Source organism: Serinus canaria, chromosome 17 (genome assembly GCF_022539315.1).
Source record: "Serinus canaria isolate serCan28SL12 chromosome 17, serCan2020, whole genome shotgun sequence".
NCBI lineage: Eukaryota > Metazoa > Chordata > Aves > Passeriformes > Fringillidae > Serinus > Serinus canaria.
Window position 1 is genome coordinate 5133976 of NC_066330.1, and position 112209 is coordinate 5246184.

The 112209-nt window shown below is 52.7% G+C and overlaps 1 long non-coding RNA gene across 8 annotated transcripts; it reads right to left on the minus strand.

The window, feature by feature from the left end:
* Window positions 1-5876: 5876 nt before the first annotated feature.
* Window positions 5877-105128, minus strand: LOC127060215 (uncharacterized). Of its 8 annotated transcripts, XR_007778963.1 has the most exons (6): window positions 64741-64882; window positions 63537-63624; window positions 34930-35006; window positions 18313-18419; window positions 8359-9612; window positions 5877-6034 (listed from the first exon to the last, which is right to left on the minus strand). It is a non-coding gene; the product is annotated as an uncharacterized LOC127060215 (long non-coding RNA). The 8 variants fall into 8 exon arrangements; XR_007778961.1 differs by lacking the exon at window positions 64741-64882 and adding an exon at window positions 105026-105128 and having other exon boundaries at window positions 5877-9612; window positions 63537-63621; XR_007778962.1 differs by lacking the exon at window positions 64741-64882 and adding an exon at window positions 92862-92981 and having other exon boundaries at window positions 5877-9612.
* Between the last annotated feature and the right edge of the window lie 7081 nt (window positions 105129-112209).

The window sequence follows — 112209 nt, forward strand, 5'->3', positions numbered from 1 at the left end:
CTGCTTTTGCCCCTCAGATTAAAATGAAACCTGCAGCAGTTGCCTTAGCTCAGGGGCAGATCTTGTTTGCAAATGTTTCCTTTGATTTTATATTATTATTGTTATTAATTTCATTAAGGTAACAGAGTGTGGCTGAAAATTAAAAGGAAAACTAAACTGAGTGTCCCTGAGCTTGCCATGTTTCTGAGCCCAGCTGGGAATGAGGGTCCCAGCATTGAGGACTCCTTGTTGAGTCCCACTCTCTGCTGGAGACAGGTCCAACCTTGGGGCCAGTTTGTGCAAAGCCAAATGTGCAAAAAAGAGTGGCAGCAGCAGCCCCAGCTCCAGCCACGCCGCAGAGCTGCCTGTGCCTTCCTGGCCTCAGCTGCCTCCCCGTGGTCACTGCTGCTGGGAAATGCTTTTCCTCTGACGGGTTTCAGTCTTGTCACTCAGTAATTCCTTGTGTGAGGAGACAGAAAACACCCCCAGACCCTCTCTCCAACCCAGTGGTTTCCCTGCACACCCTCCCTCCTGCTCCCACTCACTCACCACCTTCCAAGGCAATCATGGTGCTGCAATTGCTCTTCAGGAATATTTTTTTTCTTTTCCCCAGGTGCCTAATCACCCTTATTACCCTTTTCTGATTAATTAATTCTAATTAATTTTGCACCATCATTTTTGAGAAGAGGTGACCAGGACGGCACATGTTGTTGCAGGTGATTTGCAAGGCAGGTCCTGCAGTGCCGGCACGGCCCTTCCCTCGGTGCCGTTTAACCCGGGTCCAGGTGGGCACCTCCTGCCCCCTTTGCTGCCATTAATGGCAATTAATAGAGCACTGAAACCTCTAAGGCCATGGGAAGAGCCCTGAGGTACTTTCCTGGGAACCACAGGGGATGTTCCCATCTCCTCTGCTCTGCCTCAGCAGCAGGGTTCAACCCTGGCCAAACTTGCCCTCACATTTGCCCAGCTCCTTCAGCCATCTCTGCTGTGCCATGGCCAAGGCTTGGGAAGTCAGAATGAATTAGGTCAGGGCTTCTCCATGCTCTGCCAAGAGCCACCAAGGCACTTAGAAACACAGCAGAGACACGGGTCCCTTTGTCACCACTCATCTTCCAGCATGGGTGCCAGTCCTTCTCCAGGTACCAGCAGGGGCTTCATCCAGCTTGCCCAAGGGCCTTTGTAGCCAAAAGCTGACATAGTTTGGGTGATTCTGCCCTTAAACACAGAGGACTCAGGGACAGAGGTCACTGTCCCTTTAGTGTGTGTTCCAGAAGCAGCCCCTGGTCTGCACCTCATCCGAAGTGCCTGGTGAAGAGAGGGGACATGGGCTGGGGGGCTGCAGCCACTTTCTTGCCCTTGTCAGGGCTTCCCATGTCCCTGTCACCAGCCACTGGCCACTGTCCCCAAACAGTCTGGAGCTGGTCAGGCACCTCTGCTAGCCAGGTGTCTACCCAGCACAGCTCAGGGCTGGGACTGCCCATCCCACCTCACTCCCTTGGCTCCTGGCTCTTGTCAGGAGGCTGCAGCACCACCACCAACACTGCTGAATCCCTCAGCAGCCCAAAATATAAACCCCATATTTATTATATGTAGTATAATAGATGGGATAGACTATAAACTGCAGCTAGTAGATAATGTGTATAGTGAATATATATATAAATACTATGTATATAAATACCATAAAAATATAAATACAATGTGTGCATAATATTGTGAATATAAGTGTGTACATGTGTATATATACATATATATAGTGTAAAAGGACCATTTATTCCTACATATATTATATACACAGCATACCATATACATAATTCATATATACACATGTATTTGTGTACCAGATAGGCAGATAGATAGAGGTATAAAAATATATATAGGTACACAGATATAGATGTGTAGATATACATACATACATAACATAAAAAACAGGTTTTGGTGAGAGAAAAGATGGAGAGAGATGGGGTGTGTATGTCCTGGCTCCCTGGCCAGTGCAAGGCAGTGAAGAGGAAGAGGAGGGACACACAGAGGAAAGGTACAGCAGGGAGGAAAAGAGAGAGAATACAAACCACTCCAAGTTACAAACGCTCCCCTCTTTGATTAATTGTACTTTCTGTTTGATAAATGTTACTCATGAGTATAAAATATGCAAAGCACTTAGCAAGTTCACACTGTTTAAAGAACTCAACTAACTAAATTAAAATTCGATGATAGAACAGAGCTGCTGAAGAGCAGCGTGGCAGCGCTGTCTGGGGAGCCAGCCCTGGGCCACGGCCACGCCATCCTGCCCGTGCATCCCTCCCTGGAAAACCCAGCCACGGTCTCATCCAGCCCAGGGGGACATGGGTGAGTTTGGTGAGGCCATGGGTGGGGATTGCTGGTGTGGTCCCCAGTGCCCTGATTGTGTCCCCGTGGGGTGGTGAGGGGCTGGGAGGGGCTGTTCCAGAGCATCCTCACCCCCAACCCTGTTGTGGGGCTGTTTGCTGGCTTGGGTGAGGCAGGGCTAAATTGCTTTAATTTCTAAGATTTAACCATTGATTCCAAGAAACCTGCTCCAGTGACCCAGTGGCTCCAGTCTACCACCCAAACCCCAGACCAGGGGTTTTCTGGCACTGCTGAGCCCCAGTGCAGCACCCCACAGTCCCACGCTGTGCCCCCTCACCCTGAACCACCACATCACCCTGGTGAGTGGCACCTCCCTGCACACTCTCAGTGCTGTGTCTTTCCAGCCCATTGAAAGAAAACAGCTCAGCCCCTCTTGGCTTTCCCAAAATGGCAGCTGAGCCCCCTCAGGTGACGGGGAGACTCCTGGCATGGGAAGGCTGAGGGATCCAGTCCCTCTATGGGGGTCCTGCCAGCTCCTATCTCTGCCCCAGCTCAGGGGCTGGGGGATGCAGTGAGCACTCTGGGGAGGATGAGGTGTGCCCTGGGAGGATGCAGCAGGAGGATGCAGAGGGAGGATGCAGTGTGGACACCGAGCAGTGTCCCTGGCTCCCAGTGCATGGCACGTGCCCAGCTTGCACTGGCCACACTCCCCAGCTCTCTGCCATGCCATCCCGGGTGAGCAGGGCTTGCTGGAGGCGGCTGGGCTTCGAAAGCAGCAGCAGCTGTGTCAGGCAGGTAGCAGCTCCCTCCTGCCTGCAGTTGAGAGGAGAAAGAAAGAGGAAAACCTGGCCTGGATCTGGCCTGACTGAGCTCTTCCCTCACTGATTCAAGAACCCTACTGGAGAGGTTTAAGTTGCTGAACATCCCACAGGACCCCAAGCCACCATCACTGTCTCACAGCACCTCACCAGAAACCTAAAAACATCCTGAAACAGCCTAAAACCAGTGATGGAGCATCAAGTTCATAATTTCTGTGATGCCAAGAGAACCAGACAGAATGCTGGTGCTGATGGGAAAAACTCTTCAAGTCGTAGTGCCATGGGGTATTTCTTCACCTCCTCATTCTCCTGAGCCTCCTGCCAACCCTCCAGCCAAGCCCAGCTCTCAGGGCAAGAAGATGCAGGCAGGGAATGAGCAGGACAGAGGGATCTGACCAGGGGAAAAAGAATCCTTTTCTCCAAAGACTGAAATCTTCTCTAGGTGAAAGAATCCTTCTGCAAGGCATGACCCTGCACCTCCGACGGACAGAGACTAAAATAACCCGCACTTTGCAAAACTTCCTGTGAGATTTCGGCAGGCAGGGATGAGCTGGTGTGGCACCACAAGGCGCTGCTGCGGAGCCAGCCCCGAGCCCAGCCCGGAGCCCATCCCCAAGCCCAGCCCCGAGCCCCCGGCGCGGCCCCGGAGCCCCCGGCACATCCCATTGCGGCACGGCCGATGCCGCTCTCGGTGGGAAGAAGCCGGCTCAGCTTATCCTTGCAGTTTGAGCAACGATTTCGCCCCTGTGAACCCATCCGGCTGTAAATCCTGGCACAGACAAGCCCCAAACATTCATTTCAAGCAACGCAGTTTGTGTCATCTCGGCATTAGCATTTGCACTCTTATTAATTAATACTTGTTAAACCAAGACTAAAAATAAAGCTCTCGGCTCCCCGTCTCAGCTAACGCCTCCTTGCCCTCGCCCGGCAGCACGGCTGGGCTGCGGCGGGCTCAGCACCCAGCTGCTCCCTTCTCCAGAGCCAGAACTGGAAGAAAAGGACTGTGGTGAAGCAGGAATCCTGCTAAAGGAAAAATCACCCCTTTCTGCACCACCTTGGTGGGACAAGCCAGCCTTCCCGACCGTGGCTGTGGGAGTGGGGGGAGTGACAGAGACAGCAGCAAACACAGCATTCAACTTTTTTTTTTCTTTTTTTCCAGCTTCTGAATTTGTTTTTCTTTTGCTGCCCTTTTTCTTCCTGGGTTGGGTCAGCTTGGTTGCACTTCCCATTCAGAGCTGATTTCACTTCCTAGGCTGGACATCCCGGGAGGGCTCATGATCAGGAAGGAAATGGTTCATCATGGGGGGCACAGGTGAGCTCAATGCCTGCACACAGGCAGGTGCTGCCACTGCTGCCTTCACAGCATCCAACAGGCAGCAGATGCTGCAAAAGTCCCTTTTTCCTGCCTGGGACTGGTACTGCCCATCAGCATCCCTTTGGGATGCAAAGCAAGGGGCTGCACATGTGGGTTAGTGCTGCTGCTGGGGCACCTGTGGAGGAAAAAAGGACCTGAAATGGGGGTTGGAAAAGCTTTTGGGGAACCCCAGAGGTGAAACCCAGCCTGGTTTGGGCACAGGTCATGGTGCTCCCCACCACAGTCCAGCCAACCATTAAACCCACCAGGCTCTGATTTTCTCTGTTCACAATTTCTCAAGCTCTTGGGCCCCCTTCAGAGCCCATCTGAGCAAAGAAAGCAAACTCAGATTAAATATTTTACCATATAGATTCTATAGATTCCACATAGATCTACAGCACACCGACCTATGGAGCACTCAGAGCCAAGGCACAGTGCTGGATGGATGAGGCTGTGCCAGCCACAGGGAAGGCAGCCTGGCCTGCAATATTTAATAACAATAATGATAATAACAGTAATAATAGTAATAATAACAACAGTAATTTGTTAGTTAACCATTATTAATAAAAAGCAAGCCTGCAAATTTATGTCACTCCACGAAAGCCCCAGGTCACCAATCTGCTTGACTTAAATCACCAAACTGTAACTCTTGGCCATTCCTCTGCCTTGGGTGTTCTTCACAGAGCCCCTTGGCTTTAATCTGCTGGAGAAGCCCAGGCTCCAGCAGAGCAAAGCTGGAGTTCAGGATGCCATCCTCCTTTGCTGTGCTGTGACCGCCAGGTGTGGATTTGGGGGATTCCAGGAGTGGATTTAGGGGGTGGAGGGGCCCTCCCAGCCCAGGCTGTTGGAAGGAGAAGCTGATGACCAGGTTTCCCCTGAGTCTGGTTGGGTACCAGGGCTGGCAGCAGGAGCAGCACTTGGGGATGCAGCACAGCTCACACGCGTTGGGAGTGAATGTTAATGGTGCCGAGCTCCTGGGAGAAATGATCAAATTCTTTGAATAAAGCGGGTAGGAGAGGAAGGGGAGGGGGAGGAAGGGAAAATAACTCCACAGATTAATCCTGCTGATGAAAATTAAAATTGGGCATTGCTGAACCAAGCCCAAAATGAGCAGCTTTGGAGCCACAGCTCAACCTCAGCCTGGGTTGGGACTGCCTGAGCCCCTGCCTGTGGCCCCAGACCCCACAATGGGTTCAGCCAGGGGCTCCCTGTGTGGCCTTGGGACAGGATCAGGTCCCAAGGCTGTGAAGGGATGTGCTAACCTTGCTGTGAGCATCTCCCCTCCAACAGTGTTCATCTTCATCCCTGGTGCCTTCACTTCACCCCGCTTTACTTGTCCAGAGGGCAAGTGAACACCCAGAATTGTGAGGTTCATTTAAATAGCAAATTTAAAAAAAATAAAATAAAATCATGTGAGCTTTTAATTAATTTGCATTAACCACCTTGAGCCTTTAAAGACTTGGTTTTGTCCACTGTGGTCTCTGGTGAGGGTGGGTCCAAAGGTTCTCCTGCCCAAAAAGAAGGCAGAGACTCGGCAGTGATCACAGGACTCGGGGAGCTGCTGCTTTAAAAGAAAATAAGGTAAAAGTTTGGGAATGGACCATGCCATGAGCTGCAGGATACAACTCTCCCAGCCAGCAGCTTCCTCCTGCTCTGCTCCTCTTGGAGCTGGAAAACCTCCTGTGGAGCCCAGGAAGTCCCGTGGGAGGGAAGTGGCTCCAGCATTCCCAGGGTGGCTCCCGGGGACAGAGGGACTTTCCTTGGCTTGAATCACCATGGGCACATTGGCTGGAGCTGCAGAGGGCACGGGGCTCTGAGCTGGGGGGCACAGGGAAGCTTCAAAGTTCTGTGCTGGGGCTGGGGCTGCAGCAATCCTGGGGGGACACCCACGGGTGGGACTCCCCTGCAATCCTGCTCAGCTGCTCCCCACCTTCCCTCCTGCCTCTGCTGTGCTGCCAGCCAGCCCCTCTCCCTGGCTGTGATTTCATTTTGATCTCGGGCTGCTTCCCTCCCTCCCTCCCTCCATCCCTCCTCCCTTGCTGGCTGCTGCCAAGTCCGCAGGTTCCCGCTGTGACCTTGAGCTGATTTCTGGAGCTGGTTGTGGGTTTCTTAAAGGAGCCAGGGGGTCTCCCACCACCTCCCTCCTGCTGTCCCAAACTCCAGCCCAGCCATGCACTGGCCCCCTGGGCTTGGGGGAACAGGGAGTGAGAGCAGGGGCCCCCCAAGGACAAAAACATTGGGAGAGGCTGGAAGTAGCCAATTCTGTGGCTGCAGAGTTATAGGTTGGCCACACTCGCCGCCACTCCTGTGCATTCTCTGAGGTCAGACAGCCACTGGGAAGGGGTTCCTGGCCAGCAGCCCCAGCTCTGTGCATGGGGTGGAGGGGCAAAGGCCCCAGTTGAGTGTGGCACCCAGAGAAAGTGGTGGCATGGCAGGTGTGGGTGTGCTTGGGCTGGGGGTGCACCCACCCCCCTCTCAGCACCAAGGAGGGTCTGTGGCCCTCCCTGGCTGTGCCATGGCTCTTGAAGCCCCACAGGCTCCAGCTGTAGCAGGGAGAGCTTGAAAGTGAAGGTGATGCCAGCTCCTCTCCAAGCCACAGGGCAGATGACATCTGTGGAGAGATGCTCCTGGTTTCCTTGCCGCCCATGTGTGTCTGTGCCCGCACAGTGTGACCCATGGGGAAGCTGCTGCTGGCACCCAGCAGTGGGTGCTGCACAGAAACTCCAAATCCCACGAGCATCCCTCTGCCCCAGTGGGCAGTGAGCAGTGCCTGGTGCCTCAGCAGGACAGAAACCCCTCAAGATGCCCTCACTCCAACTCCTAAGGCCACGTCAAACCCACACAGCAAAATAATTCTCCAGGTTAAACCCCATGTGGGATGTGGCATGGCCCATGGGGAGTCCTGAGAAGCAAAAAGCACCTCAAAGTGCAAACAGCTCTGGTGTGGACTCATGCACATGGAGACTCTCCCAGGAGCAGCTCATGCCACAGAGGTTTTAAGCTGTGCTTTAGCTAATCTGGACAGGCTGAGATTCCAGCCTTGCTTGCCCAGTCCAGGCCATACTAAAAGCTCCATCAGCCAGAGAGGACCCCAATCAATAGGAGCCTGCAAGGCAAGTCATAAAACTTTGAAATTATGCAGGCAGCTCTCAGTGCTCCACAGCAAAGGCAGTCTTTAATTCATGGGGATGTTCCCCAGGAATCAGTGAGAGGGCTCTTAAATAGGGGAAAAGAACAAGGGGCTGCACTGCTGCCACCTTCATTGGGGTGTACAGGTCTTGGATGGGCTTGGAAGGTGCTGCAGTGACAGACTCACAGCTGAGTCTTCCTCCCTGCCCCACCCAAGCACCTCATACACAGCCCATTGGAGGTGCTGAAGAAATCCAGAGGTGCCTCCAGACCCCACCTTGGAGCATCTCTCAGTCCCAGGGAGATACTAAGTATGCAGCACCCCTCTCTCCACCTCACAGACACAGGGATTGTGGGACTCCATGGTCCTGGGGACCCCAAAACCACACACTACCCTGTGAGCTGGGAACCAGCAACACCTTCTGCCTGGGACTCCTGGTGGCTCATAACAGCATGGGAAGGAGCAGGAAGGGATGTTCTCAGCCCCCTCTGCCATAGATATAGAGGGAAACTGAGGCACTGCCGGGTTGCAGAGGCAGAAGGGATAAAGGATAGTGACAGGAGAAACTCGGTAGGATCCTTGACCTGGAACAAACCAATCACTCAGGGAATAAAAACCCAGGGGAAAAAAGGCCATAAAATGTAAGAGTCACATTTGGACCACACAAAGGCACCAACAGGCCACCAAAAGTCACAACACAGCAGCCAAAGCATCCCTAGGAGCCCCTTATCCCACAAGGAGAGGAGAAATCTCACCTCTGCCACCTTCACCCAAGCTGTTGGGGCCGGTGCTCTGCACAAGGAGCCGGGTCCAGCCCGTGGGTGACAGGGACCAAAGTGCTCCGGGCTGTTGAGGCAGCACAGGAGGCTCAGCCGTTGTCCCCAGCACCGTGGGGCCAGCTCGGGAAAGCCCAAGCTCACATCCCACCCGGCGTGGGGACACAGCCCTTAGCTCAGGCAGCGCCACAGCAGGAGGAGGAGGGAATGGAGTGGGATAAGGAAGGAGAGAAGGGAGGAGAGGGAAGAAAAGGAGAAAAATTAGTTTTCCTGCTGCCCCAGCGGTGTGGCGATTGATCGGGTGCAGGCTGGTGTGGAGCGGTGCTGAGAGCCTCATTCCCCACCGCCGGCTCACAATTATTGGAAAAAACCCGGCGCTGCTGCTGCAGTGAAATTAGTTATTGATCTCTTGTCTGGGTGACAAGCGCGGTGCTGGGGCTGCTCTCCCACCGCCCAGCCCCGCAGCTCCTCCGCCCACCCCGCCGGGGCTCAGCCCCCGCCGCTGCCCCCGGCTGGGTCCAGGAGGGGACCGGAGCTCCCGGTGCTCACCCACGCTCCAAAGCTGCTCCCCGAAGAGGTTTTGCTCTTCCCACCTCAAGCAAGGAAGGTGTCAGTAGGAGAAAAAGGATGGGACCCCTGAGTGCTGACAGCCCCCCGCCCATGCAAAGCTTCGCCCCCCCACCCGCCACCATCTCCTGTCCCCCAGGGATTGGGGTCAGGCTGTCCTGCGCCCTTTTCCATTTCCCGATAACCTGGCTATCGCGGAGGGAGATAAGGCAGAGGGAAATCAGGCAGCCAGAGAGCTTTTGTTGTCTGGAAAGGCTCAGCACATCTCTGGCTGCAGCTGGCCGGAGAGCAGCGCCGGCTGCCCGGCCCCGCAGGGACCGGAGCACGGAGGGACTGGGCTGGGGCAAACGGTGTCTGCTCTTCCCAGGGGAACTTTCAAAGTTTCAATAAAAAAATCGGGTATTTATTTTCTTTTTTGTAATTCCTGGCGGGAGGCAGGAACAACAGGGGACGTTTCAAACAATCCTGTTTTTTTCCAAATTTAGTCACCGGAGAAACACTTTGCCCCGGGGCAAAGAAGAGGTTTGGTTTCCAGAGGGTTTGGTTGCAAAGGGTTTGTTTGGAGTCTCACCTTTGCTTAGAGTTCATCAAGGTGTTTCTTGTCACTGGCAGGGACAGGCTTGAGGCTGGCTCTCGAGTCTCCGTGGTCCCTTCAGGGTTGTTTGGCTGTTCATAAGATTTTTTCCCATCAGCATTTTGCCCCAAAAAGCAGCTCCTTGAAGTGATCCCTCCCCGAGCTGTAATTAAAGTGGCTTTTGGGATGTAAATGAAAAGCCAGGTGATGGGTTCCTGAGGGCCAGAGGTCACTGTAAAACCCACATAATTTTTGCTTGAGCTTCTGTAAGGTCCCTGTGATGGGGATGGAGTCGGTGACCCTCTGCTGGAAGGTGCCACGGGTGGTGGCTCTGAACTGGCATCTGGGGTGTCCTCAGGAGGGCATGAGCTGGTGGCACAGCCCATGCACAGAGCCTGCAGCGTGTGCTGGTGGCAGGATGACAAGAGGGGACACTGTGGGCACAGGATGGACCAGGACCTGTCCCATGAGTAGAGTCCAGGGACAGGCAGAAAGTGCCAGTGATGTGACAGGCAAGGGGGACAACAGCTGGAGGCCACTAAGGGACACCAGGATGGCTCACGGGATGTCCCCAAGCCCTGTGGCAGCGGGCACAGGCAGCTCTCACCTCCTGCCTGCCTCTCAACATCCCAAGCAGGCAAGACCCTGTCTGCATGTATGTCCCTGGGGAGGCTGAGGGATCCTGGCCCCTTTCCCAGCCCCAGACAAAAGCCTGGGAACAAAAGCCTGCGGGATGCGGGAGGCATCTCCCAGCCGGGGGGTATTTGTTTAGCCCGGGGGGAGGTGAAGAGGGGAGAGGAAACTGCATTTCAAAGTGTTTCACCCTTTGAAAACCCTTCACAGCCCCCCCAGTGCCCTCTGCATGGCCCTGGTATCCCTGTGAGAGGACACCGAGTCCCCTCTGGCCACCTCTGCAGCTCTGCTGGGAAGGGAATTAGAAAGATGTGGAAAGTAAAAAAAAAAAAAAAAAAAGAAATGCAGCCAGGAGGAGGGAGCAGATCGCTGCGGGAGCATTTCTCTGGCTCAGCCCCTCTCTGGGTGGGGAAGTTGGAGCCCCAGCTCCAGGGACTGACTGCTGGGCTGAGAGTGAGCTTGAGAATTCATGTGTTTCTCCCCAGTTGTCTTCATGTTGACAATTACACTGTTGGGGTTTTGGGGTGGGGATTATCCTGGGGATGGATCAAAGCCTGCACCTGGCCCCTTCCCAATCTACCAACACCCAGAGCAGAGCCCCAGGCACACAGATATCCTGGGAGGTACTGCAGGAGGTTGGCAGAAGCCACCAGCCCAAGCCCATCCCTCGCAGCCCTGCCCAGGCTTCTCCAAGAGGGTGCCACCAACACAAGGAGGGCTCTGGCCATCTACAGTCATCCTCAGGCTGCTTTTGCAGGTCCCCTCTCCATATGCATCACCCAGAGCTGGACACATCCCTGCACACACAAACCCTCAGCACCTCCAGCCCTGGCTGTGACACCAGCCTGTGCCGCAGGGACACCGCACACATCAGGTCTCAGGTTTCCTGGGGCTGTTTCAGTGTTTCACCACCCCAAAAACAGCCATTTCCTCCGGGGCCAGGAAGGGATGTGCAGCAGAAACAGCCTCTGGCATCTTCTCCTGAGATGCAACTTCCCAGTTTGCAGCTGGCCACTGTCCCAGTGAGCTCCCCTCACCCTGTCACTGCACAGGAAGGCACCGCGCGAGCGAGACAGCGCGGCCCCAAACCTCCCAAACCCCAGTAAAGGTGGGATGTGGATCCCAGCCACTCCTGCCACCCTCCGGAGCTCAGCATTCCATAGAGATGAAGTGGGAGAGAGGTGCAGACAGCGGGGCTGACCACATCCACGGGCTCTCCAGGCTCCCCGCTTCCCTCCGGCGCGCGGGCGGACGCCGAGCCCACGCCGACAGCGGCGGCTGGGCAGATGGAAAGACCAAATGATGGCTTTGCAGGGGGCCTGGGATTTGTTTGAGCCATCTCTGTCTCAGTGAGTGACTTCGAATAACGGATACACTTGAGAAAATCGCCATCTGCTCCCGGACAATTCGCAACCAGAGGAAAAGGTGAAATAAATTCAGCCACTGTATTATCTGCCCGTCCACAGCTCCGACAGCAGGGTCAGGCTTTGTGCAGCGTCCTGAAAGTGATTTGGGAATGAGAGGATGGTTTGGGATGAGCAAAGAGCAGACAACCAGAAAAGGATGGAAGAGTTGAGGACCTGGGATGGTGCACCCACAGCAGGGCTCTCCTGGCATCCCGGGTTTGGTGAGTTTGGCAGGAAGACAAAATCTCACCAGATCCTTTTTTTTTTTCCATCTCTGAATTTTGAGTGCCTCCTGCTTCCAGCTGGGCTGGAAATACCACAAAAACAGATGCTACAATGCAGCACATTTTGTGTTTCAAACACTGGAAGAAATCAGACATGAAAAATAAATGCAGGGAGTTGCAGTGGCTGGGCTGGTGATGAGGCTGAGGGCACTTGGAAGAGCCCTTGAACCCACAACCCAGCCCATGCCAGCTCAACTGCTCCAAAAATCAAACCTTTCATCCTCAGCAAAGCAAACCCACTTCCAGGAGCAGATAAAAATGCCCCCTGCATCTCTGCTCGGCCATGCCTGTGAGCTCAGAACACACACAATGCTTAGACTGGTGTTTTTTATGCAATTAGGAGGAGATGAATCTTTGCCCCAAAGTCACAGCATTGTGCAGCAGTCCCTGTCTGAAGGACTGGTGCTTCCAGCAGAACCTCACTGGAGGAGAAAAACACTCAGTGTTGATCTTGCAGGGGCAGGAGGAACTGCGGAAGAACAGGGCTAGATGTGACCATTTTTGGTGCCCTTTTACTTCTGGCAAGCCCAAAGTGAGGGTGCACAAGGGAGCTTGTTGCACAGATGGTGATGGGATTTCTTCTGCCTTTTCCTCCTCACTGGACTTTACCTGGGCATGAAGGTGTGTTTGGCACCTGGGGAACACCACCCAAACTGGCCCCACCAGCCATTGCCTTGGCCAATGCAACCACCTCAACCCAGCCCAGCCCTCCCCAGTGAGGACACAGCCATGGGGGTTGGAAGGGACAGCCTGGCTCCCCCCAGTCCCTCTTCCCAGGGGGAGGCTCCTGCCCTGCACATCCCAGACACCACATTGGACCCATGGGGCTGCCACAAGCCAGGGGCAATGAGCTGAGGAAAAACCTTCCTGAGGGGCAGGGGCTGCCAGTGCTAGCATGGGTGTGCTGGTGTGTGGGTGCAGACAGAGCCCCCCCGATGTGTTTGCTGCCAGCACAAGAAATAAAACATTTATTTGGAGCAGGCAGGAGGTGGGTGCCTCAAAGAGAGAGAAAAAGGACTGAGACCCAGCCCCAGGGGCACAGCCCTGACTGGGGTGTCACAGGGAGCCCCTGGCTGGGTGGGTCACTGGGGGACCCTGTGCAAGGTGCTGGGGGGCACTGCAGCCACACAGGGGTCCCACCCTCTGGCACAGCATCCCTGGGCACGGTGCTCCAGTGTGTGCTTCACCTCGGCCTGGCTGCGGCTGTCACAGCGGTCCCTCCTCACGGTGGCGACTGGGACGGGTCCCCACCTGCATTCCAAAAGGTTTCCTGGCAAGAGCCACGGGCAGCTCTTGCTCGGGACGGGTAGGGAAGGCGAGTGCAGGAGCCCAGCTGGCACCGTGAGAAACCGGAGGATGAGGAAGGGGAGGAAGCAGAGGATGAGGATGGAGAGGATGAGGATGGAGAGGAAGGGGAGGATGAGCATGGAGAGGAAGCGGAGGATGAGGAAAGGCCGGAAGCAGAGGATGAGGATGGAGAGGAAGCGGAGGATGAGGATGGAGAGGAAGCGGAGGATGAGGATGAGGATGGGGAGGCAGGCGGGATGGCAGGGCAGACCGTGTAGCCGAGCGGCAGCGAGCGGGAGCGGGAAGGCGAGGCAGCGCGAACGAGGGAGAGGGAGCAGAAATCTGTTGCCCAGGCTGTGCGCTCCGCTGTCAGCCGGCTCTGATTAACGGGCTGCCTTCCAGCTCCGCGCCGGCTGCGTTCCTGGCAGGAGCGGAGCCCCCCGGCTTCCTGCCGTAGGAGTGGCTCGCTGAAAGGTTACATTTGCACAATGTGCCGCTGGAAAAGCGGTGCCAGAGGTTGCAGGCGGGGGAGCCGGGCGAGCGGGCGAGCAGGCAGCTCCGCTCCGCTCCGCTCTGCCTGTGTAATGGAAAAAACCCTCTGGGGACGAGCAGGAAAATATCAACTTACGCTCCCCCAGCACAGCAAAGCTGGGCCCGGCCGGCCGTGGATGGGGGAAGGAGAGCACGGGATGGGGCGCTGGTGGTGAGCACCCCCAGAGCCTCAGCGCTGCTCCGGACCAGCCCCAAGGCGGGGCAGAACCGGGCTCTGCCGATGGCCCTGGGTGTGGGGCACAGAACTCTTCCTTCGGGATGCTCCCAGAAACCCTTTGCACTTGCCATCATCAGGATCCCTCATCTCTGCTGCTTGGAGGGGAAAGCTGAGGCTGTTGAGGGGAAATGTTCGAATCTGGCAAGGAAGAATTTCCTCCGATGGAGGCTCAGGCCGCGCTGCTGTGATTTATGGGGCTTGGCACAGCCACGGCTGCATCCACACACATGCACATGTCTCATCCCCAGCTTTCCCAGCCCTTCTACCTCATAACTTTTGGTCTGGGAATATTATTTTGGTGTCTGGGAAGTCCAGCTCAGATTGCTGAGCCCACCATAGCTGCTGTCTGCTCTAGAGCATACCCTGAAAAAACTCTGCTCACCTCCTCCATCATCCCTTTTGCACCAAAACGAATTCTCCTGAGCAGCTCAGCACTCTCCAGGGCAAAGCCTTTCATCCCTCCCTGCACAAGCCCTCCTTTCACCTTCTCATTTCCTCATTGCATCTCAACTTGGTCACCTTTTTGCACCACAGCCACGGAGGAGTGGTCAGGGCAGCAGGGGAGGCACCCAGCCTCACCCCAGGGTGCTGGAGCCAGCTCACTCTGTCTTGCAGGAGCCGACATTTCCCTTTCTGTCTCCCTTGTTTCCTTGGTTTCAAGCTTTTTCTTCCTCATTGAGCCCCTAATTAAAAAAAAAAAAAAAAAACTCTGGAGGAATCCCAAATTCAGGGCTCTCAGAGTGGGGCTGCAGCTGCCCCTGCAGGCTCTCCCTCTTTGGTGTGGGACTCATGGTTGTGCCTTTGGGTTTTGTCCCAAAGCCTTTAAAGCCCCAGACTCCAAACCCCACCAGGTGGCCCTGCTCAGCCTGGCCCAGCTGGGTCCCCACCACGCCGGGGTGTGAGTCCTCCCCCTCTGCTGTCCCCAGCTTCCCTCTGTGTTTTCATTAGGATTTGGAGATAAGCTTCCAAATAAAGGCAGTGATTTTAACCACTCTGCCTTATCAGCCAGCATCCAACAGCATTCCCCATTCCACACAGCCAGGATTGGAAGATGCTCTAGGGGAAAAGGGACCCCAAACATGCAGACCTCTCCTTCTCCCAGCCCCACAGCCTGCACTGTGCCTCTCTGGAGGGCACCAGTGGCTTTGGGAAACTATTTCTAGTACTGGCCCCTGCTCAGGGACAGCAGTGTTAATGCAACCACACGCATGAATACAACCCAAGGACCAATTCAGCACACCTGGATTTTATTCTTGGTTGTGCCACTGGCCCAGAGATGACCTTCACCGAGTTGTTTCCCTTCCCTGTGCCTGTGTTTCTGCTTCTTTCCCTCTCCCAGCCCTTCCTAAGCCCAGCAATGCTCTGCCCCAGCCCAAGGAGTCTCCATCTGAGTTCACAACTTCCCCCACAAAAAGGTGAGCAAATGGCAGCATCCCTGAGCATCCCTAGGTCCTACATCCTCCAATGCTCACCAGAGACCCCCCTCACTGAGCCTCCTCCCTGCTGGGCCATCCCATTGCTCATTTTTCAGTGTGTGTGTAAAAGCCTGGATATAGGAACCAGCTGCCAGCAGCTTCCAGCTCCCAAACACTGCTCTGGGGAAAATCAGGAACTTTGCCCTGGGGTGTCCCCTGGGATGAGGCTGAAGATGGGTCTCACTCTCTTCCTCTTAGTATTGGGGACCGTTGTGGGGGAGAATTCCTCCAAGGAGAAGCACTGGGGACTAATGCCAGTGACAGCAACAAACTCACTCCCTTTTGGCACCCAGCTGCTTGGAGGCAGCAAACCAACCCCAATACCCCAGATAAACCCTACTGTGGTTGCCCAAAGAGCCACCACACCATAGAGGATCCCCATTAGAGCTCAGCCCCATTACAGACCCATTACTGGCAGCAGGAGCACTTCCACTTGGCTGGCATGGAGGAACACAAATATTGATCATTCTACCCCTCACAGGCAGGGTCTCAGTGCACTGGAGGCAGAGGCTCCCATGGGATGTGGGCAGGGAAGGCAGGAGATGCATCAGATCCTGGGCACAGCATCCTGCTCACACCACAGCCCTGCTGGGCTCCCTCCATGCACTGCAGAAGGTGTTGGGGGCTGGCTGGAAGAGCAGCAGGGGGGGCACACACCCCTCCCATCCTGGGGGAGGAGTGGGATGATGCAGTCTGGCAGCACCCACCTCCACAGCACATCCAGCCCTAAGAGCAGGGCAGGAACCTGGGACTGGGAATGGCAGGGGAAAATATGTCCTGTGGTGAATGCCTCCAGTGCAGAGGGATCCCAGAACCTTCCCCTGCAGCCCCGTTGCCAGAGCATGCAAAGAATCCCAAAGCCAAAGCACTGCCAAGAGACTGAGCTCTTTGGGGAATTGAGCCTGGCCACAGCACTCAGCATGGTGACTTCTGGGGACAGGCGTGTCACCCTGGGAGCTGCTGAGTGCTCTCACCTCCATCCTGCACACGTTGCCTTTCATGAGTCAGAGCCCATCTCGAGGATGAGGTTGTTTCCTGCCCTTTTCCCAAACAAGGTCTTCAACCATACCAAAACCCCTGAGTCCACAGAGCCCTCGCTTGCAGACAGCAGAGATCTGTTGGATTGCATGGGGCTGGAGTTCTTCCTCCTTTCCAGCTGTTAAATTGCATTATAGACAGTTAAAAATACATCACATACTTTCCTAATGTGACTTTTCCATGGTAAGCAGCAGCACGGCTGGAGGTGAGATGCTGGAGGTCACAGGAGAGCTGCTCACTTGTGTCCATGGATGGACAAATTTGGGTCCATCCCAAATTTGGGGATTGTGTGGCCCCGTGGCAGATTTGACCTCAGCAGACTGACCCAATTTGTTCACTGTCTCTTGCCTCAGTTTCCCCACCTATGGTCTGTTCTCTGCAATAAGATCTCACATGAGCTAAAACTTGACAGGGTTTGTTGGACTTTATAGAAAATGGGTCTTCTGCACAGGGATCAGAGGTTAATACAAGTCCAGGGCTGAGGTGGAAATGATCTGTTAATACATTGTAGCAGAAAAGCCTAATTCCTGAACATGGCTGGAACTGACCACATGGGATCCCATGGAAGTGCCAGAGGGACGTGGCCTGACTGGAGCCTGCAGAGGGCACGGGGCAGTGCCAGGGCAGCTGAGTTCAGCCTGAGGCAGAGCATTGCTGTGAGGATGTGTGAGCTGGGATCAGTCTCCCAGAAGCACAGCAAGCTCTGCTGAGGTCTGGAGTGGGTGGGAAAAAAAACCCTTTGGCTTTCTGGAGCACTTGAAGGAACAATCTGTGTCCCAAGAATGGGCTCCCTTGCAGCCAGAGACACCTGTGGTGTGGGGAAGGCAAAAAGAGAGCAAAGGTGATCCCCTTGGATCAAGGTCCAGCCCCCTGTGCCCTGACCAGGCCTCATCTGACCCAGCCCAGCCCTGACAACCTCCCCTCAACCCCCCCTAGGACCAATGCCTCAGCCCAGAGAGGAGCCCAGCACCCCAAAACAGCAGAGCCACCCTGGACCCCAGCAAGGGGCTGGGATGGGGAGGAGAACCTACGAGAGGGTGAGGAAAGAGTTAAACGCCGGCACTGCCAGCCCTCCCTCCTGCTTCTCTGCTAACTTTGGGAGGAAGGGAATAGCATAAAGGTAAGAGTGGAGGAAGGAGAGAGGAGACAGATGAGAGAAGGAGCGAGGGAGAGGGGGAGCGGGAGAGAGGAACAGACGGCAGAGAGGGAGAGCGTGGGGGGGAAGATGCTGACGCTTCTCCTCCATCTCGGCGAGAGGCAGATAGAGGGGAACAAGGGGGGGAAAAAAAAGGAAGGCAAAGACCAAGGGAACATGGGAGAGGGAGAAGGAAGGAGCCAGAGCGAGGGAGCATGTGTGAAAGTCGCAGTGAGAGAAGGGGCCTCTTTGATTCCCCGTGCCTCATACCAGACAGTGTCTAGACTGCAGCAATTATTGTCAGCTCAGAACACCCAGGCATTGCCATTTCAGCTGAAAGGGAGCTTAACAAAGAGCGAGGGAGAAAAAAAATACCCTGCCGGCGGTTAGCTGGGCTCCCTCCAGCACAAGGGGCTCTTCGGAGGCTCCTCCATCGCCCGCGCCCCCCGCCAGCCCCAGCCCCAGGTGCCCCCCCAGCAGCGGCTCTGGAGGAGGCCACGGGTGCAAACAATTCCTGAGCCAGCCCCGGGTGTTTGGCTGCTTTTGGGGTGCAGCTGTTGGGTTCAACTCTCCCTGCAAGCCCAGGGTACAGGTCTGAGGGCATGGCAGGTCCCCCTGGGAGGGAGGTCGGGGTGTCCCAGTGGAGGGGCAGCTCCCCAGCTGGCAGCATTTGGCCATGAGTGCCCGTGGAGCTGCTCCCCAGACAGACAACTGATGGTCAGAGGGACACCTTGGCTCACCCCAGAGTCCAGGGGATGCACACACCTTCTCCAAGCAGCAGGGATGTGAATCCAGAGCTGGGCACCCCAATGTACACTGCTCCTGTAGCTCCTCAGCTCCTTTGGGTCTCAGAAAATCATGGGAGGTCACTCCTGCAAATTCACAGGAATAAAAATCAACCCTTCTGTCCTCTCCTCCATCCTGCCTCCCCACCCACTGCTAGAGGAGTTACCCTTTCCCCTCTGGAACCCTTTGCCTTCTGAGGGGTTTTTGTGCTGTCTGCAGCTCTGGGATGTGGCTGAGACTCCCAGGAGGGAATTAACACCCAGAACTGGCTGTGAGTCAGGAATTCCTGCCTCCCTCTGGAAACACCAGCCACTGCCCCCCCAGCCCTGTGGTGCCAGCCAGCTCCAAATACCTCAGAGGGGAAGAGGTGAGAAGGAGAATTTGAGTGCCCTGTCTCAATCACTTCCATGGGTTTGGGGGCGGTGATGATCCCACTCAGCTGTCCAGGGGTCTGCCCTGCAGATGAGGCCCTTTGGAAGCATCCCCAGCTCCAGGGCTGTGCCACCCATCTCCTAAATTTGGGAGCACCAAGCAGCATGGCCAAGTGACCTCTCCACTGCTGGATGGCACCAGGGACCGTCCCTGCAGAGGCTCTTGGCCCATCTGCTGGGAAAGGCAGCCGATCCCTCCAGACACTGGAGCACAGCTCTGGTTTAATTAGCACTTTTAATGCTTGGAAAGGAGGCTCGAGGGAATACCCAGCAGGTTGGACATGATTTCCTCACTAGCAATCCAGCCTGGCAACAGGGAAGCTCCCCAGCTTCAGCTTGCTCAGTTGGGATGGGGTGACTTTGCCCTGGGGTCTAAACCATGGCATATATCCTTGGTGAGCTCCACTTGGGCCCCTCAGTGCAGGTACACCTTTGTCAGAAGGCATTTTTGTAGCAAACCCCAGCAGTCAGCATGCTCTGCCAGCGAGGGTTGTACTGTGAGCAACGCCTGACCCCAAACTGGCTCAACTCAGCTGTTTGTCCTTGTCCCTCGCTGCCTTTGAGGAACAATATCCATTTTCTGGCCAGCTCTGGTCATGTCTGCTAAATCAAGGACTTTTTCTCCCCTGGGTACGTGGTAGTGATGTTGCTGTGTGGATAAAATCAGCTTCAGTTGTGATCTGGCAGATCAGAGGAGATGACAGGTTTTGCCACCCTGGTCCCTCAAAGGGCCAGGGTGGCAAAACCTGCCTGGGGAGGGACTCGTCCCCTTGTTCCCTTGGCTGGCCATGGTGTGTGTGTGGAGATGATGCCATTTCCCACTGCAGGGCTCCCAGGGTCAGAGGAAGGGAAGGCCAGCTCTGCCCATTGCTCACGTCCCATCTCAGTGGTGTCCTCAGCTCCCAATGCCGTGGTGCTCAGCTCCCTCAAGGCTTCTGCATCACAAGATGGGGTGTCCAGCTCCAGCAAAGCCCCACAGCCAGGGCTGGTAATGCTCCAGCCATGGAGGACACTGAGCTTCCAACACATGTGGGGGCTGCAGTGAAACAAATATGTGATATGAGCAGTGGCAGGTCTTCTCCTTGTGAGCCTGGGCTTTGTTTGACCTTCACAAGGAGATTTTGGCAGCCCACCCTGACCCAGACCTGTGACTGACTTGTGGGCTTGAGGGAATGTTTTCCCAAGGACCTGAGTAGGCACAGCCATGAAATGCACCGGGACTGCCACCGGGCTGCCACTGAGGCCTCTGTGCCTGTCTCCAATGCCAGACTGAAGCCTAGGAAGGACATGCAAGAAAACAAGGCCTTGCCTTCTCCTCCATGACACTTCCAGCATTCCTCCCTCAGGCAGCCTGAGCCTCCAGAGCAAGGGGAGCCCCAGCTCCCCAGAGAGCCCCTGCAAGGCTCAGCCCTGCAGAGAGATGCAGGGCCCCACAGCAGCCCATGAAGCCACCAACATGTGCCCACAGTCAGGGCCCCACAGGGACCCCTGTGTGTCCCCAGCTGTCTGAAACGGCCACAGTTCCTGGCAGCAGGGAGAGGAGGGATCCGTGAAGCCACAACCGCCGGTGTAGATGCACTGCTGTGCTGTGCTGTGCTGTGCTGTGCTGTGCTGTGCTGTGCTGTGCTGTGCCATGCCGTGTTGTGCTGTGCAGTGCCATGCTATGCTGTGCCGTGCTGTGCAGTGCTGTGCTGTGCCATGCCGTGCCGTGCTGTGCCATGCCGTGCCGTGCTGTGCCGTGCTGTGCTGTGCCATTCTGTGCCATGCTGTGCCATGCTGTGCCGTGCTGTGCAGTGCTGTGCTGCGCTGTGCTGTGCCATGCCGTGCTGTGATGTGCTGTGCTGTGCTGTGTTGTGCAGTGCTGTGCTGTGCTGTGCTGTGCTGTGCTGTGCTGTGCTATGCTGTGCTGTGCTGTGCCGTGCTATGCTGTGCTGTGCTGTCTGTGTGTGAGCGGATGGTGGGAGGGAAGCCGGCCCCATTCTGCTCCCGGGCCGGCCGGGGCAGAGCCGTGTTCCGGCAGAGGCCGGAGGAGAAGGCACGGGGCAGCCGGAGCTCCCTGGCCGCAGCAGGGACACCATCAGCAGGACCTGGCACGGCTCTGCATCCTGTCCTGTCCTGTCCTGAGCACCGCGCCAGAGCCGGGGCCGTGCGGGAGGCACATGGGCAGCCCTGGCACCCCTGTGCCACACCACGACCCTCGCTCACCTTCCCGCTCTCCATCCCTCCCCTCTGCAAAGCTGCCTGCAAATGCCAACTGCCTGTTTTCCAGTTCCTCCAGATTTACCCCCTCCTCCTCCTTCCCCCCCCCTTCCTTCCTTTCTTCTTCCTGGGTTAAAAATAATCAAGTTTCTGGGAAGCAGCAGCCCTGCTGCGCCTGCCTCCCTGCACTCGCGCCCCGGAGAATAGCTCGGCTCGGCTCGCTCCGGCCCCTCCTCGCTGCTCTCTCCTTCCTCCTCCCCACCCCCTACAGGGATCTGACTAATATGCTTGGGCTCTGCTTGCCAGCTCAGCTGGAAAGGAATTTAACCATTGCGTGCCCTGGAGAGAAGGAGTGGAGAGCCCAGACCTCTCCCCATCACCCGGGACCCCTGGTCCGGGTCCCTGCCCTGCCGTGTCCCTTGAGGGCTGCCCACAGGATGATGGAGGGGAAGGGATGCACGGTGCCAGGGCCCTGTGGCGAGTGGTGGTCTCAGCCCCAAACTTACACTGCTGCAATAACCTTCCTGGGTTCCCTCGGAGGTATCCTGCCTTCCTGTAGGCAAAATGCGGCACCATGGTCCCCGTGGCTTGGCCCGTGGCAGCTCCTGATCCAGCCACAGGTGCTCCCTGGGCACACACACCCCTGCCTGCAACCTGCCAGGGGCCTCAGAGCTGGGTGAGGGTGGCAGCTGTGATCCCACACGATGCTGCTCACAGGTCACAGTGGGACCAGCAGCTCCAGCCCCACAGCTGTGAGGTCTGCAGGGAGCGAACCCCGGGTTCAGGGATCCATGGCTCAGCCCTGCTGCAGTGCAGCTCTGGCAGGAGCTGGCAGCCCTCTGCCGACTGCTGGGACTCAGCTTCTCCTTCAGCACAGGGAGTAGAAAGCAGGAGAAAAGGCAGGGTCCCACCTGGGTAAAAACCACGCAGGGGGAAAGCTCCTCCTAGGCTAAATCCCCTCCACTCTCCCCCCTTGCCAGCCAGGCTCTGAGCACAAGCAGATTTCCCAGCACAGCTGTGGGGCACAGGGCACTGCTTTACAGCAGGGCAAGCACAGCAGAAAGCCTTGACCAAGGTTATCCCATCGAGTCTGTGGCAGAGCTAAAAACTGACCCCCCCACCCCCCTCTGCCTCCTCGAGGCTCCAGCTTTCTGGTGTATTGCAGCATCTCCCTGCTCGGCCAAAAACTCCCCTTGAAATCTCCTGGCCAATGCAGAAGGACTCCAAGGCCAGAAATCCTAAGCTCAGCAGCCCAGCGCCGAGCGGAGCCAAGAGGCAGCGGCTCGGCCGGCGCTCACCCCCCGCGCTGGCTGGCTCAGCCCCGCCGCTCCAGTGCCAGGGCACAAAGCGTCCCGCAGGAGGACACTGCCCTTCCCGGAGCCGCTCCGGGAGAGCTGGAAGCACAGCCCCTCCGGAGATGGGGCTGGGAAGGAGGAGAGGGACCCAGCGGGTGCAGGAAAGCTGCTGCCAGAGGATCACCCCTGAGCTGCTGGGGTGATCTCTAGAGTGAGGTCCAGTGTTGCAAGAAGGATCTGAAAGAAGATGTCTTCTCTCCAAATCCTCCCTTAAATGGCAGTTCTGCTGTAAAATAGGGTAGGATGGAGCTCAGTGTTTGTTTTCTCTGCAGGACCCAAGCACAGCTCAGGCTGGGACTGTGAGCCAGGCTGGCTCAGCCCTGCAGGAGCACGATCTGCAGCCCCAGCTCTGCTCTCCCAAACATCCCTGCAGAGCCATAGCTCGGTGCAGGGCTCAGGGCAGGACACAGGAGGGGAATAAGCCTTCAGTTCATTCCTAACTTAGCTGCCTGCCCCAGCAGCTGGGGCTGGAGGCAACCGGATGGGTGTGAGGGGGACCTGTGGGCCCTCCCTCTGCACCAGGAGATTCATGGCCAGAGCCCCTGTGGCCCCACACAGCCAACAGTCAGGGCATGAAAGACGTGAAGGCAGGGCACAGCCAGGAGCCAGAGCACAGCCAGGCTCTGACCATCCCTAGGTGAGCAAAAACACTCCCATTCCAAATTCTCTGGTGCCTTAGGAGCTCCCTCCAGCACTGCCTGTCCCACAAGCCCTGCAGCAACCTCAGCAGCCAGGAAACGCTGGCAGGAGTGAAAGGGATTGAGAAATTGCAGGCAGCAGGATGAGACACGAGCCAGCACAAGCAGGATGTGACTCGGGGGTGACTGGGATTGCCAGGGGGGTGTCACCAGGAATCAGTACCTGGGGCCCATCCTGTACCCTCCCTCCCATGCTCCTCACAGCTGAGCCCAAGCCCAGCCTCTGTTCCCCACACAAGTCACCAGGTCCCATTTGTGTTTCACCACCGAAATCCTCTGTTAACAGCATGGTGATATCTTCTCCCTCTCTCCACCCCAGACTTTTGCACTCCCAACCTGCCCAGGGCCGTTGCCCATGGCTGTCCCTGTCCCTGCAGTGCCCCAGACCCCTCACCCCATCTGCAGGGCACACCTGATACTTCCCGAGGTTTTTCAGCACAGCCTGGATGGCAGCAGTGGGAGGTTTGGGGCAAAGGGGAGCTCAGACACTGGCTAGACTTTCCCCTTGTCCTGCCTCAAACCAGCTGTTGTAGCACTGCAGGAAAGGAGAGAGGAGACGATGAACGAGGAGAAGCAGAGAAGAAAAAAACAACACAGGAAAAATATTTTTCCCCCACTAAACACCCAAAGCTTTGTTTATCCACCAGCCCCTCAGGCTGGCTGATCTCAAGGTGGCCCCTTCCATGCGTGCTGTCTGCCCTGTGGCTCCCACCTCCTACTCCCGCACCTGTCTGTGTGTGCCAGGATCCCTGATGGGGTGTCCAGCTCATCCTCACATCTCACAGCTCCAGCATGGCTAAGGAAAGCCAACCTAGCTGGCATTCCTGCAAAATTGCCTATTCTTCCAGCCAAGGAGTTCAGCTCAATTCCCAACCCCTACCTGCATCCAGGCTCACCAGCATTCCCTTCACGTGGGAAATTATTTACCTTGGGTGAGGAAAAACAGAGCAAAAGGGGATAGATCCAGCTGTTAAATCCAGTAAAGCCCAAAGCTTCTTCTGCTTCAGCTGCTTGCTCACTATGGGGGAGGACAGCAGGGAGATGTAGCCTGCCATGGGCAGAGCCCAGGACACCCAGGACATCCAAGGACACCCAGGACAGCCAGGCCCCTGGTAGATAAGGTCATCCCACATTCTTACAGAAAAAACACCATGGAAAAGACCCTATTGCACCAACACCTCCAATACTGGAAAACAAAATCTCAAGGGGTCCAAGATGTTGCAGCTCTTCTTTTCCATCTCTCCCACAGGTAGGGTACAAGAACAAGTTGCCAGGGGAGAGAAAATTCCAAAGCTTGGGATGGAGAAATGGAACTGCAGGAGTGGAGTTAAGTCTGGAGGCCAGGATATCCTCCCGGGACACACCTCTGGACTCAGGAGGATGCAGGAACAAACCAACACATCACAGCAATGCCCTGAAACTCAGTTGTTCTCTGGGTAACACTGTCTCCAAGGTGGGGCAAAAACCTTTATCCTCCATCCATGGTCCAGGAGTGTCCCCATTGTCCTTCCATGGGCAGCTCCAACCCTGGCAGGGAGGCACCAGCTGGGAGGCTGTGATGGGGACTTGCACTGTGCTCTGCTTTCTTGGTCACTCTCATCTTTCTAGGACTGAAAAAAATCTGAGGGGGATTTTCTCTGTTTGGTTTTGAGGGAATAGTAAATTCACAAACAATTGGAAGATTCAAAAAGGCTGAATCATCCTGAAACTCAGGGTGAAATTGAAAAATTCTTTGGAATTAAAAAAATACCAGTGCCAGGCAGAGGAGATGGCTTTAAAGATGTAAACCACCTTCTCCCATCAGTCACCTGATGATCTGTTGTATTCAGGCATTGGGAGGGGGGTGTTAGGCAGAGTGCAGGGCTGCATTTCCACCCTCACACCTGGCGGCAGAGGCAAGCGGCAGCAGGGCTGTACATTCCAACCCCAGGCAGAGAGGTGAAACCCCAAGAAAGTAGCAAACAAGTCGAGGCGTAAATACAGCACGAATCCACGGCACTTCAGCGTGGTTCGTTATCTCCGCTTAGACTGGAGTCGGTGGAGCCGGGTTTGAGAAGAGCAGAAATATCAGCAATTAAAGATATGTCGTGTCAAAAAAACTCTAAACTGATTAAAGTTGAAGGCTCCGTTTTCTTCTTTTCATCAGAGAACGGAATCAAAACCTGCCTGGAAAGACGCGCTCCCCCCGTTCCCAGCGCTCCGAAGGCAGCGCCTGCATCCGTCCTGCTGTGTCCCTGCATTTTAATTACCACCTTATTAATATTCATGAGGCTAGGCACTCAAGGGGGATTGCAGTCTGTCATTCTCTCTCTCTTTCTCTCTCTCTTCCCCCCCCACCTCTCTCGGCTGAGTCGGTGGGGTTTTTTTCCCTTCCCCTTCCCAACAGTTGGCGTGCTGCGGATCCGGGTGCGCGCAGCCCCGAAGGCGCCGGGCGTGCGGGGGGCCGCGGCGTGGGGAGGCCGCCTGTGCCGGCCGGTGGCAGGGCTGGGAATGCGGGTGGCTGCGGGATTGCCCCTGCCACAGCCCCGGCAGCCGGAGGTAAAACTGCCCCCGCTGGGGGCGTGATGCTGGCACACGAGGGAGCTGGCACGGGGAAAATGTGTCTCACACGCACATACACAACTCCTGGTAGCAGCATCACTTCTAGTGCTGGGGTGATGTTGTAGGACCTCCAAGAGAAAAATGGGGCTGTGCAGAATGGCACCAGGTGAACACAGCTGCCCTCAGTCCCCACAGCACCACCTCTCCTTGGGGACTGAGCACCCTGCAGCCCAGTTCACCCTGCAGCCCAGCTCTCCACGCTCCTGCAAAAGCACCCACTGCTGAAGCAGGTGAGAGCACCATGGCACAGCCACGGTGTCACTGTGTCCTTGATGGAGCCACTGCTCTGGCCATCAAGGTGAAGTGGGACCTAAGGAGTCCTGCATACATCCAGCAAGGGGCTGCCCCCCCAGCTGTGCCCCAGCTGCTGGTGCAGCTTTCTGGCTGGGCAAATTGGACCCCATTTGTTTTCTCAGGTCCAAGGAGCTGAGGAGAGGGGCAGGAAGCCTGGGTTAAGGGCACACAGAGGGAATGGAGCTGGAGGTAAATCGATTTCTCATTCCTAAATTGAGCAATGTGGGGTTTGCACTCTTCTTGCTGCCATGCAGCGTTTAACCCTTTCTACTTCCAGTACTGAAAACAGACCTGGCTTTGCAAACCCTGCTCCTCCCTATCCCCTCTCAGGTCACTGTCCCAATCCCTCCCCAAGTGATGATGCAGAGCCCAGCCACAGGTGACGGGCAGGTGCCCCTGTCACTTTACACTGTTCAAAGCCATCGGCAAAGGGACACATGGGGCTGCTCCATCCCAACAGCCACCAGTTGCAGGCTGGAGCCCACCTCCCTTTTTCAGTGCCACCTTCCCCCAGTATCTTCCTCTTCCATCTAACCCTAACCTTAACCCTAAGGACACCCTTCAAGAACCTGAAGCCTCTTTGGGGATGCATCCTGTATCCCACAGTGCTGCCTCCCCATCACCAACCACCTGCAAGCAACCTGTCGAGAGACACTCCAACTCGGCGGCTCCCCAACGCCCCACTTGCTCAGCTCCACAAATATTTGAATTAAGGTCCCCTGGGGAGCCACAGTCACAGAGTAACTGATTTCTCCTCCTTCATTATATCTCTGTGTAATTTACCGAGGGACGGCAGCGTGTGCCTCCGTTCTAGCGAATTCCCAGCAGGACTCCCAAGAGCTCACAAATCAGGAAAAGGCAAGGCATTAGAATATGAAAGGTGAGCATGGTCTCCCCACCAAGACTCATCTTGCTCTTCCCCAGCTCCTCCAGCACCACCAGCCCTGAACTGTGTTTTATTTCTGCCTGTGGCCCCTTGTACAAGAAGGGAGGTCATGGGTCCACTGTGCCATGTTGTCAGCTCTGTCCCTGACTTCTGATCCTTTCTGGGCAAGAAGAAGGGAGAAAGGGTCTCCTCCCTCATGGAAACATCTCAAGAAATTCCAGGGAAGCTGATGAAGCAAAGGTTTCCAACTGAAATTGTGTCCCTTGGCCCTAAAATCTGATTTCCTTTCACCTGGACAAGTAGCCTATACCTCAGTTTCCACATACAAGAAAAAGTAGTGACTCCCTCCACTAACTGGTTTAAGACTCCCAGCACTCAGATGTTGAAGGTCTATAAAAGGCATGCATCCATCTGTGTTGCATCTCTAGCAGGGAGGAGCAGGGGGACAATTTTGCCAGCATAGTTCTGAAGTTACCAGAAGGAGCTTGAAGAGTCACCAAGGAAAAAGAGAAGGGAAAAATAAGGAATTTGGACCAAGGATGCACAACTGAGCTGCTTTGCACTGTTTTCTTGTGAAACACCACGTGTGAGGAGGTTGGTCTTGGTTGGACCCCTCAGAGTGAAGACAACCCAGCTGAACCCATGGTCAACTCCACGTCTCAGTCCCATGCCAAGGTGCCAGGGCAGGAGCAGCTCACCCTGAGAGTGGGAGGCCATCACTCCTGGTGGCTCAGGAAGGATTTTAGGACCTTCTGGAGGTCTTTGCAGCATCTGTGGGCTGGGTGGGAGCTGTCTCTCTCCAAATCCCCTGACCAGTGCCATGGATGTGACATGAGCAAAGCACTGGACTGGCTCGGACGCAGTGAGTTCTCTGTTCCAGCAATGCTGCAAACAGCGGAGGGCAACATTTTGCTTCCTGGAAACCCAGAGAAAGAAGTATTTTTTGTGAAGAGCTGCAGCTCAGAGGCAACCTGTAATGGAGATTTCAGAAAACTGGGTGTTCCCCCTTCCACCTCCTCTGCAAAGACAAAGACTTGGCAGATGGTGGTGGTGCTCACAGGGCTTGTGCTGGGCTTTTTTTGGGAGCTGGGTATTCAAACCCTCACTCTCATTCTTCAGTTTAGAGGTGTGAGTGATATAAAATCTGCCCATCCCAAAATCAGCCCGTCCCTGGGCTATCTCAACTTCTCAGAGCTCTTCCCACAAGCTGAGTTAAAGACCTGGGGCTGTTCAGCCTGTAACAAAGAGCTCTTTTCTCCCCAGCCTTCACCAGTTGTTGGAGTTAAATAGGCTGCGCTGAAACCAAACCAAACAAAGCCCCTGCAAAGCAGCTCCAAATCCCCGTCCCCTGGCCAGCACTCAGGATTTCCCCCGGAGCGCAGGCACGGCACTCCTTGGTGTGCCACGGCTCTCTCCCCATTCAAAAGGTGGGCTGAAGCAGCAAGGCTGTGTCCCCTCCTATGCCTCTTGCTGCTGGTCACCCCCAGGAGGTGAAGAGGGGGTCTCAGAGTGGAAAACACGCCATGGAGCTGCTGCAGCCTCTGCTGCCATCCCCCTGCTCCAGCGAATTTGCTCCAGACTCTGGCTACGCTGCTGCCAGCGCCGTGACCCCCCCTCGAAGTAGCACAGGAGGAGCCCTCATGGGCACCACATGGCTCTCCCAGCTGTGGGCACCCTGACGGGACCTTTCCAAACACGCTGCCTAACCAACCCCCCTCACAGCCCGTACGGGAGGGGCAAGTTCGCCCCCTCCCATTCTGTGGGGCCAGGTCTCTGTCCTTGGGCACTGAGCCCTCTCCCCCAGCATTGCAGAGACCAATTCCATGAAGCAGCTGCCTTCCCCGAGCAGAGATGTGATGGCAGACGGGGGTCTCCATCAAGGCAGGGGGGAGTTTTTGGCCATGCCAGCCGCTGCAGGGGCTGCTGGCGCCTGCGTCCCGGGGGTGCGGGGTGCGGGGGTTCGGGGCTCTCTGCGCAGGCAGCTCAGTGATCAAAGCGCCGAGCACAGGCCGGGGCCGGGGGGAGGCAGGCGGCGAGAGATGAAACGGAGCAAAGTTCCCCGGGTTCGGACGCGGGAGTTGGAAGGGATTCGACGGCAGCTTGGAAAAGGAGGAGAAGAGGGCCGGGAGCAGCAGCGTTCAGCAGAAAGGAATGTCCTGATGGGACGGCAGTCTGAACGCCGGCCAGGAACCCCCCCTTCCCAAGGCTGTTTAAAAGCCCCGGACCTCTCCGAGCCCTTTAATTGGCGCTTTAAAAAACTTCCTTGTTCCTTGACGCGGCGAGGTTTGCGTTTCATGCCCAAAATGACTCAATTCCCCCTCTCCCCTCCACGCAAAAAAAAAAAAAAAAAAAAAAAAAAAAAAAAAAAAAAAAAAAAAAATCTCCTTTGAAACGTTTGCTCGAAGCCAGCTCCATCCCCTCCCCAAAAGCCTCGGTAGCCCCCAGCCCTCACCCCACCAGCCTCTTGTGTGTATTCTTGTTCTCCCCTAATAATCCACATCCCAGCTGCCTCCCTCTGCCTTCGCCCTCCTCCTCCCTGCCTCTCTCGCTCCCTCTTTCTCTCTCCTCCCCCCTTCCTCCCCCTTTCCATAACTCAAAAGCTTGTCAGGCTGGTTCCAGACTGCTGGCGCCAGGCTTCACTCCAGGAAAAAAATAAAGCAAAAGAGAAAGGCATGCAAGGCAAAACAGCCCCGCCACATGAACACACATCAAACCAGCCCTTTATCTCCCCGGAATGCTCTCCCCGCTGCAGAGCTCCCTACACCGGCCCAACAGCCGCGCTCCCCATCCCCGTAACCCTCATGCAGCAGCGCCAGGCTGCGAGCGCACACGCCCTGCCAGAGACAGAGAAGGAGCAAATACAAGATCTATTATTTATCAGTGTTATCAATTATTTAGAGCCTCGGTGCAGGGAAGGGGTGGGGAGAGGAAGCCATGGAAGAGGCAGTTCTTACCCTGGTAGTTCAGGTGAGGGGGTTCTGCATGGTCCCACCTCCCCACTGGTGCTGGGACATCCCCAAGACCATCCCTTGCATCCCACCCCACTGACATGGGGTTGTTTCTATCCCTGACCCATCCTGCCTTCAGCAGAGCACAGCAAGCCAAGATATCCAGCTCCACGAGCTTCCCAGTTCCAGAGCCACTGGCACCTGAGTGGAGGGCTGCACTACCCCACAGGCAGAGTGGCCAGCCAGAGGGTGAGGGTTCACACATGGGGACCTTGGACCTGACTCCTTATTCAAGGAACCAAAAATGCAAATTTTAGAACCAATGTACATTTTCTCAGGCACTTCCAACAGCACTCTCCTGGTTTGCTAGTGCATGTTTCCTCTTCTGCAGTCTGGAGGATTCACCACTGCTCATCACCACTCCCAGACTGCAGAGGTGGCTGGTGCAGGGCTCTGGAGCCTCAAGTCATCCTCATCCAGCCAACCCTGCTGGAGCTGGTTTGACTCAGGGCAGGAAGAGGAATGTGTCCAGGGCTCTCCTCCTCATGGAGGTCTCAGGTCAGTCTTGACCCCAAAAGGTCAAAACCAACATTCCAAACCCCAAACCCAGCCCTTGCTACAGACGGAAAATTACACCAGTCTACACAGCCCCTTCCAGCTCTGTTTTCTCTCAGCTTTTGGAGCAAGCTCCAGCCCACCATCTTTGTGACGATGATTGTGAAGGGTCCCAGTCACCAGGCAGGTGACACCCGTGGCACTGTGCCGATGGGCACGGGTTCATCCACGGGCCACTGCCACGAGGCAGATGGCTACCGCAGCCTCCCCGCGAGGTAGCCGCCTTTCCGCGGCAGATCGCACCAAAGTAGCTACAGTGGGAACGTGTGATGAGGTGGGTGTGCTAAGAAGATTTTTTTTGGCAGACTTCAGGATGACTTTATTGCTCACAAGTTCTCGAGTCATGGCTGAGTAACACGCTCATCGCATGTCTGAAATGAAAAAAAAACCCTTACCCCAGCACAAAATAAATAGCCTGGACAAAGCGCGTTTGCTTTGCTGCCCTTTCCTGCTCCAGGGGTTCCAAGGCTCCCTCATGGGCTGCACCAGCCGCTGTCTGTGAGCCCAATATTTCCCCCTCAGTTTGAGAAAAGAGGCTGCCATGCACAAAAACACCAGTCCAGTCCTGAGAGCTCCTCGTCAGGTCCCCCTCCAAGTGATGGGCTGTGTATTCAAGGCAGAGGAGCAGCACCTACTCTGACAGGATCTCTGTGACATGACTTTAATTTGGGTGGCTGAATTAGTCTGCTGAGCCCAGACTTGTGCATTGGAAGATGTGACCTCAGCCTGTTGTGGTCTCAAGTGTTTTCTTCTAAAGCCCAAGAGTTGTGCCCTGTGTCCCCAAGCTTGTGAAGGTTCCTGTGTTGGGTCAGGAGAGACCCTCAGATCACCAGGGAGGATAAATTTCTGCAATGCGGATGCTGGTTGGATGTTCCTGGGTGCCAAGAGGGTGCAGAGAGCTGTGTTGTCTAAGGATAGAAGCATCCCCACCTCCAGTGCCTTCAGCTCTAAGAAACCAGTAGCTCCTTTTGAAAAGCAGCCAATGTACTTCCAGCCTGGAAGGAAAACTACTGTCCTCTGCTTCAACTGAGTCAATGGGGGCTGATCAAATTCCTGTGGCAACTCAGTGATCAAAAGGTATCAGATGCCGGCCTAAGCCCACAGGTGCAAAGAAAGTGCTCTCCTCCTCTGAGGCAGGGAAATGAATGTGAAGAGTGACAAAGTGACTTCCCCAAGGTCACCTGGGAAATGCTGCTGGAGAGCCCAGAACAGAGCTGGATTTCTGCTGTCCAGCTCTCAAGTCCTCACATCCACCCTGACCATCCCTGGGACAATCCCAGGCCTCCCACAGCCCCAAAGCCTTCTGTACATCCCTTCACTGGAGGGAAAAGAAGGTCAGAAGCGTGAACCTCTCCAGATGTTGGCTTTTGGGTGCCCTCCAGCCCCAAAGGAAGAGTTCAACTGGGATGGAAAAATCTTCCCCTTGAGTAAAGAAAGAGTAGGATCTGCTTTCTGCCATTTATTATCCCAATTCTCCCACCCTAAAGACTAAGAACAGATGAGAACTAGTTGGAAGAAGGGGGAAAAAACCAAAATTAATTTCATTCCATTGTAACAGGTTCAAAAGGGATGTTTTAATAAATTTTCTACTATTTTGGTAAAAAAAATCCAGAAAAAAACAGAGCAGTCTTTATAATTGCTGTGCCTCCTCCTGAAAGAGCATATCCTGAGGAGAAAAATGGGGATTTAGGGAAAGGAGAAATTTCACTGAAGATTGAGGGGGGAAGAGCAGAAGGACAGAAGGAACCCTTCATTTAGAAATTTCATAGTTTCATGAAGAAGAAAAAAAAGAAAAAAAAATCCCATTATGTTGAGTATTTTTCACAAAAAAAAAAAACTTTGTCTGTGTTTGTTTTTTAAAGGCTGGGTTTTTTTTTCCAGCTCAAAATAAAACTCCACATGTTAAAAAAAAAAAAAGAAAGAAAAAAAAAAAGTCATCCGTCCCTGGGCAAAACCGAGAGCGCTGGAAGGGACAGCAGCTACCCTGGGATGGCCTGTGCCGCTTCTCGACAGGCGGCCCTGACGGCGGTGACACCTCCGGCTGCCGCTCCGGCCCGGGGAAGGTTGGGAGGACGAGATCGGCCCCGTGCCGCCCCTGAGCGCACCCCTGAGCGCACCCGGGGCGGGTCCGCAGCGAGCCGGAGCTGACGGTCACCAGAGCAGGGCTGTTTCCTGGCTGCCAGCTCCTGGCACATGGGGATGCCCAAGAGCACCCCTGGTTGCCGATGGCCGCGCTCCGGAGCTGCCCCGATGGGTGCATTTGAGGCAATTCCCGGTGGATGCTTCCAGGAGCCCCGGTGTGCTGGGAGCCAGCCCTGGCCCGGCCCATGGCCCCAGCCCATCCTGGGGGAAAGGCGGGAAGCGGGACACTGCTGGGGCAGAGCACACGGGTGTCGCGGCCGGTCCCAGCTGTATCCTTTTCCCATTTCCCTTCCATGCGTGCGGCCGGGCTCCCCTCCCTGCTGAGGTCAGCTCCGGCTATTCTCTCCTCTGTTTCCCCTGCTCCTGCCATGCACTTCCCGTCTCCCTTTGAAATTTCACCTTCGCTGCGTCATTCCCCGCGGGCCGTTTTGGGGTCGGGTTCACGTGGACGTGCTGTCCCCGCTGTTGTTAAAGAGCCAAGGTGGGGCTAAGCCTCGCTCTTTGGGACCCCTTGTGCTGGGGAGCACACAAAAGAGCCCAGCTCGCACAGATCCGTGTTCAGCTGAACAAGCACGAGCCCAAATGCTGAGCTTGCACCAACAGCCTCGAGCAGCACAAGAGTCAGAAGGGAAAACGCCATGAAAAATAACGAGGAGCTGGGAGGAAACAAAGGCTGGGCAAAACCAGGGAGTGTTTCCAGCAGATGGAGATGGCCAAATCCGGCGGTCTGCTAGCTGTGCTCAGCTTAAAGCTGAACAGGACCTGGCCCTGACCCAGGACAGGCAGAGGAGCTGTCTCATGTCACAGCCACCCACTGCCCCAATGCCACTGAATCGAGGGAAGATCCAGGCAGTTCTCTCCTGGGCGTTACAGATGGGACACCCGAGCACCCACTCAGCCTACACGGGGAGCAGCACTCTGCCACAACATGAGAGAAATCTCCAGCGGGGTTTGGGACTGAGCAGCTTCCTCGTGCTCCCACAAAGCCCCAGGGAATTCAATGCCGAAGAGAGAGCAGCTGGGCTCCTCCCCAGGCGGAGCGGCTGCCGCGCTCGCACGCGCCCCATTTTGGCCAACCGTCCTTTCCATGGAGGAGCCACAATGTTGAACAAAAGCTGTCCCTGCTGGCCCCCAGCACTGCCTGCCGCGCTCCCCGCGTGGCACCGGGCCAAACCCCTTAACAAAGGAGGGCTGGAAGCAGAGCACACATTAACTCCATGGTGGATTTCCCTTGACAGACCCCAGCGAGGAGCATTGCCCACCCCGCCGCGGCAGAGCCTGGGCTGGCAGCGCTGGCAGCACGTGGCACTCACCCATCAGGGCAGCTGCAGTGACGGGGTCACTTCGAGCTGCCTGCACCCCTGGCATCCCCAGGACGCCACTCCAGCTATTTTCCAGCGACAGCCGACGTCTGCCAGCGACCTCCTGGACACGGGCTACAGCCAAGCCGTGTCAGCGAGATGAGACACAGCACAGAGGGGCTGCTCCCTGCAGTTTGAGGGAGGAGGTGGAGAGAATCTCATGACATGAGAGCCTGGAAGAAAGGCCTGACCCCAGGTTATAGATTTTTGCCTCCTTCCATGGCAATCACTGACAAATGCTCGTGAGTACATTTACTTGGAGGAGCACACACTCACTGAGATGAGAGAGCTGAGGGAAGGGCTGCATGCCTTCTCCTGTGTGCTCCCCTTCCCGGCTGCTCCTGCCAGGAGAGGCTCAGCCAGCCCAGGTCACATCCCACCCCACTTCAGGGATTCTCTGCAGGCATGGAACACATCCTGCTCTGCAGGTGGTTCCCAATGAAGAGCGGTGCTGCAGGGCTATGGGTGAAACTGCAAACACTTTCTTTGCCAAATGGCTTTAAAGCTTCCCCATCCCCTTGGATTGCATCACCTCTGTCACTAGAATGTTCCCCAGCTCTCCCCTCTTATGTCCTTTCTGTGCAGGAAGCTCTCATACAGTCATGGATGTGCTCCAAATTATCGTAGACAGTGCTGATTACTTGAAGCCTTAATTGGATATCATCCATAAAGGGAAAAACCCTGAGTGCTTTCTCCATTCCTCTTCCAGCTCATGGATGCTCAGAATAGGGTTGATGCTTTCAAAGGGTGACACAAACACTTCTTGAGGGTCCTTCAGGAGAGAGGAGGAGTTTGAGAGACAGAATCTGTAGAAGAAAATGTGAACCTGGCAGCCTTATAACCCAAACCATGTTCTGGATGGTTATGATCTCCTGGCCCATTGCAAGGAGCAGCAAGAAACAGGCACCATTTTGTGTTTTCAAGCTCAGAAATAGTGTTTGAGTGAGTCACAGGGAGTTTTGGCCCTCTCCTGGAGGCTTCAGATTCATTCACTCTTCCTTTCTTTTGTTATTTTCAATAATCTGAAATATTAGTGACCTGGGCTGAATCTGCAGGGTTTACTCACCACCTCCAAAGGACTGAAACACAGCAAAACAGCATGGCAAACTCCAAACATTTAGAGCTCCTGAAGATTTCCAGACACTAGAAAAATCAGGGAAGAAAGAGCCTTTAAAATAATGAGATTTGATTTCCCTGTTGGCTTTCAAGCCTGTAGGCCACTCTGACATCACTCTGCTAAGCTCCTCTCTGCAACCATGAGGTAAAAAGCCCTGAAACCAGCACCCCCCTGCCAGTGCTCTGCAAACACACAGCTCCACAAAAATGGAGGAAAGAAGGAAATGCTGGCATCCAAGGGAAATCTCAAGAGGTTTGGAGGACCATTGATAGGACCAAGAGGAGCATCAGTGGGCGAGGCAGAGTAAGAGGTGCCCTTGAAAGCCCCTCTGCACCCACAGGGTGATGGAGAGCTGGGGACAGGGGTTTGAGGCAGGGCAGTGAACGTCGCCGAGCGCCGGCGTGGTCGTGCCGCGTGGCTGGCTCGCTCCTGGCAATAAGGACAGTCCCAGGAAAGGGAAAAGACTTCCAGCACATCTCAGCAATTTCTCTCCACTCCCAAAGGAAGCGTGTTTATTGGAAGCCATTTTCTGCATAAATAGCCCTTTCCTGCTGTTTCCCACAAAGTCAGACTAAAATAATTTCCTAGGCTTGAGGACGCCAGCCCACAGCTTTCTAGATGGATGCACAGAGCTCAACCTTGAGCAAGAGACCAAAGACATTCCCAAAATCCTGCCCAGAGTCCAAAGCAGAGGTTTTATATCCCCTCCCCAGCAGTACTTGCACCAAATTCCAGCTGTCCCCCACATCACCCCACCCCAGCACTTTCCTTTGGGTGTCTCAAAGCCCCCTGCAACCTCCAGCCCATTCACACTCCAGGCACATCCCAGATGGAAGCAAGACCCCAAATCACTGCTCAACACACAAAGAGCAAGGAGCAGCTTACTCAAATACCCAGGCAGTGCACACTGGGAAATAAACTGGCCTTCAGCCCCTGAAGGACTGGTGTGCAAATGGAACAGCAGGGATAGAGGCAGTCCAGTGTCAAGGCACTCTCACCCCACACAATTTAGAGCTGATATTTTCTCCAGGGCAGGGAGCTGGTGACTGGAACAGATTCACACACGGGGTCCCCTGAAGGGCCCATGGAGCAGCACTTTGGAGGCTGTGGGGGAGAGCTGAGGTGCTGCAGTGCCCAGGGCAGGGACTGGGGTGGGGTCCCCCCTCCATCCTCCCTGGTCCTGCAGCACAGCACGGGATCCCACAGACAGCTGGAGGGGGCTGTGCCTGTTCTGCCACTGGTTCTGCCACTGACCCTCCTCGGCCCCACTGCCCAGGCTGGGGCAGGCTGAGCCAGCACTGCAGGGCCCCCAGCAACCTTGGCAAAACACCACTGGACGATCCTGACCACAGTGATGGAAACCACCGTGCATGTGGCCCGAGTGTTCCCGAAAGAGCCCTTGCTCTGCCCTCCAAGGCCAAGCAGCCCATGGATGCTGCGTGCCAGGCTGCTGTCCTCAAGTTTAGGGCAGGGAGAAAAGAAGGGAGATTTGGAAAAGCCTCTGTCTGAAGCTGCCTGGGGACTGAAGGCAGAGGGACTGCAGCACTCTGGAACTGGAATTGGGCAGGACACAGTTAACGGCTGGTTCCTCGTGAAGGATCAGGAGGAACTTGGCTTCATATTTCATGTGTGGGATGTTGCAAGAGGACAAGGAGCCCTGAACCCCAGCGGCATGCGTTCCCTGGAGGAACCCACGACGTGCCCCACTCCATGGCCACTCTGCCGAGGGCAGGACCCTCCCTCACGGCCAGGGACGGTGCCACCACGCCAAGAGAGACCGGAGAAACACCAAGGCCCTACCGACCCCACGGTGGCATCGAGATGCCGGCAAACGAACGTGCGGCGGCCGAGCTTGGTCGGGGCTGCCGCGGGAAGGGCCCCACGCGTGGCGTGGAGCGGGGGCTCGCAGCGCCCCGGCTGCCGGGCACATACAAAGGCTGGGCTCCCCCAGCCCGGCTGATGCTCGACCTCTCCGTTGTCCTCGCTGCACGCCTGTCCCAGTTCCAGCAGCCGGTTGCTACAGCAACTGAGCTCTGACTAATCATTTGCGCAATGACCTTTTTTCCCCCCAGAGAGAGGGAGGGAGGGAGATGGAGAGGAGGGAGGGAGGGGAGGAGAGGCAAAGCGAGCGGAGGTTAGCAAGAAAAAGCAGCCAGAGAGAATGTGGGGTTTTTTTAGATGATGCAAGATTTTTTTTCTGGGGGGGAATTAGGGGGATGAGGGCGGCAGGAAGGGGAGAGGAAAGCAGGTGTTGAATGGATCCCCCACTCCCGGCTCGGTGCTTCAGAAAGGGTGGATGGATGGGGGCAAAGTCGGCTGCCAGCGGGCAAAGAACCTCACTGGCATCTCTTCCCTGGGCGCGGGGGTGGGGGGACTCCAACTGGGGCTGACATTGCAGCCCTTCTCCTCCTCCTCCTCCTCCCCACCCCACACCGACCCTGGCCACTGCTGAAGGGCCAGAAGTCAAAAATTTGGCTCTGCCTCACCACCGAGTGCCTGCAAAGGGCTGGTTGGCCCCAGGTCAGCTGGGATGGAGCTCCCCAAGCACAAAGCCTGACTGGTGGGTGGTGGTTGGGGAAGCCACACCAGGGCTGAACGGAGCTAAAAACTCCCATGTCAGCGTTACACCAGGAGGGAACAGGGCTGGACTCTGCTGAGCCAGGAGAACCAGCCAGGGAAGAAACCTGAGCCCAGCTCCAGTGGTGTTACTGGGAGGGCTTCACTCCCACCTCTATTGCCTTGAGCTGAACAAGCCCAGAGTCAGGTCTGGCTCCAGCTCCAAAACAGAGTAAATAATGCAAAAGCCTCTTTCTGCAGAGCTCCGAGAAGAACATGTGAGGTCACATCTTCCTGAATTGGTAGGAGAAAACAGTTTAGAGGTTGTGCATTGTTCCTCACACCAGAAGAGAAGAGAATAGAAGTTGGTGAAACCAAAAAAGCAGTGGCAAGGTCCTCCTCACCAAGGGGTGGATGGTTGTGCCCCAACTTTTCACAGCAAAAGGATTTGGTCTTTATTCCAATGGGATCAGAAGACACTCACATCTGACTTTGACCAGCTGCAAAGTGCTAAGCCAGATGAGATGAACAACAACAGTGACCAAGAGCAGTGTCACAGGAAGATGGGTTGGCAATTGGAAAGAATGGGAAGTTTGAAGAAAAATTAGTTTTGTGGACAGAAATTCCACAACACATCCTGACAAATTGCAGTTCTGTTGTGTGAACTGGAGAAGGAGGACGTGGTATGAATAATGAGCAAACCAAAGAATGAGTTATATCCTGAATGGTGCTGGGAACACACTCTGCACACACAACTCCTGCTGGCACAGGACAGGGAGCTCTCATTAGGCAAGACAAAATCTCAAAATGGTTTTATGGTGGGGCTTCTACATCTGTGCCCTGTAAAGTTGGACCCTCTCCATAAAGCAGATCAGACAAAATCCTAGCTCCAAACACTTCCAAAAGGTCCTGGAGCCAATCCTCCTCTTTCAGCTTATGCTTCCCTCTGCCTATCAAAACAATGCAATGGACAAGACAGGTGTTCCCAGCTTGTTTGTTCATCTAAAAATGTAAAGCAAGATTCACAAAATCACCTGTGGCTTAAGGCCAGGTTGTGAGGAACACTCTACACTCAGTGAGCACCCAACATATTTCCCTTATCAGCATGACTTGGCACCTACAAAAATTCCCACTGTAGCATCTGATCCCAAACTTGGAGAAACCAACAGCAGGGTTGATACTGAGCCCATTGCAGTGCTTGCACAACTTGGGGCATTGCAGGCAGCCACAGCTTGGGGCTAAGAAGACCAAAGCCATGTCAAGCTCTGTGTAAAAAGTGCTCCTGAATAGCAAGAGACATTAACTCAGGCTTGGCCATGATCACAGGGCTTGCAGATGCAGCCTGAGCCCACGCCTGCTTCCGATCCCCCTTGTAGGTAAACCTGGGGCTGCAATGAGCCTCAAACAACATGTGTAGAAATAAAACTCCTCTCCACCTCTTTTCAGTTAAATCACTCTGCAGTTTGCAGAGCTCCACCAAGGACAATTATTTCCAGCATGTGCCGTGCATGAATGCTGTGAGCAAGGCAGAGCTGGAGTTTCATCATAGCCCAGCTTTGTGTGCAGAGCAAAGAAGGAGAGAAAAAAATAGAGGGGAAAAAAACCAACATCAACAAAAAAGGAACTTGGAACTGGAGGCCCCCCCCGGCCTCACCCTGATCCCGAGGAGGCTCCGCTCTGCTCTTGCTCAACCCAGCTCCGAGAATGAGGAAGCGGAGTAGACGGGCGGGGGAGGCGGTCAAGCTGCAGACAAACAGCCTCTGAGCCGGGCAGCTTGGAAAGCTCCGGGAGCAAGAGGGCACTGGAGCCAAGAGCAGGCTGTGCCCTGAGCCCTCTGCCCATCCAGGCTGGGGCCTTTGTGGCCCTCTCTCCAGGGGATGCTCTAGATTTTTCTGAGTGCAGGTCTTAAAGGAGATGTTGTCCAGCATGGGGCTGTGCCAAGCCCTGCTGTGCTGCCAGCCCTGAGCTTGCACACCCCAGCTGTGGCCGGTGACAGCCGAGCTCCCACTGGCCACACCGCCCTGCCCAGGTGCCTCTGCGGTGCCTGAGGATGGCAGAGCCCGGCCGTGCTGTGCCATGCTGTGCCATGCTGGTCACAGCCAGCCAGCTCTCCCCCTGCCCAGCCAGAGGCAGCTCTCAGCACAGCCTGCAGCTCAGCATTCGCCTCCGCACTCTGCGGTACCAGGAACCGCAACACCGCGCTCGCTGCAAACAGGATTCTGCATCAAAAACTAAACCCCAGCCAAATGTGAGATGAGTTGAGATGTTCCAGACTGCCCCACATGCCTGGGGCTGGTTCACAACATCCCAGTACCCTGCACCTCACTGCTCCAGGAACTTAGCTCCGCTCACCCTCTCTGCCAATGGCTGCTCTCACCTGCCCTGTGCTGGTCTTGCCTTCTCCTCGTGCCCTGGGCTAGGAAGAAACCCAGCTGAAGGCAGTCCAGTGTCTGCACAGCCCCACTGGTGACAGACCAAGACCCCAACATGATATTGTCCTGCTGATCTGCCCTTCTCCCTCAGGAGGCTGGAAAGGAGCTCTTTGATCTCACCCATCTTAGAGCAAAGGACAGTGTGGCAGAGACACAAAGGGATGTGCCCAAGGTCAAGGAGGACGGAGCAACAGGCAGAGGAGTTGGTGGGGTCCACCAGTTTAAATTTTTTTTATGACAAGCAATATTAGCTATACCCCAGAAGTGCTGTGACTGACCTCACACTTCCAAAATCTCTCCGGGTCCACCAGCAAATGAGAACCAAAACACCAAGACTCACCACCTCGTTTGCCCAGTTCCTGGTTGCCTACAGGGATGAAGCTATTCTGGGGTCACCATATCCCCCTGAGCATGTATTATTCCAGATGTCCACATTCCCAGCATCCTGAGGTGAGGGGAGGCTATGGCAGGAGGGAAATGAGGTACCTTTCTCAGGATCAGAAGGGCCATTTCTGGGGTTCATGAAACCCATCCCAAAGGAAAGGATTTGTCATTTCCCAAGAGAAGTGTCAAATTCTACTGGATCTCAGATGGAACAGCCCTTCAGGAGTGTCAGAGAAGTACCAAAACCTAGAGATTGACAGATGGGGGGGAGGGGAATCAGCAAACCCTGGGGAAAACTGAGTTGGTTTTTTCCCTTCTACAAGGCTATTACAAGTTGGGAGCTGGGGTGAGGAAATCTTTACCCCCTTCCCAAGTCAGGCAGCACCGGAGCCTGCCAGAGAAGATGTTGTGGGAAGGACAAGGGCCAGGCCCCACACAATAGTGAGTGAAAATTCTGTAAGTTTACTCCCTGCTTGCATTAGGTCACCCATTACCGAGTCACCTGTGGGGCCCCGCTGGGAGTGAGCCCCTCGGAGCAGCAGCACTGGGTTTAAATAAATAAATCCAATTCTGCTGAAAGGGGAGAAGAAAAAAGAAAACAAGAGGAATAAAGGATGTGCCTCTCCAGTGCCTCCTCCCCTCCCATAAACCTGCGTGCTATGCAAATATATGCAAATTAGACATGGAAGCAGGGATGAAATTGGCTCTCTAAACCAGCATGGTTTTAGAGTGGGGAGTGTTGGAGGAAGCTTCCTGGGAAGTTGAGGCAGAAATAGCTGCACCACGAGAGGGACAAGTAATGACAACTGGAGGGGATATGTCCCCAAATGCCTTTGGCCATGGGATCAGCTCCCACAGAACCAGCAAAATGCAGCACCAAACCTCCCTCAGGACACCCCACTTCAACAGCTGGGCTGGGGAGGGAAATGAGAACTTGCTTTTCCCCTGTTTGTGATTCCACTCATGATTCCTGGGAAGGGATGGCAAAAAGCACCGCAGTGCTTGGAAGCCCAAGCTGCTCGGTCCAGATCAGGGACAGCCAACACAGGTAGCCCAGGGTGATGCTCCCTGGGGTGGGCTCTTTCTCCAGGGACTGCTTAAGGAGTGACATCTTTCTTACATGAAGAATGGGATCGTACAAATTCCAGCTCGTTTGTTCCAGGCAATTTATCCACCCAAGTATTGCCTTGTTCAGTAACATTTTCTCAAGGGGTTTCTGCAGAGAAGCAGGTAAAATCCAGAAAGTCTGAAGGCTTCGGGGTGTAAACAGCATTTGCCTGAGCAATGCTGCTCACGTTGATAGTCAATGCCTGAGTGTTTTTTTGCTAAGAAACAGGAAGGATTTTTGTGTTAAACATTCTCTGCTTAAGAACAGACCTGGCTGCAGCAGAAGCCCCTTTCCTGCCTCCTGACCCAGCACAGGATTTTTACAGAAATAGCCCAGATGCTCTGAGCTCAATGGAAAGTTTAGGATGGACTGCCAACCTCCCAGACAGCCCTGGACCACAGCAGCCCTGCTGCAGGGAGCCAGCAATCTCCATCAGCATCACTGGGACATGGTAGAAAAGTTTTCCTGCAACTGCAGGGCTTCCCAAACCCACTCCAGGCATTGGAGATGGGGGAAGGACTGGGGAGCTGAGACACCATTATTTGTGCACTTTGAGATCAAAGGTGCAACACGAGGGTCTGTTCCATATCTCACAGAGGGTTCTGGAGAAGTAGGGTACCTGCAAAAGGCACTGGGAAGGATTCAAGGGTTCTCTGCTTTGAGCCCATCCAAGATGACCATCCCCTGCAATTGCCTCTCCAGTGCTTCCACCATAATTTGCAACCCCTGCTTCCCCCCAGGAAAGTCACAGCGCTGCATTTAAGACATCTCCCACAGCCCTGCATCTTAATTTGCTTTTCATTTTGCTTTATCTGTCTCATTAAAGGCAATTCCAGCAACTCCGACGCCAGGCTCTGGCATGGCGGGCGCTTCTGTTCCCACTGCTGGGTTGAGCAACTGTCAGCAGTGACAGCCCACGGGTGCCACACTGTCATTTAGTGGCACTGAGCGTGGAGCAGAGGCACCTTCCATCCCATCACTGCTCTGCACTCACTGTGGGGTATTGAGGGGTGTTCCTGCTCCCCAGAACCACCCCTGACAGATATTATGCCTTCAGCATCACACGTTCTCTGGGCGTGGCTCATTACCTGTGTGCCTGGGGACCTGGCATCACACACCAGCCACTTATGGACACTGTCCATAAACCTGGGCCCTTCCTATGCCACAAAAACCCAGTTGCTTTACTTGACCTGGTCTTTGACACAGGGACAAACTTGAGCATCTTTCTTGTTGGTGAGGAAATAACAATGCATCTCAGCTCTTCCTTGTGTTTTTCTATCCTTTCATCTGCCTTTTTTACCAGATTTCCCTGAGCTGCCCTGGCACTGGGGCTCCAGAACTGGAGCTGTGGCTGTCAGTGCACAAGGTCTCTCCAACCACAGTGGTGTTACACAAACCCTCAGAGAACACAAGAGCCCCAGGTGTGGTGTTCTGTGACTCTATGAAAAATACAGCCTTAACTCACCTCCCTGAAGAGAGTTTCCATGAAAGCACCATGGGGTGGCAAGTCCTGGGTATACCTGGCAAAGGGAAAAACTGCTGCTCACCCACCTCTTCCCAGTCCCTTCCCCAACTCCTGCTTCCATCTAAAGGCTGCATATTTCTCCCCCTGCTCACCCTGCAAAACACTGTGAACCTGAAGAATAAAAGGTGCAGACTAGCTGGGATTTCAAATTCTGTGATTAAGGATGGAGGCAATTTCTCCCTCCCTGGGCTGATAGAGCAGGCAGCAGATGAAGACAGCTTTTTAGCGTGCTGCCAGCAGCTGTGATAGGCGCCTGTGCCGTCACCAAGCAGAGAGATTATTCTCTGGATCTCCGGGGCTGTTTATCAGGAACACTCACTGCTGCAGCCGCTAAACCAGCTTAAATACCAAAATTAAATAATAATTAAAAAAAAACCCAAAACCTTTTCTGTAACCTCAGAAGGAGAGGGATTGGGGAAAGGGAAGTAAAAGCCAGGGTCTTGATAAAATAGCCATAGGCATAGGCAAAACAGGCTCTGTAGCTGGCACAGTGGGGATGGCCAACCCTGGCTGGAGGGATAGAGCCACAAAACCCACTGTCAGGAGACCCCAGAACCTGCCTGGAGCAGGCAGCTGCCAGCCTCAGCCAGAGGGCACATCACTGGGAAGCCAGGGTGAAGCTGTCAGTGCCAATGCCAGCACATTTCCCTGGCTCTGCCTTGAGTTTCATAGGATGGGGAGCACACATGGAGCAGCAGCTTCGCACCATGGCCAGGGCAGCCAGCTCTGGTACCCGAGGAAGGGTATGCTCCCCCCCATGCACAGCCAGGGAGGGAGTGGCACGTGTCAGGGATAATAAATTGCATGAGAGTCTGGATCTGGGAACTGCATGGAAAGAAAAGGCATGAGGTCTGATTTCCTTGGGCATTCAGAGCCTTTGAAGATCAGAAAGCGGCTAAGTGCAAGGCAGGCTTTCAAGCTGCCAGTGTTGGTTAGTGGTGGGCCTGGGACTCCCCAGGGAGCAAGAGCTGTAGAATCCCAGCTGCCAGGTCAGATCCTGCCTCCCAGCCAGAGGAAGGTAAATGGCAACAGCTCTATCGACACCACATGAACATTCTCCTCACTGGCACATGGGTGTGAGCTGGGGAGCACCAAGCTGCTTGCTCAGGGCTGGCTGGGGGCTCACTGGATTTGGATCATCCCAGCACATCCACCTGATACAATCCCTTTCCTTGACTCCTGTTTAGACAACCCACTGTTCTGGGGATGGTCCCATCCCTGGTATCAGAGGTATGATGCCCAGGAGAGTCCTCCATGGGCAGAGGGTCCCTACCCCACTTTGGAGGCAGAGTTGGATCCTCCAAACCTACCACTCCCCTGGAATTCAGGACAAGCAAGACCCTTCATGGAATTTCTGGCAGTCAGGGAGTGTCCCAGCCACTTGCATGAAAGGTTAAGACCACTTTCCAATTAGAGAGGCAGGAGCCATCGTAATAAAGCTCTTCTGAGGGGATATTAATCAGGGCATCTTCCTCTTGTGGAAATGCAAATCAGCAGAATGGAAACGGGAGTGATTAGAGCCAGAGAAGAACACAGACACATCGATCCCAGCTCCATGAGCAGCAAGGGCCATGAGGGCACAGGAGAGCTGCCCCAGGCTCCCATATCAGAACTCAGGTGGAGGAAGGGGGGACCCACCGTCTCCACCTGGGAATATTCAGCATCAGGGAATATTCAGCGTCAGGTTTTCAGGTCATCACTGATGCCAAGGCCACAGGAATGGCACCAGTCATAATAAAGCATCCCCCAGGCTGGCTGCAGGGATTTGGTCCATCCTCATGCACCCACCCGAGAGCGAGGATGGAGTGGGCACACGGGCTGAGGACCTGGCAGGAGAAATGGAGAAGACACCAGCAAGGGCAGCAGCACAGCTAAAGGATATAGGAAGGAAAGAGAGGGGATGAAGAGCAAAAGGTGATGCAGAAAGGGGCCAAAGCATGGGCTAAGGTGGTGGGGGGGGCACAGAGGAACTCCCAGCCCTTGCCCAGGGACGCTGTACTCCGAGTCCAGAGATGGCTCCGCTCCTCGCGGCAGGAGGCATTAGATCCAGCTGAGCTGCTCCAACGCAGCGTGCATGCAAATCAGCTGGACAGGCAGAGAGGAGAAAAACAAGGGGATGAGATAAGAGGATAGAGAGAGAAGCAAGGGGAGGAGGAGGAAGGAGAGAAGGGGAGGAAAGAGAGGAGCAGGTGTGGAGAGAAAGAGAAGCAAAGAGAGGGGAAAGGGAGAAAGGGAGAGGAAGGAGGAGGGGTGGGGAAGCAGAGAGCGGGAGGAGGGCAGGGAACTGGGTGGGGGTCTGTTGGTAACTGGTCACACGTTCAGGCCAGGGGCAGCCATGGGCAGGGGAGCACAGGATGAACAGGGTGGAGGTGCCACAACATGACCCAGTCTGGGCCAGGGCAGCCCCAGACCTGGGCCCCCTTCTCCTGCCTCTTCGCTTCCAAACCCTGCAGCAAGTCTGGGACTCTGCTGGGGTGTGGGATAAAGTAGCACCACACTGTTATTTTCCAGCCATGAGGGAGATGCCTATACAAGTGGCCAGTCTGGCATCCTCTAATCTCTCACCTGCAAGCACAATGCCTTCGAATCACCTGTACATTTATGACTGAAGAGTTGGTGGGTATCAATCCACAGGTGACTGCATCTGGGGGATGAAATGACATCGACATGTCACTCCTTAAAGTCAGGAATGTCTTGCAAAGCACAGTGAGTGATCCCTGATAAGTAATACCTGGCCCTGCCTCTTTCAGACAGGGAACTCAAAGGCTAAATATTATTAGAAAAGTCTCAGGCTTTGGATCAGCAGCCTCTGAGAACTACTCATGACTGGGCAGGACACAAGGATCCCCTGACATCAACATGCACTAAGCAACCAAAGCTGATGCAAATACCATCTGCTACAATCATGACATCACCTTAATTACAGAACGGATGAGGATGTCGCCACATACGGACTCCTGACATCACCAGCAGAGCTGGAAAAAGATCTGGAGCAGGATGATTAAAAAAAAAAAAAAAAAGAAAAAATTAGTCCAAAGGAAGAAGATCTCAGCCTGGAAAAGCAGCAGCCAGAGAGGCACACTTGTGGCCTCAAGAGGGTGAACCAAGATTGATTGCTTGCTGCGTCTCCCAATAAAAGAATTAGGAGATATCCAATAACATTAAGAGGCAGCAGGTTCAAAAGAAACGAGAGGAGACGGTTCCCTACACGGTGCATGGTTAAGCAGTGAAGTCCTTGCCACAGCTCTCTGGGGATGATTAAAACTTACGTGTTTACAAAAATCAACTAGACAAATTCATGGGAAATCCATTGAGGGGTATTAAAGATGAAATGCCACTTCAGCCTGGGGAGTCCCTGAGCTGCCACGTGCTCAGGGCTTGAGATGCTCAAGAGATTCATAGGTCCCGGTCATTGTGGGGACAGGCAGGGGACAGCTGGAGCGGGGACAGCCCTGCACAGCTCCTTACACTGCAGATGGCAGGTGACATCTCCAAGCCAGCACACTGATGTCCACAGGCTCTGTGTCATACTCTGGGTGATGTCCAGGTCCCATCAGCCCGGTGTATTTACAGCTCAGTCTTGGGGGTTCTGAACTGCTCCAAGGTACAAAGCCCGTAAGAGTGGGACCACACAGTGCCACCATTGCTGTCACTGGTTTAACACCACTTGGAGCCCCCCTTACCCTCACCTACCCAGCACTGGGCTGCACTCACATCTCTTCACTAAACATCATTTCCCAGGATCCCGCCGGGAGCCCGGCTGGAGGCAGGGGCCATCCCTGGGGAGCCTGGCCACGCACTTCCCTGCGCGCAGCATCCCTTCCACGCACGCCAAATCCGGGCACGTAGCATTCCCAATTAAACCAAACTGCCTCGCACAGGGGCCTGGCAGCGCTGCATTTATCAGCCTGCCTGGAAGGGGCTTGTGCAAGCTGTCCCCCCGGCTGACGGATTAGACAGCAGACAATTAGGTTTCAGACACACACACACACACACACACACACACACACACACACGCAAGCAAAGCACACGCAGGCACACAAATCCTTTCTCCTCATCCATCTGCAAGGCCGAGGTGGCCGAGCCCAGCTGCGCGGCTGTCCGGTGCTTCTGGAGCTGCGTGCAGCTGAATAAGAACGAGCCCCCGTGCCTCGGCTTTCAGCGCCCGCTCGCGAAATGAGCGAGAGGTCCCCGAAGAGATGACACAATTGCAATGGAAATTATTAACCCTTGGCGGAGCGGTTTCGCCGCCTCCTCCCCGCTCCTCACAGCCGCAGCCAGCCTGGCGGCAAACTCCCACTCTCTGGGTTTCAAGGACAAAGCCGGAGCGAGTTAGTGGTCAGCTGACATCGCAGGGGACGAGCAGCCTCCTGCGTTTGTGCTCCGAGGTGAGCTGGGCTTTTCTGGAGTGCAGATTATTTCAGATGCATCCCTTTGCTGCTGGGAAGATCCCAGCTTCTGGAAGTGGGGATGGTGTCTCAACACGAGCACCACTTCTGCAAACATCCCACCAAAAGCATCCCCTCTTGACCAGGAGCCATGACTGCTCTGTGCAGATTCGAGGTGCAGCACAAGGCAGTGGTGTTCCTCAGATTGTTCTTTCCAAAGGCTACTGAGAGCAATAATTCAGTGTTTCAAAATTAATTGAAACGTGAAATGGCTAAGATAGAAATGGAACAAGCCTGTCTGGCTTCTAAAGGCAAAGCCTGCACGTCCTCTCTGGGAGAGGATTTCTGATGGAATCAACAAAACTATGGATAAAGGGAAATCATTAGATAAAATTTATTGGGATTGTCCTAAAGCCTTTGAAAAATCCCACATGAGATGCTATTAAGGAAACCAAGCATTACTGGGGAAGATGTAAAATATTGCTGGGGAGCAGGAAGCAGTAAAGTGGCACAAACCAGTGCAGGAGGAGATGTTCATACCATGCCAGGATGGAGGAAGATGGAGCATGGCCATGCTCTGAGCCCAGCTCCTGCCAGCATCAGGAGCCAGGAACCAACAGCTCCAGGAAGGCAACACTGTGGATGCTCAGGGGACACCAAAACCCTCACAGAGCAGCCCCCAAAGCCCATCAGTCTTCACAGGCTGTTTTCCCTCCTGTGGGGCAGGGGTATGGGAACATGAGCAGCCTCACCCTCCATTCTCCCTCACACCTACTTGAGGGACAATATGTGGAACAGGACACCAAAAAGGACCACGTCAGTCCCTGGCCTCACTCCTCACACTCACAGCCCTTGATCTCCCCAGATCCTTTCAGGACACCTTTCAACCATCCCTGTGGAGAGAAGAAAGTGCCAGGAGAGTAAACTCCCATCCTTGCTAGGAGTGGGACATGCTGGGAGACGGAGGATCCTCTGGAAACACCACACTCAGCTGTGCAAAGGGCTTTCCAGAAACAGCACCATATTTTAATTTTTCCTGTAGTTACTTTTTGTAGAAAGGGAGATAGAATGAGAAGAGCCCTTTTTGGTCCTTGGTACCCATCTCACCCTGGTAGAGGATGCAGCCATCTCCAAGACAACTGATGCTGAGGTAGAAACATTACAAAGGTAACTCAGCACATCCCTCAAACCAATTCCAGCAATTTTTTTAGGTATGTTTTCACAAGATACAGACATAAGCCCTTAGTGCTACAAGATGCATCACCCACTAAAGTCAGAAGAAGCTCTCCAGATGCACTGGGGAATGTCTAGATGTTTGCCAAGGAAGATTGCTGCTCTCCCTGAGCTCTGATTATTATTGGCAACATAACAGTGGAGGCAGGATGGACCTGGCTTCACAGAACACATCACACAGGAATTTAGGACAGCCTGGAGGCTGCCACGTTTGTCACCGGTAAACAGCTGGGTCACAAAACAAACTCTGCCCCTCACATGAGCTGCTCCATCTCCAGACCCACCAGATTTTTCACCTGCTCCAGCAGGGCTGGCCCAGAGTCTCATCTCCTCCTTCACCAGAAATCAGTTCCTCACTTTCAGCCTTAACTTACTTGTGGACATTTTCTAGTCATTTGGTCATCAGCCAACAATATCTGTCAGTGGAACAGCTCCTCTCCTGCCCTGGCGCTCTGTGGCCTCTCATCTGCTGGATTTGCAAAGCTGAGTTTGCAGAGTCTCAGGAGATGGGCCATTCACCACTTCTCCTTGGGGATTTTGCCATCATTTCATGTTTCAATCCATAAATCATCCCTCCAGGTTTATCAAGGACCCACATGTTTCCCCCTGCAGCACTAAGCAGGGACCTGAGGAGAATTTTCTGACAACTGCACTGCATTTTCCTTTCCTCCATTCATCCCATTACCCATAGTTATATCCCTTACACCACTCTAAATAATTACTCAGTTGTGTGTTTATGACCTTCAGATATTTGTCCATCTCTGGTTTAGGTGAACTTTTAGTCAAGCTATGCTTAATATTTAGACTGCACAGAGGAATGCTCATGTTCAAAATACATCCAGGCTGTGGCAGGGAGTCAACAGAAAGGGCTGATTATGCACCATGTGCCACAGTTCAGAGGCCACTTTCCAGTTCCAGGCAGCTTTCTGCTTCCTCAGTGTGATGTATTCCCACTAAAAACCCCAACACCTGGAAACCTCTGCATGCATGCTTCCTGCCCCTGTCCTTGGGGAAAAGGGAGTGCAGGGACAGTTTATAGGGGGTGGTTCACACAGAGGTGTGAGATCTCCAGATAAAGCTGCTCACAACACCTCCTCTGGGTTGAGCTGGGGTGTCTGAAGAACACCCCTGGGAATTACAGGGAAGGGAGGAACAAACCTTGCAAGAGGAGCCAGCCTCCAAAATAACAGCTGATGAGGTTAGGGGGATCCAACACTTCCCTTTGTGCCAGGAACATCACTGACACCAGGAGGAATTCCTGTTCCCCTCTGGCCTCCCAGGGATGAGAGCCTGGGTGAGGTGAGGGTCAGGGCCACAGAGAGGGATAGCAAAACTGGCCCCAGTAATGGAGATTTACTGCTCCATCCCCATTAGCTGGGCCATCTGCATCCCAAGCATCAGCACAGGTTATTAGAGACCACAGAGTGACATGGTACAGGCACAAAAGCAGGGAGAAGTGGGAGAAACTGCAATGGCTTCTCCCCATGTGGGAAGAAGGTGGGAGCTCCAGGAAGGTTTCTGCTGGACCAGAACCCCAGCAAGGGGAAGGAGAAAGGGAAAGGCACACTGAGCTCAGAGATAGAAACACAAACACACCAGTGGTGCATCTGCACTCACAGGGTGCTCACACCCAGGCACAGCCCTGCAACTGCTGCAGGGGCAAGAAAAGAGAGAGGTGGAGGGAGGAGGAGGAAGAAGAAGCAGGATGAGTTCCTCATCTGCAGCACTGCCAGCTTCAGACATCCATCTGTCATTGCCAAGCCCCAAACAAAATAATGAGGAGGTTCTATAGGAGTTTGTGTCCAAAGAGTGCTCAGTTGGCTGGTTATGTGTATCTTCTGCTTTTTGATGCTTTATGAGGTCACATTTACCTTTATTGCTTTTTGCTGTGGCCCCAGGAGGTGGAAACACTACCTTTATTTTTTTACTGAAAAGTAAGATCTCCTCATGGCCACCAGAATCTGTAACCTTACCTTTAAAGTCAGTATTTGTGATAAAGCAAAGAGCCTGGGCTGGTGTGTCCCTTTTGTGGGGCAAATCCCCCAGGGCTTGGCACAACACTTTCTTTTTTTCTACTCACTCTGGGTTTCTGTTCCTTTCCAGTGAGCTAGGGTTCAATGGTTAGACCCAACACACACCATGCAAGAGGCCCCAGTCTGACTCAGAGAGGGGAAATGACTCGCTGTGGTTATGAGGCATCACTTTCCCAGAGAGGAAAACAATCCAGCACATGAAACAAAACTTCTATCCATCCTTAAAACTGGGCATCACCTGTCAGGACAAAACAGACAACATAACCTGACCCACAAACAAGCTGAGAAACAAAACTTGGCTTGCATGGGTGAAGTGTACTTCCCCCAGACCTGTGCTGTCCCTGGGCCCTCCAGGTACCATCCCAGATCCTCCACCAGCAGCATGGCCCCAACCCTGCACCCATTTTGGTGCTCTGTGTGTGACCTGGCTGCCTCCAAACCTTCTGCCCCGAAGGGAATAGACCTGACCACATCCAGCCCTACAGAAAAGGACCCTTCACACTTTCCCTCCAGCCCCCCACCCCAGCACTGCAGAGAAAGAACCCCCCAGTCACCCCCTGAGGCCTCCTCGGAGAGGGGCTGGAGCAGATCAAACACTGTGAGGGAAGAAAGCAAAAAGGGAAAGGAAGGAGGACAGAAATAGGGCCGGGGATGGAGGAGACTGCGGGGCCAGGCTCCCGCAGGTCTCAGCCCGGCATCGGGCTATTTTCTGCCTTTTCCTTTTCCTCACCGCCGCGTCGCCATGGCAACCCCATCAGCTGAGCGGCTCCGCTCCCGACTCTGCTTCCCGCTCCGTGGGGATTTTTGGGTTTTTTTTTTTCCACCCCTTCTTTTCATCTTGATTTCCTGCTCGAGCCCCATCCCAGGGGGACTCTCAGCCAGTGCCGACCAGAGACTTCCAAGGGGTGCAAATAAGGTGTCCCTTGTACTGGCAGGACCCCACGGTGCAGCCCCCCCCAGCCCCAGGGAGGGTCGAGTGCCCACCCAGTGAGGCACAGGACAGGCTTTGGGAGCAGAGCCCTCTGCCAAGGGGGTCTCCCACACCCCTCACTTTTGCTATCCTCCCCTGGGAAACATTTTCCCCTTTAGCAGCTCCAGCCCCTGTGCCCCCAAACATCTCCCATTGCAAGGAGCGGGTGCTGATGCTTTTGGCATCAGCATCCCATAGGAATGGGATGTCCCAGTGCTGCCCTGGGACATGGACATCACCCAGGAAAACCTGGAAGAAGCCCTGTGCAGGGTGGTGGACTCACTGCTGGGAAAAAGTTAAACCCTGTCTGGGTATAACTCCTGCCACTGGGATCCATCAGTCTCCAGAGGTCACTTCCAGCCCTGTTTTCCAGGCCTCAAAATGGCCAAATGTCTCATTAAAAGAACAGCTGAGCCAGAACCTTGGGTAAATCCTCGGGTTTAGAATTAAACAGAGGAAGAGAAATGCAGCAAAGCCGAAATTGGTGACAGAGGATGCAGAGAGGTCAGAAGAGGAGGGAATAGGAGGAAGGAATAAAAAGGCTTTCCTGCCCTCCATTCAGACAGCATGTCCAGGTGTGACAGGAGCCCTTGACAAGGAAGAGGGGTTTTCAGAACATCCTCTGACATCAGATACCTTCTTGTAGTTACCAGCACTGCTCCCCTTTTGTCTTTGAAATCCCCAGCCTTAAATACAAAGAAAAATCTCTGCCTCCCTGAAAGCCTGAGTTTGAGGAGACCAAATTCATCTCCAAAGCATGCTCTCCTCTTTCTTGCCTAGCACTGGGCTGGCACATCCCCAGAGCACCATGAGCTCATCCTGCCTGGCCAGCTCCTCTTCAGCACAGAGGAGTCCCTTTGGGGTGTTTTGCATTGGTTTTGGTGCCTTCAGAATAGCTGTGGTTGGAAATCAGAGGCTCAGTTAATCTGACCCTGTCATACATATCAGATGTGCAGCAGAAACAGCCCTCCAGTGAGCATTATCATGACATTTGGGGAGGGTGGGGTTTTTTCCCCCCTTCTTCTCTTTTTTATAGCAGACATCTGCAGCAGGAGAAGAGGGATAGAGGAGAGAGGAATGAGAAGAAACAGCAGTTCTTCTAACAGCCAAATCCCCATGACTCAAAGCCCCCCATCACCCCCAAATCCCAACTTGCTCAGAGTGAGACCAAAACCCCTCTGGAGAGGAGCAGCCCAGTGGGGCTCTGGATAGCTCAGCACAGCCCCTGGCACCAATATCCCTGCACACATCCCTGCCAGACTCTGGGTCTCTTTAAATGCAGAATCATACTGACTTCATTGAAGGTGCAATTTTGCAGCCACTAGCTGGGGAAGCAGAGTTTCTTTCCATGTGGTTTAAGTCAATTAGGAGCAGGTTGAAGCTGAAGTGAATTAAGGCATTCAGCTCCAAACAGGAGCGTGTGCCTGGAGGAAAAGGGAGGGGAAGGCAGCTCTGCACCACTTTTAGCTAATCCAGTGCAACTCAACCAGTATAAATCCAAGGACAAGGCAGCATCCTTCACTCCTCCTCCTCCTCCCTGTTCTCACTTTTTCTCCCCCCTCCTTGCTTTCCTCATCCTTCCCCCATCCCCTCACTTAAGAATTCTTCTCCTGCTGTTCATCTCTTCCCCACTTTCTCAGCTCCTCCTGGTGCCCACATGCACGGGGGGGCTGGGAAGCAGTTGGAGATCAAACTCCTGGCAGCACTGAGGCATCGGCCACGCCGAGAGCCCGAGACAGCTCCGGAGCAGGGAGGAGTGGGATGAGGAAAAAGTGGGTGGTTTTGGGGATAAGCAGAGGAACTGCTTGCAGCCTGGGAAGCTCAGGATATCAGGCAGCAGGGAAAAGCCTGGTTTATAGCACCATGAGCACCTGGAGTCACCCAGAGCCCCACACAGAGCTGCCTCTATCCAGCCCCTTCCAGGACACAGGGCAGGGAGAGCTGGCGTGCCCAAGGGACTGGTCTGATAGCCAGGGAACAGCTCAGCTGGCTCAAGGGGAAAGTGCCCCATGGCAGCCATCATCCTTTGAGTCTTTGTTGTCATCCACAAGGACATCAGCCAACAGTTTAGAGACCAATTGTTCGGGTGTTTGGCATTGTGTAAGGACACTATTAAGGCAAGAACATGCATTAACATGGGTGCCACAGGATGTTTTTAAGTTTAAAAACTTCTCAAGTACTAACTTCCTCTATCCCCATCCCCACTCCCCCCTCCTTAATCTCCCAGCTTAACATCCGGAAATAAAACCAGCAATGTTTAAATTCCTTTAGACCTCATCCAGCTACTCAGGTGTCACAGCCCCTGGATGAAGGAAGAGAGGAAGGCATTCCTGGCCCCTCACTGCAATGACAGAGGACCCTGTGTACAACAGGAAACAGCTCCAGCTGCTGTTAGCAGCTTCCCTGGGCAAGAGGAAGAGCCCAGAGAGGGTGAAGCAGCTCCAAAGCTGAGCTGCTGTACTGGGTTCTCAGTGATGTTGAGTACCTGCATCTGTCCCCTGCAGCCATCAGTGGGGCTTCCCCAGGAGGCTGGGGGAGAGAAGAAGAAGCTGACAACCCAACCTCACAGAGCTGCTCAGGGGCTGTTTTGGAGATGCCAAAGCTCTGGCTGCTCCCAAGGACACACACAGCACAAACAACCTGCACAAAAAAAATGCCACTGGAGCAAAGCCCCACGCACCCTGCTCTGCACCACAGAGCTGCAAAATCCTCATCCCTGGGTACTCCCTGCAAAGGGCAAAGGCACCAGATATTTCCAGCAATCCCTGCTGCAGGTCGAGCTGGAAGCAGTTTGTCTCTGTGGCTCACAGTATTGGCTGCTGCCAGCAAGAGAGGGAGGAACTGGGGGAGAACAGAGGAATCACAGTGGAGGGACAGTTAATTAGAAAAGCTGCCCAATTCGTGGACTTGCCACACAAACTTTGGGATATCCCTTCACACCTTATCAGTGCAAATGAAGCAGGTGGACCCAGGGAGATATCCGAGGCTCCCCACTGGATTTGTCCCCAGTTGAGCAGATGACAAGGCTGGCCCCTGGTGCTCCTGGAACCCTCTGACACCTCACTGCAGCCTTGCAATCTCCACCAGCACCAGCTGGGACAAAGATATGGGAGCAGCTGAATGCTGAACCTGCTGCACTTGCAAACAACACGACTGCAGCAGGAAATGTGTTGTGGGCAGACTTGTGTGAAGGAGCTGTGACCCATCACAAACATCTCTCCCCTCTCTGCTTCCCTCCAGCCCCCTCAGCACCCATGCACACCAAGCTCCTGGGGACACACAGCCCTGGGCCACCTGGGGACCACTGGAGTGCTGCTGTGATCTCCTCAGGCATTAAAAGCCTTAAAAATACCAAATCACTATTTGCTACCTAAATACAGATTTTCCTCAACAATCTCTGGTTAAGCACCCTAAAGAAGCCCTTCCCAAGGAGGAAAAGCAGGAGGAATCCCTGCATAGGTCCATTCTCTCTTCCAAGAGTTGGCATGGACATCCCAAGTCCTGGGTACAGGAAGCTCCGGCCAGGAAGATGTGAGGCAGGCATGTGCTAAGGGTTAGAGAGAAAGGCCATGTGGGACAGGAAGGCAGATCCCATTCCCATTCTATCCACAACTTCCCCCATGACCTTGGACAAATTCCAGGGGCACCAGATTTTCAGACGACTTCTGTTCCCTTTAAACCCACACTTATGTGGGCAGAGCCTGGCATGGCAGGTCACTGAGAGGGCTGGAAAGCCAAAACTCATTCAGCACTTTGGTTCCTCACCCTTCCAAAGGGCATCATCAATGCTGCCTTTTCTGCCACCCCACTTCCAGCTGATTTTTTGTATGTACTGGGGTGGCAAAAAGATACTTCAAATTTGTGCAGCTCTGCAGAAGTTAGAAAATGTCCTGGGGGTGGGGGGAAAGTTGTCCAGGAACAGAAGAAGCAATAAGGAAAACTCTCCTTAAAGAAACTAAACCAAGGTGTTAGGTGCTTGTATGAAGCCAGGATGAGGGGTGAATTCATGGGTCTTGTTCTCTTGAGGGAGATCAGACACACTGTTTAAGCACAGTAAAAACCTTCTGTGTTGAAGCAAGTCCCTCACAAGGGGCTTTAATTTCTCCCCAATGCTCTGGGGTGCCAGAAGCCCAAAGCAGCCCCAACAGGGGCAACATTTGTGCTGTTTGGAAAAGGGAAATTGGAAAAAGCAGCAGCAGACAGAGCACTAGATCTGCCAAAACCCAGCATGCTGGACAGGGCTGGCCTTTGCTCTCTGCTTTGCTGTCCCCCGTAGTCATGTAGCTGTCACCCAGCACAGCTTTTTGGGGACCCTTTGGGGCAGGGCAGCAGGGGAGAGGCAGCACCTAAGCCTGCAGGATCAGCTCTGACCACTCCAGCTCTGACAGCAGCAACAAGGAGGAATGGAAAAATACAGAAAGGAGCTGAATAGAGCTGCCTTGTAAAGGGGCTCAAACCACGCTTTGGACCCTATTCCCCACCCTTGGTCCCTTGTCCTGACAGCTGCACAGTGTCTCCGTGGGGAGAGAGCAGATTCAAGCTCCAAACTTTAAAAAAAAAAAGGAAAAAGAAAAAAAAGAGAGAGAGAGGGAGCGAGCAAGCGAGAGAGTGTCTGACTACAGCCCTAAGGGCTGTCACAACAGATAAAACCTCAGCCAGGATTCGCAGTTTGAGCTCCTGCACGCTAATGCACAGCAGAGCTAAAAATACCGACGTGTGGAAAAGCAGAGGCTGCTGTTGCTGCCTCCCGAGCTGATGGCAGGCTCCAGCTTCCCAGGCAGCCCAGAGCAGCCAGATGCACGGCCTCAGAGGGGGAACTGCAGCCCCAGAGAGGGGCAGGGGCACCCAGGGGTCCCCCCCAGCACCCGGCTGCAGGGCAGGCTCTGCCCATGCAGTGCCCGGCTGAGCCATCTCGGAGAAAGATCTGGGTTAGGTTTGTGCTGATGTGAAGTAAAATATCTGGGCCACGAGCTTTGTGCTCTGCAGGCAGAGGGATGGCAGTGCAGGGATGGAGCAGCCTTGGGGAGAGTGGCTGACGCCAGAGAGAGGGAAGGATGGAGCCTGTGATGAGGAGGAGGATGCAGAGAGGCTTCAGGAGATGACAAAGAGGCGGGACAGCTCCAGAGCCCCAACTCTGGGGCTGCAAAATAAGCAGCCCAGTGCTAATCCCCAGAGTCAGACTCATGTGAGATGGGAACGAGCTCGTGGCTGTGTTGTCACACGATGTCCCAGTTTTTGCAGCCATCTTTGCCCTGTCTGAGGCCCAAGGATGGGAACATGCTTTACCATGCACTTAAATTCAAGCATGCACCAAAAGTCTTTTTCATTTAGTGGAGCTGAAGGACGAGCTCAAGGGTTCTCACCTCATTAACTGCCTTCACCAAGGTCAGTTCTCTAAACTGGGGCTGGCTCAAGGCCCCCACCCAAACCTGGGGAAGGCACCTGGCTGTCCCCAAGCTGTCACATCTCCTCCTGTAAATGTAAAGCCCACTGCTCCTGGGGACAGCCATTCTCCAAAGTGCTGATTAACACCAGGTATGGAGCAGACACCACTCTCCCTGCATCAGGTTTGTGTGGTCCCCATCCAGTGGAGCAGCTGCCTGCCCAAGGGCCCCAGCGCTGCTGCCCAGGAAGGGCTTGGTCTAATTTTGGAAAGCATCAGGACAGTGGGGACTCTGATTGTCTCCCTCAGCTTAAGGCCAGAATTCTTCTCTCATGTTCTGTATGCTCTGCTCAGTCCTGTGAGTGGGACAGACATGACCATCTCAGGGTCGCTTCACCCCAAGACCTGGAGCCCAAACTTGACCTCAGAGCACCAGAAAGAGTCTCCAGAACTCTGCTGCCCTGCCTAACACAGCCTGCACTGACTTCCTTGTAGGAATCAAATCCTCTCCAAAATCAGGGGGAGCATCGATCAGCACCCCTGCTCCAGCCCAGTATTGCACCTCCTGCACTGCTGACAGACCTGCAGAGTTCACAGCCCAATTACCCTACACATCCACCAATTCCTTTTCCACTCACAGTCACATTCAGGACACCAGTGCAAAATCTCTGTGGATCTGTCTCAAGTTGCATTATCAGCACATTTAGTATTTTCATCATGCTTAGGACATGGTTCCTTACAAAAGGCCAGTTTATTTTGAAAGTAAACTCTGCCTTGGGGGCTGCCTTTTCCAGCAGGCAACACCTTGGGCAGGCAGAGAGTCCTGCTATACCCAACAGCACCAACCATGCCCTGTCCTGGGGCACACACCCAGAGAAGGAACTGCCCCAGCTCCAATAATCCAAATTTCTTATTGTCTGGATGGGCTATTTCCATCACACCAGTGCAAGCCATGATAGCAAATTGGTTCTTGAATAATAACTACTATTTAGATTAATTAATTGATGTTTCCATAGTGTGTTGAGGAATTAAAAAGAGAGGGAGGTAAAGGAGGGAGCAAATCAACAAGAAAAAAGCGTTACCTAAGGCCAGGGAATGAATGCCATGCAGGAAGAGAGCAGCAGGTTGTTATAGTAATTATAATGTCAGTATTTATGGATGAGGCCAAGAGGGTCCCCCCAAGCACTGACTGCAGCTGGGTCTGTCTGTAACCAGCCCCACTCACGCAGGATGGGGCAGGAACACTCCCTTCCTGCTCCCAGCACAACCCATCCAAGCTGAGAATCAGCCACTCCTCTGTAAGTCGTTTTGCAGCATGACAAACTCCTAAAACAAAAAAATCTGGCTTTCCCCCCACCCCCCATCCAGCTTCCAAATCAAGTAGACACTTGCCAACCAGCCAGCCCAGCCCCACACTTCTAGTATTTCAAGGGTGCTTCCAGCCCTCTTTTTTTGCTGCACACAAGCACATTCTTATTATCTCTACAGTAGATATATAAACCTTACACATCACCATCCAGCTACAGCCCAGTGTTGGCAAGTATCACAGCACCATCACAAGGTGTTGCACAACCTTTTGACTTCAGAAAGCCCCTGCTCCCAGAGCCATGAAGTTATAGAAGAAAAATTTAAAAAAGAAAAAACCAAACCTCTTCTTTCATTAAACAGGAAAATCCTCAGCCCTCATGGTTAGAGGCAAAGACTTGAAAATATGAGTTCTGAAAATACAGCTCCTAACCACACAGGAAAGGGAAAACATAGAAATCAGAATTTTTCACACAAGTTTTATAGCAGACTTCTGATCTGGGGGCAACAACTGGCATTACAATCACGCTCCTTATGTGCTTACATTTGAGCACACAAAGAGTAGAGCTCCCAACAGAGCAGCACTGACAACCAGGAGCACTTTTCCAAACAGAGTCAGCTCCAGCAAAAATCCAGATGTCCATGGAGATATCTATGACCCTGACACAATCCCTCTAACAAGGAGCCCCATGGCCCAGGGATGTCAGACATGCAGACCCCTTAACAAAGACTGCAGCTCCACCTGTGACTCTCAAAAATCCCCAGTTTCTCATCCCTTTGGCCCAGAAGGTCACTGGTACCCACCAACTCTCCTGCTGACCCGTTAGGCAGCTTCATCATCAAGCTGTTAACTGAAAACCCTCCAGAGGCAGCTGCAGCAGCTGTGACCACTTGAGATGGTCTCACAATTTTAGCCCTTCTGAGGAAACAGGCATTCCCACAATTCAGAAACCCCAAACCCTGTCTCAGCCCAAACTCCTAAAGAACACCCCTTGAACACTCCTGTCCCAAATTCATCAGGCCTCTTTGCCAGCTCTGGCCTCTTGAAATTCTGCACACTAATAAAATCCTAACTAATTTACATCCAAGATGGGGAGTGAGTGGCAGCTGTTGCTATAGAAACCCTCTCCTGAGCCCTGGCTCCTGGTTGCTGCTCCAAGCTGAGAGACTGGAAGCCAGCTTGGAGTCCAGTCCTGATGCCACTGGTGCCTCCTATGGTGTCCAGCCAGTCCCACATGGGCTGAATCCACTGCTGCTGCCCCAGGTCCCACTGCAGCAGGGAGGACATGGTGGCCACCACAACCACCAGCCAGCCCCTGGTGTCCTGTCATCCCCTGGGCTCTGCATTTTCCACCCTCCATCACTGAAGGATCTTCTTTGCCTTTCACCACCAGCTCTTGGAGCCAATGGCTGCATGACAAACCCCTCTCTCACTTGGAGAATGGAAGATAAAGATGAAAACAAAGCAGAATCGCTCCCTGAGCTGCCAGACTTTGGGAAAATACTGGAAAACCCAAGTTGAGGATCCCACCAACAAGGGATCAAGGAAAACTTGTAATGTGTTTAACACTTAATGAAGATCTGTTTTTTCTTAAGTTGGACTGATAATTATTCAGTGCATGACCTCTGGAGGGGTTAATGCTTTGGGTAGATAACAGCACCATACACAAAACTATCCTCAGCTCTGAGCAGGCTGTGCCTCAGGTCTTTGCTTTACAGAAGGAGCTCAGCTTACAGCATGAAACCTGCACTGATCACCAGGGCTGCACCAACAGCTTTGCTGGGAATGGAGACACCACATCTCCATGGTGAAGCATGCAGGAGTGAGCTTCTTCAGCAGAAAAACAGAGGACATCACCTCTCTGAGGAAGGGAAGGAAGGAGTTCCCCTTTCAGAACAGCAACAGAGGATCCAGAGTGACTGTTCCACCTCCCTCACACCAGAGCCAGGCAGTGACACCACCATGGGTGCTGCACACTGAGCTCTGCTCACGGCCCCTGGATGCAGACTGGGGGACAGTCAGTGTGTGCTCCATGGGGCTGGATCCTGCTCTCAGTCACCCCCTGCACAGCTGCAGAGAATCCTGCACTGATACACCAGGGAGGGTGGAGGAGTGGTGAGTACACACATCATGGACATGTGCTGTGGGGTGAATGAGCTTCCTCCCCATGGATGAGTTCCTCGGGTCTTCCTGGGGGCAGGATCCAGCTCACAGCACTGATGCTCCTGGGCCAACTACTTTTTTCCCTTGGTTGAAATGTCAAGGATGTATGAAGGTTGCTCAAAGGAGACATCTCCCTTGTCCCCTCCATATGTGCTGTGACACATGGACACCGTGACCAGGATTGGGGTGGTGGTAGAAGCTCCTGGCCCAGCACCCTGTCCCCAGGGACAGATGTCCCTGGCATACCTCAGGAGTTATTTATTCCTGCCTCCAGCCCTCAGCTGCCTGCTCTGTCACACAGGGAAAAACTGACTCAGACCTTCCCAAGATAAGGCGACCACATCTGCAGCCCAGCTCCCCAGGAATGCAATCAAAATAGCGACCGGCAGCCCCGGCGGGGGAACGAGGGGGGGCAGCATTTTTTGCTGTCGACTCCGACCCCCTGATGGACTGTTGCCATGGAAAGCCGGCAGCCAGCAGCCCCAGCTGGGGTCTGCTGAAGGATTTTTCCTGCTTGGCCTGAGGCTAGGGCAAGGGGAAGAGGGGAAGAGCTTGCATCTGGCTGCGACAGCCCTGCCCTGCTAGCAGGTGTGGAGCTCACTTCCCTCTTGGCTGGAGCATCCCGAGATGGTTTGTGATCCAGCATGGCTCAGATGCTGCTGGGCAGTGTTTGAATCCTGGTGCAGAAGCATGGATAATAAACCAAATAAATTCAGCTCAGCATTAATGACAGAGGGACCAGGGAATGGAAGAGAGATGGTAACCTCAGACAGGGCTGCCATCCTCTGAGTTGGTGAGGTCACTGGGGCACTCATCCAGCTCCTCTCCCCTTCAGCCCATTTCCAATCCCTCATTTTTGCATGAAGAATTAGGACAGTAATATCTCTCCTGCAGAGAAAAACAATACAGGAGCTGAAGCCGACCCCTTGCAGGCTGCCTGAGCAGGCTGACGCTTGGGGAAGATTTGTACAACTTTCTTACTGTGAAAAAAACCCCATGGCTGGAGGTTGCATGGAGCTGGGCACTGCGTGGTGGTTGCTTGCCCCGGTGCACTGAGATGAGGTGGAAAAGGCCACAGCCTGAAGCTGCTTATTTACACCAGAGCCTGGATCAGGCACTGCAAAATCTGCTGCCAGCAGCAAGCACCCAGAGGAGCTGCCACCCCTCCCGTTGCCTCGCCGGGAGCTGGCAGGAGGGGACAGACAGCTGCTTCTCCATAATCATCTCTCCACTACTGACAACATGCTGGAGCTCATTTTCAGAAGACACCTTGGGAAGAAGAATGCATTTACAACAGCAGAAGCACCAGGAAGAGCATCTCCTTCCAGAAAGCCAAAGATGCAGCAAAATAAAATGTCGCTTCTTGTTAACCCTCGCCTATACCTGAGCAAGCAGGACAAAAGTTGCTGGTCAAATCCTACCCACATTCACAGTCCTGGAGCTGAGTGGATTGGCTCAGCGGCTCCTTGGATACCTTAGTAACTGAAAATCCTCCCTGAAGGAGGGACCATGCCCCGGTTTAAAGCCAAGATTTGCTTTCCCAGATACCTACTGAGATCATGGTCCCAGTAATCACCATTCCTGGCACCTCTCAGCTGTCCAGCACATGTGTGGCATGCACGGCATCCAGGATGGAGGATGAGGTGCAAAAACCAACAGCTAGCAATCCTAGCCCAGCTCTAGTTTTAAAAAGCTTCCCTGGCCCGGGAGGAGAAAGGAGAGCTGGAGAAGGTGAGTGGAAAGGGAGGTGGAACGCCACCTGCGTATTGATCTGACAATATGAAATGGGTTTTTCTTCTGGTTCCTGAGCTGGAGACAGGAACCTATTGAATGCAAACCTCAGCTCTCCCGCTGCCCTGGTTTCAGCCACTCCAGGCTGCTGTTTAATTAGATGAGCATTAGCAGAAAGGCAGCTGGGCAGCTGGGAGGGGCCGGCTTTCCACACCCCACGGTCACCCACCCGATGTGAGCGTGCTGCTGTCAAAGGCACCACTCAGTTCTACCTGCCCAGGCGTTCTCCCAGCTCCCCCAGCAGCCAGGCTGAGCCAGCCAGGAGCCTGCCCCAAACACACCAGAGAGCAGACCTGGCTGATCCTCAAGCCATTGGGACCCCAGCAGCCCCCAAACAATGCAGTCATTAGCCCTTTCCCCTTAAATTTCCAGCAGTCCACACAAAGCCCAGCAATGGGACAGGGTTTCCTCTTGCATCAGCCTCAGGTTCAGCACAGTAATGACCTGGGAGCCAAGGAGGCTGGAGTGTGGAGCAGGCTGTATCCTATCTGGGAGAAATTACAACAAAGTTGTGAAGGATTTGCAGCTATTTTCACACTCCTTTTCCCAGATTAACACATGGATCCACTTTCTGTTCAGCAGTCTGAGAGCGTATTGTTTTGTCTCTGTCGCAACCTCGCACTCCCACATCCCAGAGCTTTCCAGCGCCCCACTGATGGCTATGGGATATCAACAGGAATGGAGGAGCTCACTTTAATTAGCGTGCACTTCTTAATTGGGCTGCAAGCTCCTCAGCAAGTCAGATTGTATTTTATCTTCATTTTACAGACCTGGGAGCAAGGAGACAGCAGGAAGACCAAGGAATATGACCAAGGGTAGTCAGCAGGATGGGCAGCAGAGCAATGGAGAGATGCTGAGCTCCCCCACTCCCATTATCTGCACTGAACCCAGCACTGACAGTACCTGGTGACAGCTCACCAAAGCCCTCTGTTTGCAAGGAATAACAGGAAGATCCCATACCCACCTGCATTAATCAGCCTCTCTCCCTTGCTATCAGTGGAGCAATGCAGATTCAAGAAAACTGGGTTAGATCCACATTTATATTAGGATTCAGCACTCACAGGTTAAGAGAAGTTCCCCCAGCTATCTGACTGATGCCAAATCCCACCAGGCAAAACACCCTGATCAGATGGGGCTTTATGTCAAGGTTTTACCAGGGACATGGGACAAGCTCTTATTGCCTGTTGTAAAATAAACTGTGCCACAATGCCAGGATGCAGCTGTTTCAGCTGCTTTCAGCAGAAGACATTATCTGTGGTGCAGATAAACCCAGTTCTGCCTTACCTGCACCTTCTCCACAGCAGTGTCAGCACTCAGCTCACTGCTATCAGCACATCTGCAACACATCCATGCTGGAGCAGCCTCATGCCTGCTGGTTTGGAGAGAGAAAGCCAAAGTTATGCATTGTCCTTCTCCAGTGGAGCTCTGGTCTGGCTGGTCAGAACTGGCTGTGGTGGGAGCAGGAGCTCTCAGCTTTGGTTTCTCATCCTGCTTTTCTGTTCCCATCTCTTTCCATGCATACTCGTTCCCAGAGCAGCATGGAAACACAAGGAGAATTAAATGGCTCTGAGCTCCTAGGTCAAAAGTGGCACAACATGGAGCAACAACCCCATGGTTAATGCATGTCCCCCTTGCTCTCTTACTGCTCCTCATCACCTTTGAGACAATGATTTCATGCTGCATCTGCCCAGTGAGAGATGTTAGACAGAGATGTACAAGCCACCACAGGAAGATGCTGTGTCCCAGCTCTAGCCCAGCAAGCTCCAACCAGACATGTGTTGTTCACCCCTAGGTCTGAAACCCCTTCATCTAGCCCAGGAAATACATTGACCAAAACCTATGGAAAACAAGGGGAAATTGGGAGTAAGGAGCCTAAAGGTCAGTGGAGACTGGCAATGCTGAACCTATCAGGTCTGGGATGTGCTAGAATGTCTGGTGTTGGCTCTAGGATTGATATCTTTCCATGCTGATGGGAATGCAAGCTCAGAAGGTATTCCCTTAGGACAAACCTAAAGGATAAATTTTCCCTGCTGTATCACAAGACTCAAGGTAACAGCCCCCACGCATGACATGCTTCCACTGCTGAACCCCACCAGGGCACATATGAGCCTAAGGAACCTCTCACAAGAAAAGCAGTGAGCACATCCCACTGAGCAGAGATGGAGCTCCAGCAAGAGCTGCAGGAAGCTCTGCCAACACCTCCATGCAACCAGGCAACAGTCCACAAGCAGAGAGAAGGAGAGCTACAGGCACCGATGTCCCCCTCCGGCTCCCAGCATGACTCACACCGGTTGCCATGAAGAAGTCAACATTTGCATGCAGCCACCCCACGGTGGAATGAGAAGCTCCTTCAGCTATTTGCTGGCTCTCTGGGGGAGGGCAGCAAGCAGTGGGACCTCAGGGGCCAGTGTGGTACCAGATGGCAAACTCTGGCATTTCCACAGGCATCTCCAGGCTGCTACCAACGCGGTCCTTATGTGCAGCATACCCCAGACGATGCTCCGTGCAAATGAGAGGTTCAAAACAGAGAAGCGAATTGGGCACCCGGTTCCTATCAGATTTAGTTCTCCTTCAGCTTCTCTAAACTCGCAGCCTCGGAGCTCCCCACCCTCACTAAGCTCTGCATAGAATTAGCTCGACACAGAGCGGTCGATTCCGGCTTGCGAGCAGTTCACACCCACTCGACACACCCTGCTCGGCACAGAGCGAGTGTGAGCGCACAGAGCCGGCCCAGCCCTGAGCTCTGGCAGCCCCAAAACCCAACACATCCGCAGGCACTTTCTCCCAGCATGGATGCACCCACGGATGTGCTCTCCAGAGCGGGGTGGCTGCTCCTGCAGGCGTGTGAAAAGGCCCAGCTTGGGAGAGAGGGGGTAATTATATGCCAGAGGAGCAGCTGATTCAAACCCTTCCTGACCCCAGGCTGAAGAGTTCTCCTGATCGATCAAGAAGATGCTCTTTCATTTTCCTCAAGCGTTTCGCTGATGGATGGAAAAATCAATGCCCCATAGAGGAGTCTGGAGGGGGGTGGAGCAAGGGGAAGAAAGGGAGAGAAAGGGAATGAGGAATGGAAAGGAAGAGAGGGGAGAGAGGAGAGTGCTGTGGGGAAGCAGGGGCTGCTGGGAGGGGTGGTGGGAAGGGAGATGGGCTGGCAGCACCTATGGCTATCACCTGCACCTGAGGTTTGGGATCTCCTCCCTGCATGGAGAACCATGGGCAATGCAAAGCTTCTCCCAGCTGCACATTATAGAGCCAGGGCACTGCCAAGAGCCTCCATCAGACTGGTGCCTTTCCATGCCAAGCACTGCTCCTGCAGCACTTATGAAGGGCCCAAAACTGCCATGGGGTCCCCCCTGCAGCAACATTGCTGGTTTCCATGGAAACACCTTCCAGTTACCCATATGGAGACAGCCCTGGTACCCACAGTCAGGAGACCCTCAAAGTCCACAAGCCTTTTTCCTAAAATTCCCCATTACTTTGTTTTTCCTTAAAATTTCCTGCTGAGATCCTCTAGCTCTGACTCACTATGTGGGTGCAGTTCAAGAACCATCTTTGGGTCCCATCCTGCCCATACAGCTCTGCAGGGTGCCCCGGGCTGGGACAGGATCCCTAGTGTCTCTGTGCCACCAGATCCTGCAATTCCAGAATATTGCTGGGCAGAAATGCTGCCAAAAAAGACTTTATTCCTTGGGGGCAAATCTTTGCTAAAGACCAAGCTAAAATCTATTCAGCTCCTCAGTTTAAGAGTGCTCTGGTTTTCAGAGAGGGGGTCAAGCCCCTTCATTTGTACTTGCCAACACCAGCTACTGGAAAGGACACCCATAAATCTCCCCTTGGATCAGGGGAAAGCCAGGCCCATACCACTGGACACAGATGAGGTAGCAGCTTGCCTTAAACAGTTGGGGTTTTCCAGTGTTTTCTTCCCTATATCCTATTAATAATTAACACAACTGCAATGAGACCAGCTTTTAAGAGGCTTCACTGCAATGGGCTGTGTTACAGTCCCTCTTTCAGGAGCAAAGGTTTGTCTGTTACCACTGGAAACAAGGAAGGCTCCAGTCTCAGCCAGGGATGTCGTCCTCATGGGAACCTGACTCTGTGTCCCCAGTGGGCTGAGCTGATCCATCATGCTGCCAGAGCTGAGGTGAAGGAGTCCTGCTAAGGCAGCCCATCCTCTGCTCCTTCCCAAAATTCCACCCTGTGTCAGAGACACCTCACTGGGCCATTTTGAGCTCTCCACATTCTTTTCAAGGCTGACCTGGTGTGTGCTCAGGAGGACAAGCTAATACTCTCCCTCAAGATGGGATTTGGAGGTCAAAGGACAGAGTCTGGGGGTCGTGGGTGGTCTCTGCCTGCTGATGAAGAACCCCATCCCCTGGCTCCTCCAAAACAGCGAGTGAGCAAAGCCAGAGCAGCACATTTTAGGCAGCTCTGGGGTTTTATTGCAGGATCTCCCTTTCTGAAGAGCTCCTCTTGGATCACCCAGCTCCCAGCTGCCCAGATGACCATGCAGTGACATGCTGGGAACAAAACTCTGGGCTATCTAGGAAGAAAGGACAAGGTTTCAAGCTGTCCCCAAAACCTAGGATTTGGTTCCAGTGATCCACATGCCTCCAACATCCTGCTTGGGAGAGAAACAAACAGAAAAGAAGGGATGTGATAAAAGCAACCCCCTCGGCCCAGCCAGCCCTGTCTCCCAGCACTGGCCCACCCCCAGCCCAGGCTGGGGCCCCACTGGCCCCACGCAGAGCGGCCACACCAGCCCAGCTGGTTGGGGGAGGCAGAGCAGGGCCTGCAGCAGCCCTGGCAATAAACAGCTTCCACATGCTCGTGCCGTGCTGAGCCCTCAGCCCCGACATACCAGCACACTTTTTCATTCCTGTGCAAGGGGCTGAGGCAGCACCATGGGCTGCAGCCCCTCCTGGGACAGGGTCCTGTGAGCCCCCGTGGTCCCTGGGGTGTGGGTAGCCAGAGGTGCCCATGCCACAGCCGTGCCACAGTACCAGTGGTGCTGCAGAACCCCCAGGCCAGCAAACACCCAGTGTAAGTGTGGGCTCCAGGGCTGGCAAACCTCCTCGAATCTCACTTTAATTCGACCCCCAGTTTTTCTCATCTCTCACTGTCTGCATCCCTCCAGGCCATCATGCCATGCTTCTCCTTCACTGAGGACCAGTTCAAACCCATACCAGCCTCTCCCCCCACAGCAACAGAGTCCTGACCCTCCCTTGTTCTCTGTCCTCCCAAATTAGGGGTTGGGAAAGTGTTTCACCCCCAGCCCTGAGGCAGAGGGGGATCAGTGCCCTGCAGAGCCTGCAGCTGTGAGGATGTCTGGGACACAGCACCCAACAAGATCCCAGTGCTGTTCCATCCTGGTTGGGACTGTCCCATCCCACAGCCTCTGGGGATGATAAACCCCCTTTAGAGGCAGAGAGCAGGCAGGGCTCCAGCTCGCTGGCACCCCGGTGGGTTTATGAGGAGATTTTTTAGCAGCACCAGGAACAGTCCCCGGATTAGAGCTCCAGCTTCAAAAGGAGCTGCCGAGCGCGAGAGCCGAGGGCTGGAGTCGCTGCGGCTGAAAAGGGAATGCTGCACATTATAAATAGCTGCTCACTGGCAGCACATCTGTTTCAGACAGCGGCTCGGGAAGGCTGTGCGTGTTCTGGTTTGGCTATTTTGGGGGAAAGAGATTTGAAACTCACTCATTATTATTGTTCACCCAAGAGATGCCTGTTTCTCCTTTGCCTTTTCAAAGTGGAAAGCAAAACGAGGTGAGTTTCAAAGCACACAGTGGCATAAGGTTCTCTGGGAACTGCAGCTCTCGCTGGGAGATGGTACAAGCACCCCAGTGACACTCAATGGGTAGTGCCACAAAATAAGGCTGGCCATGGGATAAGGAGAGCACAGCACTTGTCACTGCTCAGCCATAAGCCACCTTTCAGCCTTGGGAGCTGTAGGGTAGGAGGGAGACAGGCAGCTGCGGGCAGCAATGGGGCCAAGGGCAGGTGCCAAGGTGAGGCTGTGAGTGACACTCCCCATAATAGTGTGGGCTCACCTGCACCCACCAGATGGGACTGCCTTGTGGCCCTGTTGATGCCACCATGTACCCCCACAGCTCTGGTCCATCTCTGCACCAGAAGAGATGCCGGACCTGCTCTAGGATCAACAGCAGTGCAGAGGAGCAAGGACCCGTGTCAGACTGAAGGCCACAGCCCCAAGAATGGTCTGGAGCAGGGCAGGGGACAAAGGGATGTCCCAAGCCTGGCTGCCCCATCCCTCAGAAGGCTGACACCCCACAAGAGCCCACACCAAAGAGATGTGGGGTGCTGCTGAAGCCAGCACGCCTGGGGGCAAGCAGAGGAGGACGAGAAGCATCCAAAGTCCGGTGGCGTTGGAGCAGCCCCGCGGTGCCCAGCCCGGCCCAGGCGCTCCTGTAGAGCCCAGCAACGGCTCATTAATCACTCGGCACCACGGCGGGATGGAGGCCCTCGCCTACCGCCGCCAATCCCCGCGCCGTTACCACAGAAACAACCCTCACCCTGCACAGGCTTCAAAGGGTTTTGTGCGTGTGCCTGTGTGTGCTGCTCCGTCTCCCCCCTCCCCTTGTTGTTTTTTGTGTGCGTGTACACAAGAAAGAGTTGGGTTTTTTCCTCTTTCTCGGGAAGCATTTGGCACCAGGGCTCAGATCATGTGAAAAGCAAGGGCAGGATAGACAGACAGACAGATGAAGCAGGAGAACCAGCCACGATAGCCCAAAGGCTGGGGGGGTCTTCTGAAAGGAGAAGGAGAAAGGTTGGGGGGCATGGAGGCAGCTGTGGTGCTAACGAGTCAAAAATAAATATTTATATGGGTAGAGTTTTAAAACCCTATTTTGCATTGTTATAATAAATTATTCATCTGCCTGTTTCTCTCTGCCCGCCTCTCATGGTAGGGAGCTGTGAAAGGGGATGATGCTGCAGGGTGAGTGAAGGGGGTCATAGCTGACCAGGACCCTGGACCCCTCCAGCACCTCAGGGAGAGGAGGCAGGGAAGTTTGGGGAGGGAAACAGGGACAGCACAGATGTGGCTGGACCCCAACACAATCATGGCAGTGCCAGATGGGGAAGGGTGATGAGAGGTGGGTGTCAGGAGCAAGCAGTTGAAGGTGCCCAGGGGACCGCAAAACCTTCCAGCCAGTAGTGTCAGGAACAATGTGGCTGCTCATGTGCTTGCTTTGGATGGAGCCCTCTGTGAGTTTTGGGCTCCCTAATTTTTGCTTTGGCAACGACAGCAGTTTGGCTGATGCCCTGCAGTGTCCTGCTGAGGAGGTGGAGATTGGGAGCTTTGCAAGGAGTCCTGCTTCCCTGATTCCCCCAAATCCCCAGCTTCCTGCATGTCCTGGTGTCCCACTGAGGGCGGGCACACACCTCCTGGCAGTGGTACAGCTCCCATCCCTCGTGCCCACACTTTCACAGTCGGCCCAAGAGCTGAGCCAAAGGGAGCCCCACACCACCAGCTGAGACAGAGCTTCCAGGAGCCATCAGTGCCCTCCCATCTCCACCTGTGCACTGACAGTGCCAAACACATCCCTCTGCAAAGCTGGCAGCAGCTTCCCATGGAGGGCCTTGACCAGCACTTCTGAGCCTGCCCCCTTGACCCTTCTGGATGTACCAAATTGTTTGTTTTGTTCACTTTTGCATGTCCTAGTGCTCTGATGGCAGCTGTCATTGCCTCCACCAGTGTATGGGGTTGAAAGAACCACCAAGCACCAAGGAAAGGTTTGGGGCGGAGAGCCTTGCCCTGACTATTTCCAGGCTTGCTGCAATTGCATTTGCCAAAACTGCTGCAACAGAGACAAAAAGCAAGAACAGAGAAAGGCATGAGCCTGGTTGAGCAAGCCACAAAAAGCCCCTTGCGTAGCTGGAGGCTTCCAGCACATGGAAGGGAAGGGAAGGTAAGAGGGCTGAAGAGGATGAAAAATGATCTTCTGGATCACCCCACTATCCCTTGACCCCAGCCTCTCCTGACACCTACTCATCTCACCTGCCCTTCCCAGCAGCTTCCTCTGGTGCTACACGCCCAGGATATCTGAACATGAAACCTAAATCTCTCTTGTACTATAGTTTAAGCCCATAATTTCTTGTCCTACCCACCATAGGACATGGAGAATCGTTTATTCCTGTCCTGTTTGCAGCAGCCACTGACATATTTTTGAAGGCTGTTATCACATTTCACCTTCAGTCTTAGACCTTTTCATGAAAGATGGAACAGAAACACGAGTTTGTGATGGGGAGGAAGGACAGAATAACAAAGAGTTTTTTCTGGATCACACGTAGAAACCAGGAAAGGCAGGGAACCAAAGAATGAGCAAGGAGAAGCCTGCAACACCCTGAAGGATCTTCAGTGCCACCAGCCAAGCCCAGAATACAAAGGGAGATGCTGGAGACAGCAAGGAGGAAAAGTGAGGACACACCTGGACAAAATGGGCCTGGGATTCCCATGCAGGGTGATGTGGCAGTGCCCAAAAACAATGGTTTAGGACTTGGCTGCAAGCAGGAAAGGAGCCAGCTTGACTTACATCTGATGGTACCAGTATGAATGGCAGGTAATGTGCCAGCTTGGCCCTAAGATGCAAGGAGGACAAGAGACATGGACAACAGACACACAACAGTGTGTTCCAATATGCTTATCGTGCCTTTGCATGGCTGCACGTGTCAAAAGTACTTACGAGAAGGAGATAATCTAATTTGATAAGGGAGAGGGTAGAGGAATGACACTGTGGGCACAGATATCAGGAGCAGAAAACAAAGAAGAGACTTCGGCAGGCAGCTGCTACAGACCCCCAGGACTGGAGGAGAGAAAGAAAGAACAAAAAGATTCCTGAACCAAGTATCAAAGAGCTCACAAACACAGGATATTTGTACTCAGGGGGCACTTTAACCACCCAGACATCTGTTGGGCGACACACACATCAAAACATAGTCAGAATGGTTCCTTCGTTATTTAGAGGACAATTTACAGATGAAGGAAGTAGAAAGGCTCCACGAATCTACTCACCAATAAAAAGGCACTGTTCAAAAAGCAACAGTAACAGGGGAAGTTTGGAGCCTGTGATCACAAGCACAAACCAACCAGAGTGAGGACATGGCAGCACAAGATACTTCACAGCAACCACGCTGGAAGAGGAACTGAGGGACAGGCAGGAGCAGGGGCAGGAGCTGCACTTGTGCCCTACAAGAGCATGACTGTTGATAAGGGACAGGATAAACTTCCCAAATGTGATGGAAAGAAAAGAAGCAGAAAGAGAAGCCCTTTGTGTCAGAGACAGCCCTGAATGCGGGCTGTGGACCCAGTGAGCAGGGGAGGCTGTGATCCCACCTGGGCTGGCAGCTATGGCATGTCTCAACATTCCCAAAGCAGGCTTTTCCCAGATTCTTGGGGAGGTAAAGGCAGGAGCAGGCAGGCAGCTTGTGGAGCTCATCTCTAAACAGCAAGAATTGCCACGCCTGTTGCATGAAGAAAACCCACTCCTGCACACCACCACAGGAGCTGAGCACCTCCAAACACCAGGATGCCTCTTAAACATTGCTCCTTGGTCCCTCTAACTCTGTGCCAAAAGCAAAGGCAAGATCTGAGTTCCACGAGCCACAGCTCCAGCACAAGGTCAGTGTGCTGCCATGGCTCCCCCACAGAGGGACTTTTCCATGCTACTTCAGGGAAAGGAGTTTCACAACATTGAGCACAAGAGACACAGAACACTTTTACACAAATTGGAGATGCAAAAGTCCACAGATCTGACAAGTCCTAAGGCAGCAGAGGGGGTTTCCCAGCACGCAAGGCCCTTTGGCTTCTAGAAACAAAAGTAACTTTGTCCATGAACTCCTGGAAGAGGTTGAAAAAGATCTGGCTTCAACCTAATTATCCATGCTCCATGGAGAGAGCCAGGCTTGTGGAGGGCACAGGCAGCAGGAGACTGCTCACAGCTCCCCCTGCCCTGGGGTACATGGCCCCCAGCTCTGGGCAGCCTTTCCTGTCCACCCCCAACCAGACATGGCAGCTTGGTAAGGCTTTGGCACCCCATAATGGGCTTCAAAACTAACCAGGTTTTAAAGGTGCTTTGAGTTTAAAGATTAAAACAGTGAACGACTTGAAGTGCCTAAAATACACCTGAAAATCTGTCTCTTTGACCCAATTTAAAGTTTCACCGCAGGAGGTGGGAAGCTGCATGAGCCTCCATTTCCCCTCCGGAGTCATCTGGGAAATGAAGGGATGTGTCATCCCCTGCTTCCCACACCAAGAGCAAGGACCTCCTCAGCCTTCACAGTTACCTCCAAGCAGATGCAAAACTGGAGATCTGCAACTTCAAATGCCCTAATTAAAAAAAAAAAAAACTATTATCACTTGGGACAGGAAAAGTTCCCCACTTCTTTCCACGTTTCCAAAGTTGCTTCCCACATTTTGGCCTTAGCTGGAGAGCAGTTTCCCATCTCACTTATAAAATGTATCTCCTGGTATACAAGTGTCCGGGGTTCACAGGTGCTGGTTTTGAAGTGCTTTGGAAAAATACAGCTATTAAAATAGGAAGGAAAACAAAGTAGCAGCAGCCATATACTACCACCCTTGTAGGGAACTACCCTGGACATCTTGTTTCCTATTTATTAAAATAAAAAAAATAAGCAACCCAACATTTTTTTCCAGGCCTGAAACACTGATTCGGTTATGACATATGTCTATTTATCAGGAGAAAAGCTGAATATTTCCACTATCACAAGATTATTGCCAGTGCTTAGATTTTTTTTTCCCTAACCTCCAGCTAAAATCCTTTGAAAATGGAATGGCATACAAAATATGCTGCCTGACTCTCAGAGTTGGAGCCCACCCCCCCTTTCTCCCAATAAACAATTTTGCATATATTTAAACCTCCTTTCTCTGGTTTCCCAACTCCTCCACCCTCCCCAGCAAAGAAATTACAAAAATCCGTCATTTCTCTCTTTTCCCCTTGCACCTCCATCTATCAGTGTTTCAAAGGCAGTCTCCTCGAATGCCGAGCAGAGCAGGAGATGGGCAGCAGTAATGGGAATGTGCTCCTGACTGTGCAAACCCACACAGAGAGTGAGGACAGGAGAGACTGCATTTGCATACATATTAAACGAGAGCAGTAAAAAATGCAGACGTGCAAACCATTTGGACATGGCTCGGCTCGGCGATGCGCCCTGCAAGGGAATCAATCTTGTGCGTTCTTAAAGGGAAAAACCTGTTACGGGGAAAAGCAAAGCCCAGAGACATCCGCCCGCAAACACTTGTCAAGGTTTCAGGACAACGTGACCTTCACAGCCATGCAAAGGCTGTTGTGAAGGAGGGTGAGGTCCCAGAGATGTCCAGCTGCTGCCCCTGCCATGGTTCCAGCCAGGCAGACTGGTGCCTTTGGTCCTCTTCCCATTATCACCAATGGGAGGAGAGCTGGTGAGACCCCCAACGCCAGCCGTGCTTGCACTTGAGCTACAGCAAGATGTTCTGACAGTAATCAAGCTCTCAGGTGAGGGCAGCACAGAAACATCCCTGAAACAGCCTGAGCTGGGCTCCATGGAAGAAGTAAGTGATGCCTGCATGTGCTGAAGAAGTCCAACCTCTTCATCCCAGTACCTTTCTTGACTGAACAGTGACATCCCTCTTTAGATCTGGATGATCCCAGATATGGGGAGCTCCAGAAAGCAAAGCCAAGCTCCACACCAAGGCCAGCCTGGAGGGCATGGCTCCCCAAAATGGCTCTGGTAAAAAGTTTTTGAGTATCTCTTTGCTGGATCCATGGATTTTCACACTGCTTGACTGCTGCTTGACTGACCCACAGGAGCCGCAACAACAGCATTGCACACACAGGCTTCTCCCATGATCAGGTTCTACCTTGCCCTGGAATGACCCAACCCAACCTCACCTTCACTTGTCCCAATGCCCTGGTTAAGGATGTTCCCAAGATAGGATGTTACACCGAAGACAACAAGTAAGCACAGTGGAGCTTATGTAGTAGATCATTCCAAAGTGTCTGCAAGGATACAGATCTAACGAGGCAAATCACGCAGGCAAACCTACTGATTTCAAAGTCTGCAGGTTCAGATGCATAAAAAGTGCAAAATCAGTAACTTTTATATTGCCACTCAAGGAACCACAAAGATAAAAGCAATATTCTGGGAGTGAAGATGCCATGAATATTTCTCATCTGCACTTATAAGGGATATTTGGGACCAATGGCTTGATTCTGCGTTAGCCCTGTTCAAATGAGATAATTTACATTCCCTGCTGGCTGAAAACAGGCTGTCAAGGTATTTACTTGTGTCAGGTTTCACTTCCCAGCCACAGCACTAAAACACACTAGGTGCACCTGAAGGGCAGAGGTCTGGGATCAGGAATGGCAAGGGGGGGTCCAGTGAGGACACCCTGACATGGTGTAAGCTCACAAAGTGTAAATGTTTTGCAAGGAATCATGCTATGGTATATCAGCAGCTGCTGCTTTGCATCACATTCTCTCAGCTTCTCCCTGAAACAGTCCCTTCTGGAAAACCAGGAACTTGCAAAGTTCAGCTGCCCATCCCTGAAGATCCCAAGGCTGCAGACAGACAACTGGACATACCTGCCCACCGAGCCTCACTGTCCTGCAGGGTTTGGCCCCTCTGTCCTGTGGAAAAGGCTGTCTGGAGCCTGCCTTCTCCTCCCGTGTCCAGCTATCCCCTGCTATGGCCAGATCTAATCTAACCACCTGCTTCTTCGTGGCTGACTCACCCTCATCTGCCTTGCACCTACAGCCCAAAGGACACACAGGGGAACATGCTGCCAGATCTTCCCCATCAACCTCCAGAAACATCCCTTTTGCCAGGTCCAGCAAGCCCAGGATAGCAAAGCAGTGCTCAGCTATGTTCTGCTCCCTACCACCCTCCAGCTCCTCTAAACCAGGCACTTTTGGGGTGGGAAGGCAAACAAAACAGGCTTCCCAGTAGCCTTTCCAGTGTGGATTCTCTGGTGTCTCATAAGGGTTGAGTTCCCATGCAGCTATCGAGCGCTCGACTCTCTCTTTACCCACCCACCCATTTTCACAAGGCTTGTGGGAGCCACACAAGAGCTCTTTCCTTCAGCCAAATGTAATTGGAACTCGTCGCTGGGTAAAAAACAGGGGGAGGCGGGAACAAATGGAGAGAGAGAGAGAAAAGGAGAGACACGTATGCACACATGCACAGGCTGGATCACAGAGGGCCTGTTCCTTTAAAGAAAGGGGAAAAAAAGAAAGAAAAAAAAAGAACAAAACAAAACAAAGTAAGACTACAGTGGCAATGTGCACCAGCTGAGCTGTTGACTTGCTTGTGTGCTGCACAGTCCCACCCCTCCACCTCAGCTGCTGGGGATTTACAGGCACAAACAATCTGGGAAGGGCTGGTTCATCTGTACATGGGGGTTTCTACAGCTCCCTGCACAACACCAGCTCCCCTCCCAACAGCAAGGCACAATTTGGAAACATTTTGGGCTGTTAGCTATATTTGGATTGAATTCTTTTTTTTTTTTCAATAGAAATGCCCCTGTGAAAGGGCAGTGGGTGAGAATCTCACAGAGGGAACTCGGGGATTTCCACCCAGAAACTGTCCCCCTGCCTTGCCAGAGAAACATGAAGGCAAAAGAAAGTGGTGTTTGACAAAACAACAGAAAAGCAGCTTATTGAATAGCTGTCACTAGACAAGGATAAATATATTAGTGATTGTGTCAATATTAAGCTGATATCAAAGGTGATTAATTTGATAATTGCCTGTGCAGAGGAAAAAAAGAAAAACCACAATCAAGTATATTGCCACTGGCATCTGAAACGCCTCCTTTGGTTAAATCAATTTCCTTTTTAACTTAATTTGAGTTAATAGGAAAGTTATGGTGTAACCATAACCCAGAATCACACTCCTCCTTTTATTCCTTTTTTTGACTGACCTGATTTTTGCATTGGCCTGAGAGCCTGGAGGAACCAAGGGCTTTATTTGTCAGTTTGGAAAAGTTCAGAGATAGTAGAGAAATGAAAATTGTTTTGCTGAAAAACTTGTCCACAGATCTCCCCAGTGACACTGAGTGCCACCTCCCACGTGTGCCAGGTCCTCCCGCAGGACATGCATCCCAGCAGTAGTCAGTGATGTCAAACTCACCCCGCAAATGGCCCCAAATGACATTTTTAGAGAGGCTCTGTTATCTGAGACTACAAAATTAGCACCATATAACAGCCTTGGTCTGCAGGACTGTTCCTGCCAATGTCAATGGCGGTGCTGTAGAAGATCAAAGGCACAGCACAGTTCTCCAGCAACAGAAACGTTTTGGCTGGTGGGAGAACATGGAGGGAGCATGGCAAAGCCAGCAGCAATCCCTTCCCTGGGCAGAAGAAGCCCCAGTGAACCCCAGAAAGCACTAGAGTGAAAAATCATTCCTGCCATTTGCTTAAATCAGGCAACTCATGCACAATTCTTCAGGAATATTCAAGAGATTTATCTAGAAAATCAGCACTAAAAGCATTGACCTTCTGCCAAAGAGTTAACAGCCCTGAGAGCGAAGCGGAGGCCTCACTCTTGCTGCGCGATTTCTCCCAGTGACACCACGTTCCCACTTGGAGACAAGTTTCTTTGTTTGCTTTTCCCCAGTTATATAAGGGACATAAATTTTTCTTGCAGAGAGAACTCCAGGCAATCTGCATCTCCCTCAAAGTCTGCATCTCCCTCCAAGGCTTCTCACAATGTTTCGGCTTGAACACTACTGCTGTTGCTGCAGTTTTCCAGCTCCTGCCTGTGTCTGCATTAAACCCTCTCCCCTGCCCCAGGAAGCAAGAGCCTGCTCTAAACTCAGCTCCACATCAGGTGTAATCTCACAGCACCAGCCAAAAAACCTTGCCACCCTCCCATTCCCTGCCTGTGGCATCGTGAAGGTGAAGACATGAACATAGGCAAGCTACGGAGCCTTGGGCCAGCACAAAGGTGGGTCCAGGAACTCTCCCCTGTACAAGAGAGTCTCAGTGGAGCCCAGACTGCTGCCTTGCAGCTCGACTCTTTTCCAACTGGAATCCTCCAGCCCCTGGCTTTGCTCTCCCAGCAGGTCCCTGATCCCCAGCCCCATCACTCAGCGCTGCAGGAGCGAGCCAGGGGAGGCTGTGCCGGGAATTTCGCAGCGCTGGGCCGAGGGCTGGGTGCTCTTGGCCGGCCAGCGCCGCATTGCACACATACCGGCAAACCTCAGCCCGGCAGCCCCGGAAGGGCAACAGGCAGCCAGCAGCAGCTCCCAGGCCAGTGAGGAAGCCTTAACCCCTTCCCTGCTGTGGCCAAAAAGTTTCTCAAGAGTCCAGAGGCAGTGGGAGAGAGGAATCCACTCTAAGATCAAGCATCTAAATGCAGCACCACTCCCTCCCTAAAAAAAAAGCCCAGCAAAACCCTAAAGAATCCCTGGGAATGCAGCCCTCCTCTTCCCCTTCCCATGGCCTGATGGAGAGGCAGGGGACCATCCTCAGCCCTGGCCAAAAGCCATCAGAGCTCCCAGCAGCCAGCATAGCCCCAGGCACCACACAGCCAGATATCCCCTGCCATTCACAGCCCCATGTCCTGGATGATGGAGGGTCCTGTGGGGGACCCGGGGACAGCCACAGCCTGGCAAGGCTTACTGTGCACCCCAAGAAGGGAAATGTTGAGTCCTTCCAGTCACACCATTTAAAATCATGGTGCTGAGGAGAGTTTCTCATCAACACCACCAGAGGAGAAATCTCTTGGGGTGAGATTTGGCTCTGAGGTCTGTCAGTGTGAATTCCCCATCACTCAGAGGCAGGATTTGGCACATGGCTGCTCGCACCCATCAAGAGCCAGGAACAACCTAGAGTGCCCAGAGGAAGCCCAGCAGTCGTGCCTCTCCCCAGCCCCTTCCTCAGCCTGGTTCCTCTTGATTTCCTGATCTCTTGCTCCCCCAGAGAGATCTGGTCTCTGCCCTCCCACACAAGTGGGTCCCTGAGAGCCAGGGCAGGAGAAGGTGGCACAGCACCTCCAGAGCTGGTACCAGCAAATCTCACCTCTGAAAAAAAGTAACCAGGTGTTACATCAACCCATGTGAATGGACTAAAAAATGACCCTGCCACTCTGCTTGGAAATCAGCTTGGTCTGAGCAGTCTCCATACAGCTGCAACAGCTTAAAAGTCCCATTTATGGATCCAACACAACAGCAAACACTTTTCCTTTTTTTTTTTTTCCCTTTTTGGACTGAGTGGAAAAACCAGACAAAGCCCTTTCCAGCACAGGTAGGATCACTGAAACCCGGGGCTGAGCCCGTGGCTTTGGCAGGCAGAAAGAACAGAGGCTCAGGGGCAGGGGGTGTCAGCCAGCCCCAGTTCAGGCTGCCTTCCCAGTGGAGATCGGATCTCCCACACCGATACTCAGCCCAGCTCGGCTCCCTCCAGCACCAGTCCCATCAGATCAGGCCCAACAGGATTAACCACATATCACAGAGCCAACAAAAGGCAGATTTACCTTTTAAAAAGAAACACACACACACTCCAAAGTCCATGTTAAAGGAATTGCCTTGGTTCAAAAGCTGCTTCCAAATTTAGGTTTGCTAAAATTAAAATTTCATCTTTTTAATAGAATAGAATTAGACTCTTCATGATAGATTAATAATCAAAGGCCCACAGAAATGTTTCCATAAACGAAGTTTTCTAATTCCAAAGGAAACCATTTGTTTAAAAGAAGCAAGTATTCCCCTGCAGAGCTGGAACTTCAGTAATTGCAGCATGATGATAGAAAATGGGGCTGGATAGCAAAAATAACTTAAAACTATTCTAAACAACCATGACGCTGAGTCATCTTTTTCAAAGTCCAAATGAAGCTATCCCAGTGACAGGGCCCACAGAAAATGCTAAGGTGCATAGTTAAAAGGGGAGGGGAGAAACAAAAACAAACAGTAAAAATAGTACAAATTCCTTCAGATACTACTTGTGACAAAAGATGAAAGCTGGGATTTTCACCCTCTTTCCAGAATCTCAACTGCACTGAAGCTCAGGGTTTCATCACACCAGGCATCCCCAACACAACAGTACCATGGATGTACAACCAACACAAAATACTGGAGCTTAGTGTCCCTCTAAACCAATTTAAGGAAAAATAAAAGCACTCTCTCCTCAGCTGGTATCAGCCAGTGTAACCCCACGAAGAACAGGGGAAGGAAAAAACCCTGATCGCTCAATCTTTTGTACTCCAGCCTCACTTGTATACACTGCTATCACATTACACAGTGTGTAAGTTGCTGTATGAATGGCAAGGTGCCACCAGCATAAATACATTCATATCTGGAGAAAGGATCAGTCTGCATGTCAGGATCTTCATTAAAAATGAGTTTGTAAGCACTTCCCCTCATTCTTTTGATTCACTTCCACAAAAACAAAAATGTATCATTGCGTCAAAGCTAGAAGGACACCCAACATGAGACTGGACCAAGCACTTGGTGCTTCAGACCAAGTCAGCTGTGTTTCCACAGCACTCCAGCTTTCCCAGGCTCATCAAGGTGTGGTTTACAGCACTGGAATTTGATCCTGGTAACTAGCTTGATCTAATGATGGGTAGAGCATGTGCTCACTCCAAGAGAGACAGAGCTTGGCAGATCTGGTCTTATCCAACACACCAAGTCCTTTATGCCCTGCTACCAAGACTAATTTAAAGCTAGTTTCAGGTAGATATGGGCACACCATACCACAGGGCTTGCCCACACCAAGTTTACAATTTGGCATTCAGCTGGAATTCATCTCAAAGCAGCACACTGTGGAAGGTGGTGCTTCCAGAGCTGCATCATGAGCAGTGCATCCTTCTGTGTGTGAGCAGCCACAGGCAGAGCAGAACAGAGCAGGAGCCTCCTCCACTGTCCCCCCATGCCCTGGGGCACTGTCTTGTGGCTGGGACTCCAAGGACAATTCAATCCCCTCAGGATTTCACAAACAATCACAAAAGCAGGAACCCAGGAAGGAGGTGACAAAGTGATGGTAAAGCCTGTGGGAACAAGCAGCCTGTTACAACAGAGGGACAAGTGACAGGGACAAAACTTTCCCCATGCACACTCACAAAGGCCTGCTGGAAAGCTGGTGGTCATCCCCACTGTCAGCACCTCCCTCTCCAACTATTTCAGACTTCCCTTCTCCTCCTGCAAAAGATCCAACTGCCTTAAATTCTGCCTTGCACTGCTGTAACGAGGGAGGGCTCTTGCTTGCTGCTTACTGATGAGGAACCAACATCCAAAAAAAAAAAAAGCATGGATCGAAAGCAGCCTGAGAGAGGGAGAAGGGAGAGGCCATAGCTTTTATCAGGCCAGCTGACAGAGCCAGAAAAACAACAGCCTGGATTTTGGGCACAACTGGCTTTCTTTAGGGTCTATCTTTGTTGTAGGCAGGAGAAGCCTGTAGTTTAAACAGGGTGTTCCAGTTTTTTTTCCTAGGCTGCACCCTGAGTTAAAAACACCACTGGCTGAAGGGCTGGAAGAAAGCAATGAGTTCAAACAGAAAGGCATCCAGGAGGGGGATTTCCAAAAAGGTGGGGAAGAAACCATCAAAGCAAGATTTCCAAGGAGGTTGGCATTCTTTGGGAAGGGAAAGTTTTCCAAGATCTGACTCCAGGACCACTTCAAGACAATGATATCCTCTATGTGTGAAGCTGCCTCGGTCTCTACTCCCCCAACACGGATCCAGGGAGGCAGGAGACAGATGGATTACAGAACTAAGCACAATGGGAGATCTGATCCTCATGTCCCTTTTGTGAAGGGGATGCACTCTCATTGTGAAGACTTCATAAAGCAAATCATCCCCTGAGCTAATATATGACTATTTTAACTCTTATCTTTTCTCAGCAAGAAAGGGACATGGAGAGCCAAACTTTGCACCTTGATCCTCCACCTCCCAACAGCGAGGCAGGAAGACTGCGGGCTTCATCCCAGGTCATTGATGGAGCATGGAAGTACCTTCCACATCTGATGTTACAGCATCCTCCAGACTTTGTGCAGTCTCCAGGAGTGCTGCCTTTTGGGGGCCAGATACCTGTGGGGTCTAATGCCTGGCTGGGGAGATGAAGATCCCTTATTTTGATGAAAGAGCAAAAGAGGATAAGTTGTTCCCTAATGGTAAGCAGGGTGTAGATTTGCCCGGACTCTGCTCCCTCTCATGCCTAAAGTACATCCTAGGATGTCTCCAATTCTCAGGTCATGCAGTCTCCAAGGTGCTTGTCCTCTGGCTGCCCCAAGAAATGAGGCAGCACTTATCTGTCTTTTGCAGATGGGTCACTAGAGGCAGGGAGACAAAGCCCCAGCTTCCCTCTACATTAACTCCTCAAGGCACCAGGTTTGAGGATTTCATGGTGTTCAGGCACCTGAACCTGGGCCCAGTATCACAGAGAGCAAAGAACCAACTTCAAAATCCCAGAATCAGGGTCAGAAGCCCTGACCACTCTCCACCTTTGCCACATCCTGGCCAGCTGCAATTGCTCTCCTAGGTTTCATCCCAGCCTTCATGCTCTGGACTGCCTCAGAGAAGCTTCTGTGCTGCTGACAGAACAAAATTCAGCCTTTGATGCCATTGGCACTTCCTCCATTAGTTGCTTTGAAGATTAGGGCCAGAGCCTCAAACTGGATTCTGAAGTTGATGGGGAGCCAGTGGAGCAGCTTGAGCTCCCAGTGGCCCAGCCCTTTGGGGAGGTGAGTGTTGGTGCTCTGCACCACCTGGTCCCACCACACTCTTTCTACTTTCAGTTTCTGCTGCACTGCACAGAAGCACAGCCAGCTTGAGCCAAGCCAAGGCTTCAACACAGCAGACAAGATCGTCCCCATGCTGGAGGGAAGAAGGCAGTGATTTTGGAAACAAGCATTGCCTGGCCAACATGGCTAGCAAAGAGGCTGGAAAAATAGGGATTCTCCAAACCGCACCCACAGTTCAAGGCAGCATAGTGACAACAGAAAGCAAAATGTCACTGCAGACTTCAAAGCCTCATGTTTTCCACCCTGCTTGCCCTCCATCCTCAGCTGAACTAAGCTGCTCATACCTGTATCCCACAGTAGCAGCTCTAGTGATTGTGCCAGTTGGGAATGAGAAATGTGCCCATGGCATCTCCATCTCCCCTCCTGGTGGGGAGTCCCTCTCTTCCCATCACACAATGCTGCCTGACCAGTGGATGATTGGCAAAGCAAGAGGGGGAAGCAGGCAACATGTAAGCCAAGAGCATCAGGAACATCAACAGAGTGGGAGCACACAGTTTTGCTTTAACATGATTTTGCTCCTCTGTGTTTTTCACTGGAGTAGTTCTTATGCACAAAGGAACCATCTTTGCTGTAATCTGTTCAATTTCAGCACTAAATAGTGCCTGCAGAGTTCTGCACACAGAGCTCAAGCTCTAGACACTCAGCAAAACATCCATCCCCCAACCATATCCCCTCCTTGGCCCTCCTTGGAGCAGCACACCTGGATTTCACCCACACCCACCACCCAACAGCACAGCATCCCCCAGGATGGGGGGGTCCCTTTGCCCAAATTCCTACAATGTCTTTGGAGACTGGCAACTCAAATGGTGCAAAGAAAGGAGGAATAAGGATGACAAAAAGCCACAGCTCCTCTCCCCAGTCAAGTTGAATCCCCAAGTGAGGAAGGAGATCCATGCAGGCTGAACTTGCTTCCAAAGCATCTCCCTCCTCCAGGAGCCAGGGCACAGGGGCAGCAAGGCACTCTGTGCCGTGAAGTGACACACATCGAAGGAACATGTGGCTCAGTCACAGCAACTCTATTAATTTAAGTTAATTTCCTGCAGTTCTGTCTTAGTTTTCCAGCAGATTCAGGACTTAAAGGTTAAAGCGTAACCTTGTCTCAGTAGCTTGCTATTCGCTCCATGCAAATGTCTACCTACAGCCTGGTAATTACATGCATTTCCACAGAGCCAATCCGCCGTCAGCCTGACAGATACTGATCTTCCCGTTTTATTTTTAGCTCTGTGCTTCCCCCTCTAGATGCAAAAAAAAATTCTGTTTGTTCCATCTTTTGCTGCAGCCTCTTTTTTCCCTGGCTCACCAGCCAGCTCCCGGCTCAGCCAGGCTAGAGCAGGGAGCAGCACGGGACTGCAGGCTGGGCAGGCAGTGGGCTCCTGCTGGGTGTCCTGCATGGGTCCCCACCACGGTGACAGTGGGAAGCCACCTCCTTTGGGGTTACCCAGGGAATTTGTCACCTCCAGTAGCAAGGGGGGTGTTTGAATAGAAAACTCAAGTGAGACATAAACAGTCTTTTGTAGGGGAGCTGGACACTTTTTCCTGGGGATATCTCCAGGCCTCACTCATCCAACCAAGAGAAAAGGGGTCAAATCTGGCAAAATTCAGCCAATGTGGCTGTGGCTCTGCGAGTACAGGATTTATCATCTTGCAGAGGTGGGTGGCTTCCCTCATTAGCCACCCCATTGGGGCTACCCAGAAATAGGAGGCAATGCCAGGAGAGCAGACACTTGAGGCAGGTCACCCACACAAAGACAAAGCTCAGTTGACATTTCCAACCCCTAAAATGGGCACACATGAGACTAAATGCATCTGGTGCCACTGAGGCCAGTGTGCTGCTCTCCTTCCTGAGTGGCTCCTGTGACTCTGGGGAGGAGGCAAGGTGTGCAAAACCACTAGAAATAGGTGTCCTCTGGAATTTTAACTCTATGGGGCAGCCCCCCACCAAAGGCTAATTGTAGATCATGAGACTTGGAAGAAAAGGGGATATGTGGTTCTTTTTTGCCTTTCTTTCTGGAAGGAGTCTGGAATGGGGATAGATTGGGCTTTCAGAGTGAGGTCTGCATGCCTCTCTCCCACCCTCTCTCTCTCTCTCAAATACATAATATAGATTTAAACCAGAACAGATTTGTACAAACTTTAGTCATGTGAAGGGGAGGGGAAAGGCACTGAGCCTCAGAAGTGACAAGGGGACAGCCCTGGCAGTTGGTACTCCAGCACAGCCAACCTCAACTGTGGGCCACAGGGTGCAGCTCAGGGACTTTAGAGGGTGAAAAGTGTCTGCACAGAGAAGAGAAAGAAAACCTGCATGCAAGAAAGCCACATTAAAAATGTATTAGGAATTTTTCTAGATTAAATAGCTGAAGTAAAGGAGGAAAGAGGAGCAGGAATGGGATTAAGTAGAAGGAAGGGCCAACCTGTATGAGACTCCAGTAAAAGACAGCAGAGCTGGAGCTGATGCATCTCCCCAACACTATGGACACTTGTTCAGTGCTCATCTTGCACTGGCTACCTCAGTCACATGGGAATCAGAATTCTGACTCCTACCTGCAGAGAAAGGATCGCTTATGTTGTTATTCTTCCAAGGATCCTCCTTGTCCCAATGTCATTAAAAAATAATAATCTAGAAATTATCCCTACATTGTTTTACATTTCCAAGGGAATCTCTTCAAACCCCATCAGCAGTTTCCCTCTTTCAAATTTTGTAACAAATAAAGCACACAACACTGGGAAGCTGCTTATCCAACATCCTTCAAACATTTTCAACAGGCGTTTTGGGGCAGTTAGAGGGAAACAGGGCTTTTGTAGAGATCTGGGCAACACTGTCCCAGTTTTCCCCTCCCACAGCTCCAAACATGAAGGTCAATCTAACACACAACCAGGGGATCAGGAGCCATCCCAGCAAGTGACAGGGATGACAAAGCAGGGAGTGGGGAGGGAAAGGTCCTTCATCCATTATGGAACGATAACCAAGGAACAGAGATTTTGTTATTCACTGAACAACCCACAAGCTAGGAATCAAACTCAGATTCCAAAATCCTATCTTTCTGCACCAAAATAAACAAATATACCAACCAGCCAACCTGCCTCCCATCGAGGAGGAGCTGGGGAACTCCAAGGGAGCTTTCCCACCCTCTGCACAGCTGCAAGCCCTGGCTGAGCTCCGCAAGAACCAATTCCTCTAAAAACAATAAGTTTAGCCAAAGGAATTCAGGGCAAGCACAGAGAAAAAGGCTGAAGCAAACCTATCCCTTTCCAAATTCCTGCAAAACACCTTTAAATCTGTGATATTTTCATAATTGTGTTTAAAACAACTCAAACCTGTTACTGCCAGCCTGTCGTTGGAGAGTCACTCTTGCTGCTGGCTCATTCACTCAGTCTCCATTTTCCTTTGTTTGATTCAGTCCTACTGCTCCCACCTTGACTTGAAATTTGAAAGGCTGGGTACCTCCAAATCCCTTTCTTTGCATTTACACGTGTCTTTTCTAGACAACAGTGACAGTCTCTGCCACACATCATTTCACCAAGGACTGCACCCAGGGCTGCAGTTGGTCTCTTGCATCTTGGACATCCCTGCAAAGTAACCAGCAGAATCCAAGGCTTTAACTCCTATAACCTTTCCTCCTGCACTTATCCATCAGGCTCCATGTCATTGCAGTACTTTACTCCAAATCCCTTCCCTCTGGGTTTACACTCAACTGTCATTGCAGTGCCCAGACTTGAGCACTGGAAAAGTGCTGTGAGCACAAGCAAGAGAGAAGGAACCAGGGTAGTGTCTCCAGGGCTGTCTGACACATGCCTCAGCATCTGTTGCCCCAAAAATATCAAATGGCAAATCTTGCCCTTACACAAGATGCACACAACAGAAGGTTTTAGCCTTTCTGTGACCACAACTGGCTTAAGAGTTGGGTCTCCAGCAACACCATTTACACCAGTGCTCTCCATTCCTGTGGTGACATTTATTCCAAGTCTTCCAGTTCTTCAGCTGCTCTGCAAGAAGCTCTTTTCCTCTGGATCTCTGTTGCAATTACATCCACTTAGCATTTTCCTTGTGGCATGGCTATTTCTGCCCTCTTACAGCAAATCTTCCCATTCTCTCTCTCTGTAGTTCTTTCTTCTTTGACTTCACTGACTTTGTGCATCTAATGAAAACATTCATGATGATGTGGGAGAGGAATGTAAACAGTGACATTGACCACCCTGAGAAAAAGCCCACGATGGAGAATGGGAGCCTTGGATGGGTGCTGGGTGTTCCCACCATTCAGCCTACCCCTGTTCAACCACACTTTATTTACAGGAACTCATGGCAGCTTTCATTCCATGGCCATTCCAGTGAGATGCCCAGAGGCACTGGGCAGAACTGGAATATTGTGTCCATTCAGTTCCCTTGGGCTGCTCTGACCCTCAATAAGCACTTACATGTGCCATGCCATGCTTCTCAAATCCTGCCACCTCCAACAGCTCAGACAACACAGGAGCAAATTTTTGACTTCCAGAGCATTTCTAGGAGTATGAAACAGCACTTCTGCTCCCATGCTAGCCCTGCTCTTCCTACCATGTGCACAGATGGAAATTGCCCAGCCTATTTTCCTACCTCAACCCCCCTTGCCCCAGGCTCTCCCATCCCACCCCATCCCACATTTCTCCTGTGTCCCAGGTGAGACACAAGCACCCATCCCACAGCAAGGACATCTCCGACCTGCTGGCACAACATCCCAGTGACAGCTACCTGGGCTCAATATGAGCCTTTCCTCTGACTTTAACAGCTGCTGGCTTCATTCCCCTATTCCTCGTGGCCTCTCTATTTCCTCATGGGCTGCTCTTCTATTTGGGAGCCCATGATTGTATCTGACAAGTCTCCTAATTGTCTCCACTGATTTTACCAGAGACTGATTTTAAAAGCAGCTCAGTAACTTAGTCACTTCAATATCATTGCTGGATTCAGCTCCCTCATTTATTAATGGTCCTACTTTTGCTCTTTTTCCCCTGATATGGTTGCAAAATTCCTTTTTATTTCTCTTAACCCCTTTGGCTAACATTAACAAGCAACAACTCAGTAATATTTGATATTATATGTGTATAAATAAAAGCAGAAAAAGATCTTATTCACTCCTGTTATAGCTACTAAAGCAGGCCTAGGGCTCTGGAATAGCAACTTTACTGCATTCGTTAAATATCTCCATTACTCTATTAATGCACAGTGTTGGAATTTTATTGGATGGTTTGGGTTATTTACCTTATAAAGTAACATGGGCATCACAAACCATGAGAAGAGGGTACTTAGTACCTTCTTCTTAAGTCTGCATCTCCACAAGCCAAGTGAACACAAGACCAAAAAAACCAAAACCCCATGTGCTACATGTTCTTCTTTCCATGAGAGGGGGAGAGGGGAGACCAGCAGTTATCCAGGCACCAACTCCATTGCATGTTGCTCCTCAGGAGGAAGCTGGATGGGATATTTGCAAACAGCAATCCCATTCTGCTTTTCTGGCCATGGTGACACAGCCAGCAAGTGTGAAGCACTCTTCATCCAGCTCGAAAGAGGTTTTGGGGTACCCCATCCTCACAGCCCAAATGCACAGGTGACAGGAAAAAAATAGAATAAGAAACCAAACAACTAATACCAAAAAGCAAAAAACAATTGCCAAGGGGGAATTTTAATATTTTGTATTTTCATTGACTTCTCAAACACAATTCAAATAATGCCTTAAACTGTCTGTAAAATGGTAATAACCAGAACCACTTAGAAAAGTGCCCAAAAACCCCACTTCCTAAAGTCTTTAAAAGAATTAAAATAATCTAGGTAAGTCAACTCAGCCCTAATGAGAGGCCACCTTCCCTTTTCAGGCTGTACTTTTATTTCCCTGCCTTTAAATTGCTGCTTCGAATTCTCCACAACTTGAACTCTCAGAGACTGGCTCCAGTTCCCTGCAGAGAGAGGACCACTGAAACACAAGAGATAACTCAAAAAAAGCTGCCCCAGGGTCCAGTCTCCAAATCTCAGTGTTGAAGTGAGGGAGGAAATGCCAAGAGCCAAAACCAGGCACATGTAGTTTAACATCTGCCTCAGTTTCCCCTTACTCCAGCCAGCTCATCTCCAGGGAGAGAAAGGGACGAGCGGGTGGCTGGTGTGAAATGTCTTTCCCCAGAAAAAACCCTTCCTGGGAGCTGACAATGTGGCAATGTGAGGGGAAAGGATGCTCAGATCTCACCTCTGCCAGGCAGGGAAGGATCCAGGTGACACAGCTACAGGATGAAATCCTGCCCAGCTCCACAGCATTGAGTGACTGGAGGTAAGCTGAGGTCACTCCCAGCAGGGCTGAGGTGATGGGTGACAATGACATCCCTGCAAATCCTTCCCACCCACATTTTGCACAAAACAGGGGGAGTCCGGAGTTTTCCCATCATCCTCTGCCTCTCCTCTTTAATTTAAAAATTCCCACCGCCACCTCTATTTAAACCCAGCCCAGTCCAAGCAGGGGCGGAGATGCCCTGGGTGGGTTTTCTGTCGGGGGGCTGTGATTTTGGGCAGCAGCAGGGAGGCAGCAGCACCTGCTGCCAGCCAGCCCCGAGCCTGCCCGCAGACCGCAGGCAGCGGAGGAGAGGGAGGGAGGGCGGGCGAGCAGGCTCCCCTTGCAAAGTCTGTCCTGTGCTGTCTAATAACACAAGGTGTCATTGTATACCCAAATCAGTGCCTGGAGCTTTATTTATAACAACTGAAACACAAAACCCAGCAGGCCAGAAACGGCAAAGGGAGCGAGAGACCAGGGAGGGCAGGGACGCAGCCGGGCGAAATCTCCCTATTTAGCAGGATTTGCCTTGAGATTTTGAAGTCGGATTGAGGCTGGGGGGGACTCGGGAGGAGGAAAAAAAGATGAAAGGGAGGCAAGAGGGAGCTGGCAGAGCAGCGATGCCTCCCTGGCTGCGGCAAGGCGGCGGGGCGGTCTCCCTGCACGGAGCGATGGGAATGCTTTGCTCGCAGCCCCCCGCCAGCCAGCAAAGGGAGGTGGGGGGAGGCTCCAGCTCCCCTGGGACTCTCTGGCTTCCACAGCAACTCTTTTTAAAGGTTATTTGTGGCTCTTTAGCCACTTCTCATCCCAGGAAGAGCTTAGCAGCTCAACAGCTGGCTCCAGTGGAGTCCCTCTTGCACTGGAATAGGCTATACCTGGAAACTTGGCGGGAGCCATCCCAAAGGGACTCGCCCAGCCCGGCAGGCAGCAGTCCCAGCGCGCTTCCTCGGGTGTGGCTCCTGTCAAACCCAATGCCAGCGGCTGGCACGACCCCTCACCTGCGAGAGGCTGAACACCCCGAACTCTTGCTGAACTCAGTGGGAGCCGGGGCAGCTCAGCAGCGAAAGGTCCCAGCCCTGCACTTACAGCATCGGGAGATGTGCTCTCCTCGGGTGGGTCCAGATGTTATCACCACCGCTGCCACCCCCGGCAGCTTGTTCATCTGCTCCCTTGTGCCGGAGGCTCCCGCTGCCGGCGCAGCGCCGGTGGAACAGCTCTCGCACTCTCCTCCGAGGCTCCTGGGCAAAGGCTGGCAGCTCTGCCTAAAACCCCTTTCCCCAGCAGCTGGAAGGAAGCCGCTGCCAGACTTTGTGCTGAAGCGGCTGAGGTGGGAGCATTCATGTCCTATTCTTCTGACACACCGTGGAGGTGGTAAGCAGCAGCAGAAGGGAAATAATAAACAGCTGGAGGGGATGAAGGGGGAGTTAACGTCTTAAGGAGCTGCAGCTAGGGATGCCGTTTGGTGTTCACCTCCCCTGCAGACAGATATTTAAATCTCCAGGTGCAAAAGCCACTGAAAGTTCAGCCTGAGTCAGAGCTCCAAAATTTGACCCACTAACAAGCAACAGAATGGGCCCGTTAAAGCCAAATTCTGAGTCTGTCTTGCACTGAGGCCACTTCGGTCCAGCTTTGCTGAAGACAGTGGGAGCCAAACCATGTTCCCTGCAAACAAACTAGAGCCAAGCTATGAAAGCAAATTCATAATCCGTAAAGGAAACTGCTCCCATTATCTTGACCAGGACTTCAAAATCTCCCCTTCCTCCCACTCTATCCCAGTATTGGTCTCAGATGTTTTCCAACTCTTCATTTGAAGAGGGAAAACAAAACAAGACCAAACCCACAAGGCACAGGGGGAAGAGGGTTTCATGTTCCTTTGCTAGCGAGCGCTCGCCCAGCTGCACCCGCCGCCCTCAGCCCCCAAAGCCTACCTGCAGAATTACATTTGCAAAACTGTTGCCCAGGAAATGTGCAACTAAAATCTGTGAAATAAGCATGCCTGGAATCAGACGTTCCCAGTGTAGTTAAACGACCGTGCCTTGAAATCTGCCTCTGCATTTAGCCACGCTGCCATGTACAGAGCTACAAAACAAAACGCTTGGCTTGTTTCACATCCCAGCCTCACCACCGGGACTCTTGTTCCCTGCAAATAGGGAGCCCAAACTCCTTCCCCCATGGGTTTTAGGAGAGTGGCAGCAGGACAAACTGTGAGATTGAGGCCCTACCCTCATGTACAAAACCAGTGCAAAGGCTCAAGCACAGGGCATTGACTGTGTGATGAACTGTAGCTGCTCAGGAAATAAAAGCCCAGCAGAGGAAATAGAGAACCAAGGCACTGGGGCTCCCCGTCTCTTCCACCACACATGTCCCTTCACAGGGCAGAGCTGGTGGAACACAACACCAGATGCCTTGTTACAGCACAATGAAAACAAGAGATTTTGTGGGGAACAGCAAGGGAATATCCAACCAGGTCTGTCCTGGGGAGGATGGAGCCTTCAGGGCAAACAAACCATGTCAGTCCCCCATGGAGCATCAAGGAAGAGAAACCCAGGTCCCCCCAGCCCACACAAGGCCTACAGATGCTGTCACTCGTTATTCCAGAGGATGGCTCAGAAAGACTGAGCCCTGCTGGAAATTTCTGACAGGTTATTTCACAAGGGTTTGTCCTATGCAGTAGGAGGGCAAGATTTTATTTTTTCAAGATTTTTGTAGATGGGAAAAACATTTCTCCTTCCCCTCTCTGGGCTCACCATTCCAGTCCCACATCCCAACAGACAACACAAACTTCCTGCTTGCCTCTTTTCCCAGCAGCAAACAAATTTTCAAAACATTTTTCTTTCCTAGGGAGACTGAGCTGTATAGGCAGGTGGGCAGCAGAAAAGCAGGTCTTCACACAAAACCATGGCTCTACTGCAGTTCCCAACTCCTCATTTGGAGTTCCCAGCACTGGGGGGAGAACTCAGGATCAGAAGACCCCTCTGAGCTCAGCTGCTTCCCTGGTTTCACACAGTACCTACACCTGAGAGGAGACACCACGTGATCCAGAGGGTGTTGCCTCCCCAAGACAATTAGGTTATGTTCGAACCACGACCTCGAGGAATTGGATTAATTACAGTGATGTCGAGCATGACTCTGTCTACAGGGACAAGTCATGTTTGACATTGCTGCCAGCTGGTTACAGGTCTGGAGGATGAGCAAAACTGGAACAGTCCCTCCCTGGGCTGGTTCATTGGCACACATTCAGCAACAGGGCAGCTTTTGGGGAGAACAGCCTGTGTGAAAGCCTCAGCAAGCAAAACCCCTCACCAGAGCATTCCCACACTGGGCTGAGAGGTCACATAGCACTGTAACACTGACACACACAATGGGAAGAGCAGGCCTGGTAGAAACCTGGCATCTTCCAGCAAGCAATGGCCACCAATGGCCAAAATCCATGGGTTTATGGAGCATCTAAACAGCAAATTACTTAAAAGGTTGTTTTAACACACAGAACAGTTCTCCTGCCTTGCCCACAAAACAGCACATTCTTCAGCCTGATCCATGGCTTACTTGCATGCAAATAGCTGATGTTATTTCTCACCTGATGATGTGTCCTGGCCAGGGGAGCATTTCACAGTCAGGCCAGAGTCACAGATGGGCCTACAGACTGGAATAAGGTCTGCACAAAGGGTCAGCATCTCCCAAGCCATCCTGCCTGTACCACCCTCACTCTGGGCTGTTCACAGGCAAGGCTCTGCCTCAAGAAGTCTAAAACAGTACAAAAAAAAACCCCAAACCCAGGCTGATCTTTAGGGCTAAAAAAGGCTAAAGCAAAGAGGAACAGGGGGGAGGTGGGGAAGGAATCTGAGGTTGCATCATCTGGAAATACCCGAGTGCTTTGGAGATGTAGGTACATGTTCAGCTTCCTACCATTTCTCTAGGAACCTGCTTGGAAACAGCAAAGTGACACCAAAAGGATCACAATGACATTTGCCTGAAGCAGATAAAAACAGCCTTGAATTTAACCCAAATGAGCCCATGTGCAAAATACTGTCTTGGAGCTGGGCACTTTGAGGTTTGGAACTCCAGGCAGACAAGAGGGGTGAGAGAGGTTTGAAATATAAATCAATCAAGAACTTTTGCCCTTTGCCTGAGCTGAAAACCAATACAGAGACATTCTCCATTGTATTTCAAACATTTCTCAGAACATGGAACCAAAACTGGGTTTCATTTCCTTCAGCAGAATTCACCATGGCTCCTTTATGACAAGGAAAGTAGATTGGAGGGAAAGTCTTACTTTCAGTAAAGCTTTTGTTCTTTCAGAAAACCAGGCTACTTTCTAAGCAGCTTTCCTGAAGATGGATACCTGCACCCAGTCCCAAGAGATTGCTCCCACTGCCACTCAGGCAGGTGCACTGAAACCCAAGGAAAGCACATGGACAGCGCTGCAGGTGTGATCCCATTTAGAGAGCATGATGCCCTCCAGGGAGTCCAGTTTCGGTGTCAAGCCAGGACACACCTCTAACAGGTCCCAGTCAGGATCCAGCCCAGCTGCGGAGACATGAGCCATCCAACGTTCTGGGCTAGGAGTGAAGCTTACCCATCTCCAGTGGTGCAAAACACCCTGCTCACTGCCCAGCTCTGCCATCCATCCCCTGCTCCCACATGGACCTGGTTCTCCAGGAGCTCCCTTCTGCAGGGAGCAAGGCAGGAGGACGGAAAATATGAAAACTATGGGTCTGATGTTCCATTTCCAGAGGCCACCGTGAGCCACCGATCCAGACTGGGAGTGGCCCAACTCGACGCCTGCAGCCACAGGAAGAGAATCCTCACCGGGGCCGTTCCCTCTCCTGGAGCATCCCCCGGCCCCTGCTCCCACGCATTCCCTGGCGAGCTGCCCGGCCCAACTGCAGTGCTGCTCCTGCCTGCCTGCCTGCACAAAATGGTTAACACAGCAGGAGGGCCAGGTGGCTCAGGTGTGCGTGCCAAGCAGCTCCCGGCTCACCTGCAGAGACTTGTCGAGGGGGAGACGCATCTGCCCTTTCTTGTCTGGCTTCAGTCTGCCTGGGGAAAAGGGAGAAAAGGGACTGGGGAAGGGTAAACACGGCTTAAGCAGCTGCAAGTCCCAGCAACCAAAGGGCTCAGCAGGTGATTCAGAGAGCTGGGGGCCTGCAGACACCCTGTTCTCTGCCTCCCACCGATGTCTCTGGTGGTGGCAGCAGCCTGGGAATTGCTGGCAGGAATGTGCTGGCAGCCAGGGCTGCAGAGTCCATCAAGCAAAGTCAGGGCATGGAGGCTGAGCTACAGGGTCTGGAGTAAGTTGCTGCTTCTTGCTCTGCTCCACCACGTCCCAAAGGACCCAAGAGAAGCAAGAGTGCATTGGTAGGTCCTATAGCAGAGTATCCACTGTGATGTCTCCTCGGGAACACCCATGATGTTGTCCCTCTGGAAACACCCAAGTCAGAGCTGACCCCTTCTGCATCCAGCCCAGGCTTTGCACAGCCTCAGACAGAAAGGCTCAGGATATTGGGTATTGGTCCTCATCCAGCTGAGAGACAGAGAGGAAGGAGCCTTTCCAACTGCAACCATCTCACTGAAGAAGCATCCCCAAACTTGCCTTGGACCTAGGAATCTGCCCAATCAATCCAGAATATTCTGCCTGGTTGAATCAGCTGTCAGCCCAGCAAGGAGCCCCAGTGTAGGTCAGGAATGTGAGTGGTGATGTGAGTGTGTGGAGGAGGTGAGGGGAAAGGGCTGGACAGTTTTGAGGGCAGTGGCTCTTTTGAAACTAGGCCACAGCTCAGAGAAGTCATGTAACGTCTCCCCAGGCACTGCTACCTCTCCCCTCTGCAAGGAGTTGGGCTGGCCCTGTATGAGGAGGAGACTTGCCACCCCTGTAGTCTGAAGAGCCACTGGCCCCACTCACAAGGTGGGCAGGGCCAGACAATATGTTCTGGGAACAGCAGAAGTCCCCAGTGCAAATCCAGAAGAGCCACTCAACTCATATTCCATCCTTTCTCCACCCACAAGACATCCTGGTGCACAAGGCAGGGTGCAGTTTCCTGGCATTACAGGGATCTTTTTTCAGCTTGCCAGACTTGGAAACAGCCAGAACTCTGCAAATCCTTCCCCTGCCTGCCTACCCTCTCCTCTCTGACTCAGGGACAGCCATAACCCATTGCAACCCCTTCCCTGACAGAGCAGCAGTGCTCAGAGCTGCCCTGGGGAGGTGGGAGAGCCAGTCTGACTGGCTCAAGGCTCATCGAGAGCTCCCTGGGAGCAGCCTTCCTCATCTGAGAAACACAGGGAGACCTGTGCTCCCAGTTACCTCCCAAGCAGGTCAGGGCGAGAGCCCTTCATTGCCCAAGCCTTTGGCTTAATTATTTTCATTCCTGTCCCCACACCCTGCCCATAAGAGCAGGGATGGAGATGCCTATTAGAGCACTCGTGTTTCAGAGGCACTGCCCTGTCTGAGGCGAAGTGGCCAAGCCAGAAAGAAAGGGTTTTGCAAGTGCAGCCTGTGAGGTTGAACCCAATTTGATGGGCACAATGAGTATTTGGGGCAGGGTAGATGAAATGATGGGGCAAGGGGAAAATCTGATTGCTGATGCAAACACACAACCGGGTTTGCAACCTTGCACACCAGTGCTCACATCCATCAGCAGGACACCAGGGTGGCCACAGCAGCAAGGCTGCCAAAAAACTCCCAATTATTCCCAAGTGCCATCAACACCACATGTGGTGAGGGCTAAGCATGCCTTGAACTTTTAGCCTAACCAACAGAAGAGGAATATATAGACACAGGGAGGAAATTTGTGTGTGTAGGAAGGAAAATATCAAGATAAAAAACCCTTAAAGAATTAAATAAGAGGAAAGAAGGGCTGGGAGAAAACAAATATGGGTAGAATAGTCAGGCTCTGGCAGCAGTTAAAACTTCCATGTGTTTAAATTCCCGAATCGATGGTTAGAGATGCTACAACAAATGTCACCTTCATGTGAGCACCAGAACTGCAATTTTCTCATCACCCTTTTTATTTTTTCCCTCCCCCTCTCTGTGTTGGAGCCTGTTTGGAGGACAGCCTGTTGGGGGCAACCCCTGTACCCAGCAGGCACAGGGTTTGTTCCTGGGTTCCATCTCTCCTCCTCTTTGTCGCTCCTGCACACTCCCTGTCAAGTTTCTGGCTGATCCAGAGGGAGACGTCGGTCCTGCCAGCTCCAGCATCCAACTGCTCTTCTCAGGCCCGGGAGCTGCAGTAACCATAGAAACTGCATCCAACGCGCAGGCTCCGCTGGGGGGGGCCGATAGGATGCACAGACAGGTAGGGACCAGCCAAGGCTACACCAAACCACCTCCAAATGATGCCCAGGTCAGGGAGAGGGGCGAGGTGGAGGGAGGATGAGGCTTTTCTCCCTGAAGCCCCGCGGAGCGGCTCGGAGCAGGGTCGGGAGGTGTTTGGTCCCCGGGCTGAGTGCCGGCTGCAGAGCTGACGGTGCATTTTACAGCGCGCGGGGAGATCGGTGAGGTAATTGGGAGGGTTCTGTTGCAAAGCTTTGTCTTGGTCTGCCCTGCATTTTATCTGCAGACTGGATGGGTACCCAGGGCTCCCGCTGGCCTGAGAAGTAATCAGTCATTAATCCTTCGGTCCTTTTTGCACCGTGAATATAAACAGGCCAAATCCTATCCCCGGCTGTGCTGCAGAGAGGCTTTATGTTGATGGCTCTGGCAGCAACACATATGCCTCCAAGGGCAAGATTTGGACCAGCACAGTTAGTTAATGAGCTGATCCAAACATTGCATTAATTTTACACCCTTCCCAACGCAGATATAACCCCTGCTTTTAGCAGCACAACTCAAAATGGGCTTGAGCCACAACCACCCCTTCAGACACCTCACGTGGAGTCCTTAAATCCATGCACGGCTCCAAAGAGGCGCGATTTTCAGAGTCACTGGGCACAGCAGATGCTCAGTGTCTATCAGAGCCAGACAGAATCCATTTCAGTCTCACAAAAGCAGATCAGAGGGGGTCTGGTGAAGGAGGACAGGGAAGCAATGTCTGCAGACACCCATGGTGCACCTTGTGGGACAGGAAGTGGCCGGGGCAGCCACACAGGAACGTGTGGACTAGCAACCAGGATGGCAGATGGAGATGGCAAACACATAAAATGGGGACGGGGCAGTGGCTTCACCAGATGTTGACATCTCATCCCTCTCACTGACCACAGTCAATGGCTTTTGGGAGCACCACAACCTCACCATGGGGCTTTATTCTCTCTGCCCCTTGGCTCCATAGCCCAGCCATCACGGCAGCCATGACCATCTTGCTCTTGCAGCAGGACAAAAGTGCCTGCCTTGCAAGAATGCATAAGCACCTACGGGAAGATGTGGGGTGGGAACAAAAATACCATCAGTCCTGCCTTTTTAACTCCAAAAAACAAATAAAAATAAGGTCACACAACTGCCAGGCTCCCTCCTTCCTTCCCCCTCTCCCAGCCATAAATACTCCACAAAATCCCCACATGCAAACAAGCCATGGCCTCCAGACAAAGAGGCCCAGCCTCTGAATGGCCACCAGGTGCCTATTTTGGGCTGTAACTCGGCTGGAGTGGAACAAGCGGGCTCAGCTGTCCTCCCTGTCCGCAGCCCACAGCCGGGCCAGCCTGGCCTCACCCCCAGCTCCAGCCCCTCAATGGCCCCATTGTTCAGGGCTGGGAGCTCAGCTGCGATGGCCAGGGCAGCCCGTCTGGCTCCCTGACATCCGGCAGGGGACAGGGCCCATGGTGGGCTAGGGGCCTCCAACAAGGCCAGGGGGGATGCCAGCCCCTGGCTGAGGAGCCCCACAGCCCCCCAAAAAGGGGAAGGAGAAGGGGTTGTGTCCTGGCAAGGCACAGATGAGTTGGGGTCCCTTCCATCACAAGGGCTGTCAGGGTGAGACACGTCTCCCACCTTCATGGGTAGCTTTTGGGGGCTTTTTTGGGAGAAGAGGAGGGAAATGTCATATAATGAGACACATAGAAGTCGAGCTTTCCTCTCACACCCCAGAGGCATGGCTTGAAATCTCCCTGCTTCTCTGGCCAGTTCCCCTCATCTTACTCCCCCGTGCCAAACTGGGGGTGAAAACAATCCCACAGGCAGCTCCCATCTCCAAAACAGACCAGAGGATCATAGGCAGGCACACACACACACAAACCATTGGAGCAGGGGCTGGCATCAGGGCAGACACACTTGAGCAGATCCCAGATCTGCAGGAGATACCAGCGCTCACGGAGCCTCCCCGCAGCTCGGCACCCTGCCAGCCTGGCTCTGCCCAAAATCAGAGCCCTCAGGCTACAGCGTGGAGTGGCTCCAGCACCCTCCACCCAACCCTTCGAGGACTCTGCTTGACAAACAGACACCTCCACCAGGAGCTGAAATTTTCCAAAAGGAAGGATTGTGTCGACATTTCTGTTGAAACTCCCAGCAGTTTCCTCCCAAAAGATGCAAGCAAAGGGCTGAAATAAAATCTTCCTTGTGCAGCATAAAGGCAGCATCCTCAGCAAGCTTCAAACACCACACAAGGAAAAATGTTAGAGACAACAGAAGCCCAATAAGCAGCCCAAGGCATTTCTACACCCATGTTCTTCCTGGGCTAGACGGGGTGAAAATGCCTTGGGAGCAGCAGTGGGACATCGCTTTTAACACCCACATGACACACAAGGGACTGTGTCCTTCACTGTGTCACATCATAGTGTGTCACTCTGTCCCTGTTGCAAGGAATCCTTGCAGAATCCCACCCAGGGCCAGCCATACCATTCTAGCCACAGCAGCCAGGAGGATCCCTTATCAATACCTGCACAGCCCAAAGGGTTGCCCACATCCAACATATCCCCGTGAAGCTCCTGAGGCAGCTCCATGGAGCAGCACCATCACGTACTGGTTGAACTGGCAGGCGATGCCTATCGATACAAGACGTGCCTTCTCTTTGCACAGCTCATTTCTCTCTCCTGAATGAGAATAGCTTTCCTGGCAGCACCGGTAGCCCACGCTCAAGAACAGCTTGCTGTCTGTACTCGGAGCAGTGAAGTCGCAGAGGAGCCCAGCGCAGGCCAGCCCAGCGTTGCTGACTGCACTCCTGGTGTTTAAAGAGCACTGTCCTGGTGCAAGGCTGGGCAGATCTGAGAAGGGACTAGTAAAGCAAAGGGTGGTTGGGATTCTCCCTCAAAAACATGCCCCTGTGGGGGCAGGGAGACCCAGCCTGTGCTGATTTATTGCAGAGATACAATTTAAACCCAATCCCTCTCACAGTAATTCTACAGCTTTTCAAATGGAGTATCTGCAGCTCTCATGCTGTCCACATGGACTGTCTCAAAGGATCCCAGATGAAGAATGTAGGCAAGCAATCCCCAAGATCAGCTACAGCTGACAGCTGGCTCCCCAAAACAAGGGAGGAAGGCAGTTGGTAACTCTTCTTCACAGCATGTCCCCAGACCAGACTTGGAGAAGACTATCCATCTCCATGGCACCATGAAGGCTGCACAGTCCTCTCCCTCCCACCATGTTCTTCGTGCAACATAAGACAGTCTTTTCACATCCAAACTCCCCTTTTTAAGAGTCTCAGTGAGGGATTAAAAGAAAAAACAAAGCAAAAAATCTAACTGGCCCGTGTCTTTCACAGGTTTTCCTTGTATGATTTCTCTCATGTTGGCCTGATACCTCCTTGTGCCACAAAAGCCCTTCAGCATCTTTCATGAAGGTCATTTAGCAACTGGTATTTTCCCCTGTATTGATGTCTCTGCCAGTAACCCACCTCTCAGCTCCCAGAATATGATCTAGCAAAACAGCCAGCAGCTGGAAGAGCACTTCAATGGGTCTTGCAAATCTCTGAGATGGTTCTGTTAAAGAAGTTTTGTAGGCTGTACTTCCCCAAGCCCTGCTGGAGACAAAGGCAGCAGAGCACGCTCCTGCCAAAACTCCTCTGGTTGCCCCTTTCCCTGTAAATGCCCTCTCAGGCCATCCCAGAAGGGTTTCATTTGCTGTTCCTGCATCCAAGCATTCAGGAAACAGAGCTTTAGTGGCAGAGAGCAGGATGATGCTATTTATGTGTCGTCTTCAAGTAGGATTGCCCAAATAGCCTGGAAACAACGTCACCTCCAGCAGCCAGTTGGACCCAGCGATAACCCCATGCCAGATCTCTGCTCTGACAGCTCCAGAAGATGATTCACCAAAGAGATATTCAACCCGGGATCTCCCCATCCGGAGGGAATACCCAGTGATCTGATCTCTCAGACACTATATTTTACTCAGCATTTAACATTGGCAAAACACTTGATAGGACCCAGAGGGATTTCTGCATCTGCTGGTCCGCTGCCTCTTCTCTCCGTTCCTCTCCAAGTTTATTTGTTGCCTTGAATTTGACTTCAAGCCTGTTTCTTTTATGGTGTGACACTGATACGATCACAACATATCTTCCCAGAACTTTTAAACCTACTGACCCACTTCCAGCCAAGTCTATCAGGGCAGGTGCAGACCTCAGAGATAACATTCCTGCGGCCACAGAGAGCAATCGTGGGATGGGCTGGGGCTCAAACTCAGCTTAGACATCACATAACACTCACAGAGTGGGACACTACAGGGTTTTTTCCCCAAACACAGGGAAACAAAACAGGCTTAAGAATTAGACCTTGTGATTGTCAGGCTTCAGAATCAGACCTTGTGATTTAAAACCTAACTGCTAGACAAAGCCAGAGGGAGTAGGCTTTGCAGGCTCCAACGCCTGCAAAGCAGCACATCCAAAGCCTTTCATCTACAAGACCAGAAGTGAGGTGAGACCCAAGGTTTCAGGTGGAGGGGCTGTTTCTGAGCTGGCCACATTGCAGTAGCCACCCCTCTCCCAGCAGAGCAGTTGTGCACTGGTAGAAGAGATGATGCTGCAATCACTGTAGACACACCCCACACCCAGAGTACCTCACCCTGTCCTGTTCCCCACCACACACCTCCCCAGGACCTACCAAATGAAAAACAACCAAGAACCCCAGTGCAGGTGCGGCACTGCAGAGATCAAGGATGTTTCAAACATCTCATGTTGCGAACATCTCATGCCCTGCAAGAGCAGGGCACAATTCCCTGAGCATCCTGGGAAAGGATCATAGTCCATGCTACAGAACAGGTTTCCTGCCAGCATAGGAAGATTCAGCACAAAAAAGCTCAAGTCTCAGGACAACCACCCCACAAACTGGCATTCTGGAGATTTACCATCCCTGAGGAGCACTGTATTGGATTGGCATGGTGAGGGGTGGCTTCTCTGAGAAGCTGCTGAAATCTTCACCTTCCTCCAACAAAGCCCATGCCAGACAGCTCAAAGACAGGCCCACAAAGCAGCACCTCCAGGATAACATACCAGAAATGGGGGGGAAAAATCCAACAAAACACCCAGAGCAACTGCTGCCAAAGAGAAGAATGAGAATATGTGAGAGAAACAGCTTTGCAGACCCCAAGGTCAGAGAAGAAGCAGGAAGAGATGCTCCAGACACCAAAGCTGAGATTCTGAATCCTGTGGTACAGACCACAGTGAGGCAGCTGTGCCTCTGCAACCCATGAAGGTCCACAGGGGTTCAGAGATCCACTGCAGCCCATAGAGAGCCCCATGCCAGAGCAGGGGAATGCCTGAAGGAGGCTGTGACCCCATGGGAAGTCCATGCAGGAGCAGGCTTCTGGCAGGACTTTGCAGATCCATGGAGAGAAGAACCCATGTGGGAACAGATTTGATGGCAGGACTTGTGACCCCAAGGAAGGGACCCACAGTGCAGAGGGAGGACTTGCCCCAGGGGGAGGACTTGCATTGGAGGAGTTCATGAAGAGCTGTCTCCTGTGGGAGGACCCCACACCTGAGCAGGGGAAGAGTGTAAGGAGTCCTCCTTCTGAGGAAACAGGCAGAGACAGCTTGTGATGCACTGACTGCAGTCCCCTTTCCCTCTCCCCCTACACTGCTTGGGGGGAAGAGGTAAATAATTTGGGAGTGAAGTTAAGCCCAGAGAAAAGGGAGGGGTGGGGGCAAAGTGTTTAAAGATTTAGTTTTTATTTCTCATTATCCTACTCTGATTTGATTGTTGATAAATTAAGCTAATTTCCCCAAGTCAAGTCTGTTTTACCCATGACAGTAAATGGTGAGTGATCTCTCCCTGCTCTTATCTCCCCCCATGAGTCTTAAATTGTATTTTCTCCACCCTGTCCAGCTGAGGATGGGAGTGACAGAGTGGCTTTGGTGAACACCTGGCAGCCAGTCAGGGTCAACCCACCACTATCAGCATCCCATTACATCCTGCCTCTTCCTGTGCCCAGTCTCACCACTTACAGCAGACACGATTCCACATGTATGCTTGGTACACCAAGGACTGCAAAAAATAAATCCTTTCTTGCAGGAAGCATGCAGAAGCCTGGAAATGTGGGCTTAGCGATGCAAGATCACCCCAAATTTCTCTCCCTCTTCAGCTTCTGTAGCCATTATCCTGCATGCCAGCCCTGCATTAACTCTCACACAGGAGTAAGGTGGGAGAGGGGCACAGCCCTATGCTAGATCTCTGGAGGGATGATGCCTGACCCATATCCCATCCCAGGTACCAGACCATCTTTGCCACCAGTCCCTTACTGGACATCCTGTTCATTAGGGATGAGCTATCAGCCCACAGCTCACAGCCTTGTCCAGCTGGCTGCCCAATTTACTCTGCCTGCCCCAACTCAGGGACAGGAATCTATGTCAGACAATCTGAAGTTATTATCTGATTAGCCTATTTGATATTGCAGTGCCTGATTCAATACCCATTGAAATCAAAGGCCCCTTGATCTCAACAGGGACTAAATCAAGCCCTGGCTCCCTCCAGCTGAGCACAACCATCCTGTCTTCCCCTGGTTACTCCAGAAGCCCAGGCCACTGCTGCATAATTAGAGGGCACAATGCTGGGTTTAACCCAGTGCACCAACATGGCTTTTCTTATCAGCTGTGAATTTCCCCTTGCTTTGGACTTCGTTCCAGAGGAGTTAAGTGCTATTAAAAGCTTCTGTAACCATAGAATCATAGAATCGTTTAGGTTGGAAAAGACCTGTAAGATCATCAAGTCCAACCATTAACCACTCACATCTGAGGATCTCCAAACACTGCAGAGACACCAGTGAGTTATGTTAGCAGCTCTCCTAGGAGAGTTTGAGCAGCTTTTAATACAAGGCAGAAATGGAAGCACTGGGAGATTAAATTGGTTCTATCCCAGAATGTCCCTGGGCTCAGTTACCATCTTACTTTCAGAGCAGAAGCAAGTCAGAAGTAACTACCCCAAGTCACAGGGCTGCAAAGAGAGCAGGAACCTGGCCCATTGCACACAAGCTGCAATTTGAGATGCTATTTATTTTTCTTTTGCTCTTTCAGTAGCAGAGCTGCCCGTGTTAGCAGCCACGTCAGTTCTTGGCTCCACAGGGCCCAGGCTAAAAGACAAAGCAGCAAAGGGAAGAGGAAAGTGGAAAGTGCTCCATACTGTAAACAAGTCAGGGATCATTTCTGGGAAGCTGGCACCTGTCCCTGATGTATTCTGGAGCAAAAGGGGACACAAGGTCCCAGCCTTGCCACCCTCTGGAGACATGTTCCTCAGTTCAACCTTTTGCAAAACAAATTTGAGGCAGAAGGAAGACATCCACCTGTATATGGCTACATGTCAATGAGCCTTGGAGTCTGTCTGATCCCAAAAACCCCAAAAGGTGGTAAAAGAATAGGAAAGGGAGACTCAGAGCTCCCCTCCAACAACATTATCCTCTCCCCATCTTCTAAAATGTCCTAGAACAGGGGCTGGGAAACAGCTCAGGAAGGAATGCTCCTGCCTCCAGCACAAGAGATTCACCATGTGCTGCTCCAGCAACAGCCAAGACAGTAAAAATTGTTGCACGAACAAGGAGAGAGGGATGGGGCTGGGCAGCAAGCAGGATACACCCTCCCTCACTAGAACAATCACTTCCTGTTCCGCTCTGCCAAGAGCAGGAAAATCCCTTCCATAAATAAAACAAACAAATAAAATAAAATCCTGAGTTTGGGGGAAAGGAGAAAAATCCAGTGCTAAACCAAAACAGCACATTTCTGGGCCCTGCCAGTTGGCAGCAGGGCTAAGCAGCAGGAGCAGCAAGCAGTGGAGTTCACAGCAATGAGCACTGGGAGCTGTGGGGAGGGTGGTTTATAGGCCAAAAAGAAGCTTTATAAAAATGGATCTTTAAATATTTGCTTTGACATTTCTTGAGTCCCATCTGCTGTGGTGGTTAAATGGTCACAGCACTTGCATGTGTCCAGGTCCTGCAGCAATTTGGGGAGAGGGACAGCACCAATTCCCAGCCCAGATCTTCAAGCACAATGCTGACATTTCCATGCAAACCCAGCCCCTTCCTACCTGAGCTGTAGAAGAAACAGATGTAGAAAACAGAAACCCCTTTCCCACCTCTCAAAGAGAGATGATAACACCAAGTTGGCCAAAATCCTCAGACCTGCTCATTTTGGTGATGATGGAAACATCACCTTCTCAACCAGCTAGTCCAGAATAAAGAGTCAGGGGGTGGCAAATTGAGCAAGCATCGTCATAAGAGGCAACCCTGTTGTCTGTCGTAGGGGTCTGCAGCCTGGGCACAAAGACCCTCCAGGTCACCTCTGGCCACTCCTGGCCCTGGATCAGCCTGAACACCAAAGAGCAGCAGGGAAAAGTGGTTCTCCCATAGCAGATCTGGCACAACCAGCTTCTCAACCAACTTTCTATATGGTTAAAAGAAACATGACTCCTTGGCAAAGGCTTTTGGTTGGGTTTTCCACCCCCAGTCTTCATCCCTTTTTGTGTTCATGGACTCTGCTCCACCCAGTACAGGGACCCTCCCAGTGCTTTCTGATGCAGCTGCCAGCATCAGAGAGTTCCAGGATGTCCTTTCTCTCTCCTGCATGGGATTTTGGGGTGACCAAAGGCAGTCTTTCACAGTGCCCCACAGCTCTTCTTGTCCAAGGACAGCATCCAAGGCTGGGAGCAAGTGTCTGATCAAGCCCTTGTAGGGTTTTAGCCTGGACAGAAATATTGCTTCGATGCCTGTAGCAGGCAGGCAGTTCAGGCGGGTCATCACAGTGACCTCCCAGGACAGCTCAGAACCACTCAGGGAGCAAAGGAACATGATTCAGGCAAAATTTCTTGCTCAGAATTGGCCTGAGCCTGCCCACGTCCAGCCTCTTTTGTAAGCTGAAATCACAGGGTTTCCGGAGCTCCTTCATTCTAGGAGAGCAAACAGCTGCAGCAAGCTGGATTCCTGACCACGCTGCTGTAGGGCCTTCATTTCCCAACAACTGCCTATCTCAGGCTGAGAAATGCTGGATGACCTTTCCTGCACAGCACCCAGCCCCACCTGCACTGACACACCTTCCCCCAGCACCCTTCTGCAATGCCCACCCCTCCTCCAGCCCCCCAGCTCCAAACACACTCCTTCACTTATGAAGAGCCTGAAGGTGCATCTACAGCTCGGGAAAGCAGCATTCAGGCTGCTTCATTTTCTGTTCTCCTCCTCCTCTGGCTCTTTGCTGAGGCACAAGAGCCTTTTCTGCACCCTGCACTGGCTGAGCAGCCTCCACCTCCCCAGCTCCACAAGTCTTTCCTCTCCCTGCCTTTGCACTAGATCTGCTGAGCAGCTCAGAAGCAGCCTGCATGAAAGGTACTGACAAAATAAAGTTGGATTGTACTGCATTATTGAAAAAGTGACCTCCAGTGGTCAATAAAGCCTTTGCCCACCGTTTCCAGGCAGCGGTGCCTGTTGTCAAGCCCTGCCGCGGTTCAGCAGGACGGCAGCTCGTCTCTCCCAGTCCCAGCTCCCACGGGTGGCTCGTTAAAACTCAGACTCTGCACTTTGGTAACGAGGAGCTCAAAGCACTTTAATGCACGGATGCAATCATGAATGCAAACAGGCTGCAGGCAAGAGAGCAGTGTAAGAGCAGGCTGTTCCCCAGCCCCAGCCCTACAGCAACTGCTCTAGGCGAACACACAGGGTCTGATAAGAGAAGTTGGCAGAAGACACAGTTCTAGGATGAGGCATTTTTCAGTTTTGCTGCAAACCCTCAGCCACACTGTGTGGGGAGAGGGAGAGGGTTTCAAGGGACACAATTCCCAGTGTCTCAGCAGTGCTGAGCTCAGCATTTGAACCAGGAGGAGGCTGATGGACCTCATGCAGGTGGCATACAGGTTCCCCTCCAAGATGCCCTCTGCTGTGCCGCAGCATTCCCACTCCTTTCACATTTGATTTTTATGAACAACTGCACAAACAGCTTCCTCCTTCCCTCTCCTACTCCAGCTACAGAAGGCAGCAGGATCCTGGCACATTTATTTTAACCTTTTGCTGGAATGGCTACCTCCCTCCCTCATTGTGTGGTTCACAAACCCAGAATCGAGAGGGGGAATTGCTGTTCCCCTTAGTAGGCACCCCAGCTCTCTCCTCTGGCTCTGCTCACATGGCTCCTGCAGCCAGCAACAGGTATATGGCATCCCTTCCATGAGGGTAGGAGCAAGCAGCTCCAGCTGAAATAGTGATTTCAGTGCTGCTCTCCAGATTTCGGCATCTGGCATGGCTGTGGCACCAAGGGCAGGGCATCCTGTGCAGCACGTTGCAAGTCCACTGAGGAGAAGTGGACCATGACATTTGGTGGGCTAAAACCATAAGGCTAAACTCCACAGTCTGCAACAAGAGGGGATGGGCCAGGAAGAAGGGAAGAAGATGGGACGCAAGCTTTTGCGATAGTACAGCCAAGCCCCAGCTGCCTCAAGACTACAAAGCCCCTCTCCTCCTGCCATGGATGGGTGGGCTCATCAAGTAGAGACTTCCTACAAAGTTTGGCATGGTCCAGACACCATTGTCACAGGCAATGCCCCAGCTATTTGTCCTCCTGAGGCATAGAATACATCAGCAGCTCCTGGCAGGAGCTGGAAGTATTTCCTATGAAATGTCTCTGAGTTTAACCTTATGGGGCAGTCACAGAAATGGTGGCTGTTCTGAGCTGCTGCGAGCTCCCACTGGGACATGTCACACTATCTGGTCATAAACTCCCTCTTCCACTTGTTGTTGGCATGGAGTCATTCCTGGTGAAAGCAGCTCTGGCAAGAGCACCTTCCCCTCCCACCCAGGAAGAGGTAAAGGATGGTGTTGGGGACTTGAATTTCACTTGTTTCTTTACACTGTGCTGAAGTACAAACTGGACCAAGTGTCACTTTACACAGGGGCAGGCATTGCTCAGTTCTCCAGTGAGGTCCAGCAAATCCTCCAGGACCCATCTGGTCACACTCAGGCTCACAAAACATCCATTTGTCTCCAGAGAGATGAGCATACACCATGTGAGTCAAGCCTGGGTTTGGGGATGCCAAAGGCAGCCACATTCAACCTCCTAAAGCTTTGACTTCAAACCAAAAGCTGAGGCATACAGCTGGGTGGAGATGAGGGACGGGGTGGGATCCTGATTCTGCTTTTGCAGGTCTCATTTGGAACTGCACCAGCACAACCTTCCATAAATGGCATCATACCCAACTTTTGTCCACAACTCCATCCCTGGCAGATCAAGTCTATCAGGTGAATCTCTGCCCAAGTCACAGCTTTGCAGCTTCAGGCTTTAGAAGTTTTAAATAATAATAAGTCGTAGCCTTGCATCTCAGATCAAGCTCCCTGTTGGATCATCCAAGTCCCAGATGGGAGTGTTAAACCAGACAGGCAGGACCAGAAAACTTTCCCAACCTCCCTCTGCAAAGAGGAGCCTCCACTCCACACCCTTCCAGTCTGCCCCTGGGGTATCTGTCTGACAGGTGGAGCAAGGCCTGTGTTGTTTAGGGCAGCCTAATCCTGCAACCCTTACATCAGTGGGGCCAGATCCCAGCTCTCTTGATTCTCCCAAAGTTGGATGGACCCTTCTTGATTCCTCCAGCCCCGGGATGCAGCTGGGAAGGGAGGGTGGCTGCAAGGGCCAAGAGAGGGGACACAGTTCAGGGCCATCACACATTGCCAAGATGCAATAGCTTTACCCTTTGTTCTGCTTCCCCCCTGCCTCTGCAAACCCCTCTCGGCATCACAGGGCGAGAGAGGCTCAACCCAAAACAGGGCTGCAGCATGGCTGTACCTGCACCCGTTGGTGAGTCAGAGCTGGCCAGATAGACACGCACCAAGCCCTCCCCCACAGCCCCTTCAGCTTCAGCCTCCTTGACATGCCCTCACCAGCAGTTTAAAGAGGGTTTCCCCCTTCCACCCCCTTTTTCTTTTCTGCTCTTTTTTGTCTTCAGTCCTCCTGGTGGGTGGGGAAAATCCCGGGTGTCAAACTTCAAAAGGGAAGCCTGAGTTCACAAGCCTGAGTTCACATTGCATTCAGGTCCAATGTGCTGCCTAACCACAGGCTGCTGCCCACACCCACACCCGGGGCTGGCAGGAGGGCTCCGGCACTGGCAGAGGATGGACCACGCTGCTGCCTCCCCTCCCGAGCCCGGTGCAGGAGGGGACGTCTGTTTGGCTGTCCATGGCTTGTGCACCAGCTAAGGCAGAGAGAAGAGAAGGTCTTGGACATGGAGCACTGCTTGGGGGGGTCGCAGGGCTGGGATTCAGCTCCCTGCCAACAAGCCCACCCTAAAAGCAGCGTTCTTGGAATTCATCTCTGTAGGAAGGACACCTTACCTTCTCCCTGCTCAGCACCACACCCCCGACAGTAGCTTTGTGGCTCTACCACACATCCCATGAGATATCTTGGTGGCACAGAATGGCCCTAGGATTCCTCACAGCAAATATTTTGCTTTGTGCATTTGAATTTCGCTCTTGGTCTAGTTGATTTTTGCCAAAGGTTGTGCCCACCAACAGACTAGCCAGACCTAGGAAGAAACAGATCACAGACCAGCAGCACAAGGGCAGAAGATGTGCTCCATGTTGTACACTCAAAAAGCAGGAGGCACAAGGAGGCAGCTTGTGCTCTGCAAGGGCTTGGGCAGGGATGAAGGCTGGACAAAGCCTACCACTTCAAACATGCAAAGCTCAGGTGATCTTTGCACCCTGCAGAGCCAGCTTGGGGCAACAGAGCCACCAGCCTCAGCCTCGTGTTAGACCCACCCACAGCAGCCCTGGTCCACACAAGCCAGCACCTCTACATCTCCTGCTTTCCAGATTGCCAGAGCAGGGCAGTTTGGACCTGGTGCTTTCATAACAAACATATTTTCTTTCCTTCAGTCACCTGCAACAAAGGAAACCAGGCACACAGACAGTCAAAGGAGATGTAGCATCGCTTTGATTTTCTATTGTATTCTTGAATAGTAAGTTAAAGCCTATTCACAGTTGATTTGGTTCTGTTTCTGGTAGCATGAGACCCTCAGCTCATGGAGAGATGAGCTCTCCCACAGAAGAGCTGGCAGGATCCAGTCTTGCAGAGTTAGGAGCCAGGCTCTCAGGTCCTGAGAAGTGAGTCAGAAACCCAATACGGAGCAGAAAAGGAGGATGCTCAATGCACAAGAGCCCAGACCTGTCTGCTTACACCACAAGCCCCAGTAAGGGACTGGAAACAGCTTCACTCCCTGCCAGGAGCAGAGAGAAATGTCAGAGTAGCATTTTATTGGAAAGGGATGAGCAGGAGCGTGGGAGGATGTGTGGATGCTCCCTCCCCAGAGAAAAGGACACAGTTTTCAGTGAGGAAAAGCTGTGCCATTGAGGATGGGAAGCACTGGACAGGGTGTGCTGCAGCCTCTGCTGGTGCCCAGGATACATCAGGGCAGCTCTCACACTCAGGCTGACCTGCAGAATCCCTGGCAGTCCACCTCTGCCAGCCACCACCTTACAAGTATATGCACCATGATTTCAGTCCCACTCTCCTCAGCATCATTTGGATGCAGTGTCCTTAGCCATGGCAGCCTGCACTGCCTGGGGAGGGGCTCTTACCCCACCTCCTCTCTGGGCACACAGGCTCTCAAGCATCTATATGGAGCACAGGACCAAATCCTGGAATTAACAGGACAATAGCCTACTAAAAGCCTTGAATAATGATTTCTGTACACAGTGCCAGCAATGCAGTTGGGGACACACATCCACTGTGGATACCTGCTCTCAAAATACCTCCTGCAAGCTCAGTTCCACCAAGATGATCACCTCCAGCAAGGTGCTCAGCTCCACCAGGCTACAGAGACAGCTGGGCACAGAGAAACAAGCAGCCTCACTTTCCCACACAGCCCAGGGTGCCCAGAATATATTCAACGTGTGTCTAACCTGTGAAGAACATTTATTTGATTGCATTTTTCCTCCGTCTCCCTCCAGGTAAGCAGGGACCTCCAAAAATCCCCCCATGCAGATGTGGAGAGGATGCTTTGAGCAGTACCCTCTTGCAGTGGAACAAAGAATTGCTGGGACAAACCCTGTCCCAGAATTGCTGGGACAAACCTTGATTTTAAGTGCTGAAGTTGGACAGAGCATAAGAGAAGGAACAGCCTTGCAAGTGAGACCTTCCCAAGCAGACACAGGGCAGGAGGTCCCCAGCATCTCCCCAGGGCTGTCCCCAGAAAACCCTTCAGCCCCCATAATGCCCTTCTGAAGGGGCTTTCACTGCAGGACACTGGCAGGAGGCCAGGAGCTGAGGGAAGGGGGATGCTGTTCCTCCAGCCTGTGAGCCAAGAGGGATGCACGTGACGAGGTGTTGGCTTGGATTTCCAAGGCCTGAGAGAGCACCAGCTGCTCCTGCCCATCCCTTTCCTCCCAAAGAGGCCCACAGATCAGGTTTCCTGGGCTGCCACATCCAGGTGAGTCCCCATAGACCTGGCCAATGCCCCCTTCTCTCAGCCATTCCACAGGGATGCCAGATGAGCCCTTCAGCAGGGGACTACTGGAGCATCCCTGCCAGCTCCAGCTGACATGTGGGCAAGGGAAGATTGCTCCTCACCTCCCACAAGCCTGGAGGATGCAAGAGGTGTGCTGGGCAGGGACTCACCCCAGCAGAAACCAGATCTGGGCCACTCCAGAACCAAAAATAACCTGCCAGCTGCCCAGGAAGAGAGGAGAGCCAAGTGCACACAGATCATGCACATGTCAGGAGGGGAGTCATCTGCATCCATCTTCAGGGATAACAGAAAGGAGCATGGGGTTTGGTGCAATTCAATGCAGAACAGCAGCACTAAACAGCCTTCAGGCTTTTCTGGGGCAGCAAAGCAGCAGACGGTCAATACCCCCAGGGTCCTGTCCTCCATCTGGGCAAGAGCTGCCATGCCTGGTTCCTGGGAGCTGCAGAGAGCCCCAGTGCAGCTGTGCCAAGGAGAAGAGACCCCCTGCTCAGCCCCTCCCGTCGTCCCCCAAGAGGAGGCAGCAGCAGCCAGAGCAGCTGGGAGCCCAGAGAACTTGCAAACTCATCGTGGGTAGAAGGGTGTTCTCCCACCTGCAATCACTCCAGCAGCAACCACCCAGAAAGGCTCTCCCAGACTGAGCAGGGGTGAGCAGTGCTTGGAGAGGGCTGGAGAAGCAGGAAAGAATATCTGAATGTGCAAAACAGAGCAAGGAGGAGCATCCCATGCCAGTCTCCTGCCAGAGGCTCTTGGTGCAGACACACCTTCTGTTTTTGAGGAGCAGCCAGAGCCCTGATCCTCACAGCTATTAGGGAAGAGGGGAAGATAGAGCCTTTTGTCCCTTGGCTTAGCTGTGCTGGGACAGAGAACCCAGAGGTGCCTTTGAGATGAAGGAAGGCAGTCAGACTTCATAAATGACAGCCCTTTGAGCAGACCCAGTCCACATCAGAAATACATGTTTTTCCTACTCCCATTATTACGCACCAATCACTACCAGAACTGAGGAAGAGGGTTAGGCTGAAGTAGAAAGGCAGCAGATAACATTTCTCCATCAACCCATACTTCAAGGAGTATTTTTTTCCTCTGGTCATTTCCAAATCTTCTAGTTTTCTCACTTCTTCCTGCCACCAAGGCACTCACAACTTGATGTTTCTGAACCTGTCACCTCAGAGTGGTTCAACACCTACCTCCAAACCCCAGAAAGGAGCAGAAAGGAACAGAAATTCCAGGTGCAAATCACCAAGAACCTCAACTTCCTCAGCCTCCTGAAGGCACCAGCACTGCTCATCTCCAAGCACTGTTAACACAGCCCAGGGGAGGGCATTCCCAGGGCACACCTCATGGAAAAGCTCTATAAAATGGGGCCAAGCCCTCAGCAGGTACAAGCTGACCTCAGCGAGCAGAGCTGACCTCATGGGGAATGCAGGAATGTTTCCAACCAGATTTGGGAGGGAAGCTGGCATGAACAACACAAAGGTGCAGTGCTGCAGGATGCCAGTGTTTGCATTCATGCCACTTCCCAGGGTTGTGCACGGGATCAAGACTGCTCCCACTTTTTCTGAACCAGCCCCCCTGGGCAGGAGGAGACAAGCATGATCTCCATGCTCCTGGAGCTGCAGTCTTCCCTTCTCTAGTGGTGGGATAAGAGAACAACATCAAACAAATTTTGGGCTGTCGCCTCCTGGCACCTTGGCAGTGCTGCCCATGCCAGCACAGCACTCTCCCACCTCCTTCCCATCGCTGTGGCTGGAGAGAGAGAACAAGTGGCTCTGATTCCCAGCCTGGGGGTAACAGTGGCTGGGGAAGGATGAAGCCAGTTCCTCTCCATTTCCCAGCTCTGGGGCACTGCACCAGCCAGCAAGGAATATTTCCTTTCTGCTGTCCTAGCTCCTTGTGCAACAAGGACCAGGTGAAATCCCTGCACAGGGGTGCCACTTCCACAGGAAAAGCTCATCTGAGCAGAGTGGAAGAGGAAGCCCTAGCACCTCACAGTTTCATTGTCATCTCCCTGGAATTGTTTGTGCAGAGCTGCTCTGTCCAGATCTTCCTGCCTCTTGCTCGAAGAGGAAGGAACCAGCCCATCTCCCACACCCAGACTTTGTTGGCTCTGCTTCATCAAGAGAACCTAAAATCTTTCTGGTTGC